This window comes from Panthera leo, chromosome F2 (genome assembly GCF_018350215.1).
Source record: "Panthera leo isolate Ple1 chromosome F2, P.leo_Ple1_pat1.1, whole genome shotgun sequence".
NCBI lineage: Eukaryota > Metazoa > Chordata > Mammalia > Carnivora > Felidae > Panthera > Panthera leo.
In genome coordinates, this window is record NC_056695.1 from 40548877 (window position 1) to 40693055 (window position 144179).

Below are 144179 nucleotides of genomic sequence, written 5' to 3' on the forward strand. Positions count from 1 at the left end.
TTAGTACTGGGTACATAAAACAAAAGAAAGAAGCAATAAACTAAAGAGAACTTCCAAACACAGAATATAAGGAGAAAGTGAAAGAAAGAAGAAAAGAAAAGGGTGAAGGGAGGAAGAAGGAAAGAGTCTATAAGACTTTGTGTTGGAAGAAGGAGTCTCCTTCATGCAGTCTTTCAGACCCCACTCAGCTGCATAAGAATGGGCCTTGAGTCTGCAACACCTCCTTGCCAAGAGTTAAAGAGCCCACACAGGCTAAACCTGACCTATCACCTTATGTGGGATAGGTCTTGTTTTGGGCTCACTAAGTACTCTTGCTCTGTTTAAAGTATGTACATTAAACATCACTTGGTCAACCTACTGTTATCCTGTCCTAGAGAGAAGCCAGGTTGTTTCCACTGCATCATGAGAGGGGTGTGGCACAAAGACCAGTTGCCTTGTGTCAGTGGCCAAGAGAGACCCACTGGCCATGGGGGACTGACACCACTATTGAAGCTGATCCTGCTCTGTCTCTTCTCTATGTAAATAAACTATTGTCTGTCCAATGTTTGTCTGCATTGTATTTCCCCTAATGACTCTAAAACGAAGATGCAATGGGCAGAAATTTTTGGAGTCCTCCCCTGAGACTGGTTATTGGTACATGGTACTTTGATTGATCAACATCAAGCAAAGTAGAAAGAAGATTTTGTGGACACAAAAAAATCTGTCTCTTAGACTATGGCTAGAGCCTACTCCAGGCTCAACCTATGTTGGTCCTCTGCCTCCTTCTCAGGGATGAAGTGAGAGGACACAGCATTGAAATCCCCTTAGAGTTTGGAAGATGACAATAAACTAGAGAATGAGGGAGTGAAGCAAGTTTTAATCTTTTCCATTGCAACAAATGTGTATTAAATGACAATGTGTTATGCACAACTCCAGGTACTAAGGAGACAGGGTGAACAAAAATGGACATGGTCCTTGCTTTCATAATTCTTGTAGTCTAGGAGAGGGCAGGAAACCTAGAAGAATTACTCAACTAAATGTAAATTTACAATAGGGACAAGAGCTATAAAAGGGAAATACATGATGCTGTGAGAATCACAGGCCCGGCCTGATCACAAAAGGCAGGAGGAGTTCCTTAAATGACAGATGAGGGATGCTTGGGTGGCTCAGTTGGCTAAGCGTCTGACTCTTGATTTCAGCTCAGGTCTTGGTCTCAAGAGTTCATAGGATTGAGCCCCACTTGGGGCTCTGCACTGACAGCATGGAGTCTGCTTGGGATTCTTCTCTGTTTTTCTCTCTGCCCTCCCCCACCCACTCAAAATAAATAAATAAGCTTTAAAAAAAAAAAAAAAGAAGTGACAGATGAGCTGGAAGGAAAGGTAGAGTTAACAAAGTAAATGGAAATTTCCAGGGAGGGCAAGGAAAGAGGGATAGTCCAGGCAGAGAGGTGCACAGGTTTAGCATTCAGAGAATTGAAAGAAGACCAATGTGGGCAGAGTGCACAGGAGTGCACGGGACAATGAAAGGATGTGGGAACAAGTCAGACCCTGCTGGGAGTTGTGGTTCATGCTCAAGAGGTTGAGCTTCCCACTGGAAAAAAAAAAAAAATTATTTTAAGCAGAGAGGTGATAGACTTGCATTTCAAAGGTTACTCCAGCTGAGGTATGGAGAATGGATTAGGGGGCGGCAAGAGTATGTATATGAGGACAGGTTAACAGGGTTTTTGACTTCCAGTTTAAGGTGACAGTTTGAACACAGGTATTTACTTCCTCTCCTTTCAGAAATCCTAATAATATAACAGAAGAGGAACTTTTGGAAGAAGCAAAAACTGACACGAATGAAGATAATAGAGTAGGAGGCAACGGCAATAAAATTTTGTGAGCAGGAAAGAGATAGATAGGTGATAAATTCTTTTGTGAATCCAAGAGGGCTGAATCCTAAATTGACAGTGGGAAAAGCAAAAGGCAACCTGATATACACCAAATAAGTCCTCAAAGTCTTAGAAGTCCTCAGTGTCTTCTGTTGGGGAAGGAGATGAAAACATTTGGTTGAACATTAATTTATAAAGCACTAAAAACATGCACTTAAGACTCCTTTCCAGAGCCAAGAAACATAGATCTCCCCCACTACAGCAGAAGATGGAAAGTTTATTCTCTGGAGAGAATATGACTATGGGACAATGGGTACAAATGAGATCAGGGGTTCTATTATATGAAAGAATGGCAACATGTAAATGATGAAACTGAATGATGAAACTCACACCCTCCTTCCCTGGCAGCCAGGCTTGAATTCTCCAGAGAGAAGTTTCTTCCTGGGGAACCTGATCAGCACAACAAGACAGAAGAAAGAAAAAACACTAACATGGGAGATGCCCTAAGAAACAGCCCAGGCATGGGGTGCGTGGGTGGCTCAGTCAGTTAAGCTTCCAACTTTGGCTCAGGTCATGATCTCACAGTTCGTGGATTCAAGCCCCGTGTCGGGCTCTGTGCTGACAGCTCAGAGCCTGTAGCTTGCTTCAGATTCTGTGTGTCTCTCTCTGCCCCTCCCCTGCTCACACTCAGTCTCTCCCTCTCTCTCTCTCAAAAATAAATAAAAACTTAAAAAATTTTTCTAAAAAAGAAAAAGAAACAGCCCAGGCAAATCACCCTACACATTGTAGACCAGTCAAGAAGCCCCACATGTCCTTTTAAAGCTTCCTATTAGCTTTTCAGTGTGCCCCACTCTAATATGCATACATTTAGTAGATAAATATACATAGATATAAAACACATATACATAAATAGCAAAGGGTCACCAGATTTATAAGTAAGTCCTCTCATACAAAACATAACTTTGAAAAAACAGAGATTGTGCAGGCAGAAGGAAACTTTAAACGTAAAAGGAGGGGTGCGTGGGTGGCTCAGTCCGTTGAGCGTCTGACTTCCGCTCAGGTCATGATCTTACAGTTGGTAAATTCAAGCCCTCTGTGCTGACAGCTCAGAGCCTGGAACCTGCTTCGGATTCTGTGTCCCCCTCTCTTTCTGCCTCTCCCCTGCTTGTGTTCTGTCTCTGTCTCTGTCTCTCAAAAGTGAATGAACATTAAAAAATAAATAAAATTTCTTAAAAAAAAAACTTAAAAGGAAACTTAAAACACTATTAATAAGTAATGTCCTCAAAGAGATAAAATATTACATCCATGAAAGAATACCATGATGTTACACATTAGATATAGTCAGAAAATTAAAAAGTGCTTTTAGAAGTTGAATTAATAATAGTGGAAATGAAAAACTCAAGGGAATGTTTGAAAGAGAATGCTTGGAAATTTTTCCAGAAAATAGAGCAAAACAAAATGAAATGGAAAAGATAACATAAGAAAATTAAAGAAACAGTCCATGGGGTCCAGTATCTGAAACAGAGCTTCCAAAAAGAGAGAAGAGGAATAAATGAGTGATCTTCAGAGGAACAATTAAGATCCAACAAGTGCTCAACACAAAAGAAGACAATGAAATACTCCAAGACGCATCACTATAAAATTTTTAAAAAATGAGGACAGAGGGACATCCTCAACACTTCCAGAAGGTAAAAAGCAAATTTAAACCCAAAAGATTAAGAATCAAAATGGCAGATTTTCCAAGAGCAATATGAGAAACCAAAAGAAAGAGAAGCAGTACCTTCAAAATTCTGAGGGGATTTTCCAAAGTAGAACTTCATACCCAAATAAACTGTTAAGTAACTGTGAGGGAAGAATAAAGATATTTTCAGACACGCAAGGTCTCAAAAATTTACATCTTATGCATCTTTTCTCAGGAAGCTCTACCCAAAGAAAGCAGTAAACCAAGAAAGGAGAGAATATGCAATACACTTAACCTGAGATCTCTCTTTAACATTACTCCACTTTACCCTTCCAGTTTGATAGATTGCATAGTCTCTTCATTCTGGGTTTCTGTCCTTGAGGAGAGACCTCATAACAGTGCTTAAGAACATAGATCCCTGAAGCAACTGAAGCGAAAATAAACAAGCGGGACTGCATCAAACTAAAAAGATTCTGCACAGCAAAGGAAACCATCAACAAAATGAAAAAGCAACCTAGTGAATGGAGAAAATAGCATGCAAATCATGTATCTGATAAGGGATTAATACCCAAAATATATAAACAACTAATACAATTCAATCACAGAGAAACAATCTGATCAAAAAATGGGCAGAAGGTCTGGATAGATATTTTTCCAATGAATACATACAGATGGCCAACAGGTATATGAAATGGTACTCAACATCACTAATCATCAGGGAAATGCAAATCAAAAACAACTGTGAGATATTATCTCACACCTGTTAGGATGGTTATTATCAAAAAGAAAAGAACAAGTGTTGGTGAGGATGTGGAAAAAAGGGAAACCTTGTGCACTGTTAGTGAGAATTTAAATTAGTGCAACCATTATGGAGGTTCCTTTAAAAATTAAAAATAGAACTATCATATGATCTAGCAATTCTACCTCTGGGTGTCTATCTGAAGAAAATGAAACCCTAACTCAAAAAGATATATGCACCCTTACACTCATTGTAACATTATTTACAATAACCAAGATATGGAAACAATGGGAACAACAAATGAAAGAAGAAAGGGAGGAAGAAGGAAAGAAAGAAAGAAAAAGAAAGAAAGAAAGAGAAAGAAAGAAAGAAAGAAAGAAAAAGAAAAAGAAAGAAGGGGAAAAATGTGATTATACACATATATGTAGGAATGTTATTCAGTCATAAAAAAGAATGCGACCATGGGCACCTCAGTGGCTCAGTCGGTTAAGCGTCCGACTTCGGCTCAGGTCATAATCTTGCGGTTTGTGAGTTTGAGCCCCACATCATGCTCTGGGCTGACGCTCAGAGCCTGGAGCCTGTTTCGGATTCCGTGTCTCATTCTCTCTCTGCCCCTCCCCCACTTGTGCTCTGCCTCTCTCTGTCTCTCAAAAATAAATAAATGTTAAAAAAAAAAAAATTAAGAATGCGACCTTGCCATTTGCAACAACATGGGTGGACCTTGAGGCATTACACTAAGTGAAATAAGTCTGACAGAGAAAGACAAATACCTTATGATCTCATTTACATGAGGAATCTATTTTAAAAAATAACAAAAAATCCCCAAACTCATAGATACAAGAGAACAGACTGGTAGTTGTCAGAAGTGAGGGTAGAGAGTGGGTGAAATGGATGAAGAGGGCCCAGAGGTATAAACTTCCAGCTGTAAAATAAATAAGTCATGGGGATGTAATATACAGCATAGCAACTATAGTTAATAATACTTCATTGCATATTTGAAAGTTGCTAAGAGTAGATCTTAAAAGTTCTCATTACAAGAAAAAATTTTGTAACTATATATGGTGATAGATGTTAACTAGACTTACTGTGGTGATCATTTATCAATATATACAAATATTGAATCATGGTGTAAACCTGAAACCAATATAAAAATTATATGTCAATTATACCTCAATACAAAAATAAAATAGAATAACTGATAATGCCTAAAACTGAAAATTAAGGTTTAAAATAGGTCATTGCAGTAATTCATATGAGAGAAGACATTTTAGGGTAATAGAGGTTAAGAAAAGTAAAAGAATTCAAGGGATATTTGGGTGATTAATTCAAGATATATTTAGAAGGTAAAAAATCAAGAGGTCTAGGGGTGCCTGGGTGGCTCAGTCAGTTAAGCATCTGACTCTTGATTTTGGCTCAGGTCATGATCTCGTGGTTTGTGGGATAGTGCCCCTCATTGAACTCTGTACTGGCAGCATGGAGCCTTCTCAGGATTCTCTCTCTCCCTCACTTTCTGCCCCTCCCTCGCTCTCTCTCACTTCTCACTCCCTCCCTTGCTCTCTTTCACTCCCTCGCTCTCCCTCTCTCAAAATAAATAAAGTTAAAAAAATTAAGAAGTCTAGCTAGACTGAAATGGGAGGATGAAAGAATGGAAAGTATCAAAAGTGACTCCTAGAGTTTTGGTCTGTATTACAGGTGGGATGATGTTACCATTAACTGAGATAGAAGACACTGGAAGAAGACAAGGTTGGGGGTGGAGGAAGGGATGGAGATCATGGGTTGTTTCGGGACACCTTGAATTAAAGATGCTTCATTCCACCCAAATGGAACTTCCAAGCAAGCAGTGGAAATACTGGTTCAGAGCTCAGAAAAAGAAATTTGGCCTGGATATATATAAATATGTGAGTCATCTGCAAAAAGTGGTCAGTGAAGTCAAGGATATGGTTGACATCCAGAGGGAAACTAAAGTATGAGAAGTGACAAAAGTCTAGGACTGAGCCCTCAGGGACTATCCATATTTAGTTAGATAAAGGAAGTTGAGTCAAGAAAGGGCAAAGAGCAGGAATAACCAGAAAGTTTATTCTAGGAATCACCTGGAGAAAACCTGGGAGAGTGTTCCATTATGGAAGCCCATCCAGTTTAGAACATATTGAATGTGATGCAGCAGTTCTAGTAGGAATTGGCACCAAGAGTCTGAAGATTGGGAAAGAGAGTAGGGTTTAACACACAAAGTGCCCTGACTGTAAGATCTTGACCTCACTAATTCCCCTTTCTGACCACAACTTCCACTTCCACACTTTGCATTTGTTCATCACATTCTTTGTGATACTTTAATGCATTAACCCCCTCATGGGCTTACCTGCCTTTCCCTTTTCTTTATTCATGCCCAAGAAAGCACATCCAAGGGTTCAAGAGCACAAGTAAAGAATCAGGGGCAAGATGGTGGGCTCCAGGGGTACCTGGGTAGCTCAGTCAGTTAAGCATCCAACTTTGGCTTAGGTCATGATCTTGTGGGTTCAAGCCCTGTGTCAGGCTCTGTGATGACAGTTGGGAGCCTGGAGCCTGCTTTGGACTCTGTGTCTCCCTCCCTCTCTGCCCATCCCCCTGCTCGCACTCTGTTTCTCTCTTAAACATAAACATTATTATTTTTTTTTTAAGAAAGAATGTGGGCTCTGGTATCAAATTACCAGAGTTAGAATCATGATCTGAGTATGACCTTAGGAAGTCATATATGCTTTCTAAGTCTTGGTTTTCTCATCTGTAAAGTAAAGTGATTATAATGGTCCCAATTTTGTCAAATGAGATATTGCAGTGACTGACACACTGAAAACAAAAAATTAATATCAGTTATTTAAATTATCATCCATGGTCCCAACTCCCCATGAATGGATAATTCTATAACTTTAATTTTTACCATTAATTTTTTTTATTCAGAAAGAAGCTTTTATCTGTCCCCAGATATTTCCTGTTTTCCTATAATGTCACAATCCACCTAGCTACCCAAATCAGAAACCGGGAGTGATCCTTGTTTTTGTTTCTTTACTTCTACTGTCCAAGTCCTAACATTCTCACGATTCTTCCTCCTAAACAGCTCTTTCATTCATCCTTCCCTGCCTCTCCCTTCTTCCATAGCCCTAATTTTGTTATTGTAGGTAAGGCATGGTACAGTACCCATCTCATTCTAGGTGTTCAATAAGCATTTGCTATCCTCTTTGAAGCCATCCTCTCATGTCTTTTGGTAGACTTCTTCATAAGCTGACATTAAACCATGTTCTGCTAGTCTCGTCCACTTCTATGGATAATTCTTCCACATTTTAGCTGGGTGATACTGGGATGTCTTTAAGCTGATAAATGCACTGCCTATTTATAGGGCTGTTAAAAATACTGAAATGATGCAGGTAAGAAGTTTAGCATAAGACATGACATAGAGAAAGCATTTACTTTTTTTTTCTTTTAAGAGACAGTGGAAATATCTCTGGTTCAGCTTATTTTCTTGTTCCTGTCTTAAATCTGGTATAGGGCAAGCACCCTGCAACTAAGAGGGAAAAGCCAAGAAAACTGCAGAGGTGACTATCTGACATCATTGAATGAACACCAGTGACCACCTATGTCCAGACTTCTCCTGTTTGTTTTTGTTTAAGCCATTGGGAACTGGCTTAAACTACTTGATCTATTATTTGCAGCAGAAATATCCCTAATGATACACTCCCAATTTATACTTAACAGTTTTAGCTAACATTTTTTCCACTATCCTTGTAAGCAGTTTATACAGATGGACCCATAGTATCTACAGTTACGTCAAACCTGTTTCTATTTTGAATCATTTCACTACTTTATTTAGCTTTTTGGAGCAGTTTTGTCAGGTACAGTGCCCAAAGGTCTTAGGCAATCATCGTTCCTGTCTGTGGTGTACAATGGAGGTATCATCTTGTTAACTAAAGGCAATCGTTTCATCCTATATATAGAATATGCCAAATTTTTCCTCTATTCCACAAAGAAGCCACTTAGTAAACTGGAAAGGTAACAGGTTGTGGAGTTGGCCAGATGAAAATAAATTCTAGTTCCACCACTTTCTAAAATGTTACTTTCTTGATCCTCAGAAAGGGATAGTATTACCTCAGAAGGTTATTATAAAGAGTTCAGATTAATGCTGTCAAGAGCCTAGTATAGTGCACAGTGTGGAACACAAGAAAAACCAAGAATGGGAGCTCTTTTGTTGTCTTAATTACATAGAAGGCAATGAGTAAATGTTATTGCCCCAATCCCCTCCACAGAGCATATAACAGTATGCACTTCATCAAGGAAGATTAGAATTAAAATTCACCCATACAAAGCTTTTGCAGATTAATCTCAACTATTCTGACCATACCCTTTCTGAGTCATTGACATTTGTATAGTCACATGTCTTTAAAAAAAAATCTTAATCAGATAAATGATTTCCACTACCAGTTAAACACCCCAGCAATGCATAATTACTCAAAAACATTTTTGAGATTCCTTTTTAAGAGAGAGCTTTCAGAACATATTACTGTGTCCTGTATCATAGATATTAGTGACTGAGTGAATGCTGGTCTCTTGGGGAAGGCCACATGAAAAATACTAGGACTGATGGTGGATACTGGTTAAAGTTATCTATCTTTTTTTTTTTTGAGAGAGAGCCAAAAGTTGTTTCTAGCTACTACTGATTGATAAGGTGGCTGAAAATTATGCCAGGTGATTTTATTGGGGGAGTGGGGAGTGTGAGAACAAAATAAAATAAAATACAACAGAAACAGAAGTGAGATTTAAATATTGAGAAATAAAATTTTATGATCTGTAAAGTGGCTCTAAAGGTAATTCTAAAATGTTTTGGTGCTAATAGCCTTCAAGGATGCCTGCTTTGAAAGGCAGGATTCACATATGTTTAAATTTGGTTAAAAATTAGTTTCCTTCTTTATTCACAAATGAGTAAAGATGATCTAATTTTATATACATGATTTCCTTTACCCGAAACAAAGAAAGTAGAAACACAAAGAAAAAGTCTGGCAGGAAAGATCTTTTTTTTTAGTGCTTAAGCCAATCTTCCAGCATTGCGTATTTCAAATCAGTGGATTTTTTCTACTTTTTTGACAAATGTATTTTGCAAATACTCTGTTGGAATGTCTCCTTTAACGCGAAAATGGCCTGATTTGGATAAATTCTGATGTAAACATCATTCAACAGCTTAATGAAACAATACTCATAATTCTGTCATACTATCGCATATAGTCTTTGCTGTGAAATTCTATTTACCGACCTCCTAAACTGATAACAATCCCGGTAACGGGTCGCGTCCCAGAGTTTGAAACACATTTTAAAGAGCGGGTTGGCCTGCCAGCCTCCAGGGTTACTGTACCTCTACCCCTTCCTATCCCAGACCAGCCAGCTTCCCGAGGCTTTGCTCACCTAGCAACCGGGCGGCGACGGCAGACACTTCCGTAACCCCAGGCGGAGTCGTCCAATCGGCTCTGCAGGTTCGCCGCAGCGGCTGATGGGGCGCGGGAGACTGCGCTGCCGCCGGCGTCTGCACCATGGTGACGAGCGGCGGTGGGGCCAGGGTAGCCATGGCGGCTTGGTCCACTTTCGCCGCGGCTGTGAACGTATTCCTCCTGTTGGCCCTCCCGCGAGTCTCACACGCCCAGACCTTCTCATTTCCATTCCTGCAGCCGGAGTCGTGCGGCCACAACCAGTACTTCGATATCTCCGCGCTGTCCTGTGTGCCGTGTGGAGCCAACCAGAGGCAGGATGCCCGAGGTGAGACCGTTCAGGGTGGGCCCTCGCCAGAGTTTTAACACACCAGGCTTGTTGTTGCCCGCTGCTCCCTCCCCCTGTCTCTGAAACACATTTTCGTCGGCGGGAAGAAATGTTTCAGGAGAGTTAACTGCCAACTCCTGAGGGGTGGGTTTCCTTGGAGGATTGCAGCTTGCACACAAATGAGGTTGGGGAACCCGAGTAAGCTACCCCCTGAGCCATGGCCGATAATTAATTTCTCGGCGCCAGTCCCTCGCTTCTCATCCGAGGGGTCTTTCGGGAGGCACCTGGAAAGTCGCCCACCGAAGATAGAAAAAAAATAGAGAAGGAACGAGGTGTAGAGAAGTAGGTCACAGGATAGGTTGGGGAGGGAATGCAAATTAGCGCTTATAAATGTTGTTAGCTCTTTATCTTGCTCTTCAAATCCCAGAAACCTAGTGCTAGAAGGGACCTTAACCATGATTAGGTCCAGTCTTCTCATTTTACAGATAAGGAAATTCAAGCCTCGATGATGTTGTTACATCTTCTTTGTTACCTAAATTGTGGATTGGAAGAACTGGTGTCTCTCTGCCCTCAGTCTCAACCCATGTATTTCCACTATACAGTGTGTTCTTAATATAGATTTCCTTAGGACTCATCCCTTTTATTATTGAATATTACTAATTGCCCTTAAAGTCTCTTTGTATTAAACTTAGTTGTTGTTGTTTTTTTTCCCCTTCAAACGTAGGTCATTTGGTCCCAGTTCCCCTCACTGAAACTGCTCAGAATAAGACTTTTTCCATATTCTAAGGTCCAAAATGTTTTCACTCTTGATTTGGTCACCCATGGTGTTAACTTTCTGCCATCTTCAAATTTGATATATCCTCATTAAAGTTGTCATTTAAGACTGGGCCGGCTCCTCAGGTGAGGATGTATGAATGAGGACGCATTTCACCGACTCTTAAACTGTAAGGTGTTGCTTCATAGTTATGGACCCAGATATTGGATGCATCCTACTGCATAGATTCCTGTGGGTGCTGTTTCCACTTGATGCCTCCTTAGAGAATGTTGTCCTTACCTGTCCAGCAAGTTGAATGGTGATTATCTTATAAGGTCTACTGTCTGTCCAGAGGAAAACAATGGTTTATTTGAATCAAGGTAACTTTGCTAATAAGGTTTTGTTTTGACAAAGTAAATTTGAATTCATTGAATATATGTGTATGGTTGGATGAAATAGAACAGTAAATTTCCCATAGCAGTTAATGCATAGTTTGATTATTAAAATTAAAGTTCAGTGCTTTAATAGTTCAGTTATGCTTGCACTTAAGGTGGTAGCACATATGGTACCTACTGCGTGCCATACACATTCCAAGATCTTTGCGTATAATAACTAATTTAACACCCATATCAACCCTATGAGGTAAGTACCGTTATTGTCCCCATTTTACCAAACTGGAGACCAAGCCATAGAGTTTAGTAGCTTGCTAAAGGTCGCACAGCTGAATAGCAGAATTAAGATTAGAACCCATGCAGTGCTGATTCCAGAGTCTTGCTATTAACAGCTATACTTCTTCTCAAGATTGTAAGAATATTAAAATTTTCCCTATCTTGGAGCTTTATTTTTATTTACCAAGGTCAAAATTGACTGTTTTTATTTTAGGAACTTCATGTGTGTGTTTACCAGGATTTCAGATGATCTCTAATAATGGAGGACCTGATATTATTTGTAAAAAGTGCCCGGAAAACATGGTATCAAGTATTTATTTTAAAATCATTTTACTGTAAAAAGTAGTAAATTAACATATCTTTATTTTTTTAAACTACATTTTAATGCTGTACTATAATATGGTCCCAAAACTCAAAATTGTTAAATTAACTTTGTTTTCCTCGAGTAAATTTTGGGAAATGAGTGAAATTTTATGCAGACTTGGAAAAAAACAAATGTATTGCCTTAGTTTTTAAAGTCTGAGATTTAAAAAACCACAAAGCTGTGAATATTTGTGTCTTTATATTTCCTCATAGAGTAACTCAGTGACTTAAAAAAAAAATAGATGAATGGTATATATAGAGAACAAGTTGGGATGTGTGAGTTTTTTGACTGGTACAGATTGAGTTCTGTGCCTTACACCTATTGTGTTAACAGTCTTATATAACAATTCATGTTTATAATGATAACTGAGGTGTGATAAGTTCATGAAATGCCAATTGCATCATTAAAGAGGTTAAATAATATCTATTGCTGTTTTGTTAGTCATATCATAATTTTAGGAAAATTAGTAAGTTAATAGTTACTATATGTAATGATTCTTAATTAACAGAAATACATTTTCCAGTCATTTTGGATAATTGGAAGTCTTTGTGAGCCAGTTCTTTTATAGTGATGTTTCTTCTCATTATCTGAATAAAATAATTGAATCTGGGAATTTAATGGTCTAAAATACTATCAAGTTGATTATTATTAAGTTACTAGTTTAATTTACCAGTTGTCCTAATTTATGGCTAACTTGATTTAACTTTTAAGTTTGATTTTCACCTTAATACGTATTTTATATTTTTGTAAATATTGACCATAGATGAATTATCAATGATAAAAAGCTAATATGAAATGGCTACAAAGAAAATTTATTTTCAGTGAGATTACTAAACAAGCATAATTTTTATTTTTCCAATGTTTATTTATTTATATTGAGAGAGGGAGAGCATGTGCGCACATGTGTGCACACGAGTGGGGGAGGGGCAGAGAGTGAGACAGAGAGAGACAGAGAGAGAGAGAGAGAGAGGGAAGGAGAGAAAATCCCAAACAGACTGGTACTATCAGGGCAGAGCACACTGCAGAATCGATCTAATGAACCCTGAGGTCATGACCTGGGCCAAAATCAAGAGTTGGACGCTTAACTGACTGAGGCACCCAGGCACCCCAACAATCATAATTTTTAAATAGTCCTATATAATGTACTGACAAATATAGGAGCATTTCATGATAAATCCAGTCTTTTCAACTAAAATTAAAAATAATTTGTGGCATTGTTTTGTTATTACCATTTGTTCTCTATTCATTTTGGTTACATTCATGTTTTTGATATTATATTTTTGCCCCAGGTTTAGGAAAAATCATATAATATAATACGCCTAATTTTGAATGTCATATTTTATAAAAAACCTTCATTGAGGCACTTGGGTGGCTCAATCAGTTAAGCATCTGGCTCTTGATTTCAGCTCAAATTTCATGATTTCATGGTTCATGGGTTCAGGCCCTGCATCACCTCTGTGCTGACAGTGCAGAGCCTGCATGGAATTCTCTGTCTTCCTCTCTCACTGCCCCTCCACCACTCAAAATAAATAAATAAACTTAAAAAGAAAAACAAAACCTTCATTAATACAAACAATTCTGGATTGAAAGAAATATCCTTATAACTTTAACAACTTTATTTACATATTATTCATACACTATAAAATTCACCCATTTTAGGGGCGCCTGGGTGGCTTGGTTGGTTAAGCGTCTGACTTCAGCTCAGGTCACGATCTTGCGGTCCGTGAGTTCGAGCCCCGCGTCGGGCTCTGCGCCGACAGCTCAGAGCCTGGAGCCTGTTTCAGATTCTGTGTCTCCCTCTCTCTGTGACCCTCCCCCGTTCATGCTCTGTCTCTCTCTGTCTCAAAAATAAATAAACGTTAAAAAAAAAATTTTTTTTAATTCACCCATTTTAAATCATAACTTAATTTTTAAAAGCTAACATATTTGGATTATAAAAATTAGAGGGGTGCCTGGTTGGCTCCATCAGTTGAGCATCTGACTTTAGCTCTGGTCATGATCTCATAGTTCATGAGTTTGAGCCCCACATCGGGCTCTGTGTGGATAGCTTGGAGCCTGGAGCCTGCTTCAGATTCTATGTCTCCCTCTCTCTGCCTCTCCCCTGCTCATAATTTGTCTCTCTCTCTAAAAAATAATGAACATTAAATTTTTTTTTTAAATAAGTAAAAATTAGAATATTTTAGAACAGGTAAAACCAAACTATTAATTGACTACCTGTTGATTAAATGCTGTTGAATTTTGTTGTTTTTTCTTTGTAAATGGAAAAACTGAATGGCAATATTACTTTGAAAGAAATGATTCATTTGAACTGAAAATCATGAAGAAGAAACAACGGTTGCCCAGAGTTAACAGTAGTCTGTACATAGTAATAATGTATAGCTTAATTTTGGAAAGTGAGCACAGTTTGACTCTCCAAGAAATATTTATGTAGCTCATACATGCATGATTTATTTGAATCTTGACTACAAATTGTACACTACTGTGGCTTCTTGAATTCACAGCATCAATTAAGAAGGAGAATTTACTTATTGATTTATTTTAATTTAGAAAGGTGTTACTGAAGATGGCTGGAATTGCATTTCTTGCCCTGGTGGTTTAACTGCAGAAGGAAAATGCCACTGTCCTACTGGCCATATTTTAGGTAAGAAGTAGATTCTTTATGAAAAAGTAGTAGAATCTTCACTTACGCTACTTAACAAATATATATTTATTTATTTTGAGAGAGAGAATGTGAGCAGGGGTGGGGCAGAGAGAGAGAGGAAGAGAACCTCAAGGAGGCTCCACATTCAGTGCAAAGGCTGATGCAGGGCTTGATCTCACAAACTGCAAGACTGTGACCTGAGCCGAAATCAAGAATTGGACACTTTGACTAAGCCACCCAGGCACCCCCACTTATGTTATTTTTGATAAAGACATTAATGGAAATACCTTGGTGAACAGTATTTTTTATTGCCCAGAATTTAATGATGTTTAAGTCAACAGCAGGCATTGAGAAGAGAATAAAAAGTCCTACCTGATTAAAAAAAAAAGTCTTAACAATGTACAATTAGATGGATAAGATGGATACTTCCTTAATATGATAAAGTATATATGTTTCAACTCAAAAGTCAACATGGTGCCTAATAGGGAGAAAGTATAAGCATTTCTGTTGTCAGGAACCAGATGAAGATGCATTTAGGTAAGTGAAAGAAACAGGTGGTAGAGTAATTAAAAAGGAAGTAAAAATCATTAAAAACTAATTTTTAATGATTTGATTATATGTTTAGAAAACCCAAGAGAATTACTAAAAATTATCATAAACAATAAAGGTTTGGGAGTAAAAAATTAACATCCAAAAATTAGTAGACTTTGTCTATATAAACAACAATCCTTTAGAATATATGAAGGAAGAAAAGATCTTGTCTACAGTAGCAACAAAAAGAAAAAACACCTGTATAAACTTCAGAAGAAATATATAAGGTAAATCAATTGAAGAACCTTAGAATGCTCCTGCAGAACACAAAAGTTGGCTTTAATAAATGGAATACCAACCTTGTTCTTGGAGGGGAAGATTAAATATTATAAAGATATTAGAGTGCCCCTGGGTGGCTCGGTTGAGCATCCTGCTCTTGATTTCAGCTGAGGTTGTGATCTCACGGTTCATGGGTTTGAGCCCCACGTTGTGCTTTGCACTGACAATGCGGAGCCTGCTTTGGATTCTCTGTCTCCCTTTCTCTCTGCCTGTCCCCCACTCCTTCTCTCTCTCCTTCTCTCTCTCTCTCTCTCTCTCTCTCTCTCTGTCTCTGTCTCTGTCTCTCTCTCACAAAAATAAACAAAACATTAGGGGCACCTGGATGGCTCAGTCAGTTAAGCGTCCGATTTGGGCTCGCATCATGATCTCACGGTTTGTGAGTTTGAGCCCCATGTTGGGCTCTGCTGAGAGCTCAGAGCCTGGAGACTGCTTCAGATTCTGTGTCTTCCTCTCTCTCTACCCCTCTCCTACTCACACTCTCTCCCTCTGTCTCTCAAAAATAAATATTTAAAAACAATATAAATAAATAAATAAATAAATAAATAAACAAACAAACAAACAAACCAACCATTAAAAAAAAAAAGATGTTGGCTCTCACAATACCCGTCTATACATTTAACAGAACCTTAATAAATTCTACTAGAATATTGTTTGTCTGTTTTAGAGACTAATTCCAAAGTTTATCTGGAAAATGTGAAAAGCCAAGACAATTATGAAAAAGGAAAGAGGAAATAACCCCATCAGATACTATGTACATTTTAAAGCTACTGTAATAATATGAATGGCTGGTATATGGGTTACACATACTGATGGATGGGACTTAAAATAGAGAATCAAAATAGATCTAATCTGTATCAGAATGTGATATGGGATAAAAGTAGTATTTCATGTCAGTGGAGAAAAGACTGATTAGTAAATGGTGTTGGGGAAACTTGGAAAATACTAAGTCGGGTTTCTAACTTATTGCTTAAGAAAAAATAAATTTCAGGTCAAATATCTAAATATTAAATATGAATCTAAAGAAAAACGAATTTCAGGGTGCCCGGGTGGCTCAGTTGGTTAAGTAAGGATACAGGGAAATAGTCATTCATATATTACTGGAAGATTATAAATTTGTGCAGCGTCTGTAGAAAACAACTTGACAGTATTTATCAAATGCAGATCATTGCCCAGCTAGCCCTTATCTGGGAATTTCCTATTCCAGTGCAGGGAAATATATGTCTGAAGAAGTATATGCATGGCTTCTTATTGAAACATTAATCCTAAGACAAAATATTGTAAGCAATGTAAAAGTTTGTTAAGAGGAGATTAGTCAAATAAACTCTGGTACATCCATACAATGGTATAGAATGCAGAAAAATATAGATTATTATATAGAAAAATAATGCAGTTCTTTATTGCTGTGAAAACAAATCCAAGATCCATTAAGTAAAAAAACAAGGTATATAAAGTTTATATTCATTCATCCACAAATATTTATTTGGTACCTGCTATTTATCAGTTCTGTTTTCTGTGTTTGGTAAACTACCATTTATGTTTTCTAAAAAAGATTATATATGCATATGTGTTTATGCACAGCCTATTTCTGGAAGAATTTACAAGGAACTGATAACAGTATTGCTTCCAGGGAGGAGAATTCGGTATCTGGGGGGGAAAAGGATGGAAGAGACTTAATTTTCACTTAAAAATTTTTTGTGCCTTTTTTATTCTATTTATATATTATCTATTCAAAAATTAATTTTATAGGGGTACCTGGGTGGCTCAGTTAAGTGTCCAACTCTTGGTTTCTACTCAGGTCATGATCCCACAGTTCATGGGATCGAGCCCTGCATCAGGCTCCACAGTGAGCATGGAGCCTGCTTGAGATTCTCTCTCTCCCTCTGAGCCTCCCCTCCCCCAAATTATTTTTTTAAAGAAATACAAATCTCTGCCATCAATTTATTTAAAATCTAGCTAGAAGGCAGGATATGCCTATGGAAAAGTAATTTGCAGAGCAAAATAGCAACAAAATATTTTCACAGGGGCACATATATTAAATCATCAAATGAGCATTTATAAACAATAAATGCTCTGTAAAGAGGAAGTCACTTCAACCAGGGTTGTTTAGGAAGGTTGTCATGAGGAGGCAGTGTAATCGTGGGACCATAAAGGATTAATGGGATTTCAAAAGGTAATAAGAAAGAGAACATCTAGGCAGAAGGAGCAGTGTGAGCAAGAGTATTATTATAAACATAAACATCTAGATTGAAAATAAAGGAATTGGGAGGATAACAGTTTGTTGAGTTTAAAGGTGCTTTGGTACAGATGGCGGAAGGCCTTGAATGATAGGATGTTCTGTAGGCATAGGCATTTTGTTCAAAGTTTTGAACAGGAGAATGATGATTAATCGGCAACAATCTGTTGCATTTGTTCATTCAACAAATATTTATTGAGCTCCTACTACGCGCTGGCCATTGTGCAAGGGCGCAAAGCATAAAGCAGTGAAGAGGATACAGTGAACAGGCACGAAGTCCCTGCTTTCATGAAGTTCACATTTAAGGAGTGGAAGAGCAGAAGTAGGGAGAGCTGTGAAGAGGCTGCTCTGGTGCTGTAGACATGTGACTACTGGACCTGAACCAGAGCTAGAGGGAATTATACCCGAAAGAGTAGATGCCAGAAACATTAAAAGGATGACAGTAGACCTAGATGAGTGAAGGAATATAGGGATGAGGAAAAAGGAAAAGTCAAAATATCTTTGGGATTTCTAAGTGGGGATGAAGGTGATGATGGTTCATAGATTCATGCTGTGAGGAAGTCATTATGGACTGAATTTCTGAAACAACTTTTGACAGCCAGAGATCACTGGTACAGAAGTGGCAGTTTTAGTAGGTTGCTGAGAATGGAGGCTAGATGCCTGGGGGGCCAGATGGTGGCTCTGACACCTAGAGACCCCTTAAGGTTGAGTGACAGCTGTGAAAACAGTATTTCACTATCTTAGATGCTACTGTTACGTACTTAAAATTCTCCATGGCATGAGCTCCTTAGAGCCACCTTGAACTTTTGCTGTTGATTTGTTCTGTGAATTTGCAAGAGGGGTTGGAGAGGAGTGGAAGAGTACAGAAAGAGGGTACATCCTACTTATTGCACCGCTTCTCTCAACTCTTCCCATTTCTGACATAAAAAGAAAATGATCAGATAATCAGGTAAATAATTTTTTAAAAATAATTTTAAAATAATTATCATTAAAAATATCAAAATTCTTGAGGCTATAGAATGAGAAATAAAAGTCTACACTCCCCATCTATTTTATTTCCCAGAAATTAACCTAAAGTAATTATTTTTTCTCTATCTTTCCAAGTTTTTAATGTATTGCAAATATTTTGGAATGTCTATTTGCAGTGTATTTTGGAGAGAGTGCCATAAGAGCACATGTAGATTTACTACTTAAAAAGATATATCCATGTTTTTCAACTTAAAATTTTTACTTTTTAAAATTAAAGTAATACATGTATATGGTTTGAAATGTAAATAGTATAGAAAAATATAAAAACCAAGGGTCCTTGCCCTTCCACCCTCACTCTTATTCTTAGTTCTCTAATGTAACCACTATTAAGTTTCTTTTGTGTTCTTCCAAGAATGCTTTATGTATTTATATGTTTCTGTACATCCTTGGAAATATTTATATGTTGTCATACTTATTTAATCATAAATATTTGTTCACAAAAATTAAAATTTAAAATAAAATTATAAAACTTAACAGAACGGCAGTGAAGCTAAAAAGCAGTACCTTTTACTGAGCAGTACCCTGTTCAGTACCAGAAAATGGTTATCATCATGTAGGAACATGGGTCCCATGAAATCAGATTTTCCTATCTTTAAAAAAATGCTAAAAATACACAATTTTTATGTGAAACCTTCCAAATTAAAATTTCCCAAATTCAAAAAAGAGTTTATTGAGCACTACCTGCCAGGTGCTGGCAGACAGTGGTGAATCCAACTTAGGTTCTAAGAGGAAGGCAATAAGCAAATTAATAGTATATGCCAGGGCATGGTAAGTGCTGTGAAGACAAGGGAGGGAGGGGGAGAGAGAGAGAGAGAGAGAGAGAGCACGCCAAGTGTTATTTTACATGGATGATCATGGAAGATCTCTTTGGAAAAGTGACATCTTAGCAAAGATTTGAAGGAAGTGCGGGACAGAGCCATGTAGATGACTAGGGGACTCGTTCTAGACAGAGGGAATAGCAAGTACAAAGATCCTGAGATGAGAGAATATTTGGCATTTTCAAGGAGCAGCAAATATGCTAATGTGGGTAAAGTAAATGAGGAGGAAAGCAGAAGTAGATGGGTCTGGAAAGTTGGGGTGATTGTTTGCAGATCATGTAAGGCCTTTTGGCTGTAATGGTGACCTTAGAAATTACCCCAAGTGAGATGGAAGGCCATTAGAAAGTTTTCAGGGGAGTGAAATCATCACACTTAGTTTTGAAAAGTCTTGCTCTAGCTTCTGCCTAGAGAATAGAACCAGGACTCCAATTAGGAAGCTGTCATAAAAGTCCAGGTGATAGATTGATGTCCCTTGGCCTGGGGTAGAGTTGCGGAGGTAGAGAGAATAATTCAGTTTCTGGATATATTTTAAAGGAGGAGCTAACAAGATTTGCAGATTTATTTTGTTAACTTTAATTTTATTGTTTTTAATATACAGTATGAAAAGAAATGAGGAAACTCTAAGGACTAGGGCCTGAGTAAATGGTCCAGTGGCATTGCCATTTACTGAGACGGGGATAGGGATGACTGTAGGAGAAACAAGTCATTCATCTTTACTTTGGTTAAACTCATTTTTACTATCTTGCAAAAACTTAAAACATTATGGACAAAGCATTATTGATAACATTATGATTAGGAGTAATGCCCTTTGACCATTTTTCTCAGTGCTGGTTCTCTGTTAATTCCCTTAGCCCCAAAAGTAATTGTTAACATTTTGATGTGTGTGCACATACACGTTTGCGTGTGTGTTTCCTTCTAGAACCTTTTTTTTCTGTTTTAAAATAAACATTACAGCCACATTATATAAATGTTTCATACCAAAAATATTGTTCTAGAGCAAACTTTTTTCAGTTACCAGTATGATCTGTTAGATCACCTAATTCTTTTTAGTCCACTCCATAGTATTTCGTAGGATGAATATACCATCATCTTGCTATTTTAAATATGTAGGTTGTTTTCTAACAAGTAACTGCCTCAGTAAATATCCTTATACACATGTACAAGTGTTTCTGTAGGTTAGGTATCTAAAAATGAAATTGTGGTGTTGTAGGATATGTGAATTTAACATTTTAATAGGTGCTACAAAAAACCCTCTTAAGTTGTAGAAACATCAACTGTCTATGAAATTACTTGTTTCTGCATACCTGCTGTAGTAGGAACGTACAGGTAAGAAGTAACAAAAAAGAAAAATTAAGAAAAAAATAATAATTTATTATTATGATTTGGAAGGTTAATTTTTGTAATTTTTTTATGTGGGAATGAGGAAGGCTTCACTTTTCTACACTTTGTTATGGTGGTATTTGACATTCCTCTTATACAAATCAGGTATCTTAAATATACCTGATTATTTATAATAATTACAAGGGGACTGTACTAAGTTTATAGAAGGTTATATGTTGACTTTGAGTTACATCTTAATTTTGTTTCTAAATTGTTTAGTGGAAAGAGATGTTAACGGAACATTGTTGTCTCAAGCAACTTGTAAGCTCTGTGACGAAAATCAAAACTCTTTTACAGTAGCAAATGCTTTAGGAAACAGGTAAGCGGTGTGCTGGGTGCTGACTTTAAATATCATCTTACATTTATATGGAATCTATACCTTTTAAAAATACTTCCTATGATATCACTTGTTCCTCATAATAGCCCAAAGAAGATAAAAGTAGATATTAACATATAAAGAAGCTGAAGATCAGAGAATGAGACTGATTAGGGTTCAAAGCTTGGCTCAGTCTCTTATCAGTTGTTTGACCTTGGCTAGCTCAGTAAGTCAGTCTTTTTGTCCTTAGAATGGAAATATACCACCTACTTCCTAGGCTGTTATCACAGCTCAGAAATCAGTATGTGAATTCTTAGCATAGTGCTTCAGAGTAAGTGCTCAGTAAAAGGTGCTTTTTTTGTTTGTTATTATGAAATTTGTACATAATCTATAATATATATAGTATATAAATATTAACTTCTATTTGCAGCATCCTTACTGTGTGCCAGGAACTGTGCTTTAAAATAATGTTACATAAGAGCACCTGGGTGGCTCAGTCGGTTGAACATCCGACTTCAGCTCAGGTCATAATCTCACGGTTCGTGGGTTTGAGCCCTGCGTCAGGCTCTGTGCTGACAGCTCGGAGCCTGGAACCTGCTTTGGATTTTGTGTTTCCCTCTCTCTCTGCCCCTAACCCATTCACATTCTGTTTCTGTCTCTCTCAAAAATAAATAAACATTAAAAAAAATTTTTTAATAATATTACATAAAAAAGCATGTTAATAGATAAATGGTAATTATAGTGACCCAGAAACCCTGATTAATAGCCCTGTTCTTTATCACTTCCTGTTTCCCCTTTATGCGTGCATATGTATGCACCACATAAACACACAGCCCTGTCTCTCTAACTCAAACACAGTATCCCTATTTCAAATTCTTCACATTTTTGTAGAGAGCTACATGATGACTTTTCCCAAGTTTAAGAGAAAATACTTGAGTAGCTTCTCCTGGGGGTATTTAGCATTGGATCACCTCTTCCCTTATGCTGATATGGATTGTAGTATCCAAATATTGACTATTGGGCTGATCCCCAGGTCTTCCCCTCCAGTACCTCCTTAAGCCCACTTCTATGCCATGCCCCAGTCCCTCCTACCTGCTCTATCTTACGAGTAATGAATACTACAGACCCATCACTGTCCCCGCTAGTCCGGTGGATGCTCTCCCTCCCTGGATATCATACATTAATGAAAAATACAAAGTATTTTTCTAAAATAAATAAAGATAATAAATAGACTTTAAAAGTGTTTGTCACAGCTTTGATCAGGGGATAGACACACATTTTTTCAGTATATGTTTCCTTTTTGCTTTGTGAGAGGCAAAATAAGGAATGTAGATTTGATATAACTACCTATGAAAACAGATTGGGTTTTACTTATGTGAGTTTGTTAGGCTCTTAATTGAGTGACTTAACCATCTTTTTTATTCAATATTGTTTATTCTGTACACGCCATGTAGTTTCAAAAGAATATTCTCCTATTATTGGCTAATATTATTTGTTTATACCTTGCTTTGTAATACAAGGAGTGGTATAAAAATAATCAAATCAGTGTTAATTTTTTTAATTTGTTTAGTTTATTATAAGTAATTACTTAGTTGAATGAATCTATTCTAATCCAGCATTTAAGAAGACAAATTTTAATGAAATTAGATCTAGCATAATTCATTAACATTTTAAAATGTTTTTGTTATATTGACAGATGTGTTCGATGTGAGCCAACATTCATCAATACCAACAGGTCCTGTGTGTGTTCGGAACCGAACATTTTAGTAAGGCTAAGCACATTAATGAAGTGTATATTTTAAAATTAAGTTATACCTTTCCATAAACTTTTTTTTTTTAATTTTTATTTATTTATGAAGACAGGGGGATTATGTTTCAGCAGCACAGTGAATTTTCCTTCACGTGTAATTTCATCTGCCCGTTATGGAGAACCTGTGAGTATGTTTCAGTTTTTTTGTTCCATTCTTGTTGCATTACTTCCTTTGGTCATCAGTCTGGGGCTAAAATGAGAAATATTTCTGTGTAAGTCACTTCAAAACACAAATAAATTAAGAAACAGTTACTCTCTTCTCTACCTTAGCTCAAACTTTTTCAGTGAATCTCTGAATGTTTAAGCTGGAAAGGTCCTATATAGATCCTGTAAGGAATGAAGCATTATTTGTTAAGAGCACCAGAGACTCTAGACTTGAACCCTAGGTTGCCAGTCATTAGTTTTATATCCTTGGATTTACTTGATATTTCTAAACTTCAGTTTTACTGTCTGTACATTGGACATAATAATAATAATTACCTCACAGTGCCTATACATGCTAATCACTGGAGAAACAACGGTTATTCATATCTGGCCAGATTCCTTGTTCTGTGGATGAGAGCATGGATGCCTCAGGTTAGAGCCTTTGTAACAGATTCTGGTCTGACAAGGTCTGCTGTGTAAAATGGGAAGTAGATGAATTGGAAGTGAAGAGATCACGAATAGAGAATAGGAGTTCGTTGACTAACTAGGAGTTAGTTAATGAGCACTGAAAATAAAATACCCAGTATGGCAGCAGAGCTTGTGGCAGGCAGGCTAGGACCCGGTTGCTCAAATTATCCTTAGATGGATGAGAGTCATTAAGGGACAGGAGGACAGCCATGATGAAGGTGGAATCTGGGCTCTTAAGGAATAAAGCAAAAATCCCTGTTCTCCAATATGGTCTTGTGGGAGTGATAGGCAAGTACCATGCATTTGCAAACCAACAAAATAAATGCTAATATTGGGGTACAAATACGGAGCTCTGAGATCACCCCAAATTGCCTCATTTGGAATAAGAGGTGTGTCTTCTGGAGTGTTCCCAGTCTCAGGTTATAGTGACCTTCTGTATACCATTGTCAAACTTGCAGGCCTTTAATTTTCATTTTTCCATTTGTTTTCTTTTTGCCTTTTTAAAATAATTTTGCCAACAGTACCAACAACGCCTCTTTTGTCTCTTTGGTGTCAGATCACCAGTCATTTAGAAGTCATGCCTCTTTTAGTCTCCTCTGATCTGAAATAGGTCCTCAGTCTTTCGCTGTCTTTCATGAACTCAACAGCTTTGAAGGTTACAGGCTTTACAGTCTATAGGATGACCCTCAACCTGGATCCATCCAGTTTTTCCTCATAATCAGGACATGCTTGGCAGGAAACCACAAAAAAGATGTCAACGTATTATAACAGAGGGCACCCAGTGTCCATTTGTCCCACTACTGGTGATTTTAACTTCGATCACATGCCATAAAGTCACCATGTCTACTATAAGGGTACCATTTTTCCCTTTATAATAGGTTAGTATTTTGTAAAGAGAATTTCCAAGATTGCACTTCGTCTTCACCAACCCCAACAGTAAGTTAAACAACAATAAGTTTTAGTCTTGGTTAGTAATGTTTGCCTTTATCAACCACTACTAGTATGGTTGCCAAATATTTCCATCATTCCTTCTTCATTTATTAATTGACATTCTACTATAAGAAAGAATTTTTCCTTCTTCTCATTTATATATTTGTTTATTAATGTAGGTATAGATTAGTGGGTTCCTGTTTTATTCAGTTGGTTATAATCCAGTACATGCATTATTTGTTTTGATCCTCAAATTGTCCTAGATTTAGCTAGTAGAAGCTTCTTCAGTTTGTTTCCTGTGTCTTTTTGATATATCTCCATCATTCTTTGAGCATTTCCTTCCTTTCTGGAACAAAAGATTTCCAGGCTTATCTTGTACTTTTCCTACCTCAGCCCTGGGATCAGCCATTTCTTTAGAATTTCTGGAAGATAATAATTAGGAACCAAGATTACCACACGGAGCATGCCCTTTTAGGAGGCAGATACCCATATACATACACACATCTGTAACTATTTATTTTGTATATGTATTGAAGTAAATGAGTTCCCACTGATACTTTCAATTCCAAAGCAGTACCTCAGCATTCCTTCTAACTCTCCTTTTGATAGATTTTAAGTACCTTCTCCAGTAGTGAGAAATCTGGGTCTCATCTTCAGTTTCCTCATTTGCTCAGTGTAATAGTCTTCCAACCATACTGCTCTCTTCCATACCATCTCCGCATCCTTCTTCACACCACTTTGCAATAGATCTGTTGCAGACTCTGTTAAGAAAAGATGGACAGGGGAAATCAATTCCATTCTTAAAGTTAATTTGATTCAGTTAATACATTTCATTTAAACATTATCAATCTTGAACACTGATGCTTTCCTAAGGACAAGTTTGGAAACCTTGATTTTTAAGTCATTTTATAACTAATGTTGAGACAGGTTCTGTGTAGCTTAAGTTATGAGGCATGTAAACAAATATAGTTAAGATTATATGACTATTTTGGCCCAGTCCTCAGCCTGGCTGACATAAGAACTCAGTTTTAGCAGTGCACTTGTAGTCAGTCAGGACCTAGGGGACCAGTACAAAATAATTAAACCCACAAGAGACTAGATGGTGGATAAAGCAAAATGCATGTTTATTAGTTTATATATATTAATTGCCAGCTAGACTAAAATACTTACATTGACTTGATAATGTACACGCTTCCTAATTGGAAAAGTGTGCTTAGAACGTTACATATCAGGTGTTCTCTTGGGTAATACAGAATTGGAACATAATTAATTTTGTATAAGTTTATGAGAGCATTTAATCCTACTCTAGGAATGTACCTGCCAATCAGTAAAGAGTTTCCATATATACGGGTCAGTGTGTTCCCATTGTCTGTCCCCAAAGATAGTAATAGTGATCTAGCATCTTGGCTTTGTGTTTTTCTCAACTTTTTTTTTGAAAATTTCAAAATTACAGAAAAGTTAAAAATATAAGTCCAGGAATGTGCCTGGGTGGCTCAGTCAGTTTTGAGCATCCAACTCTTGATTTCAGCTCAGGTCATGTTCTCACAGTTCGTGGGTTCGAACCCCACACTGGGCTCTGTGCTGACAGCATGGAGCCTGATTGGGATTCTCTGTCTTCCTCTCTCTGCCCTTCCCTGCTCACTTGTGCACTCTCTCTCAAAATAAATAAACTTAAAAAAAAGTACAAGACCAGGACTATACATATATCTTTCACTTAGGTTAACCAATTATTGTTTTGCTGCATTTGCTTTATAATTCTGTATATATGTAAAATGCATGCATACACACACACATTTTTTTTCAGAGTCACTTGAAAATAAGTTGTAGACTTGTGACACTTCACTCCTAAATATCATATTATATAGCCCCTAAGAACAAGGGGGTTTTCCTGGCTTCACAGCAAAGAAACTAAGATAATAAAATTATCTGATATACTGTTCATATCTAAATTTACCCTGTGTTCCAATAATGTCCTTTATGCCTCCCTTTTTGTGGGTGCAGGGAGAGAGGAGGCAAGAATCCAAGGATTCATTTAAGGATCCCACAATGTAATTAGTCTTTTAGTTTTCTTTAATCTAGACCCTGCTGAATTTTGCTTTTGTGGGTTTGCAGTTTTTTTGCTTTTTTGACTTTTATAGAATTGAAATGCAGAATCCAGGCCAGGTCTCTTGTAGAGTGTCCCACAATCTGGATTTTTCTGATTGTTTTCTCATGATTAGATTCAGTGAAACATCTTTTCACAAGAATATGATGTAGGTATTGTGTATATCCATTGCATCATAACAAAGAGCACATGTTAGGTTGTCTAGTTCCTGGTGATGCTAAATTTGATTATCTGGTCACGGTGGGATCTGCCACTTCTCTTCATTGTAAAGGTACTGTGATTAATAAGTCAGTCTGAGATTTTACTTTGCGACTTTGTAAATATCCATTTTAGTGGCCACTGATGAACCAACCTTGCCTGAATCAAGTTTTAAATCGGTCATTTCAAGATAATTTCACAATTCTATTATTTCCTTTACATTTAGTAGCTAGCAGTCTTCTGTAAAGAGTGCTTTCCTTTCTCTCTATACTTTTTTTTCACTTTGAACTCATGAAATCTTTATTCAATGTGCTATAATTTTTTACTGTGTTTTTTTTTTTTTTTCCAAAGTTCAAATTGTCTTCGGGCTTCACTTTAAGACAGTTCCTATGTTATTTTGACGTGTCTCCATCAGTCTTTTTGCACCTTCTTTGTTTCTCTATACCATGTTCCAGGCTCAACCAATATAATTTTTAATAGTTACCTAACACTCCCCTTTGAATATTTAGGTTTTCTGTTATTAATAATATTGCTATCAATCATTTTATGCACAGATATGTTTTTCCTTTTAGAGAGATTATTTCCTTATGATATATGTCCCAAGTGTTTCTAAATTCCTGGGTTAAAATGTGTGGATAGTATTTTATGAAAGGATCATGTAGCTTTAACATTGTCACTGGAATTGTCTGTGGGTTTATTTTACATGAATTTCCAAACACTGTTGTCTTTGTTTTCCATTTTTACTAGTTGTTTTTTTTTTTAATGTGTTCTTCAATCCTGTATGCAAAGGTGATGTTTTTCTTTAAAAGGGAGAATTTTTAAAAGGGAGAATTGCTACTTGACGAGATGAAAATAGTGACTTAGAATTTTACTTTAGATTTTTTTGATAGCTATGATGCCATGTTCCATATAATTTGGCTTTATCTCCTCTCTGTCCATGCCTCTGAATGGTGTTTCTTAGTGTGTCATTTTTTAGCAAGATGTGCAGATAAGCTCTAAAGCAGTGGTTCTTAGCCAGAGATTTATATCTGCAGCTTTCAGAGCACATGCGTGCCTTGGTCTCCTGGAGATTGATTTGGAATGCAGTCAGGCATTTTCTGTTCTTTGGAAATTCCACAGGTGACTCTGATGCCCATCATTATTTGAGAATTGCCACTCTAGAGATTTTATATGTCAGTTACTCTGTATATCCCCAATTTCCTGTTGCTTAGAAATCATTCATAAATGTTTCTTTTTTATTACTTGCAAATTTAATACAGTATAATAATCCTAAATCAGCATGTGTTGGCAGTGAAATGCTAAATCAATACCTAGTTTTTCTTTTATTTTTTTTTTGCCATCTTGTTCTTTGTTTCTTGTATTAGTAAAATGAGTGTAATAGTTTTTTTGGATTATAGACACACTGTTTCCTTTTATCTTTTGCCTAAGTGACATGATTTTGTAATGCAGTCCCTCTTTGTGATAACTGAGTTTGGTTATAATTAACTCTTATATCCTCATTAAAACTATTTTCTAATAACATTGAGAAAGTGCTAGTAGTCATTTCCCATTGGAAAATATGCATGTTAATATTTTCTTAGCAGTGTACATAAGGAATCTTCATTTGAACTTAAAACTAAAACTTATCTTTTTGTGAGCAGGGCATGTCTTTCACTTCAGAGTGGTTTGCAAAGTATTTGCAGTCATCAGCAGCTGCTTGTTGGGTAAGTTTAAGTTGTTTTTAAATAATTTTATTCATTTTACAGAATTGTCCCACCACCATTTTTTCCCCAGATAATAAAAATCTTCTAAGATATATCTTCTAGATATATCTCCTTGGTCATATTCTATAAGAAAAATAAGCCATTTCTAGTGGAAAGAAAATACACAAAGAAAATGTTTTTCATTTCACATTTCATTATACACAAATTGAATGTCTTCAAGCTTGTTCAGCTAGAATGGAGTGTTAGAGGAAAGTGATTCATACTGTCATTTCTTAAATATTAATTATTGACCTGTGTGCCAGGCCCTGTTCTCAAATCAGGTTATGTATTTCAGAAAAAGACAGGAAAAAAATCCCTCATGGAATTATATTCTAAGTAAATGCAGGTGGTGCTAAGTGCTATAAGACAAATAAACCAGGATAAAGAGCATAGAGAGTGGAAGCGGTACTATTTTATACAGGGTGGTTGGGATACATATCTCTGTGAGTGATATTTGAACAAAGTCCTGAAGGAAGTGAGAGTGTAAATATCCAGGGAAAGAGTGTTCTAAATAGAGACCACAGCAAGTACAGAGATTCCAAAGCAGTTCTCTGATGTGTTCGTGTTTAAGAAACAGGAAGTGGGGCGCCTGGGTGGCTCGGTCCGTTAAGCGTCCGACTTCAGCTCAGGTCATGATCTCGCGGTCTGTGAGTTCGAGCCCCGCGTCGGGCTCTGTGCTGACAGCTCAGAGCCTGGAGCCTGTTTCAGATTCTGTGTCTCCCTGTCTCTGACCCTCCGCCATTCATGCTCTGTCTCTCTCTGTCTCAAAAATAAATAAACGTTAAAAAAAAATTAAAAAAAAAAAATCACCTTTTTAAAAAAAAAAAAAGAAAGAAACAGGAAGGAGGCTAGAGTGGCTAGAGCAGGGTAAGTAAGTAAGGGCAAGTGGAGAGGTGAATTTGGAGATGAAGGGAGTGGCTACAGTGAGGACCTAGAGTTTATTGCAAGGGGGATTAGAAGGATTTTGTGCACAGGAAGATAGTGACTGAACTTCAGATTTTGAAAGGATCACTAGCATGGAGAATAGATTTTGCTGAAGCAAGACAGAAGCAGGGAGACCAGTCGGGAGAGTATTACAGTAACCCAAGTGGGAGATGGCGGACCCATGAACAAGAGTGGTAGCCTGGGTCTGAGAGAAGTTCAGCTTCTAGATACACTTGAAGATTGAGGCAATAGGATTTACTGATGAGCTGGGTATGGGTATGGGAAGGGAGAGAAAGAAGATCACTGAAATGTTTGACTTGAATCAGCTATAAAAAATAGAGCTGCCTCTTCCTGATAGGGAAACTGAGAAGTTTGAGTGGCAAACTCAACAAATAGTATTCTTTCAAATATAATTATTTTACCTAATAATTTTTTAAATGTCATGCTATGTTTTTAGTTAGTTCTTTTTTCAACTGCTCATCTTTATATGTTCACCTGTAATTTACAGTTAAAATGTACACATTATTCAAGTGGAAAGTTCTTTTCTACTTAAAATAGAGGAAAGATATTAAAGAGCAAAAGAATACTGCCAAAAAGAATTTGTAGACTAGGTACAAACATAATTTTTATATCAGCTTTTGCTTAAAGTATTGAAGTCCATGTTACATTTCTTTGCCTGGTTACCTTTACATGGTTCTCTCGTAGGTGTATGCCAATCTAACATCTTGCCAAGCTCTCGGAAATATGTGTGTGATGAACATGAATTCTTATGACTCTGTCACTTTTGATGCATGCCGACTGTTTCAGTTTATCTTTGAAAATACTGGACTGCGCACTGTTCATTCTATTTCATTTTGGTAAAGATGCCCTGATGAACTGTCATTTTGACCAAATTCAATGCAGTTACTTTCACAAATATTAGTAATAAGATATATTGGTACCGTGTTACTAAAACAATTGTAATTATTTGTAGGAGACGGAATCTTCCATGGCTCTTCTATGGAGACCAGCTAGGATTAGCACCTCAAGTACTCAGTACCATACCTCTTCCTACAAATTTCAGTTTTAAAGGGGAAAACCAGGTATAAGTTATTAGATTATTAGAGAACAACTGTATTTTGATTTATAATTTAAAATTTATAATTAGTCGTAATTCTTGCTTCCTTAGGTTTTTTTCTAAAAATTTAATTACTAAACCAAAATATCAGCTGTTCATAGGAATTAAACAATACAGAGTTTAGCAGCCTTACTGAGTGTATGGATACCTCTGGATTATGTGGTTGTGGCAGTAAGTAGTACGTGTAGGACTGGGAAAGTAGTTTTCATCACCAAATGCCAAACAAACTCTGTCCTCCTCTGTCTCTACATTTTTAAGAACTGCTTCCAAAGACTGACTGGAACTCTATGCCATTTCCTTAGCATAAATTTTTGTGCTAAGGTCAAAATTTTTACCTTCAGCTTTTTAACCTTCTAGAATGATGGAATAGATTATTCTTGTCCCTGCTCACCCCCCACTCTTCTACACAAACACACACACACATACTTAACAGTTTTGAAGGAAGTTACTTGTCACTGGCATTGCCTCTCAATTCTGGGATAATAGTTTTAATGCAAAAAAAAGCAGTTCATTTATTTTAGGTGTGTTTAATTATAAAGATACTTAGATTAATTTTGCTTCAAAGTAAAGACAGTTGAATTTGATATTTGATCTCTGGAAAAAGAAAGGATTAGTCAGTAATGAACATTTCTCAATAGAATACTGCATTGCTTCTAGAGTATGTAACATTTTATTCTTGTTTTTATTTAATCAGAATAGAAAACTGAAGTTTATTGCTGCTTCCTATGATGTAAGAGGAAATTTTCTCAAGTGGCAGACATTAGAAGGAGGTGTTTTACAGGTGAGCATACTTCTAGCTAAAGAATTCCTACCTAATGTGCCTTATTTTTGCCTCAGCAAAGATAAGGAAAAGACTAGATGTTTACTAGATTAACTTGCATGGCTACGTTGATTTTTTTTATTGTGTTTTAAATGGGAATTTCTTAAAACTACTTTAAGAAGTAGGGGTTTAAGAATTCTTGACTATAAGCAAATAAAACATTATTCTGAGATATTTACCATTTGTATTGTTTTGCTCTAGCTTTGTCCAGACACAGAGACAAGACTGAATGCTGCTTATTCTTTTGGAACAACCTATCACCAAAACGTAAGTTTGGACTATACTAGTCTATATTTTAACTTCATTTCACATCAACAATATTGGGATGATCTTTGAATTTTCAAAATGTTTTTAATAGTAGTGAATAATTTCACTGACTGATATAGTTTTTTATTATTTGGGTGTGGAAAGTCTTACCTTGTCATCTATAGAGTTTAAAATCATATAATATTAGATTTTCATAATTATTATTTATTTACTTTTAGGCATATAAAATGATATTTTCTTCTGAGCATTTTCAAATAAAGTGAAAATATTATTTTTAGTGACTAATAAAAATGTTACTCCCTCCTCTCTCTACCCCCCAGTTAATAAATAAAAATGCCTCTGTCTTTCCTTCCATACTTTTCTCCCTTCTACCCTCCCTGACAGTTCCTTCCTTTAGTAACCCATTTTGAAATTACAGTATTTACAGTATGGTATAAAGGAATGTTACGAGCCATTAAACTTCTGAAAGACAGACATTCACTTGTCTACAGAAATACTTCTTGATAAAATGCATATACATACACCACAGAACAAAACTGTGATTCCACTTTTGTTAAAACTACAATGAAAACTATCATGGAAAACAGATTGCAAGACAATAAACATTTTTAATAGTGGTTATCTCTGGATAGTGGGATTGCAGGTTATTTATTTATTTATTTATTTATTTATTTATTTTATTATTTTCCAAACCTCAGGGGCACCTGGGTGGCTCAGTCGATTAAGCGTCTTGACTTTGACTCAGGCCATGATCTCACGGTTCGTGAGTTCAAGCCCCGCATCAGGCTCTGTGCTGACAGCTCGGAGCCTGGAGCCTGCTTTGGATTCTGTGTCTCCCTCTGTCTCTGTTCTTCCCCTGCTCATGCTCTGTCTGTCTCTGTCTCTCAGAAATAAACAAAATAGTAATAGTTTCCAAACCTCTATCATGAACATGAATTTACTTTTATTATAAATGACTTATGTTATCAAAAAAAAAAAAAAAAGGAATGTTATTATGTGTCTACTATGAACAAGGAGAATCAACACTAGTTAAATGCCTGCTGCTGGATGCTCAGCATTTTGTCATCTCATTTGATCCATGAAATAACTATGTGAGATACGTATCATTATTATACATATCATTCATAGATGAGGAAATGGTGCTCAGTGAGATTAAGTAATTGACTTAAGGTCTTGTAGCAGGTAAATTGTGGAACTGGTGTTCTGTTAAACTTAAAAACCATGTTTTTTTCCATTGAACTGGGCTGCCTCTGAAGTAGCTCACAGCCTAATAGAGAAAATACTATGTAGACAAAGAATCGCAAAGAATGTAGAATGCGGTGTGTACAAAGTACCATATTGACACAAAAGAGGAGTCATCAGCAGTTCCTGGGGAGGTACTGGAAGGCTTCTCAGAATGAGTGATATTTAGTCTTGTAGAATGAATATGAGTTTGCCAGGAAACACAGTGGGGAAGGGAATATCAGGCAGCAACATTTGTGATGTCAGAGAGACATAGAATAGCATAGCATATTTAGGAACTGCATTAGGTTGGTATGAATGGACCATAGACTGGTAGGGAGCAGTGGGAGATAAGCCTGGTTCTGTTAAGGGAAGCCAAATCTTAGACTACACTGTACGTCAGGAGAAAGAATTAAGACCTCATTCCATAGGACAGTAGTTTTTAAACTTTTTCACTGATGTACACTTAATGTTGAGAACAAAGGCATACCTTCTCCAGCTGTGTTGTAGAATAAGAACCAAGCAGTTCTTTACTTTTAGTTCTTTTGATCCTTAAAAAGAATCATATTGAAGTATTCATGTTTTGGAAGGTTCATGGGAATGCATATTAAAAAGATAGTTTAAAGATATTTTAAAAGCTTAAAAAACACTTTTCTTTTACGTTTATTTTTATTTTTGAAAGAGTATGAGTAGTGAGGGGCAGAGAGAGGGAGACACAGAATACGAAGCAGCCTCCAGGCTCTGAGCTGTCAGCACGGATGACGCGGGGCTCGAACCCATGAACCGCGAGACCATGACCTGAGCCGAAGTCAGATAGTCAACCGACTGAGCCACCCAGGTGCCCCCAAAGAACACTTTGAAAGATTAAATATGCTTTCTAATTTTCATTGCTTTTATTTTTTATTTTCCAGTGTGAGATTCCTATTGCTAAGATCTTAACCGACTTTCCCTCTCCTATATTTTATGATGTGTACCTTGAATATACTGATGAAAATCAACACCAGTATGTTTGGGCTGTGCCTGTGTTAAACCTAAATCTTCAGCAGAATAAAATATTTGTAAACCGAGGTAAGACATCCATATATACCATTCTCTCTCTGAGCTGAAAACCAATAAATAAGTCAACCTTCATGATAATTTAATAAACCATGGGTTATAAAAAAGGTCATGGGTTTTCTCTTATTATATGGTTTTAGATAGTCTGCCAAGAAGTAAAACAATAAGACTGCTGATATATTTAGAAATTTCTGCCAAACATATGAGGCCTACTGTTAAGAAATTAAATATTATTGCTAACATGTAAATTGAGAAAAAGTAGTAGAACTGTAAATTGGGGCTTCTTCAAGCTGTTCTCAAGCTGCTTTTCAGACAAGTTCATTTATTTTGTCCTCATATTATAAAATTCTTATTCAGGTAATTTGCAGGGAAAATCCTTCCAAACTGATGAAAGTCCAAACAATCAGAAGACATTCAAGTGAAGTCAGGAAAGCTATTACCAAGAATTTCTTGCAGCAATAGCTGTTTGTGCAATCATTTTATCTAAAACACAATGTATAATTCTGTGTTTTAAATTTATTCTGTAACTTCTCCTTGAGAACCAAGGTATTTTTTAATGCCATCTTTTTCTTTTCTTTTTATGATAAAAGACAGTAGCCCCGGCAAGTGGCTTCTGACTCGGCGCATTTTCTTAGTGGATGCACTAAGTGGACGGGAAAATGACTTAGGAAGTCAGCCAAGATTAACTCGAATTGCTACCCAAATATCACTGAGGTAAGCAAACATCTGTTGTACTAAATTAAGGTTGGAGTGTATGGGAAAATGTGATAATGAAAGTGTTTACTAGTAATCATCAGATGAAAACAATAAGGACAACTGAATTGCAGCAATACATAGAGATTTTTAGATATCTGTGTAGACTGGTATATACACCAGTAGAAGTGAGGAGCTCCAGGGGGAGAATTCTGTTGAAGAACCTGAGGAGTTTTGTCAGAATGCACACTCTAGCCCTGCTGAATTAGAATGGGTTGGGAGGCGGAGGGGAACTGAATAGCAGTGGGCTGAAATGGGAATGTGAGAAGGAGCCTGCCCAGTGGTTTAATGGGTAGGCCCCTGGGTTTTCATTTCCTTTCATAGCTACTGCCTTGGCCCAGATTAACTATCAACACCTCCCTCTTCCTAGGAAATCTTAATGATGATCCTACCTTAGAATAGTGCCTTGTAGCCCTTATTTCTCTGTTTTTAAGTGTGAGATTCCTACCTCTAGATCATAACTGACTTTCCCCACTCTGATATATGTATTTTTTAATGTTTATTTATTTTTGAGAGAGAGAGGGAGAGAGAGCACGGACCGGGCAGGGACAGAGAGAGAGGGAGACAGAATTCGAAGCAGGCTCCAGGCTCTGCACAGTCAGCACAGAATCCACCGTGGGGCTTGAACTCATGAACTGCGCGATCATGACCTGAGCTCAAGTTGGACAGACACTTAACTGACTGAGCCACCCAGGCACCTCACCCACTCTAATATTTTTCGATGTGTACATTGACTACACTGGCAAGAATCAACACCGTCGTTTTACATGAGTCTGGCACTTTGAAGCACGTCAATATCCACATACATTTTTTCATTGTTATTTCATTCTGCTTTTCATAGCAATCTTATGAGATACAGGCAGTATAGAAGCTTTATCATGTATCTTGCTGAAGTCCAAATATACTGTGTTTTTTAGCATCCCCTCAATCTACTAATGTAGTATCACTGGTAAAAATGAAATTGGACCTAGTCAGGCCTAACCTGATTGTGGTAAAACCACGCTGGCCCCTAGCATTTGGCACTTTGAATTTACAAACTATATTCATGCATTGAATTCAGCAAAATATGTTCCACTATGTACTATAAACAGTACGAGATATGACATGCATTATTTTGTTAAGAATTCATCTTTCTCCTTTGAAAATTATGGTGTTATCTGTCTTTTCCTAGGCTTCGTTTAACACTTCACTTTTGACTGTTCCTCAAAGATGGTTCATAGTACTTCAGTGATTTCACTTGTAAACTTCATAGGACCTAGATCGCAAACAGTTTCTAATTTGTCTCAGACGGTATATTTTAATATTAAAGTTTTGACTACTTAAGATAGCTTATGTTGTTACCATTAGTTTGTTTGACCCTAGTCCTTATTAACTGGTTGATTCTGAGATCACCAAGACTATCCATATTACATTAAAACAACAACAACAGTAAGTCAGCTGTATGTTTAAGGACTTAGATATATTTATAACTAAAAATGTATTTTCTTATAAACAGCATCTACCTTGTGCCCAACACAAAAAATGGAAACATTTACCCTCCCTTAATTACCATTGCCTACAGCGACATTGATATCAAAGATCCCAACAGCCAGTCTGTGAAGGTGAGTGCCATGCTATTCAGTGGCTCTGTATGTGTTAATGTAATACTGATGCAGTTTACATTATGGTCAAAGGTTATTAGTTCTTTTTTAAGTTTTAAAAAAAATACTGCACTAAATATAGTCAAGTGTTAATTACTTTTTACTACTAACGGTAAAGGTGAGTTCTTTACAGATTGTTCAAGTAAAAAAGCAAGAATTAAGTTTTTATCTAGACACCATCACCAGGGATGCAGTTGGGCATCCCTGTTCAGGATCCCGGGGTATCCTGAAATATGCAGTGTCTGTCTCTGTCCTTTTTGCCAACTTGCTCGCACTAAGATATTGTTTCGTTGGCTAATAAAAGCAGAGACTCGAACTTTTCAGCAGGCATATGTGTTCCTCTTCTCATCAGGTTTGCTCACTTGATGAAAATGCACTTTGACAGGTAGAAAGATTCAAATCATCAGTAGTTTATAACTAGTAGTGCTAAAGGGAAGTAGAGAATAGTTTGGACCTGCAGCCAGGTTGGCTTCCTACTATTTCCCCAACTCAAAGTTAACTGCAGAACTAAAGGCCTCCCTTGCCTGGAAGGGCCTGTGAATGGAGTAGAGACCTCGTACACTCTGAAGACAGGCTACGCTAGAGAATGAGCCTGGAGAAGGCTCAGTTCCTCCTCCCAACCTCACGAGTAGTCAGATAAAGCATCTCTGCTTTGAGGAGTGGTACATGATAGAGATATAGAGACCAAAACCAGAGGTAATCCTTCTATACTTTTTCCTCAGAGAGATTAAGTGGCCATTCCCTTCCCCGTCTGGAAACATGAGAGGTATTTAAGCATTCCCTAGCTCCAAACCTCACTAATAGCTTTTAATTTCTACTATTTTACTTTTCTGAATTTTGGCTACTTTTGGCTTCTATATTGTATTTGTACTCAGCTGCTACTAGATTCAGGCTTCCATTAAAGAAAAAGTAGGCACATAACATAACTCTTCTCTGAAAGATTTTACCTCCTCATTTGTATGACCGAATTGGACGTTAAAATTAGTTTCCATTGCCTGAGCTCATATGCACCATAACGAGGAGAGGAAAATCCAGAAACTCACTTAGTAACAACAAGGCTGCCTGGTTTAAAATTTCCTGGTTAGGAACACCACCTGGGTGGCTCAGTCGGATAAGCTCTGTGTTGAGCCCCAAGTGGAGCCCTGCGTCAGGCTCTGTGCTGGCAGCATGGAGCCTGCTTGAGATTCTCTGTCTGTCTCTCTGTGTCTGTCTCTCTCTTTCTCTCTCAAAATAAATAAATTTTAAAAATTAAAAAAAAAAAAAATTTCCTGGGTAACCAAGAGTATATTTATTTTAAGATAAAACACTTCTGGGTCTTTTCTTTAACAATCTTTTTATTTGCTTAAAATATTCCAAAGTAAGTCTTGATAAATTGGAAAATAATAGATACAAAAAGAATTGCGAGAATCATGAAACTATACCGATGAAGTCCACCTCAGATTCCTTCTAAGTATAGAATGTACAGTTCTTTCATCATTTCTTAATTTTTCATGAGAGGTGTTGCAAAAATTCTACATTAGTGAAGCATTCAGCTACGTCTTTGCTCTCTCACCAACAGCAAATAACTTTTCCTCACATTTTCTGAGGAGATCAAGAGCATCCCTCAGATTTGCCCTCAGATGAATGCCCTCAGTTTTCCTCTGTAATACTTCAGAATCTCTGTTTCATTATCCTTCCTGTCTCTTGCTCCGATTTTTACGAACAGAGTGCCCTTCCTCCTTACTTAATTTTCTACGTGTGCTTGTGTGTAGTACTTTCTCCAGCATCCTGTTTCACCGCTCTTCCCTTATTCAGCCAGCTTCTCTGCTGGCCCCTTTCCTTTGCCTATAACAACTATCAAGTCCTCCCATCTTAAATACAGTAAAACAACCAAACAATAAAATCTTTCCTTAGTTCTGCCAGCTTTTTAGCTTGCTATCATATATCTTTCCTTGATTTTCCAGCCATTTACTCTTTCATCATTTGCAGTCTAGCTCTTGCCATTTTGTGTCTTTGAAAACCTCTTTCTTAAAGGTCATCAATGAATTCCACATACACTAGCTTTATTTCTTTAACCTGACATACAATATTTGACATTGTATTTCCAGACATATTCTTGAACCTCTATTCTGTTATCTTGGTAAGACTTCGGTATCTCGCCTCTTCTGCCTCTCACAGTCCTGTTTCTCTACCCTTTACTGGTTTCTCTTTCTCTTCTTGTCTCTTAATATAGTGGTATCCCTAAGATTCTTGTTTGGCCCTTTGATTAATGCCTTCTAAGGTGTGATTGTTTAGCTAGTTGCTAAATTCTTGCTACACAAGATTTGTCACATTCCTCAGTTACAGACACCTATCAGAAAATGAAATATCATTAGTTTGGTTTGACTGCTGTTAATGAACCCCTCTTTCTTCAATGTGTGTTCAAAAGGTATATTTAAAGCAGCATGAACAATTCCTCAGAGTATTTCCACTTATATATAAATAAAGGTCAACTCTAAAAATACTGATAGATTAAAAATAGGCATTTCTACAACAAATATATCTTTATAGTAAAAGTAGGTTTGTGTTACATAATTTCAGTATGGCTAATTTACTTTGTTTTAAATTTCAGGTTTCTTTCTCAGTCAAATATGAAATGAATCAAGGAGAAGCACAAGTCCAGACAGATGTGAGTTTGTTTTAACTTGTTAAAATATTTACAGTATATTTCTTAATTAAAAAATGTTTAAGTACACAAGGGAGTTGTCAAAATAGTTCTGCGATAGATCCTTCACCCAGCCTCCCCTAATGTTCACCTGTTACATAACCATAGTACAGTGATCATAATAAGGGCATTAATATTGATGTAATCCTATTAACTGATCTGCATATCCTTTGAATTTCATAAGTTTTTTCACTATCCTTTTTTTTTAATTTTTTTTTTAATGTTTATTTATTTTTGAGAGAGAGAGAGAGAGACAGAGTGTGAACGAGGGAGGGGCAGAGAGAGGGAGACACAGAATCTGAATCAGGCTCCAGTCTCTGAGCTGTCAGCACAGAGTCTTACACGGGGCTCGAACTCGCGAACCGTGAGATCGTGACCTGAGCTGAAGTCGGACACTTAACCAATGGAGGCACTCAGGCACCTCTCACTATCCTTTTTTTTTGGTTTAGGACCCAAATTGCTTTTGCTTTTGGCGATCATGTCTCCTTAGTCTCCTTTAATCTGTGACAGTTCCTCAATTTTTCTTTGTCTTTCATGACCCCATCCCAACACTTTTGAAGAGTACTGGTTATTTATTTTGACCTTCAGTTGGGGTTGTCTGATATTTTCTCATAATTAAATCAAGTTATGATACAGATACTACAGATATGATGTTGTGCCCTTCTCAGTGCATCATATCAGAAGGTACATGATGTCAGGATGTCTTATTACTGATGATGTTAACTTGGATCATATGTCTAAGGTGCTGTATGCAGAGTTCTCCAAATAGTATTTTTCTGTTTGTAATTAATAAGTATCTTGTGGAGAGAGAGTTTGAGAGGATGCAAATATCCTGCTTCTCATTATCCTTTTGGTCTCTGATTTTAGTATCTAGTGATGATTCTTATCTATAAAAAGTATTACCGTGACATCTGCCTGATGGTGATTTTTCTCTTTTTTTTATTTTTTTATTTTTTTCTATTTTTCATTTCTTCTATGTTTGTTAAATGGAATTCTAGAAGAAGTTGTCCCTTTGCCCACATGGATTTATTTATTCAATGATTTCTTTAAAAAAAATTTTTTTTTAATGTTTTATTTATTTTGGAGACAGAGATAGAGCATGAACAGGGGAGGGGCAGAGAGAGAGAGAGGGAGACACAGAATCTGAAGCTGGCTCCAGGGTCTGAGCTGTCAGTGCAGAGCCTGACGCGGGACTCAAACTCACAAACCATGAGATCGTGACCTGAGCCGAAGTCGGACGCTTAACTGACTGAGCCACCCAGGTGCCCCTATTCAGTGATTTCTTTAAATCAGTATAGATTCCTGTATATTTATTTTATTCTAATGATTATAATTCATTACTATCTATCTTCTTGGTCAAATTGTCCTAGATTTGGCCATTAAGAGTTCCTTCAACTTGGCCTCTATCCACCATTTTTTTTTAGCATTTCTTTACTCTATTTGCATATTTGAACATTGATGAGGGAAATTACATATATTCCAAAATGTTGTGTTTTTTTAGATTGCTTTAGGCGTTTTGGGTGGGCTGGCTGTTTTATCATCTCTTTTGAAGACAGCAGGGTGGAAGAGGCGCATTGGGAGTCCCATGATTGATTTACAGGTATGATCTCAGGAGTTTTTAAAGTATATTTTCATCTTTTGACTATTTTGTGTCTTTCTTTTAAGATACAGCTGGAGAATGAGTAAAACACTGCCTTCTTTCCCTGGGGTATATAACCAGAAGAGGTGTGTGCACACCGCATTTTCCTCCCACATTGCTGTGTGCCGGTCCACACTCCCACCCGCAGTGCTGTTCTTATTTCCACACATCCTCACCAACGCTTGGTATTTTCCAGCGTTTCCATTTATTGCCAATCTGGCAGTGCAAGTAGTACGTCATTGTTGATTTCATTTTCATTTCTCTGCTTTTCATAGACTTTATTAATCATTTTGGTTTCCCTTTTTGTAAACTGCCTGTTTATATCCCTTGCCAATTTTTCTATTTGGTTACCAGTTTTTCTCGTTGATTTAAAGTAGTTCTTTGTATTTTCTAAATATGAATCCCCTTTTGGTTTTTGATGTTGAAATATGTCCTCCAAATATGACCCATCTATTATCTTTATCTATGTGTTACTTTGTTTAACAGAGACTCTTAATTTTGATATTGTCACATTGATTAGTTTTTCATGTGCCTCTGGAATATTTTTTAGGAAAACCTTCCCAATCTCAAGATCACAAAGATATCCTCCCAGGTTTTATTCTATTAACTTTATAGTTTTACATCTCATATAGTCGTTTTTAATTTACCTTTGTTTTTATTTTTATCTAACATTTATTGAATGTATGCTAGGCACTTTTTTAAAGCTTTATTTATATAATTTATTTAATCCTCACAATAGTTCTATGAGATTAGATACTATTATTATCATTCCCATTTTACACGGAATGAAATTGTGGCAGAAGTGAAATAAATTTTCTACTCATTTAATTTTTTACAACTCAGTAATAGGTGGTATTTATTTCCATTTTGCTGATGAGTTACCTGAGAAAGGCAACATAGTAACTTGTTTGTACCGATACATCTTCCCGACACCAAAGCCAGTGTGCCAAGGAATCAGAGGAGAGGCGCTTGGTTTACTGTTTGGAATAGTTAAGAAAGGCTTTCCAGAGAAGTGAACTTTAGGGTGGGTTGGGTTATCTGAGCATTCCACAGATAGTCACTGAGGACCTACTTTCTGATTGCCAAGAACACTACCAGGTGCTGGGATGTGATAGTGAGCAAAGACAGATTGGGTCTCTACTTTCAGAGCTCATGAGAGTTTGCCACAGAGAAGAAAGAATATTTGATGGAACAATAAGCAATGCCCATTTCATTCCACAAAATAATTCAAATGCAAGTTAATCATGGAGTGGTTGGAACTGGCATATGAAGTTTAAAAAGTCCATTTTGGTCTAGGTTGTGAAGGACCTTATGGGTCTGGAATTTATAGTGAAGAGTCATTGTACATTTTTAGGAAAAGGAGTGACACAATCCAATTTACATTTTATTTTTCCAATTTAGATTTTAGAAAGCTAACTCTGGTGGTAGTATGAAGGACTGATTGGGGTAAAGGGCTCCAAACTAGGAGAGAATTAGGAAGCAATGTAACTTTCTTAGATAGTAAAAAGATAAGCCGGGTTGAGTAAGACAATGTTGGTAATGGACTGAAAGGTACAGATTCAAAGGAACCCAGGAGGTGTCCCCAGTTGGGCTTTATAACTGAATAATCTATAGACACATGAAACAGGCTTTAAACTTGAGAAACTGGGTAGAAAATAGGTTACTAAAAGTGATAGTATAAATAGATTGAGTCTATAACCGCTATAATTCTCTTTTTAAATTGCAGACAGTTATGAAATTCTTGGTGTACTATGCTGGTGATCTGGCCAATGTTTTCTTCATCATCACTGTGGGAACAGGTCTATATTGGCTTATTTTCTTCAAAGTACGTGAGTTTCTCAATTTAACCTAAATGTTCATACCTGAATAACTGAGGCTGTCTTTATAGAGGAACTATCTTTATTTGGGGATATTTCTGATCAAGAGAATTGAGTGAGGCAAGTGATGAACTCCCGATTCCTTGAATATGGTATTTACTGAGTATCACCACCTACCTCTTTTATGCTTTCTTTGGTTTATAAATTGTGCTTCTTAAAAACCCTGTATGGTCATATTTAACAGTGTAATTTATATCGTAGGCACAGAAATCTATCTCTGTTTTGCTACCAGTGCCAGTTCAGGAAGAACGTCTTGTTACTTATGTGGGATGTGCTTTTGCTCTGAAGGTAAGTTTTAAAGGACAGGTTCCTGAATTTAAAAAACCTGCTAATAAACTCATAAGTCTTTAAAATGCTTTCAAAATCTTTGGTGTAAAATTTAGTGTGATTTTACTTTTTTTGTTTATTTTTATTTTTTAAAGTTTTGTTTATTTAAGTAATCTCTACACCCAACATGGAGCTCAACCTCACAACCCTGAGATCAAGAGTTGCCTGCTCTTCCTACTGAGCCAGCCAGGTGCTCCAAATTTAGTTTGATTTTATTTTTAATTTATTATTTATTCTTTTTTTTTTTTTTTTTTTTTTTTTTTTTTTTTAATTTGAGAGAAAGAGTCAGGGAGTGGCAAAGAGAGAGAGGGAGAGAGAATCCCAAGCATGCTTCTTTCCATCAGTGCTTGGAGCCTGATGCAGGGCTTGATCCCATGAACTGTGAGATCATGACCTGAGGCGAAACCAAGAGTCAGACATTTAACCAACTAAGCCACCCAGCTGCCCCTCTAATCAGTCTTTTTTAAAATACTTAAGGGGCTCCTGGGTGGTTCAGTTGGTTAAACGTTCAACTCTTAGCTTCAGTTCAGCTCTCGTGGTTTGTGGGATCAAGCCCTGTGTCAGGCTCCAAGCTGGCAGTGTGGAGTCTGCTTGGGATTCTCTCTCTCCTCTCCCTCTGTCTCTCCCTCGTGTATTGTGTGCTCTCTCTTTCTGTCTCTTAAAGATAAATAAATATTAAAAGAAAAAAAAAAGCACGAATTATTTTATTTTACCAAGAAAGTCTACTTTTATTTATAATAGGTAGTTCATTCTGAAAAACTGACTTAAATAATTTTGTTAAGAAGCCATACGTATTTTTGAATTAATACAAATTATATTAATTTGATAAAGTGATATTTAATTATATGACTTTTCTTTTTGAAGTCTGATGGTGCATTCACAATACCTTTAGGCATGAATTTTATCTCTTTAGTGGACAATAAAAGGTACCACCTTGGATAAAGTGCTGAAATCTAGAATTTCTTTTCTCTGTCTCCATATTACTTTCCTCCTCTTCTCATGGCGTCTCCTTTCCCTATTTCATTGTTCTATCAATGTATGGGAAGCTGTCTAACATGGTTGTGGTAGATCTCATCCCATTGTACTATGATTATTAGTGTCTGCTTTTCCCACTGATCTGTGAGCTTCTTGAATGAAGGAATCATGTCATACTTAACACTTGTATTCTTTGATAAACAATGCTTCTACTAGGAAGAATGCCCCAGATTAAACATATTACTTACGTTAAAATGAAAAAGATGTGTTTCAACAACACATTTTTAAAAATTAGCAATCTCAATACCAGAAATAGACAGTAAAGGCATCTTAAAACTTTAAGACAGCAAATTACAGTTGAAAAATACTTTTACTCATAAAGAAATCAGATGATCTAGAAAATAGTGTGCTTTTGGAAACCTAGGGAAAGAGAGTCAATTATGCATGGCTTCTGTATGAGGAGAAGGTAGTATGTCTACTTTTTTCATATCCCTATTTTAAAGAAAGAAGAAAGGAGGGCAAATGTATAAAAATTTTGTGGATTTGTTGATTCCATGTTACTTGATGAGCTTCTAGTGATCCCATAATGATTATAACTTTGTCATTGTGTATTGTATATTCTTGTGATTAAGTATATTTGTTTCTTAAAAAAATCATTATTTTCATAGGCAGGTTTTTTTAAATATTACATATTATTTTTGAGAGAGAAAAAGAGAGACAGTGTGGGGGGCAGGGAGCAGAGAGAAAGGGAGACACAAAATCTGAAGCAGTCTCCAGGCTCTGAGCTGTTACCATAGATTGCAACATGGGGCTCGAACTCACAAACCATGAGATTGTGATCTGAGCTGAAGTCAGCCGCATAACCAACTGAGCCACCATGTGCCCCATGGATACATTTCAAATGTTTTGTTTGTCATTTTCAGGCTCTGCAATTTTTGCATAAGCTTATGTCCCAGATTACCATAGACATATTCTTTATTGACTGGGAGCGACCTAAAGGAAAGGTTCTGAAAGCTGTTGAAGGTAACTGAAATAACCATTGTACCAAAATGCTTTTGCTGCTTTTTCAGAACAAAGATGAAACCCTCTTACTTATTTTCTCTCTCTGACCAGGTGAGGGCGGTGTTCGCAGTGCCATGGTTCCTGTGAGCATATGGAGAACATATTTTGTAGCAAATGAATGGAATGAAATTCAAACTGTGAGAAAAATTAATCCACTCTTCCAAATACTTACTGTCCTCTTTTTTTTGGAGGTATGAACTTTTGTAATTGTGTGTGACTTCTGTGTGCCTCATATATATTAATTTCATGTAATTCCAGCTACATTTTTTTTCCAGCTACACTTTCACATCAGTGGAAGTCTTCTAAAGTTTTCTAAAGTTATCAAGCCATTACAAAGAGTGGCTTTTAAAAACTTTGTTAAAATACACATAACATGTAAAACAAAACAAAAAATCGCCTGGGTGGCTCAGTCTGTTGAGTGTCTGACTCTTGATTTTAGCTCAGGTCATGATCCCAGGGTTGTGGGATCGAGACCTGCTTCGGGTTCTGTGCTGCGCATGGAGCCTGCTTAAGATTCCTTCTCCCTCTGCCCCTCTCCTCTGCTCACTATCTCTCTGTCTCTCTAAAATAAAAATTAAAAAAAAAAAAATACACATAACATGAAATTTATCATCTTAACCATTTTTCATTGTGCAGTTCAGTCTCATTAGGTACATTCATCTTGTTATGTCACCAGCCCCTAAGACTCTTTCCATCTTGCACACCTGAAATTCTGTACTCATTAAACAACAACTTCCCATACCCCTTCCCCAGCCCCTGACGATTGCCATTCTACTCTGTCTCTTTCAGTTTGATTACTCTAGGTAAGGAGCAGTTTATTTTGTTTTGTTTATTTTTGAGAGAGAAAGATCATGAGCAGGGGAGGGGCAGAGAGAGAGGGAGAGAGACACAGAATTCGAAGCAAGCTCTAGAATCTGAGCTGTCAGCACAGAGCCTGACATGGGGCTCAAACTCACAAACTGCGAGATCATGACCTGAGCTGAAGTCAGACACTTAACCGACTGAGCCACCCAGGTGCTCCAGGAGCCGTTTTTAAACTACTGGTTTGTATCAAAATCCCCTGGGAAGCTTTTGCAAAATATCTGTTCCTGGCCTCACCCCTAGAGATTATGTTTGATTCAGTAGCTCTGAGGTCTAGTTATCTGTGTTTTGAAAAAAAAAAACAAAAACAAAAAACTTTTCTTTCTCAGTCACATTCTTACTAGAATTAGAATTCTGCATCAGAACCACTATTATAGGTGAAGTTTTTCAACCAATTATCATTGAATGCTTGCTGTGGGCTACGTTCAGTGCTGAGAGCTGCACTATGCACAGAGAATGGGTGATGCTTATGATGCCTTTGCGGCTATTTCATGGATCTGGTTGGAATTATTAAAGGAAGTATTCAGTACTGAATAGGAGACTGAACTATGAAAACCATTTATGTGGCTAATAGATTTTCTCAGGAATTAGCTGCTTAAATAAAGTTAGATATGAATTACTAACTCATGTCTGTCTGCCTTCCTTTTTCCTTCTTTTCTTCCTTTCCCTTTCTTTCCTTTTTTAAGCTGGGAAAATATATGTATTTCTAAGGCATATGAATGATTTTTCAAAAATTCATCTATAGTTTTGTTTATTAAGAGTGTTCTATAGAGCTTTAAAAGGTGTTATATGAAAAAGAATTTTTTTAGATGAGCACATTTGGAAAGCATTGGATTCAATAAAGTCATGTAGATTTCTTTACTGTAAAACTTACCAGAACCGGGGCACCTGGGTGGCTCAGTTGGTTGGGCGACTGACTTCAGCTCAGGTCATGATCTCACAGTTTGTGAGTTCGAGCCCCGCGTCGGGCTCTGTGCTGACAACTTGGAGCCTGGAGCCTGCTTCGGATTCTGTGTCTACCCCTCCTCTGCTCACACTCTGTGTCTCTGTGTCTCGATAATAAATAAATGTTTAAAAAAAATTAAAAAAAAAAAAAACTTACCAGAACCTTTATTCAATGAGAGTGGAAGGCATGGACAGGAGTATAATGTACAGACTATACTTACTCAGCTATGGCTTCCTTTTATCACAGAAGGTACCTCCTTCAAAAGACATTTTGCAAAAAAACATTTGCAAAAACCACTGTTGAAAAGTATAAGAAGTATTTTGCATAGTGCCTGGCATATGTTAAAAATGTGTGAAATGCTAGTTGTTCATTGCTGTTTACTGAGTAAAGTTTCGTTCTTCTTGACAGAAATTTTTTAATTTTGTCAGTGTGTGATAATAAGGTTATATCTGGCCCTTAGTCATATTGAAGAGATTTCCAAATGAACTAACTAAATATTTTGTTTTGTAATGAAAACTCCTGGATAATTATTTTTAACCTAGATTTTCTAATGTTTGTACAAACTTTTATAAATATTTTAGTTTTTTAAAGTAAGGGTAGGGAAGAGTGTCTCATTTTCATAGTAGAGCTGTTTTCTTTATCCATGTCTGTTTAAATTTTTCTTTTTTTTTTACTTCAGGTTGTAGGATTCAAGAACTTAGCATTAATGGACTCATCCTCTAGTCTTTCCAGAAGCCCAACTAGCTATATAGCTCCCTATAGCCGCATTTTAAGATACGCAGTGTCTACTGCTCTTTGGCTAGTCATTGGAAGTTTACAGGTAACAACAGATCATACTTTTTAGCAACATTGCCTTTCCATATTTATAACTCTGTTTACATACTAATTATCTTCAAATATTGACCACAATCTTGGTTTCTACAGCAGAAATAAGGTAACAGTGGAAACAACAATAGCTAATAGCTCACATTGTGTTATGATCCAGGCCCTGTGGTAATTAATTGCATTGTAAATATTAACTTAATCTTTATAGTAGCCCTCAGAGATAGTTTCTATTAGTATCCTCATTTTATAGATGAGGACACTGGGGCGCAGAAAGGCTAAATAGTTTGCTAAAGTCATGCAGTTAGAGATCGACAGAACTGGAATTTGAACCTCTGATGTCAGAGCCAACCCAGTGGGCTCCAAAGGGTCTTTCAGACCTGCAGCTTTCTAGTCAGAGGACGGACTTTGTGTTTAGTTTATATAAACTATAGGGATAGCTAAGCTACTTTTATTTATTATTTTTTTTAAAGTTTACTTATTTTTGGCAGAGAAAGAGAGACAGAGCACGAGTGGGGGAGGGTCAGAGAGAGGGAGACACAGAATCCGAAACAGGCTCCAGGCTCTGAGCTGTCAGCACAGAGCCCGACACAGGGCTCGGACTCACAGACCACGAGATCATGACCTGAGCCGAAGTCAGACGCTCAACCAACTGAGCCACCCAGGGGCCCTGCTAAGCTGCTTTTAATATTTCTTTTTTTTTTTTTTTTTTAAATGCAACTGAGTGTTTACATTTATTTATATATCATTAAATCTCATTCAGATTGCCAGTACCCCTTGTGAAATTTTTGTTGAAATATTTATTGAGAAAACTGAAACTAAAAATAAATCTTGGCCTCAGGTCCTGTGGCTCTAGCAGAGGATCTTTTCTATGCTCACTTCCCTTATCTTCTTAGACCTTAAAAAAAAAAAAAAAAAAAAAAAAAAGATGAAGAAGAGAAAGCAGCATGAACTAAAGCACCTGACTCCAATATCTGCACTTCTTTCTCTTGCTTCTAGACACTCCCATGAATGGAAAGAACCTTTCTGTTTGATTAAAAATTTCTTTAAGTCAGCAAATGAACATGGACCTTTAGACACACCGCGTTAAACTTTCTCCAGCCTGGCAAAACAGGCTATTTTTAAATCATGGTTTGGGATTAAAATCCAAAAATTCCTATAGAATTGGATCCAGGTGGCATTCTGTAACCTGAGAATAGACTCTGAAAATTTACATTTATTTTAAATTGGTGAGACTTATTTAAACTAGAAGCTACAGGGATAGATCCAGTGAGAGATGGCTTAATAATCAGAAAAGAAAGTCAGGGGTGCCTGGGTGGCTCAGTCGGTTGGACATCCAATTTTGGCTCAGGTCCTGACCTCATAGTTTGTGGGTTCGAGCCCCACATCAGGCTCTGTGCTGACAGCTCAAAGCCTGAAGCCTGCTTCCAATTCTGTTTCCCTCTCTCTCTGCCCCTCCCCAACTCATGCTCTGTTCCCTCTCTCTCAAAATATTAATAAACACTAAAAACAATTAAGAAAAGAAAGCCAAACACATTAGAATTTGAAATGAGATAGGATCAAAAGAGAATGGGGTTTGATATTTATCATCAATATAATAGGAAGAAAAGTCATTTTAAAGATATATAAGTATACATTTTTCTGAGTAGATTGGATTCATCTGGATGTAGAGAATTTAAAGGAATACCATCTGAACCTTTTCATATTTGGTTAAGTACAACAACAACAAAAAACCAAAATGGCAATGGCTGAAGTAAAAGTGACCTGTATCATGAGAAAGAAGAATGGAGATGTGCAACGCAGGGCGGCTCCATGCTGCCGCCAGGACCCAGAAGCTCTGCCACTCAGAACTTCCCTCTCTAAGGTCACCTTGTGGGAGGAGTCAGGGGGAACAGCTCACCCTCTCTTCTCTAAGAGCCTTTCCAGAAGTGCTGTTCAGCATTTCCTCGGCCAGAACTTAGACAGATGGCCACACCTTCCTGCACTGGTGTCTTTCAGCTGGGCAGCAGTGTGCCCGCTCCAAAGAGGGTTCTGTCACTAAGGAGAAAGCGGGAAGGATTGGTGGGGCAGAAACTAGTCATCTCAGGCACCACCATCTCACCTCATTCTTTGTTTCTCACTCTGCTTTCATTCTGGTAGGAGTATTACTCTCCGTGGGTTATCAGTGTTTATTCCTCAAGTATTGTTAAGAGTCCCTTTAAAAACCTTTTACCGTTCCACAAATTTGTTCATAAAAAGTGTTTTTGATTCTCATAATGTTAAGCTTATTATTTACTCCTTTTATTTCCCTAAACCCAGCTTCTTCAACTTTTAAGTGGTATCCTTTAGTTTTTAAACTTTGAAAGTTGCTGTTTTTCAAGTCCTTTAAAGGGATTTAAAACAAGACATATATAGAATGTTAGGGAAGTGTGTTCAGTAATCAGCTGCTGTAGATTCATTTATTTATTCATTCAATATCTGAGTACATTTCTGTACTAGGCTCTGTGCTGGGCTCAAGGATATGCTTAACAAGAACAAGCTACAGATTGTGGCAAATGCTGTGAAGGGCATTGGGAGATGAGATAGGGAGTAAGTGGAGGAGAGGTGGGTGGAAGTTAGGAACAGGGGCCAACTTTCAACTGGGTGGTTAGGAAATGTTCTCTTTCTCTGACATACATCTAAGTAGGTCTACGACATAAACTTTTCTCTTTTGATTTATAAAATAATTTCCTTTTCCAGTATTGTTATTAAAGCTAAGAAAACAGTTGAAACCATTCCATTCGAATATTTAATGCAGTATCCGCAGTTGAAATAGAATACTTGATATATGTTTTTTATGTGCTACTCTGTCAGGGAAGATTAATTTGAAAAGCAGCATGTTTTCTAATGGCTTTGGAACTTAGGAGATGAGCAGGATTGCAGAACCAAACATAAATCTGGCCACTAATACGTTGGTTTATGCTAAATTTTTTAAAGCCCTTCTTTTTCTTCCCCCACGTTTGTCCTGTCTTGTTTTAATGATACAGAAAAGGTTTTAAAATGCAAAATAGGCTCCCTCAATGAATCTTAATAAAATTCCAAAACCTACTTTCTTTGACAGAAGAATGAGAAATGATAAGTAGGATTTTATCCCACAGGAACCATTCAGAGGCCAGTGTGTTCTTGGGTGGACCTTCTTTTTTCTTAAGATACTATACTGTGGCTATAAAAGAAAATTAAATTTTAAAACCTAATAAGTATGAACTTGGCTTAATGTTTCAGATCATGTTCTTTGCTGTCTTTTATGAGAGATTTATAGAAGATAAAATTCGACAGTTTGTGGATTTATGCTGTATGAGCAATGTAAGTACTTTCTAACTTTATCTTGAGACTGTTATTTTTCCCTTTTTAAAGGTCATGAGTACATTAAGAGAGGCTTTAAAAGTGATTTGGTATGATTGGATTTTTTAGTCCAATTTCCCACTGATTGTTAATTCCGGAGATAGTTATAATGAGCTACAAGCTAATGTTTACTGCCTTAGTTTCTTCTTCTTCATGTGCAGTTTCTTAATTATGAATTCCTTATGCTACCAAATAATTCATTCAGCAGAGTCCCTGAAAAGTTTTCATATATCAATCCTATTTCTTCCTTTCTTGGAAAATATCTTCAATCTCATTTCTGTGTACTTTAAAAAAAATTACTTAATTATCCTTTATTACTCTATTGTCCTGTTTATATATTTTCCGAGAATTCAACCCTCTTTATTTTGAGAGAAAGAAAGCAATTTTAAGAAAAACTTACTTTTCATTGTTTTCTCAATGAGCTGCTAATAGTTCCTCTCTTCTCTTTTTATAGATATCAGTGTTTCTGTTATCCCACAAATGTTTTGGATATTACATTCATGGTAGATCAGTACATGGGCATGCAGATACTAATATGGAAGAAATGAATATGAATCTTAAAAGAGAAGCGGTATGAGAGTATTTAACATCTTCCTTTTTAATTTGAGACATGGGTTCTCTTTTCTTAATCTAGGATTTGTAATAATATTTTTAAAAATTCCTCATTGATTACTTTTGAAAGTTGCTGGGGCACTGATTCATTACCCTGAACATTAATAAAGGGAAAGAATCAAATTTCATCTTACAGTTCCTTATATGAACTGTATTTCAGAGTAACCGAAGAATTCATGAGGGAAAGTTCTTCCTTATAAAAAGAAACTAAATGAAATTCTACCTTAGAAAATCACCATGTTGTAATGACTGATGGATTAATACATATAGGTTACAATCATCAGTGGATGCTAAAACAGTTAAGGGTAAATTGACAGGGAGCTTTATAACAAGGAATCAGGTCGACACAATCTGAGCACACTGGCTCAATCTTACTACAAGTAAAAATTAGGAAAATGAACATTATGCACTTCCTGTTATGATGCAGTAGGAAGTACATAGTATCACTCATAAAATATCCTTGCTTAAGAAAATCAAGTCTAAATACAATCAAGCCTCTAGATCTAACCGCCAGTTTACAGGAATTAGAGGAGCTAGAGGGATAAATTCAATAATACCATAGGAAGAAATTAGCCATATGTAGAATGCAGGATGGCTCACAAGGTAGATGACCCAGTGTCTCCAGCAAATCAAGAGCATGTAAAGAAGAGGGGTGGGTGGTGTGAGAACTGTTACATAGGAAGAGATTTAGAAACAAAATAATCAAGTACAATGTGTAGACTTTGGATCCTGATCCAAACAAACCAACTATAAAAAAAAAAGTCCTTGGGAAAAATTAGGAGATTTAAGGACTAAATATTAAATTATATTAAGGAATGATTCATTTTATTACGTGTGAAAATGGCATGGTGGTTTGTTTTTTTAAGACCTTATTAATTATAGATACATACAGAATTGTTTACAGATTTGGGGTTGGGTGATGGATGGTTTACTGTTTGTTCTCTGTGCTGTGTACATTAGACCACTTCCTTAATAAAATTAAAAAGAAAAATAAATACTTAAGAAGAAAAATTAAAAGGATTTTTTGACCAAAGGACCTGTGACTTGTACGAATTTAGTACATGATTATAGCACGTCTCAGAAAACAATTTATTTAGTTAAATGAACTGGTTGGTTAACTATTAGAAATTAACACCTGATTGAAAAGTTAAATGTAAAAAAAAAAAGAATATCTGAGATTGGGAGATGACATTCAAAGCAAAAAGAATAGAAAACATCAGGGGCACCTGGGTGGCTTAGTCCGTTGAGTGTCGGACTTCAGCTCAGGTCATCATCTCACAGCCCCTGGTCTCCAGCCCTACGTCAGGCTCTCTGCTGTCAGCACAGAGCCTGCTTGAGATCCTCTGTGCCCTCTCTCTCTCTGCCCCTCCCCTGTTTACACAAAAAAGTAAACATTAAAAAAAAAAAAAATTAGAAAGCATCATAAACGGAATATTCATTGATTTTACTTTATTAATTAATGGAGAATATTTACCTAGCCAACAATCATATAAATAAAAGACATAGCAAATAAGGATAAAATTCTCATAGCAAATATTACAAAGATATTGATAGCAATATTGAAAGTCATAAAGATCAATAAGCAAACAGTTAAAACCTCAATGGAAAAATGACAATTTTTAAATACATATATGAACAGGAGACTAATAAACCTCTTAAAAATCTATAGCTCATAAATAAATGTAAAAAACTAATATTTTTGCCCTCTTCAAATTAGCAAACTTTTTTAAAAAAGCTAATACTTAATAGTACCAAGGACATGGTGAAATGGGCACCCGTAAAACTACTGGTCTAAGAATAAATTTTTACAAATCTTCTGGAAAGCATTTGGAAGTAAATATACCAAGAGTTTTTTTAAGAGTTGATTATCTTTTACTCACTGATTCCGTAAATCTAATTCAAGGAAATAATTAGCAATGTGAATAGCTAATTAGGTTGAGGGTCTTTATCACAGGGACTATTTATAAGGCCAAAAACATACATAAAAATAAGAATATATTAAATCAATTGGTTTTCCTACACAGTGAAATCTTAGGTAGACGTTAAATATCTTGTTTTATAGAATATTTAATGACATAGAGAAAAAGAAATCAGTGTGATCCCAATTTTATGCCATCTATATGTATATCCCTGGACAAAGGACTGGAAATGAAATACGTTCAAAACTTCTATCTCTGAATGTTGAGATCATAGGTCATTTTTTTCTTTTCTTTCTTTTTTATACTACTCCATATTTTATAAATTGTCTGCAAATAGCATGTGCTTTTTTAATCAGGAAAAAAGAAATGTTTTTTAATAGAGAAATTTACTACATGTAGACTTCCTTTCAGTTTGTGAAAAACAAGTGTTATGTTTGAAGATTAAGTTTAGACAAAGAAGAAGGTTATTAAACTCTGGAATAGGCAAATAAAGCAAGAGAAGGGAAGCAGGAGGACTTGAGGTGACCTTGAATCATCGATGGGAAGTAGCTAGGGGTGGGGTAGGGCAAAATTTCACATGTTTATGGTTGTCAGGATTCAGGCTGTGTCAAGGAGACCTGAAATGGATATCTGGTCCATGGCATTAACCGTTCAATCATGTATCACTACCTTTTTATTGCATTTAATTAAGGAAGTGTTTTAAAAGTTTTTAGAAAACAAAAAAGATTATAATTATGAAAGTAGTTAATCTAAGACTAGACATTTTGGCATGCATTAAAGAGCAATAAAATTAATCATAAAGCAAATATCAATATATAATGGATTTAGTATGGATTTTTTTTAAAGTAGTGTAAAGGAGATGATACAGAGAGCTGAAAGGCATGACAACAAAGAAATTAGTAAAACCCGGAGGGGAGTGGGAACCTCGGATAATGTCAGAATCTCTTTTGTCTCAAATATAGTTTCAGTAAAATTTCAGTTGGCTTCCAAATCTTGTAATGTGTGATACCAACAAAAAGAAAAATTTTAAGGGTGCCTCAGTCAGTTAAGTGTCCAACTTTGGCTCAGGTCATGATCTTGCGGTTCGTGAGTTTGAGCTCTGTGTCAGGCTCTGTGCTGGCAGCTCGGAGCCTAAAGCCTGGAGCCTGCTTCAGATTCTGTCTCCCTCTCTCTCTGCTCCTCCCCCCGCTCACACTCTGTCTCTCAAAAATAAATAAACTTTTTTTTAAAAAAAATTTTTATATTTTCTTTTTGAGATAAGGCAAAATTTTTATGATCTTTATTTAAATCCTTTAACTTTTCAGGAAAACTTGTGTAGCCAGAGAGGTTTGGTACCAAACACAGACGGTCAGACTTTTCAGATTGCAATTTCCAGCCAGATGAGACAACACTATGACAGAATTCATGAGACACTAATAAGGGTTTGTATAAATTACAATTCAGGTATATTTTGTCAATATTTCATGTTACTTAAAAACCAAGAACGTAAGACGTGTTGCATTTATTTTTGTCTCTTTCACATTAGAAAAATGGCCCTGCCAGACTATTGAGTTCATCGGCAAGTACATTTGAGCAGAGTATAAAAGCATATCATACTATGAATAAATTTCTTGGCTCTTTCATCGATCATGTATGTATGTCAGCATTTATATTTAAACTAGAAGCAAAATATAATTCTTAAAAAGTTAACCAGGAATGTCAGTGATTTCTTTAGTTAACTAAGTCAGTGGACTTAGAACCCTTCTTTTTTTGCCTGTCAAAATTAATACTGTGGCTTAAAGACAGAGTTAGGTTATATTAAAATAAAATGACATTTTATATCGCTACTAGCATAATGATAATTCCCTTGAAGTATGTCTATACTGCAATTGTGTCAGCTAGTTACTGAAGTATTACTATATTATTTATTACAGAGATATGCTGTGGTTGTATTCCTGAAAAGCTTGTTATAAGTTGATTTTAAGTATATCTAGCCCTAAATACTACTACAGACATTTAAAATTTTAAACATTTCTAAAGAAAAACTTTGTTACAAAGCCCAGTGTAGTAAAATCCATCTTTTTAAAGAACATTATTTTCCTTACTATTCATTTTTCATTTTCTCTCTTCCTGATTTTACATTAATTTGGAAACATTTCACTGCTGTTTTTGAAATAACTTTGTCTTTTTATATTAGGTTCATAAGGAAATGGACTACTTTATAAAAGACAAATTGCTTCTTGAAAGAATTCTTGGAATGGAATTCATGGAACCAATGGAAAAAAGCATCTTTTACAATGGTATCCTACAAATGGCCTTTGCTAAACTTGATTACTATTTTCAAAGTTTGAAAAAAAAGTACTTGTGGTTATTTGTTTTGCTTTTATAATTTTATATAAAAACAAAGGAAATGTAATGAACTTAATTAACTTCACAGTATTATAGTAGTTTGCTAGGTTCCATTTTATTATGTCATATAGCAGGAAACAAAAGTATAAAAGGGGCGCCTGTGTGGCTCAGTCAGTTAAGTGTCCAACTCTTCATCTCAGCTCAGGTCTTGATCTCAGGGTCGTGAGTTCAAGCCCTGCACTGGGCTCTGTGCTGGATGTGAAGCCTACTTAAATACACACACACACACACACACACACACACACGCACACACGTGTGTGCGTGTGTGATACAAAAAAAAGATCATTATTCTGTAAGAAAGTAAAAAAACAATTTCAAAATCAGTGGTAGACATGAAAGAGATAGTAAAACACATAAAATTCAGGTTTTTTAAATTTGAGTATATAACTGACATGATGTTACATTAGTTTCAGGTATACAACATAGTGATTCAACAAATCTGTATGTTGTGTTATGCTCACCACAAGTGTAGCTGCCATCTGTCACTATGCAATGCTGTTATAGTACCATTGACTACATTCCTTATGCTGTATCTTTTATTCCTGTGACTTATTCATTCTATAACTAGAAGCCTGTGTCTCCCACCTCCTCCACCCATATGTACTCCCCTCCACCTTACCCCTGCCGACCATCAGATTCTGCTTTTTGTTCATTTGTTTTGTTTTTTAGATTACACATATAAATGAAATCATGTGGTATTTATCTTTTTCTGTCTGACTTACTTCACTTAGCATAACACCCTCTACATCCATCCATGTTGCATATGGCAAGATCTCATTCCATTTTTTATGGCTAATATTCCACTGTGTGTGTGAATATATATATTTATTTGTGTATTCTTTATCCATTCATCTGTGAATGGATGCTTGGGCTGCTTTGATATCTTGGTCATCGTAAATAATGCTGCAATAAACATAGGGGTACATCTATATTTCCAAATTAGTGTTTCTATTTTCTTTGGGTAAATGACCAGTAGTGGAATTATTGCATCATATGGCATTTCTATTTTTAAAATTTTGAGGAACCTCCATACTGTTTTCCACAGTAGCTGTACCAATTTACATTCCCACCAACAATGCACAAGAGTTCCCTTTTCTCCACATCCTCATCAACACTTCTTATTTCTTGTGTTTTTAATTTTAGCCATTCAGACAGGTGTAAGGTTTTCATTGTGGTTTTGGTTTGCATTTTCCTGATGATTAGTGACATTGGACTTCATTTCATGTGTCTGTTGGCCATCTGTATGTCTTTTTTGGGAAAATGTCTTTCAGGTCCTCTTCCCATTTTTAAATGGGATTTTTTTTTTAAGTATTGAGTTAAGTTTTTATGTATTTTGGGTATTAACCTCTTTTCAGGTATGTCATTTGCAAATATCTTCTCCCATTCAGTACGTTGTTTTTTTATGTTGTTGATTGCTTCCTTCACTATGTAAAGCTTTTTTATTTTGATGTAGTCCCAATAGTTTATGTTTGCCTTTATTTCTCTTGCCTGAGGAGACATATATATGTCTCCTTAAAAATTTTGCCATGGTCAGGGGTGCCTGGGTGGCTCAGTTGGTTAAGTATCCAACTTTGGCTCAGGTCATGGTCTTGTGGTTTGTGAGTTCGAGCCCCACGTCGGGCTCTGTGCTGACAGCTCAGAGCCTGGAGCCTGCTTCAGATTCTGTGTCTCCCTCTCTCTCTGCCCCTCCCTTGCTCATGCTCTGTTTCTCTCTGTCTCAAAAATAAATAAAACATTTAAAATTTTTTTTTAATTTGCCATGGTCAATGTCAAAGAAATTACTGTCTATGTCTAGGAGTTCTGTGGTTTCATGTCTCACATTTAGGTCTTTGATACGTTTGAGTTTTTATTTTTGTGTATGGTGTAAGAAAGTGGTCCAGTTCCATTCTTTCTTTGCATGTAGCTGTCCAGTTTTCCCAGCACCATTTATTGGAGAGATTGTCTTTTCCTCATTGTATATTCTTGCCTTCTCTGTCATAGAACAATTGACCATATAGGCATGGGTTTATTTCTGGGCTCTCTATTCTGTTATGTTGATCTATGTGTCTTGTTTTTGTGCCAGTACCATACTGTTTTGGTTACAACAGCTTTGTAGTATATCTTGAAATCTGGAACTGTGCTACCTCCAGCTTTGTTTTTTTCTTTCTCAGGATTGCTTTGGCTATTTGTGTTTCCATATAAATTTTAGTATTATTTGTTCCAGATCTGTGAAAATGCTGTTAGTAATTTGTTAGGAATTGCATTGAATCTTTAGGTTGCTTTGGGTAGTATGAACATTTTAACCATATTAATTCTTCCAACCCATGAACATGAAATATCTTTCCATTTGTGTGTGGTGTCTTTAATTTCTTTCATCAATGTTTTATAGTTTTCAGAGTACAGATAACCTCCTTGGTTATTTATTTCTAGGTACTTTATTATTTTGGGTGCAATTGTAAATGGGATTGTTTTCTTAATATCTCTTTCTGCTACTTCATTATTAGTGTATAGAGGATTTCTAGGTATTAATTTTGTATCCTACAACTTTACTGAATCCATTTATTACTTATGAGAGTTTTTGGTTGGAGGCTTTAGGGTGTTGTATCATGTCATCTGCAAATAGTGACCATTTAATTTCTTCCTTACCCAGTTTAGATGCCCTTTATTTCTTTTTCTTGCCTGATTACTCTAGCACTTCCAGTGCTATGTTGAATAAAAGTGGCAAGAGTGAACATAAAATTCAGATTTTATGAGAATCTGCAGTTAGTGGAAAACTAATGAAACACTTAAAGAAGAATAACATTCGTGATTAGTTTTAACATTTAATTTTTTATTTTATCCAAATTCTTAAAAATCACAGCTATCTGCGACAGGAATGGTGCCTAAACCTGGTTTCTTATCTTAAAAATGCGGTATATATGTCACTTTTAATGTGGCTGATAACCTCTTATATGGGTTCATTAGAATGGAAATGATATAACCTGTGTCCTGGCCTAGATGTCACTTATTCAGGCAGTATTGGGCATTATGTGTTGTGCCAGTCCCAGGATACACAGATACACAGACTAGTGGGCATCTCAAATGTATGAGTGGGGTGATGCTGGGATGGAAGGCTCTGCAGGCACAGGATATACCAAGTACAGAAAGGATAGTGGAATATCTAACCAGGCATGGAGTTGAGCCAGAAGAAGCAACATGGAAAACTTTGAATTGCATCTTAAACAAAAAAAGTTACTATTGTCAAACAGGAATGTCAGGGGAAGAGAGGCAAAGACATTTGTACAGAAGGGGCAAAGGGCATTCAGTACTTATGAATTTTATTGAATTTTATTGTTGAAGCCTGGTATGAAGTGGGACATAGTAGGAGTGCATGAAAGATAAAGAGGGTGATGATCAAATCCCAAAATCCTTGTCTGACATCCTGAGGAGTTTTACTTTATCCTATAGAGCAGTTGTTTCCAAAATATGTATATACATCTTTTCAATTTTTGCCTCACAAGAGATGTGGTTGATCCGTGGAGGTATGAGAAAAAACATTAAAATGTCTATTTGTATGTTTGCAATTCGGTCATTTTTAATTTGTATTTTAAAGAATTTATAATATATAGTAGTATTTAATAAAATATACCTATTGTGGAATGCATGCTTAACACTTCGTTCTGATAGGGATCCATGATCAAAACAATTTGGAAACCACTGCTAATGAACATGGACGCCATCAAAAAGTGTTAAGCAAATCTGATGGTAGATTTCTACTACTCTGGCAATAGTAAAGTGTGTTAAGGTTGTATTTATACCTGTGTTATCATGTGTGAAAAGCCTGGTAGGCATCAGTGCCTGGTATGGGATGGCTCCCAGCGTAGTCATGTTACTATTTGTAATAACAATACAGTCATCTTCATCTTCATCTTCATCTTCACTGGGAGATGATGAGAATATGAGCTACAGCAGTAATGATGGGGATAAAGAAGAAGAAAGGATTGTCAGAGATAATAAGAGGAAAAAAAACAGGTAAGGGAGAGAGAGTAGTAAAAAATTATCCAGATTTCCAGCTTGTATGACTAAGTGGTTGGTGGTGATGCTTTTCACTAAAAGAATGCAGATGGAGGGAAAGAAGATGAATTTAGGTTTTCTTTTAAATTTTTTTAATGTTTATTTTTGAGAAAGAGAGTGCAAGTAGGGGAGGGCAGAGAGAGAGGGACACATAGAATCCAAAGCAGGCTCCAGGCTCCGAGCTGTCAGCACAGAGCCCGACGCAAGGCTTGAACTCACGAACTGTGAGATCATGACCTGAGCCGAAGTCAGATGCTTAATTGATTGAGCCACCCAGGTGCCCCTAAATTTAGTTTTGAATATGTCGTATCTTGCGGTACTTTCTGGACAACTAAGAGGAAATGTCCAGTGAGGTATTAAATGTAATAAACTGGATCTCAGGAGAAAGGAAAGACACACAATAGCCGGGAGTCTCATCAAAGGAGGGCATTGCTGGAGCGATGTCAGTGAAAGAACACCCGGGAAGAGCATACAGAGCAGGCTTGTTTATTTGTTTAAATACATATGCAAGTATAATATATATACAGAAGTCCATATTTTGTAAGAATATAGAATAAAGGGGAGTGAGTTTTCACAAACTGAATATATCCCTGTAACTAGCACCCTGATCAAAAAAGAACATTACCAGCAAGCCAGGCATCCCCTTGTATCAGAGTTCCTAACTGGATATCCATGAACAGCTTTGCTGGTTCCCCGGACCTCCCTGAAATTATGTGCCAGATTTGTATATATGTACTTTCTTCCCACTCTGGTGAAAGGGTCTGTAGCTTTCATCAGAATCTTAAAAGGGTGTTTACATCCCAAAAAGAACAAACCCCTCCTTGTGGAGTGAGGGGAAGAAAAAAAAAAAGAGAGAGAGGTCTTAGAGCAGAACCTTAGAGTTCTGCTCTATTTAAGACGCAACCTATTTAAGACGCAAATTATAGCACACTATGCACTATTCAGTCCTTGCTGGTTTGGTTTGTTTTTTTTTTTTAACTTCCTCTATCTTGAAGAATCTAAGATTCTTTGGGCTTTAGTTATATAAACAAATAAGGGATATTAATTACCTGGTCTTTGAGAGGTATTGACGATACACTTATATTACAAGCAATGACCAACCTTTGGTACAAATGTTAAAATTGCTTTTTATAAGCAGAATTCCTTGACTAATCTTTGAGATTAGCAATTTTTAATTTTAATACCGTTTGTTTATTTTTTTAAAGCAATGAAGTATTACAAGTAGCAGCTAGTTTCTATTGTGCTGTTTTTAAATATCCAAACTTTATCACCAAAATTTATTCCATTTTGCAGTTTCTAATTTATATCTTATAAATTGCTTTTTTTTTTTTTTAATAGATGAAGGATATTCTTTCAGCAGTGTCCTGTATTATGGAAATGAAGCCACTCTTCTTATTTTTGATGTGCTGTTCTTCTGTGTTGTGGATTTGGCTTGCCAAAATTTTGTTCTAGCAGCCTTCCTTACATACCTACAACAAGAGGTAACTGTAAAATTTTTTACTGGATTTCTTTTAAAAGAACTATATTGGATGGGGCCCCTGGTGGCTCAGTCCATTAAGCGTCTGACTCTTGATCTTGGCTCAGGTCATGATCTCACAGTTTGTGAGTTCAAGCCCTACATCGGGCTCTGCACCACCACTCCCCCCGCTCCCCCCCCACCCCGGCCAATAAATAAATAAACTTTAAAACAAATATTTTTTTTAAATAATTTTTTAAAAAATACGTTGGAAGTAGATATTTTATAGCAGAGACTAACAGTATCTACTTTCACAAGGAATTTATAAAGGTTTAGAATGTGATTATTCCTACCAAAAAAAAAAAAAAAGAAGAAATATTTCAGCCCTCTCCTTCAGGATCAATGAAATACTGGGGTCTTGTGGAGGGCATAAGTTGTTTGAGCAAATGTAAAAGGAATCCAGTAGGAAGATATTCAAATTGCTGATCTTCTAGATGCCAGAAGCGGCAGTAATTAGAATCTGAAACAAAATTTACCATATATGTTAACCAACTGGAATTTAAATAAAAACTTGAAATTTAAAAAAAAAAAAAAAAAAAAAGTAGAGGTAATTAGAGTTCCATTCATCCTCAGCACCAGATGTTAACATAACAAAAAGGCAAGCTAGGGTGATCTAGCTCAGGACTCAGCCCCAGAACAGCCCCCTTATGGTAACTCTAATGCATTTTCCACCTGTGTGAATAAAAAAACAACTGCTAGATGGCTTTGGAGCCTGAAATGAAGATTTTAAGAAATGACAAATTTGTTCTGGAAATGTTATTAATGTCACTCAAATATTCCCCCATTATATCCAAGGAAGTATATGAGTTAGTAATACATAATTTCTTAGTCTTTGACAGAGATCTAAAATTACAAATTCTGTCCCTAACAGTTCTGTTGATGTTTCTGTAGCTTTTAGAGCTAGAGGTAAGATGTCTTGCAACATATTTGACAGTGAATTTCTATGAGCATGAGAAAATTTGTATTATTAATTCATTAAAACATAGTCTAAATAGAAATATACACTTCTTTGGTATTATGAAAGATGATAAAGAGTCTTGAAATAATTTTGTATATCACCATGGCTCAGATGCCCAATACATGAAAATAAATAGTTGAGAAAATTAGCTAGTTTAATTTAGATATTTTAATTGGTTATACATATTTCATTTTCTTTCTGTATATAGTTTTCATTCTTTCTGTATATAAAATTTCATTAATAAAAATTGTTTTAATATTTTTCCAGATTTTTAGATTTATACGTAATACAGTAGGACAGAAGAATTTGGCATCCAAAACATTAGTGGATCAAAGATTTCTGATTTAATTTTGTGAATAACTTCAAAGACAACATAGCTGTGGCAAAAACAGTCATGATCATCAGGTTAGTTTGCCAAAGTTTTTAAAACTTTTAATACAAATTATTCTATTTTTCTTTGTTTTCTAATCTAAAGAAAGATTTATTTTTATAATTTGTGGATACATAACTTCTTTGTGAATATGTAGTGTGATATAATGAAGAATGTTGTTTTCCCATTTGTGGTGGTATTTAATTCACCAGTTCATAAAGTAGATAAACTGACAGCAGGGCAAAGGAAATCTACGTGTTGCTGTCAGCATAACATAATGAAAGCAGTCCCCATCATTTGTCTCTGTAGATAATTTTATAAACTGGGATTTGCCTACATTTTCTCACATTGACAAAATTACTTAGTTCCAAGTTCAAGGCTAGTTTTCAGTTTAGCAGTTTCTGGTTTTTACTTAACGTTATGGTAAATAAATGTTGAAAACTATTTTCAAGTACTTAGAAATTTGAAATTGTATATTGCTGACTCAATTGGTCTCATTTTAATTTCTCACCCTGTTTGGCAATGGACTAATTCACTCTTGGATTAATAGGCATCTCATGAGATGGTATATATTCATTCCTTTGTATACCTGTATTGTTAGGTCAGGAGATCTTTCCCGTAAAGCGTGTATATATCTTAACTATCATTTACATTTAAAACAAAGCTATAATGTGTGACATTTTCCCCAATATAGTTTTTCATATATTTTAAAAATTACATTTTAAGAGCACTCCCAAGTTTTGCTCTTCCATTATATTTAAAGATTATAAATAATGAACTGTAAATTTATCATGCTATATTGACAAGATGATTTATTGAGAGCAAACTTAGGCTTCATAAATCAGTACACTTGTATTTTTTTTAAATAAGGAAAAAAAATTAGGATCCAAAATATACTTAATGTAGATTCTGAACCATGTAGTAATAATTTCCCATGACATGAGTTTTTTTCTTTAAAATACTCTTCAATAATCCTTTTCATTGTATACTGTATACTTGAAAGTCATCTTATGTTTCAAGTATAATGATCATTAACCCACAAACCATCATTTCTTACTGCCTTCTATGTTGATGCTGTGTAAATACATAAATACAATGTTATGTAAATATTGTTTCTATTTTTTAATTGAAAATATGGAATAAAACATTTGTTGTCTCTGTTTCCTGTTTGATTAATGTGTATTTCATGAAATAACATTTAAGAATATACAATACTATTGCGACAGGGGTCCCCAGCCTTTGCCAAAGTTGAATCTTTTACATTTCTTTGAGTTTTAAGAATGACTGAGGAGAAAGAAGTAGGGCTAAGAAGTATTTGAAGTATTTCAAGTATTTGAAACTAGTTTTTGAAGGGTCAAAGTACAGGAATGCCTTTATAAAACCTGTAAAGAGAAACAAATGTAATAGCCTGGATTTTTAAAACCACTTGCTCAGAAGCATATGAAAGAAATTTAACTCTCATTGCACACATGAGAAGTTAATATTTATGTGAATGTTTGAAAATGGGAATTTCAGACAATAGGTGAGTCGGCTCACCTAATAAATTAAAACAGAGAAAAAACATTTTAAAACATCATTTTTCTATACTAGTTTTATACAGTGTTGCTTTTTACTTTGGTTAGATACATAAAAATGTGTTCAGATCTTCATATGCTGTTGATTCCTTTGTCTACATTGCCACAATTTAAATTTTATGATCAGGTGCCTAATTTTCCATTAGCTCTATAATCTTATGTCGGTTTCTGTGGCACCAATTTACGGTACTTGTCATGTTACATCCCCAGTTTTACTGATTACCTAGAAACATTTGATAAGTCTCCTCATCATTTCATACTGAAGCAAACTCTAGGTTTACCTGGAGGTTCTTTACAAGCTGCTGTGTGCTTAGTATCCTACTTAGAAAATGCATGGGTCCCTGACAGTTCTGCAGACCAGTCTCTGTTATGAGATGTTTATATTTGCTCATTTCTCTGGCACTGCTGTCCTAACAAACCCTTTTGAGAAGGCTTTACTGGTTACTAGATTGAGAGGCATTCAGAATGACCACTAACTCAGTGCTTGCAGGTACGAAATATGTATCCTTTTTTGTTGCCTATAAATATTGACAAATAAAAGCTGAGGGGAAATAAATATAAGTCAAGGAACAGTATGACTTAATGGAGAATGCTCCAGATTTAGTAACAGAAGCCCCGGATTCAAATGAGAATTTGAGTGCCTCTGTCACTTACTGGCTTTGGGACCTTAAACCAGGTCATTTGACATCATTGAGCTTTAGTCTGCCTCTCTACAATGGAAATAATACCCTTTGTTTTCCGCTTGTTGTGAGGATTCATTCCTTATCTTAATGATAAACACAACAGGAAACTATGTACACTAGAATTTTTATAATTTTTAGTTTAAAACACCTGCCTCCAAATATATTTTCTATCTTGCTAATAAATTATTTCCATAATATTAAAACCCAGATTACTGATCTCAGGAACTGACCAGGAACTGACCCCAGCCTCACCAGGAAGAGGCCCTCCCTAGTAGAGCCATCAGTGAAAGGCAAGAAGGAAGTGTCATCACACCATGTTTAGACACGGTTCATGGTACAGATTAGAAAAGAGGGAAGAGGGGCACCTGGATGGCTCAGTCGGGTGAGCATCCAACTCTTGGTTTCAGCTCAGGTCATGATCTCACGGTCATGGGATCGAGCCTCACATCAAGCTCTGCACTGAGCATGGAGCCTGCATGGGATTCTCTCTGCCTCTTCCCTGCACATTCTCTCTTTCTCTTTTCTCTCTCTCTCTCAAAATAAATAAATAAGCATAGAAAAGAAAGAAAGAAAGAAAGAAAGAAAGAAAGAAAGAAAGAAAGAAAGAAAAGAAAGAAAGGAAAAAGGGAAGAGAGTGGAATATTTGGAAGCAGGAATTTAATTTATTCATTTATTCATTCAAATAGTATTTCTACTCTTCCCACTCCACAGCCTCTCAGGAGGGTCTTAGAACTGGTAGAGGAAATAGGTGTGTTAACCAATAATTGCAGGGAACTGAAAAGTGCTACAGCCACCAGGGTGTGATGGGAAAGCTCTTAACTGTGCATCTGCTGTCATTAGAATTTTACCTGAGAAAAGTGGTATTTAATCTAAAATTTAAAGATTAACAAGACAAGGGCAATCAAAGCAAGAAACAGTGTGTACTCTGAGATGAAGAAACATAGCATTTGGGCACTACAGGTAGTTGGAATACAGAATATGTGTATTCTTTATATTTTTAAATTTTTCTGTATGTTATGATGTTTTGACATCTTAAATTTTTTTTCTGGCTATTTTTTCTGGGATTTGAATTTCAGCAAAGGGCATAGCAAGTTGCCTGCTTTGACATATAGACTAACCAATCCAGATCCATACCCCTATCTGGCTCATACATGCCCAGGAAGCAATATCCTGCCTTAATCATCTCAGGACCAAGTACCAGGCAACTAAAGAGCACCCCACAGCTTAGAGCCCACAGTAATTATTTCAGCTAGCCAATCCTGTTTACCCTGGCCTGCCTTGCCTTTCCTGCAGAAATACAGAGACGGATAAAGGCTGGGGGCCTAGGCTCTCCCCTTGCTCTAGTTCTGCCTCCTGACCAGCACTGGTGCTTCCCCATGTGGCTCCGTGTGACGTGGGTGCCTGCACGGTATGGCACGCTCTTGTTTGTAAGACCGTGAGTATAAGAACTTCTCTGTTTTCCTGAGCCTCTCCTGTGTCTCTTCTTGTGGCCCCACCTGACCATCACGTAAAAGAACACAGAACAGTACATTTGGGGGTTTTAGAAGGAGATGAGGTTGGAAGGGAAAATAGGAGCTGTATCATGAAAGATTTTTACATCACGCCACAGTGTATAAAAAGTTCAACCAAGCTAAGCTTACCGGCTGAATATTTTACCCCAAAGAGTGAGTGAATGGACAGAGGCTGCATGAAAGGATCGTCTTCCACAGTCAAATTGCCCTGGAGTACTTGGTGGTCCATGGGCTAGGAGACTGGTGCTTCTGCTGTCTGTTGCCTGGCATATCATGTTTCATTTAAAAAAAAAAAAAAAAAAAAAAAAAAAGCATTGCTTATAAGACCAGCAGCAAAGGGTAGTGGTTGACAACAGAATCTGGAGCCAAACTCACCGTACTCAACTTCTGGCTCTTACTAGCTGAATGATTCGGAGCAAGTTACTTACCTCCCTGTGACTAAATTTCCTGCTCCGTAAGAGGGAATAATAGTACCTACCTCATAGAGTTTCAAGGAAGATTGAATGAGTTACTGAGTATACAGTGCTTAGGAGACTGCCTGGCACGTAGCTAATACTATGCCAGTGTTACCATGTAGTAGTAGAGGTGGCAGTACTAAGTCCTATTCATATTTAATTCTGAAAGAAAGACCCGGGTTAGTCTCTCTGGGGCCGGCCTTAGGACACTGTGACATTGTGGAGAGTGCTAGAAGTAGTGGTGGACAAACTGCCCAACACAGAGCAGTCTGTGGGCTTTAAAAATAACTTCGCATTTATTATCATGATTGTTACCAAAAAAAAAAAAAAAAAAAAAAAAAAGACATGGCTGTGGATCTTCCCAGGATAAACAAATGACCACTGGAATGAAACATAGAAACAGACCCACAGACCCACAGTCACTTGATCTATGGCATGCATTGCAGTGAGGACAGGGTGTTTTTTCAATGGTCTATTGAATATCACAACAGAAAAAAAAAAAACTAGAATCCTTACCCCTATGTCACACCTACACAAAAATCAATTTCAGGTAGATCGTAGATCTAAATGTGAAAGGTTAAATGCTAAAGCCTCTAGATGGTAACACAGGACAATATATTCATAACTTTGCTGTAGGCCAAGATTTCTTTAGACCCAGAAAAGATTAACCTTAAAGGAAAACATTGGTAAGTTGGACTTTACAACTTACATTAAATTTGCACTTACATATATTTCCATTAAATGCAAATGTAAATTTGCAATTTACATTGAAATTAGGAACTCTGTTCATCAAAAGGTACAATTGTAAGAATGAAAAGGCAAGCCTCCATGTGAAAAAAATTTCGAAACATATTATCTGACAAGGCACTTCCATCCAGAATAAAGAACTCATCAACTCAGTAAGGAAAAGACTAACAAACCCAAAAGGAAAATGGGCAAAAGACTGCAGTATGCATCTCTCAAAAGAGGATTTCTGAAGGATCATAAGCACAGATGAAAAATGTTCAGTTAGGTGGATGGTTATCTCAGTTGGGTAGAGTGTGGCACTAACAGCACTGACGTTGCGGCTTTGATCCCCGAACAGGCTGAGGGGCATTAGTTCTTGTATTTAATAAAAATTAATATTTTTTCAAAGGGCTCAACCTTAGTCATCCTGAGAATGCAAGATGAAATCAGTGAGATATCATGGCAGAATCACAAAAATGTCTAAAATTACAAAAATTAAAACACCAAGTGTTCCTAATGATATGGAGCAAATGAACTTTCATGCTATGTGTCTGATAGAAAGTAGAGGGGATCAGTCTTAATCTGTAACTTTCCACTGGATTTCTTTGTATTTTAAACCATGAGTCTTTACTCAGTGTTTGAAGCCACGGCTGGCAGCAGATGGCAGTAGAGCGCACACTAAACCCTTCCCCGGTTTTCAAAGAGCGTGCAGGCTGGGGGCTGCCGAGCCCAGAGAATGTCGTGCTTCTCCCCTCTCTTCGCTACCTCTGCACCCCTCCTCGTTTCCACTGTCCCATCCGGGGACTGCGCGTGCTCAGATGATAACGTGTACTACTCTATATGTAGTGCTGAGGTTTTCAGCTCAGGTTTGGGAACTGAATGCTAAAAATAGAAACACACTTTCATCGATCTCCTAGATAGAGGGTCATAAAACAGGTCATGCCTAAGGGGGAAACAAAAAACGAATTACCTAATGATTATGGAATCTCTCTCCCCTCATTTTAATGAAATACACATTTTCATTTAAATCCGTTAAAAAAAATCAAACCATTATCCAGAGTATGTAATTCCTCCTTTACAAATCTCCCCAAATGGAGACTCGTTGGGACATTTTCCTGCCTTTCTCTTATTTATAAGAGGCGCCTGGCTCCTGTGAGGGGTCACTGGCTGGCTCAGTTGGTGAAGCACAAGAACTCTTGATGTGGAGCATGTGACTCTTGATCCTGGGGTTGTGAGTTCAAGCCCCATGTTGGGTGTGGAAACTACTTATAATATATATATATATATAGAGAGAGAGAGAGAAAGACAGACAATATTTATATTTAAATATATATTTACATATACTGACATATATACTTTACATATATTTAAATACATGCATTTGCATATATTAATATTTATATTTAAATATATAGAGACTCCTGTGATTACACTGGGCCCACCCAATAATGCCCAACTCAAAATCCTTAATCATATCTGCAAAGACCCTCTTACCATGTAAGGTAATATATTTACGAGTTCTGGGAATGAGGATGTAGACATCTTTGGGGGCCATTATTCTGCCTGTCACAAGCACTAAAAAGAAAATCTACAAGGTACAAGAACACAAAACGTGGATAGGACATTTCAGCCAAGACATGAAAGATTAGCATAAGTCAGCCAGGATGATGAGGTAGGAATGATGGTGAAGATGTCCAGATAGAAGGAAAGATATGTGCAAAGGCCCTGTGGCAGGAGCAACCTCATTTACAGAGGTCCTGGATCAGCCATTTGACAGAACTGACCAACAGTAAAGAAAGGATTGTTTAGAGTAAAAAATACAAAGCAAGAAAAAAGCTTGCTTCCATCTAATTCCTGGCTTTGGCCTTCCTCATTGCAGCAACCAGAGTAAGATTGCATTTTGTTTTAGTTTTAGCTAGCTAAATGTGGTTCCATGCAATGAACATTTCTCATTTTCTGGAGTCTCTCTCAAAGCCATCGTGTCATACTGTTTCAAAGGACTGTTATATAGTAGGGGGAGGAGACACCAAGCTCAGAACCCAAAGCCAAAGCCCTCATCCCATTTGGGAAAGGTCTGTTCCTTGCTGGGAGCTGGCCATTATTCTGATCATGCTTTCACATTGGTCATTTTCTTTTGCAGCCACTCTTGCTGTGAGTTGCTGAGGGACAGAACTGATGCAGCAGGAAAAAAAACAGCTGTTTAGTCTACCAGAGCATTAAAAAAATAGTTTAAAAACAAATCATAGAGCTCTTTTTCCCCTTATGTCATTTTTGAACTTTCTTCTCAAGTCTGCTCTGACAGAAATAATTGTAGCCTAGTGTTTGCATGGCACTTTGATTCCCAATGTTTTAATAAATATTTGGGTGTCATTCCATGTATCCTCTTCAGCTGCCTCTGTCGTAGGAGCCCAGCTGCCAGGGAGACTCATGAAATGGACATTTTCAATGTTACTTTGTACGTTACTAGGTCATTTTCCCTCTGACCCTCAGGAGGTAAAGGGTTATGAGATTTTATGTTGCAGATCTATCTTAGACCCTAACCCAAACAGAATCCCAAACCAATTTCTCCAATTCTGTCTGCTCTCCTTAAGTACTATACATCTGTGGGAAGAGCCCTCATTTAGCCACATTTTTGGGTTTTTTGTATGCTGAGATAAAGAGGCAGAGCAGAATTGTAGCTCCGAGCAAAAGCTTTGAATTCTGAGGCATCTATATCTGAATCCTCCATTTTCTTTGTGTGTGACTGTAAGCCCAAGCTTCAACCTCTATGAGCCTCTTCTTCATCTGTAAAACTGGATAACACCTCTCTCAAGAGAGCCATTGTAAGGATTGAAGGAGATAATCCTGGTTAGTTACCTGGGAGAGGTTAAGCGCACAATGAGTGTAGCACACCATTGTGATTGAATTATTATTGTGACAACCACAAAACGAATTAATGTGGCATGTTTTGCTTATTTGAATGCTTCTGTAGTACACCCAAGGCAAGTGTAGATACGCAAATCCAGAGGAGGAGAACTGACCCGACAACAGTTTTCCAGAAAAAAAGAGTAATGGTTTCAACAGGCCAACAAGCACAATACAGAACAACATTGGGATGAGGTTGTTAATACAATTTATGGCCACATTAGTTGAGTACCCACAATCCCAAAATAAAGGAAGAAACGGTCCTCTAATGTGCTGCCCACATCTAACGCATGGTATTGTGTCTAGTTCTCGATGTACCTGGTTCTCAGGGGCCCGATGAATTGGGCTGTTTGGAGGGTGATGATACTGAAGGATCTAGAGCTGTCCCAGGAAGAAAAATAGAAGGAACTGGGGAGAAGTTTAACCAGGACCACGAAAGCTCTCTTCAACTATTTGTCTCATGGAAGATGGAGTTAACATCCATATGACTTCTAAGTACAAATTAGGATCAATAAATGGAAGCTAAAAAACAATAGATTTCAGCTTAAGAGAGGGAAGAACATTATGATAATTTAGAGCTGCCTAAATAATAGTGGCTACTTGTCATTCAGATCTTTCTATAGATGACTCATGGCAATAAGTCTGGGGTATGGAGAGGAGTTACCTGCCTTGGGGGAAGGGATACACCACACGGACTCCATGGTCCTTTCCCAGTCGGCCAGTTGGGCGTGCACATAAAACCTTCCCAGGCAAAAATCATAACACCAAAGAAGGGTGTCTGTTTGCCTCCAGATGGTAAGCCTCAAGAACTGAAATACTGAAAACACCTAAAGCAAATTGCCTTGCACACAGCACAAACTCAAGTATCCCAGACTAACTGGACCATACCCGGCTTTTAGTTATATAGTTCTACCATTTGGGCAAATATCATTTATTCCATGATGTACGTGTTTATGTCCATAAAGTGACAAACCTTGTTATTAGGTTTGTCCTGAGGGGTCCTGTAAATAAGAAGTGGTTTAGGAAAGAATCTGAAGCGGATGGAGAACAAGTGAAATCTTTGTGACTTGTTTCTTCTTCCTCATGAAAGAAATGAGTTCAAAGTTGAGATACATATTTAATAGGCATATGTTTATTAGAAATAGGCAGAAAGTATACTAGACAGGAATACCTGTTGCCTTCCAGTCTAGTATACTTTAGTCCTATCTCTGTCAGTACGGAGACTTTGACTAAACCAATTATGCTTTCTGGACTTTGTCCCATCATGTGCAGTCCCAAAGATCTTTAAGCCATCTTCTCTCTCTAATTCCAGGATCCACAGTTGATAACTCTCTACATGGGAAATGCTAGATGAAGACAATGTTCATATTGAGTCCACTTGTCCTCAGACAAGTCATTTCACCTAAAATATGGTTTTTCATATTTTTAAATGATAGATAATCTTGAAAGGGCAGGTGGGCAAGATTTATAAGAAGTAGAGCAGTTTGGGGTGCCTGAGTACCTCAGTCAGTTAAGTGTCCGACTTCTGCTCAGATCACGATCTCATGGCTCGTGAGTTTGAGCCCTGCATCAGGCTCTGTGCTGACAGCTCAGAGCCTGAAGCCTGCTTCAGATTCTGTGTGTGTCTCTCTCTCTGCTCCCCCTCACACTCTGCCTCTTTCAAAAATAAACATTTTTAAAAAATTTTAAAAGTACAGCGGTTTAAACTAAATCTATGTGAGAAAAATGTTACTGACCTTGACATTTGAACACGACCTGTGATATAGAGTATGCCATCATAAGACTATGAATTGCTATCCTAAAATAAATCAGCTTGCAGAAGAATATCACTAGCTGCCTATAGAATATCCATTCTCCACCTCTTTTCTTCAGAACGCTGGCTTCATTTGGAATGGAATGTGTTCAACTTCCACTGTGTAGGTGGCCATGTTTCATGGTAGTCAGCGAGAGACAAGCAGAAGTGCACTAGATGGGGCTTCTGAAAAGACTGCTGAGTTCCTCATAAAAACTTAGCTGGCACGTACTTTTTGTCCTTCCCCTCTTCCTGCTGGAAATGTGGTCATGACACCTGGAGGTGCAAAAGTCATCTTGAGCTCAGGCCTGAGGATGCAGAGCGGGAAACTATGGAAGACTAGGTCCTTGATGACTATCTTGAGCAGGTGTATCAGCCCAGGGCTGCTTCTACTTCTTGCTACTGGGAACGAGAAACCCCTATTTGTAGACAGGTATCTATTACATGCAGCCTAATGCAATCCTGACTAATAAAATACTCCTAAACAAATACTTCCCAGTCAGCCCAAATTAATTACACCAAAGGGTGAATTCCACTTGGTACCCTCCAGAATGTCCTAAGACGTATATGTAACCATCTACAATTCAATATCCAATGACACAGTAGAGACACCTACTCTTGTATCTTTCTTATAAATATGCTATTTAGTGCCAGAATTATCATCAATACCCTCAACAGTAGCAACAATAATAGGTGGGGAGCATCAGCCATGTTCCTTAAGGAACTTTTGATTAATTGACTGACTTCCAGCAGCATTGCTTAATTCAGACACATTTTGCAAGAGAAAAGAAAGCATTAACTCGAACTTTCTTGGATAACCCCATTAAACATTATACTTATGCCATAAAACTTCATTTAAGTACTAAGAAGGCAAAGAAAATCTTAAGTGTTTAATTAATTGTTACAACTAACATATTCCATGTTAAATTTATGATACTAGTTTTTACAACTATTCGCTTTATAGCATATTGGAGTCTTTTATGAAACTGAGTATATTACATTTATGCTTGTTTTGTAGAACTCAAGAATAATTTTACAGTTTTAAGTGGTTATATGAATGTATACCTATCTTTGCTTTTATGACATGTGGTTGGTTGTATTTATGGTTTCTGCAATGCTGAGTTCTTGGTCAGGATGCTATTCTGTTATAATCCTTTTCCTAGGGTAACAATAGGTTCTATTCTGTAGCAGTCCACTTAATGATGTGGTTTCCAGGAATGCCTGCACTCCACTGAAGAATAGACAATAGACATGTTTTTTTCTTTTTCCTACCAGGATTTGTCTCTTATGTCCCTGCTGGAGAAAACAAGCTCTCTTCTTGGAACTCTGTCACTCAAGTCTGCCGTCAAAACCGCTAAGATCCCATTTATCGGTTCGCTCTCCATCTATATCATTCACTGACTGTCTCAGTTCACTTCTAAGTACTCAGGCTTGCACTAACACCACAGCCTCTGCTCACTAGGCTATTCCTCAGTCTCCCTTTGAGCAGGCCGGTCACGTCCCTCCAGTGCAGCCCGGGCCACCCTCTCCCTATGACTATACAGAAGCTAGCTGGTCGGCTCCTCTGAACTTCTTCAAGTTTCCATAAGAAATGCAATCACCCCAAACATTCTCTGATTCTTTTTAACTTTCTGAAGACACAGCCCCCAACATCTCCTCTCTCATTTTATCTGTTTCCTTCTCTCTTTCTTCTCTCCCCCTTCTTCCCAGATTCACCCAGGAGCTCCTTGTGGTGTGAGAAGCCAAACTCCAGCCTCTGTAGACCCACCTTTTATCTCAGGCAAGAATGGTGTTTCTTAATGAAGCAAGCTCTCCCGGGGGGGGGGGGGGGGGTGGGAATTCTTGTACCAGTTGCTAACAGAATATTCCCCCCCCCCATCTTGTTAACACACTTATAATCACCACACCCAAAAAGCATTTGCTTGCATATCTTCATGAATAACCAGAGAAAGTGCTGGCCCAAAGAATCATTTCATGACCTTGTACTTTAAACTTTGTTTTTACATGTGATAATGTAGTAAGAGCACAAAGGTTTGGACCTTTCTTCAACTTGTGGTAGTCATGGAAGCTAACAGTAAATCAGGATAAAAACAGATCCTTGAAACCCAAGCCACATCTGGTATATTTGCTTCTGTCACAGTCACATGTTAAGTGTTCCTAGTTTTACACACTCCAAATGGGGGAGCATCCACACCATCTGATACTGAAATTCAATCATTTAAATGAAAAAAACCCAGTGACAAGAGGTGATGGCCCATACGGGTGGATCAGGCATTTGTTTGGGCCCCCTTCAAGTGAAAGGATGTTGAGAAGGACCCAGGAGAGACAAAGGTCCTTGGGGCTGAAGGAATGGCCAGATTAAGGAATCTCTGTGAGTTCAAGATGTGAATGAGCTCAGCTGACTAAGCAAGGGGTTAAAATAGAAATCAAACTTTGAAAATTTTGCCAACAATTGGAGTGATTTCTACTACAATGAAGGTTGCTACTCTATTTATTTATTTATTTATTTATTTATTTATTTTTAATGTTTTATTTATTTTTGAGAGAGAGAGTATGAGCAGGGGAGGGGCAAAGAGAGGGGGGGACAGAGGATCCGAAGCAAGCTCTGTACTGATGTGGGGCTCAAGCTCACGAACCGCAAGATCATGACCTGAGCCAAGGTTGGTCGCTCAACCAACTGAGCCACCCAGGTGCCCCACTACTCTCTTTTAAAGAAAAAAATTGGGTGCTGGGGTGGTTCAGTTGACTGACTGTCCGACTTTTGATTTCGTCTCAGGTCATGATCCCAGGGTCATGGGATTAAGCCCTGTGTTTGGGCTCTGTGCTGAGCATGGAGCCTGCTTAAGATTCTCTCTCCCTCTGCCCCTCTCCTCTGCTCATGCGCACTCTCTCTCTCCCTCAGATAAAAATAAGAAGAAAGAAAGAAAAAAATTGAGCCAACTGAGGCTAAATTTTACTAATGTAACAAGAATGTGTTCTCTGTCAAGAATTACACATTCAAATGAAAGCCATTCACCAGTGTTCCAACCTTCTCAGAATACCCTGTCCTATAATACACAGAGAGAATGATTAGCTTCCAGCCCAACCCGTATATTATGATAAGTCCTGCCTCTTTCCAGTATTTTTTAAGCTTCCCAGTAGGGGGTGCACAAGTGTGTGCATGTGCTTGTGTATGTTTGCACACGAGCATGTATGTGCATGTGCTCACGTGCATGTGTTATGTGTCACAGCTGAGGACCAGAGTGTGTGGGAGGTAGGTTGGCTTATGATCTTCAAGTCGCCTCTCACTCGGAATGCTTCTGCCAAATTCCTGTTTCTCCTCTTCCCTCCTGCAGCCATAGTTCTTGCTCCTACCATTTTGCCCCTATAAGGACCCCTTAATTCCCCCCACAGAACTATTAACACTGGACAAGTGTATGTTGTAAGCTTTTGCTGAAGGTCTGGAATAACAGGGGATGGGCTACAGCATCACACAGATAGAAAACAACTCCAAGCGGAATACCAGCCCTTGCTGTTCTTGGAGCCCTTCAGCCAAGTCTTTCCTGCTCTCCTCTCTGCTCGGACCCTTCTCTCCTTTACCCTCTTCGTCAAGTCCTCAGTATTTCCAAATGGTCTCCTTCTGCCAGGAGTGGCTCTCAAACTTGTTATACAAAAGGGTTTGGGAAGAACAATCTGATTGGAAGTTAGGGTTAAAGTATTATTTCATTATTTTGTTTAGAAGCACGCTGCTTCTACTTAGATTGTGTGTTACTTGAAGTGGGTTGGGGGTCTAATGGAGGGTAGAAGGAAGGAAAAGACACTTCCACTGATATAATCACCCCTTCCTTTTACCATGGCAAACCCACAGTCTCTCTACCTACAGAACAATTCAGTTCTCTGTCAAAATACATATTGCTGAAAAATGCCTTGCGGAAATCACCTTTTATAACCAAAAGCCCCCTCCAGGTATTTCGCAAACAAAAGATCAGCCTAGTCTCTTCCGTCTTCCAGAATGCAAAAGCAGCTTCAGACATTTCTTTTTAAAATAGCAATCGTTCCTTTTCACTGGAACATATGGAATAAAAATGATTAGTATTCAAAGAGTGTTCAGTCTTCATTATGTTTTTAGATGTTGTCAAGTCTTACCATGGGGAAAAAGAAATCCCCAAATCATAGACTTCACTGGTCCTTAGAAATAGTAGTTTACCACCCTCATTCGTGGATCACAAAACTGAGGCCCTAAGCAGTTCTGTGGTAGGCCCAAGGTTACTGGTAAATCCCTCAATGGTCAGCTGGGATTACAACCTCCTCAGGACAGCCACTGCTGCTCTGATAATAGTTTAATAGAGACAGGATTTAATTTGTTCACTTAGCTTGCTGAGTGGGAAGAGTATGGCTCAGAATTCTTATAAACATCACTTATGGGTTTAAATTATATGCAAATGGCATGGTTAGACATGCAAAAATATGTGCATATATATTAGGTATACAGGAGAAACTTATCTGCCAATAGGGAAATTCATGTTGTATTATCAAAAGATAAACAGAGCTGCCTTTACTGCTATGCAGATTACAGTTTAAATTGCTATAGAAAAATAACAGTAAAATCTCATGGAGCCTTGAGTCTCATCCAGGCCTCAGTGCTGAATCTGGGTTTTTGCCCACCAAATAGCTGCTCATACCTCTTTCACATCCCTGGAATTCATGGTGACCTCTGACCCTTAGGACACTGTTCTCTGTCTCTAACGCACACTTCTTACATATTTAAACCTTTTTTCTGATCATAAAAATCATATATATTCCTTGTAGAAATTTTGGACAGTACAGAATAGCATGAAGAAAAGAAAGTAAATGCTGCCTGTAATCCTAGCACTAGTGATAACCACAGATTAGTTTAGCTTTCACTTATTCCCCCAGACATTTTTCTTTGCATCCTAGATGATATATATCATACTTGCACTTTTTCTCCATATTGGGAGGTGTATTGCATTGTTTTGTAGCCTGCTTTAAAAAAAAAAAAAAAAAGCTACACAGAATAAACATATTCCTATGTGATTAAATGTTCTTCAAAAATTGATTTTTAAGCCTGAATCCTAAGCCACCTTTGGGAGTTATTTACTTTTTTCCTGGGTATCTACCATGTATACATGAGGTATACATGTTAATCAAATTCTGTTTTTCTCTTGTTGATCTGTCTTTTATCTCAGGTGTATTAGCTAAGAACTCAGAAGGGAGAGGGAAAGTTATTTTTCCTCCCCTACAATAATCTTTTGTAAACATTTTTTCAACCCATCTTCTATTGTTAGACCTTTTGGTTATTATCTATTGTAAACCCTTTAGAAGAGCAACAAGCAGAGTTTATGAGCAGGTCTATCTGGTCCACATACACCTGGATACCAGAAGGTGACGCAAGAGAGCACTTTCCTCATTCATCCTTCGTGGTCACCTTGTGTTCCAGAGCCCATTCTGCCCTCACTGCAGAGGTCTGTCCGGCCTCCTCTCATCTCCTCCATTCTTGATTTTGACCTACCTCTTGTTTGCTCTTTTGCCCCATCCAGCTTTCTTCCTCACACCTCGGGTTCAGATTTTGAGATGCTCAATTCCCCCTGCTTTGTCCTGTAATGAAGCCAGAGAGAGAATAAAGGAAGGTAGCCCTGCCTGGCCTAATCCCCGAATGATATAGCCGCAGGACTTGAGCCCCAGAAAGAAGTGATTAGACGTTTCTTCCCCATCGTGTGCCCCGTCCCCAATTTTTACAGAGTAGTAGCCTTAAGGCACTGTGCAACTTGTTTACCAACTGACACTTCCTTCCGTCCACAAACATTTAATGAGTTTCTTGTCTTTTCCAATCTAAATGATGAGAACCATCATTTAGCTAAAGCTTTGCATCTATCCTTGATTATTTCTTTAGGAGAACCTTCTAGAAGAATAATTTCTGGTCCAAATGGTTTTAAGCATGCATATTTATGGTGAAACATATTGTCTAATTGCCCTTTTGGTATAAAGGTTATACCAAATGTATGTTTCTACCAGTGGTGTCCAATTATGCCCCCAGCATTAGGATAATCAATTTGTGGTATCTCATTGTTGCATTAATTTGCATTTCCCTAAAGTATATGTTTGAAAATTTTAATAATTTCAAAGGGTATTTTTCATTTTAGTAAATCAATAGATTTTTAGGATTTTTTCTATTAATTCTAGGATCATTTGAGACAAGGAGACACCGGGGTTTTTAAATTGTATTTCAGAACTATACATATGGTTGGAGATGAAAAGAAACAGTGATCATCTGGGCAATCTTGTTGTTTTACAGATAAAACAAAATTAAATTTCTGTGGGTAAAGAAAAATGTATCCAATGAAAACCATATAGTTGAGTTAACACAAAATGAGATTATTTTTCAGTAGCAAAACTTAGGAGACTGCAATATATTTCAATGTAAGCAATATTTTGTAGTATGCACTTCACATTAGGCTGTTCAATAAAGTACCATCAAAAAATACATAAAGATTTCTTTCAAGAAATTTATGTACAATAAAAAAAGAAATTTACATACAATCATAAGGGATTAACATCAACAAAGTGCAGGGTAAAAGCAGTTAACCTTGAAAATGCATAGAATGAAGCTAAATAGGTTGTTGATGACATAGTCAAACTTATAGAATTCTGTCAGCATGTAATGGAAGAAAATAAGAAAAAATACTTTATAGGTGAAATGGTTTTATATTTTTATGGGAAAAAAATACTACATATGATCGTAGTTATGTGTACTTTTCATTTATTGGAAGCTGATTGTATGAGTGGAGTTTCAGAAGATTGAGTGCACTCAGATGCCTCTGTGATCTACAAACTTATACAGCAGGAGACCCCAAGACTCACAGCCACTTGTTTGGGGGAACAATAGTCTATTCAATCAACAAGCAATTATTAAGGGTTTATTCTAAACCAGATGCTACAGAAGACCTACTGAGATCAAAGACAAGTTGTCTCTGTTTTAAAAGAGTTCAGCTTGATGGATAAGAAAGACAACACAAAATAGGGTGGTAAGATCTGTGATCATCCTATCGAACCCATTGTTGGTCAGTCTCTGGGACTTGTCAGCTTCAGAAAAGCTAGAAACAGGAAACAGACTGAGGTCAGATGCCAGAGAGAGAACAGACAAGTTGCCAAAGCCTCACACATAAGTGGAACACAGCGCTGGCATGGAGCTGAAGTCAGATGCCATCAGCAAGGCTGGGCAAGTTAGAGCAAGGGCAAGCCTGGAGGACAAATGTGACATCAGAAATGGCAGGAGTTGAGGAAGAGGCAGGGCAAAGGAACAAGAGATCTAAGGTAATAGACCTAGGAGAGATTGGGGAAGAGCATTCTGTAGTGGGGACTTTCTCCAAGACCTACTGACCACTCCCAGGGAACATTCCACTGCTGGTCTTAAGGGTGGTACTACCCAACCAAGTATCTAATTATAGAGGTGTGTACAAAGTGGTGGGGAAATCGCCAGCTGGGATCTTTAAGATTTCACAGACAAGGTCACAGAAGCGTGAGCTGCTCAAAGGGTGGAAGATGGAAAACCAATGCCGTAGGATGAGGCTGGTAAATCAGTACTCATAGCCGACATTCACTGAACACATCATATGCGCCATCTTATTTAAGCCCCACAACAACCTTGTGGGGTAAACTCTATTATTAGCCTTAGAGTGCCCATTAGGAAACTGAAGTTTATAGGGGTTATGTAACTTAAGCAAGGGTTTAACTAGAATGTGGGTCTTAATTCCAGAGCTGGACTGTTTAACTATTACCAATAACTACTAAAGCTCCCTGGGGCACAATTACAATGAGCCTTTTAGATGTGCTAAAAGGTCTAGACTTTCTTGAAGACAGTGGTGAGGAACTGAAGGTGTTAGAACCAAGGACTGACATGTGTTTGGTAGTATGGTTTAACATCATCAGCATAAACTTTACAGTCCTCAGGTTTGAACAACAGCTCTTTGGCTTTTTGAGGATCCTTGATCAAGATACTTTCTCGGGCCTCCAATTCCTATTCTAAATTAAGAATAACAGTGTCTTCTTGCAGGAATGCTATGATACTTAAATATGAAAATGTACATGAAAGCAATTTGTTAACTGACAAGGTAAAAATAAACATTAACCTTTAGTATTTCTACTGTATTTCAGCAAAAGCAAGGCAGCCAGGGATGGAGTGGTAGGAGAACCACTGGGGACTATTGTAATGGTCCAGGTGAAGAAGGGTGACAAGGGCATAGGCTAAAGCAGTGGCAATGAGGGTGGAGAGGAAGGGCATATTTAATGGATAATTAGGACAGTTTACAAACTAGACTGAATGACTGGAGATGGGGATGGAAGAGAAAGGGGGTCAGGATGATTCAGAGTTTTCTCTGAATCATCAGGTGGATGGTGATGTCATCCACGAAGGAAGAAGGGTAGGCAGAATAATGCATTCTATTTCAGAAATATTGTGAAGAGGTGGCTATGAGACATCCAGCAAGTGGAGGTGGTGAAGTATGAGTGGGACCATGAGTGGGGGGGGGATGCCCAGAAAAGAGATGTGCTATAGATTCAGATTTAGACCTCACTGGGTATTTGTGTTCCCAAAACTATGAGAGTAGGTGTGATGTCCAGGCAGAACATTATAAAGCTATGGCTTGTAACCCCATAAAGCAAGGGAAACTTCTCAAAAAAAAAAAAAAAAAAAAAAAAAATGCTGATGCAGAAGCCCAAATGGCAAAATGTATCAAAATAAAGCTTTTTCTTGACAAATCTGGGGTGAGTTGCCTGGAGCCCACTTCCTAAGACGGCCTCTGAATGGGCTTTACTGAGCCCAGCTTGAGAACCAGCAACTTGGAGCAAGAAGGAAGAGGGTTAATTGCCATATTGCGTCTGAAAGAAAGCAGCTTACAAAAATCAGATTTTCGTTTTGTGTTTCTAAAAAAGCCGCTTTGAAACTCTTAATTCTTTTGGAAGCCTCACCCGGTCGTATACCCAGTACTAATATTTTTTCTAGCCTGCTCTTATTGTGCAATGAACATGCTTGCATACTGGAGGCCACGGTCCCATTTGAGTAGATCGTTGGCTGGGAGCTTAGGCTAGTAGCTGTTTTCAGGCCCATGCACATTGGTTTCCCTCATCAGACGATGGTTGTTGTGCACATCCGCGGGGTCTCTAGCACTGAGATAATCACATTTGTCACAGTTACCGTGAGACTCTTATGTGATCTCTAAACTAGATAAGTGTGATCCTTTCTTCAAATAGTTGTTTAATAAAAATTATCCTAGCTTTTTAAAAAGTTGAATTGATTGAACTTTTCCTCCTAATTAAATTAATTGGGCCTGCTTATTATTTCAGCACTTTTAAGGCCTTAGTCCCAAATCCAATAAAAGCAGTTTGTTTTGGTGATTAAATCAGAAAGACCTAATCACACGGTAAACAAAGACAGTAAAAGGAAGGAAATGAGGAGAGCAGGAGACAGAAAGAGAGAAGAAAGGACAGCGGGTGATGTATTATTTAGTGGTTACTGTTAAAAACAGCAACAACAAGAAATGAAAGCATTCTAAAATCTCAGTGATTTAATACGATGAGAATTTATTTCTCACTTATTCAAAAGTCAATGTGGTGGGTGTTTATGAGCGGCGAGTGGCCGTTCATCTTGTGACCTGGCCTCAACATCCTCGCCTGGATCCCTTGCCATTCAGTGATAGGACCAGGGACCTGAGACTTTCTCTGGGCCAGGCACTTCTAGACGCATTTCATTGGCCAGAACTAGTGTCTACGTGACCTGTTGTCTAGCTGTGCTCTGGGGGAGGCGGAAGCAGCGAGCCAGTCTCTGCTAGCGATGAAATAGGAATGGGGCTCTTGGGTGGCTCAGTCGGTTAAGTGTCATGAGTTCTGAGTTCATTCTGAGTTCTGAGTTCGAGCCCCTCATCGGGCCCTGTGCTAGCAGCCTGCTTCAGATTCTGCATCTCCCTCTCTCTGCCCCTCTCCCGCTCGCACCCTGTCTCTCAAAAATAAATAAACATTGGGGCGCCTGGGTGGCGCAGTCGGTTAAGCGTCCGACTTCAGCCAGGTCACGATCTCGCGGCCCGTGAGTTCGAGCCCCGCGTCAGGCTCTGGGCTGATGGCTCGGAGCCTGGAGCCTGTTTCCGATTCTGTGTCTTCCTCTCTCTCTGCCCCTCCCCCGTTCATGCTCTGTCTCTCTCTGTCCCAAAAATAAATAAAAAAACGTTGAAAAAAAAAAAAATTTAAAAAAATAAATAAACATTAAAAAAAAAAAAAAAAGAAAGAAAGAAATAGAAAGTGCCAATGCTCAGGTTTTGTGAAAATTAGGAAAAATTAATCCTTTGCATTAAAAACTTCAGTCTGTGTCTTCTTCTGTTATGGAAGTCTTAATCCAAAAGACTGACAGGGCTGCATATTGAATAGCCTCAACCTTGCCAGAAATATCAATTAATTCCTAAGCAGAAGTTAATTGCCACATCTTCAAAGGCACCAAAGAAAGTATGTATCGCTTTTACAGGTAAGGCTCGATTCTGAAAACATTATTTTCAAAACACTGTTTATCAAATAATGAAATAAAATGTATTTGTATTTGATGCAGTTCAGCATAATTACATAAACCTTTCCTTCACAAACTTCTCACAAAAACTTCTTCACATTCTTACCCGAAAAAAGAATTTTGAAAAAGCTAGACATATACCACTGAGTCATAGAATAATTGGAATTCTGACAAGAATATAACTGTAAAGCAGTTCTTTAAAAAGGAACACCATCCTGCTTTATTTAAACTCCAAAGTAGGTAAGCATTTTATGGGTCGAGATTTTCTAATACAGGGTGTTATGCAATACACAGCTCAGCTTTGAATACTTTTCTTCTTGCTCACCACGCACATGCCCATTTGGTGACATCCTGAGGTCTGGGAGGCTCTTGGATTAGACTTTCTGAAAAGAAAAGGTTATTCTACATCATGTATAGAAAGAAGCTTTGATGATTCATAAAATTAAAGCCTTTTAGTTCCTGGCAGGGGAGATTTCCTAGTCAATGTGATGAAAGGAAAGTGGCTATATTATAACTTGCCCCCTGACAGAACCAAAGACCCCAGCTGGCTTTTCTGCAGGAAGGACACGAGCATTAGGCCAACATTGATGAGACAACTTTGAAAAAGCACAGAGTAGACAAAGACGTTGTCAGCCTCCGAAAAAGACAATGAGTGCGTGCCAATGAGTCTGCATGTTATGGAAAGTATAAGGATTGTTCCGGCAAATGTTTTCTTGTTCTGGAGCAGTGCTGGAACAGGCTTGTGTCCCTCCTCATTTGTCCTGTACCATTAGTCCAGGCCACTGAGGTATGACTGACAACTTTTGCCTCACAAAATAAAAATTTGTACCATGAAAGGTGGTCTGATCAAATTTGACTTAGCCGAAAGTTCCAGCAGGGACTTCCATCCCCTCTTTATCTTCTGTTTTCATCCCACCCAGTGTTTGAGCTTTTTTCTGCCTGGAGAGAGCACTCGGTAAAAGTGCATCGGGTTATCATCAGCATCAGAACTTTGTAACTCAATAGTTTGTAAAGAGCTTTAAACTCCATAAAGGAAGTTCTTGGTTTTTCCTTTATGTATATCAACAGAAAGTTCTGTGTTTTTCTTCTCTTTCCCATTATATACAGTTCTTTTTATGCCAGAATTCTACCCTTAATGTATTTTGATCTTTAACCGTTCTGATTAGATGCCATTGCAAAGAAAGTAGTGAATCCAATTATGCATGGAGCACGGCACTTTAGAATATGTGGTGTGGACCACTCTGGCACTCAAGGCAATTAAGGGTGCTATGTGAACAGAGAATTTATGAATTAATAAAAAAATTATTAATTTCTCCAGAATGTATTATTTGACTCAGAAGTGAAACAGTCTCTCCATTTCAATTATTTTTCAATCCTCTTAAGGAGAAAGTCTCAACTTAATGATAATTACATGTTCATTCCTCTTTATCACTTTCTGTTCTTGTTAAGGAGAAAAAAAAAATTAAGGCTGAGAATCTTCAGCAGGCAATTTTATCTAGCTAAAACTTAGTAATATTTTTTTCTCAGTATTTTTAGTCTTAGTTTTCATTTATGGATATCAAGTGAAACATTTTCCAGTTATCAACTAATAGAAAATTTTCTTTCAAAATAAATAAGTTGAAGGGTGCCTGGGTGGCTCAGTCAGTTAAGCATCTGATTCTTGATTTCGGCTCAGGTCATGACCTCCCCCATTGGTGAGTTTGAGCCCCCGCATTGGGCTCTGCACTGACAGCACAGAGCCTGCTTGGGATTCTCTCTCTCCCTATCTCTTTGTGTCCCTTCCTGTGCTCATGTGCTCTCTCTCTCTCAAAAGTAAGTTAAGTAAGTAAGTAAATAAATAAATAAATATTATTTAAATGCTAAAAAGGGAGTCACCTTAACAGAAAATATTGGATGACAGAGTCAGTGGTATGTGAATCAAGAATGAAAAACACAGTTAGAGAAGAACACTGGTCTGAGATCCAGAACACCTGAGTTTCTATCCTTTGCCACTAACTAGCTATGACTTATGGCAAGTCAGTTAACTTCTATAGGCCTCAATTTTCTTATCTGTAAAAGACTGCAATATATCAGTGCTTCTCAATTTTGTCTGCACAATAGAATCACCTGAGGAGATTTTAAGACTCCCAGTGCTTGGGTCACAACCCCAGACCAATTATGTCAGACTCTATGGAGTGGGACCTAAGCCTGAGTATTTTGCAAAGCTCCCAGATGATTCTCCTGTGCATTTAAGTTGAAAACTCCCTCACTAAATGACTTATAAGGTCTTTGTAACACTAAGTTTCTGATTCTAAGATACAACAATAGGCCATGTGAAACATTGTATTAAGACAATCTAGAAAGATATCAGCATTTCATATAAATAGCTGAATGAACCAGGTTATCACCGTCATCCGTGGATTTAGATATTCAAATATGCCCGGCATGCATATTACAATTTGAGACAGGAACTATACTGGGGATACGATGACGAATGAGGCAGATGTGGTCTCTTCCTCATGGAACTGACAATTTAATGGAAGAGGAGCTCAATGAACATAGCACAGTGTTTCTATGTTAGAGGATGCTGGAGAAAACTGGGAGCACATTAAGAAGGGCATAGTCAGTAAATCTTAAATTTTATTATTTAAATTCTATAAGTAAAAATTAAAACATTCCTCTGTATGGCTGGTGTTCTGTTTTACCTGGGCTACTGGCTCATGCTGAGGCAACATGTGCCAAACAGAAAAGCTAGTGGTGGGAAAATTTCAGGTTTGGCATTTGCTGTCTGTTTCGCACATGGAAACTCTCAGGTTGGCATTGCACATCTGAATTGCCCAGCAACAAAAGCAAGAAAAAAAATCTCCTTCCGCTCTCCTTCCCACCCGGAAGGTGCTTTGGATTGCTTGTGTAAGATTTAAAGATTTTCTTTTGTAATCTGCTTGAACTCAGAGTAGCAATAAGGTGGAACTCATATCAAGGATTCAAATAATGATACACACCATTTCATTCAAATAATAAATGTGCCTACATTCTGACACTCTTGTTCCTTGGAGACATGATCAACATTGATTTACACAGAAAAAATCAGACATAATTTGAAATAAAAAGACACCCTTCACTCTAAGAATAACTCTTATTTTAGGTAATCTTTGCCAAAATAAGATTAAAAAAAAAAAAGCTAAGAAGAATAAAACCTTGTAACCATTGCTAAATCACATTAATTCCATTTTAGTTCCTAAAAATAATGGGCCACAGTTAAAGTATTGGGGGACCCCGTTAACACTTTTAAGAAATGTATAGTAGAGATGCCTGGTGGCTCAGTCAGTTAAGCATCTGACTCTTGGTTTCTGCTCAGGTCGTGATCTCACGGTTTCGTGAGTTTGAGCCCTGCATTGGGCTCTGTGCTGACAGCATGGAACCTGCCTGGGATTCTCTCTCTCCCTCTCTCTGCCTCTCCCCTGCTCACACTGCCTCTGTCTCTCTCAAAAATAAGTAAATAAACTTTAAAAAAAAAGAGAAAGAGAGAAAGAAATATATCCTAGAGGGATTCTAAATCATAAGCAACCCAGAAGTGTAAAGGGAATTTCCAATAGACTGTATGTCGAACGTCACCATGCCAGCATCAGGATCAGTGCTGTTACATTACATTTATGTTGCATTAGCTGACACATGAGGTGCATGTGGACCATGGATCAGCGTTCTGCCGCGGTGGCCGTGTGCCACTTTCCATGACACCGTCTTGCCTCCTTCCACCATAAACGCCAACCACTTGGCACTTGCCCAGCACCGTGGTAGCCATAAGCTGGGAAAGCAAAGAACCACCACACGGGGCCTCGTGGTTCCTAGGTTTTTGCGGCGGCCTCCATAGTAAAACAAGAACACTGTTTTCTGTTACCGACTCCAGGCAACGAGAGTTTTTTGTATGACGCGTACTGTTGCCAGTTCATTCAACCCAAATCTATCTTGCTTCGCTCTCTCTCTCAGCCACTCTGGGTTTTTCCCACTTTCTCTGGTATCGGTTCCCACTCAGTCCATGTATGGAAACCTAATAGTTTGTTCTTACTTTAGTGTCTAGCATCACCTCAAACTCCACATACCACCATTGACATAAGCAGCTTCCCTATGGCATTTCCATTCCCCATCAGCTCCCCTTTCTTATTTTTAGTCCACAGCACCAGTGTTCCCATCCTCCTCCTCCTTGCTTCCTAGGCAGCTCAGTGCTGCTGCTTCACTCCTAAGCGTCTGCAAGCTCTGTCATCTCTTCCGTCGAAGGGCCTCGTGGTTTCTCTTCCCTCTCCGTTCCAGTCCCTCGCACCCTGCTCTACCTCCTGGTTTCACATGCCAGGAACCAGAGGGACCTCTTAGAGTCCCTTGGCCTCCAGCGTTGTTACCCTCAGCCATCCAGACTGCATGCTGTTGCTGGACAGGTCTTCCTAAATTAGCGTCTAAAATAGCACCATGGCCACTCCTGTGTTTAGGAATTCCCAGTACCTGTCCACCGTCCAATGCACTGCTGAGGATAACTGTGGTGATGGTGGCAGCCATGACCTCTACACGTACTGAGCACTTATTCTGTTTTGGGCCTGGGGCAAACCCTGTACGTACAGTATCACTAATTCTTACAAGAGCTGAACCGAGTTACATGTTATCAATCCCATCGTACAAGTATGAAGACTGAGGATCCATGGGTTTTAATGAGTTACAAAATGGCCCAAGATTTTATACATTAGGACAAAGCAGAGATTCAAGTCCAAGTTTAACTCCGTGCTCTGTGTGTTATTCCATGTCGCTTTTAAAAAACTCACGTGGATTTCCAGTTCTGTTCTAATGTGCACAGACCCTTCAGATCTAACTTTATCTCCTACTGCTCTGTGACAGGCCCCCCTCTACTCAATTAGGAAGGCCTCATCTCTGTCCTTTACATATTCCATACTGATGCCCCCTTCCCACCTTTGCCTAATATAGTCCTCACCCCAGGAATGCCCTGCCTCCTAACTTCTGTTTGTCTACATGTTAATCATTCTTCAAGGTCCTGGTCGTGTTCAATCTTCAACATGGACTACTCTGAAATCAAGATAGCCCAAACTGTTATTTCCCTTTCCTGAGATTTAACATAGGATCTGTGCTCTATAATTCACTCATTCACAGTTTTGTGTCTCCATTAAGTGTGGAAGCAGAGAATACAAAGGTTATGGAAGTGCCTAGCAGACCAACAGATCTGTGTTTGGATTCTGTTTTTTGGCTGTGGGACACAGACATGCTAACCGTCTTCTCTGAAGCTGAGCTTCCTCATGTGAAAAGAAGATAAGAACCGTCATTCGGCAGGGTTGTTACACAAATTAAACAACACCAAAAAAATGTCAAGCCCTATCTGAGGCCCACCACTCTGTGGTCTCTAAACACTTGTGAGTTTTCTCTTCTCTTTGGGAGGTGGGCTATGACTCATATTTAAAGAACTTTGCAAGCGATCAGCAACAACCCATGTGTCTTCAGCTATTATGTAATGAAAGGTTGAGTTGTACATTTTAACTGAGACTTTGAGATACAAGATCCAACTATCTAAAACCAATTTCAGGACACTAAAACCCCCTCATTCCAAAGGGAGAGAGTAGAGAATAAGAGAGGATGTGTGAGGTGGATTTGTGATACAAATTTCTCTAAAGGGAAAGCAGAGACCCCGACAGATATTTGTACCTCTGTGTTCTTAGTGGCATTATTCACAACAGTCAAAACGTGGAAGGAACCCAAGTGTCTGCTGACTGAAGAACCGCCAAACAAAATGTGTTCTATTACAATGGAATATCATTCAACCTTATAAAGGAAGTTAAAATTCTAACACATACTACAACATGGGTGAAACTTTAAGACGTTATGCTAAGGGAAATAAGCCGATCATAAGAGAGCAAATGTTGTATGTTTCCATTTACATGAGGTTCTGAGAGTGGTCAAATTCAGAGACAGAAGTAAAATGGTGGTTGCCAGGGATGGAGGGTAGGAAGAATGGGCAGTTGGTGTTTAAGGAGTATGTGGTTTCAGTATGGGAATATTTTAAAGTTCTAAAGATACATGGTGGTGATTGTTGCATAACCATGTGAATGTACTTAATGCCCCAGAGCTGTACACACAAAAATTGTTAAAATGTTTGGGCACCTGGGTGGCTCAGTCAGTTAAGCATTTGATTTTGGCTCAGACCATGATCTCATAGTTTGTGAGTTTGAACCCCACATTGGGCTCTCTGCTGTCAGCACAGAACCTGCTTCAGATCCCATCTCCCTCTCTCTCTGCTCCTTCCCTGCTCACTCAATCTTTCTCCCTCTCTCTCTCTCTCTCTCTCTCCCTCTCTCAAAAATAAACATTAAAAAATTTTTAACATTGAAATGGCACACTTTAGGTTATGCCTATTTTACCACAATACACAAAATATAGGGGGAAAAAAGGGATGGAAAAGTTATGGGACTTGTTCAAATTTTCCCCAGGTGGTGAGTAGACTGCCCACACCTGAGCAGGTGTCCAAGGCAGTGAAGGCCATAAATGAAGTCCATTTGTCTTTACACCACCAGAGTCCTACTGGTTCGAAGTACAGGTGACACAAGTAACAGCAAATCCAACTTGAACCGACTTAAAGTAGGAAGCGGATTTACTGCTTAGGTAACTGCTCTAGGTCATTGTTTCTCAAACTTTAATAAGCATCAGAATCACTTGCAGGGCTTGTTCAAACACAGACTGCTGGACCCCACCTCGTAGTTTCTGATTCAGCAGGTCCAGGGTGATAACTGAGAAATTGCACTTCTAACCCATTAGCAGGTAACGCTTCAAGAATGTAGGCGAGACCACTTCAGAGTGGATACGGGCTCATGTGTCATCTCTGTCATCAGGGCTGTGGCTCTGGATTTCTGCCAGTCTCATTCCTCTAACCTCGGCCATCATCCAGTTTCTCTTCGGACTGATTTTCCCCACGAGAGCTAAAACGTCTTACCTCACTTCCAGCTCTCGCATCCGTATACCACGTGGTCCCGAGCAGGAAAAATGCCTCGTGTCCCAGCATTCCAGATAAAAAGCCAATTCAGATCAGTTAGTACTTGTTAAATGAAAGGTCAAAAACCAAAACAGAAACCTCTCTGATAGGTGGTTTCCTACGTAGAGATCCTCATCCCTGATAACGATAAAAAGCACAGTGACACTCGCCTGACTTCTACTTGTCCTATGTCTCTTGTGCTCACGGTCATCTGCTCCCTTGACCATTAATGACAACGCTTCGCTCCAGAAACTGTCATCTGAGAGTCTCTGCCAGAAGAGCCTAGCTCTGGTGCTTAGCAGCTGAGATGGATTTGACTGAAATAGGAAACCACATCAGTTCTCTTTGTGACCACAGCGCTATAGCTGCTGAGCAGCCTGGTGACAACCAGGCTCGACATTAACAAGGACAAACTGCTAAGCAGCTCTGGCAGGACCACCCATGCTGGACACACCCACGGTGCCACCAGGGCTGCAGGGCCTTTCAGGTTCCCGGCATTCAGACGGTGGCGGTTCAGATGGTGAGGGTAGAGCTTCAGTCTTCCCTCCGCTTTGTTCTCATCTACAGGCTTTGTCTCTTTCTTCAGGCTCTACTTAGATAGACCATCTGGAAAGGCCAAGTTCCCTGGATCTGTTTTCTTTCAGGAAATGACCTTTTCTCATAAAATTACAGATTTTTTTTTTTTAATAACGGCAAGAATTTTTGACATCAGGTTAACCACATTTCACCTCATTTATAGGTAAAAACAGCAACTTGGGGGCTTTCTCATGGCAGCAGACAAAGGCTATTGTTATTGATTCTGATGACAAAGAAGTTCTCTGATTTGTGGTCCCAGTCTTATCCAGAATCCTAGCAGCAAAGGTCGGATGGATCACAAAGAGAGGGCTGATCCCTGACGTAGGACACCTTTATCAGGTACAAAGCAGCTGATGCCTTGAACTCAAAGCAGCTCAAGCCAGGCTCCTCCAAGAAGCCTTGGCCAGTCACTGCAGCCTATGGGGACCTTCTGGTCCCTGGAGCCCCAGAGCCTTTAGTTGGGACCAGTTGATAATGTTGTAATATGTGCTATTTCAACATTGTCTGCTTCCTGAGTGTGCCTTCTCCTTTGTCTCCTGAATTGAATTCTGGGCTCTTTGACCACAGAAACCGTATTAGTATTTATTCATAATCTTCATATTGTACAACACAGCTCCTGACTCAATAAATACAGATTGGTAATCGCTGTGACAGAAAAGCCTCAGGCCGTTCCACGTCCTGTTTGTGATGAGGCAGTTCTAGCCTCGTTACACAAGGACATCCTTTTAAGAAGAGGCGGTGCGTTCAATCCTGAAAATCATCTCATTCAAAATCAAAAAAGATCTGAGGCCTCTGAATAACTTCCACTGCTTTCTTTGGTATTTGATTTATTTTATTCCCCAGTCAGACAATACTTTTTACTTCATTAACATAATAACATCTTACCATTTCAACTAACAAGCATTTCTTGAATGCCTCCAATGTACAAAAACATGGATCAAAGAGGAACACAAAGTAACCTCTGCCCTCAGAGAATTTAATCTTCTAGAAGAGATAAAACGTACATAAATCAACATAAGAAAAGGCAGAATCAGATCAAATCTGTGGGAAAAGTTGAACAAAAATACATTGGAAACAGAAGAATGACGGGAATATAGAATTCAGGGTTGAAAGGTCTTTAAAACCATATGGTCTATTTCTGCAAAGGCTGCTGGAATCCCCTTTACAATATAGTCAAATACCCAGCCCTCTAACCTATGTTTGAAGAGCTCCAGGGATAGGAACTTATTATCTCCCAGACTCCCAGTTTTAAACCTAGTTAACTGGTTTGTTTGGTTGGTTTTTTGCCCTCCTGTCAATGCATACATGTGAGATCCCATGTCTGATCCCTGGGGTGATTCCTGGGTGCAATCCACTGTCCTCTCCTGCATAGCACTGGGCACACCTGTCTGTAATGTCATATGTTTCCACTCAGGTATAATTCCATATGTGTGTACACAGCTATCCGTGTACTATTAACACAGGTAAAACAGGTACAAAGCAGAAATAAAAATGATGAGATAAAGAGGAAATATAGAATACTTCTGAAGTGATCTCGCATATTATCTCATTAATTTTATCTACCCCCTTTACTCTCGTTTTAACCATACTAGTATTAATAATATACTGAATGCTTAGTTTTTAAATGGTTATATCCTGGTAACCATGATGGCTCCCTACTATCACGGGCTAATGTCACAAGGCATACTATTCCCTACTGCTTGATTTATTAGGTATAATAATGGTTGTAAACTCATACTTCAGATAGTTTTTTGATGATTTCAGCTGTGTCTGACCGACTTCTAGCCAGATTTGATTATGCTTTTACTTCTTAATGTGGCTGACAAAAGTCCTGTTCTCAGTGTTGGAGAAATGCCAGCTGTGCCATTTCTTCGATGTCCTCTTGTTTGCAGGAATCATGTTAAGCCACTTATCTATTTTGCTGGGATTACCTTAGTTACATCAAGATAATATTCTCACTGGGTACGTCTAACATGCTACACATCACGATAACCGAAAGCCGGCCAAGGAGTGAGGCCTGCCTTGGTCAACCACCCATTTTATGTAACCCCTGCTCTTTGCTCGGGATACTTCAAGTGTGGCAGGCACGCAAGATCTATTTGCATTCTGTTCTCCGACGGGTCATCATGTGCCTCTCACTCCATTTGGACATGTTTACAGTGATCCCTATTTGGTTTTTGGCAAGCTCTGAAGGTGACCAAGTTCTTCCCTCCATTGAGTTAGAACCAAATTGTATGCTACAGAGCCAGTCTGCTTGCTCTCCCACATGAAGTCCAGGGTCATGGATTCTTGCTGCCTTAACCTACTTCCCCAAACAGCTCCTCGTGGGCCCAGCCCTGGGTGTCAGCCAGCCTAATGCTTGCGGCCCTCTCTGTCTTTCGGCATCTCTTTCTGCTAAATATGTATTGCGCCTCAGGATCCCTAGCCCTACCTCCTACCAATAATTCCTGATTCCACCTGTATTCCAGCCTGTCAGGGGGAAAAATCTATATAGATAGAAAAACAGGGAGACATTTGATAGTAAACATAAATCCTTTTACCTTGTAAAAAAAAATCTGAAACATGGAGAACAACAAAAATTAAATACTGAAATCACCCATCATTTCACATCTCAGTGATAAACACTGAAACGTTTTAATGTTTGCCCTTCCAGATTTTTCTATGTGTATACACTCACATACATGCACATTTCATTCCATTCTTTTTGTTTTATTTTTTAGGCATTAGGCTCTTCAGGTGCATCGAAAACACATCTATCTGACTGAATAAAATTAGAAATTAGAAGTGGCCGGGTCAACACCAATAAGCTGACGGGACAAGATGATATGGAGTTTTTCTAACCTAGACTCTCCTCTCTTCTGCAGAACAGTTTTGCAGCTTGGAGTCTGTGGGTGCATGTATAAGGCCTACGAGAAACAATATCTTGGTTTTGAAAAGAATATTGCAGGTCATATAATCCAAACCCCACTCATGATGAGGATTCCTGCCCTACTCTTTTCCAAGAGGCGTTCAGCTTCTCTGAAATATTTTCCACCTGGGAAGCTCAAAACTTCCCAAGGCAAACCATTCCATCCTTCCCTCACCCTCCACAGTCTAGTTGTTAGGAAGTTTGGACAAAAGATGCTGACATCCTGGAAGCCCAGCAAAGACAGTGCAGATCAGGAAAAGCTAAAAAGAAACCATAGAATTAGAAATGGACTCAGAAGGGGAATAAAGGATGATTTTTTCAACAAAGTTGAAAAGCCTTGAGGATCTAGCTGTTGCGGGAAGCAGAGGGATGAAGTACCAGGAAGGCTTATTCTTCGGGATTTCAAGTAAGTTGTAAGACAATCAATCGCACATGAATGGATGACACATGGGTCCATATAGGCATCTTGGAGAGAGTGACGTTTGAGCCAAGTCCCATGAACAAAATCAAGTTTGGGCTTGGTTTTGGATTTGTTATGTGAAAAAACCAAATGTCTAGAATGTCTAACAACCACTGGAGTCGGAGAGCGATTGGATGGACGGTCATCTAGGAAAGCCAACTGGCCTCTCAGACAGGCTCTCACAGATAAATCATTACCCTTCAGTGTCCTCCCCTCAGGTTTTTACGTCCAGAGGCTCAGTTTGTCCTGTGCTGTCATGGTGGCTTAGGCTTGGGTATTCTGACCGGCGTTAACAAAACTAAAACAGGATTAGTATATAAATCTAAGTGCCAAGTATAAAGGGTAAATACAAAATTTTAAAAGCCATTTCCCTCATACAAAAAGGGAGACTCACACCCCCTCCCCCTTTCCTTCCAGCATTTACTTTAGAAAACCTGTCACTGTAAATTCCTTCTCTGTCCCTCTAGATGTATGTGAACCATTTTCAAAGCTAAACCAGCCTCTTGCCAGCTTTAAGACCCAAGAATACTTTTCTCAAGGATGTGGGAATCATCTCTGAAATGTAATCCTCAAGGAGGAGAAAGCGGCCCCGGGCTCCCGGTTTCTGTGGGAGGGTAGGAGCCTAACTTCAGTGAGCCAGCTGGCTCCAGCTTGCAAAGCTCCCTCTTGTCATAAGGAAATTCTGTTTTTCCTTTGGATAAAACCAATTAGGTAACACAGATGACCACCTCAATTCCCGGGTGCATTTAGGATGAACTACATGTGTGACTAACGGTGCTGCTTGGTTTTCCTACTTGAGGACTATTGTCTACCTTGAGAACATGTATGTAATGAGCTGTATCTGCTCGACCACATGAAAGGGCAAGATTCCTTTCCATCTTTGCCACCTCTTAGCAGATTGCCTGGGATGTGGGTCACATTCGGGTCTAATGCCCATCCAATAATAAAAATGTCCCCTTACTCCTCTACTTTTTGGGGAGAGGTTTTATGGGCTGGGGAAGGTTTTGATTTATGTCCCCAACGCAAGTCATTCCCTGACAATGAGAAGTGCTCCAGCCACCCACTCCCCATATTCTCTCAATATATGAGAATCTGCAGGGACCAACTGATCTCTAGAAAACTCTTCGGTGAGTATTATGGTTTGAATTGCGTTCACCCAAGAAGATATGTTAGAGGTTAGCCCCCACTACCTCAAAATGTGAACTTACTTGAAGATAGGATCTTCCCAGAGGTGATCAAGCTAAGATGAGGACATTAGCATGGGCCCTAATCCAATGTGACTGGCATCCTTAAAAAGGGGGACATTTGTTACAATTTAAATTTATTACAATTCCAGTACAGTGATATCACTGTCAATATGACACCTTGACAAGGAATTCAGATAAGTGCAAGAAACTATATTCTAAAATTTTTGTCCCCAAACAAGATAACCTGGTTCGATGGTCTTCAAATAAATAAAAACCCCAGGAAAATAATATATAACACTCGTGAGTGCATTTGGGGAATGTACTTTTTAATTTAATTTCTATGTTTTTAAAAAAAATTGTTTTTATGTTTTGTTGTATATTAGAGAGAGAGAAACAGAGCATGAGCAGGGAGGGGCAGAGAGACAGAGACAGAATCCGAAGCAGGCTCCAAGCTCCAAGTTGTCAGCACAGAGCCCGAGGCGGGTCTCCAACCCGCGAACCGTGAGATCATGACCTGACCCGAAGTCAGACACTTAACCAACTGAGCCACCCAGGTGCCCCTTAATGTTTTTTTTTTAAGTTTATTTATTTATTTTGTGAGAGAGATCACACGAGTGAGAGCGAGGGAGAGGCAGAGAGAAAGGGAGAGAGAAAATCCCAAGCAGGCTCCGCGCTATCAACACAGAGCTCATCGTAGGGCTCGAACCCATGAACTGTGATGTCATGACCTGAGCCTAAATCAAGAGTTGAACGCTTAACCAACTGAGCTACCCAGGCACCCCCAATTCCAATGTTTTATAAATGAAACTGAATCGTCATTTTTCGGAGCCTGCAGCCTCCAAAGGCAGGGTGAGGACTGCCACCGTGGCATAATGTGGCTCTGTGATGGAAGAATCCCCGCAGGAGCCTGTCACAGTTGACTCACCTGCCATAACAAGGTACCACAGCCTGGGGGGCCTAAGCAGAAATTGATTTCTCACCATTCCGGAGGCCGGAAGTCTGAGATCAGGATGACATGGGGGCCTGTGCCTGGTGAGAGCGGCTTCCTTGCATCCCTGCCTTCTTGTGCCTTCACATGACTTTTCCCAGGACCGTTCAGGTAGAGACAGGGGTGAGGGAAGCAAGTTCTGTGGTGTCTCTTCTCATCAGGGCACCAGCCCCCCCCCCCCCCTTGAGGGCCCACCTTCACGACCTCATCTAAACCTAATTACCTCCCAAAGGCCCCATCACCATATACCATCACAGTGGGGGTTGGGGGCTTCGACATACAAATTTGTGGGGCTGGGGAAGGGGGTACACAATTCAGTCCATAGAATTGCCTTTGAGCAGAGAATGGGCCTTTTCTTTCCTCAGGGCAGATGGGCATGGCCTGGTGAGCCAGGCGTGGCTGGAGTTCAGCTCCCCCTTCCACCTCCGGGATGCATTTGTGCAGTACGTGAACCATACAAATTGCATCTAGGCACACAGACTGGAATCTAGAAAAAAGAGGTTGCTTCACATAACAGCAAGTCCTGTTTCAGTGATAGAATTATGGGAAAGGGAGGGCTGCCAGAGTAGGTCAGCTTTTATTTTGAGGTTTTCTTGCATTGGCCAGATGGGTTTTAAGCCACGTTATTCCTCTGTGGCCCTCTGGCTGTTCCAGGAGGTTCCTCAGAACTAGCGTCCTCCACGTATCTTCCCGGGTTATTATTCTCCATGTCCTTTTGCTTTCATTTTGTTCCTCTTCAATTCCCATCTGTGGGTGGGTAACCCCTTCAGTTGTCTCCACTGTTGGCCCCTCTAAGCTTGGCATAGGTCCTGATTTGGGGCCTGAGGCTTTCTCCAGAATTCTGTGGCAGGACCTATTAGCCAGGGTCAGGAACTTTTCAGTCCCAGTCTCAGCTTCCACAGTCCAAACCCAGCTCCAGGCCACTCAGCGAGAGGCTGGCCAGCCTACCCCCTATTGGCTCTCCTTTCTCTTCTCTTCCCTCCAGGGTGGGAGGCGCACATAGATAATCTCTCAGGGGAGCTGGAGTGGCATAGAACTCCTAGAAACCCTGCCTTGTGGCCTGGCATATAGGAAACATGTCTGCTCTGTGAAGGTTGTCCAACCCTGAGATTCAAGCAATTATGTGAGAGGCCTTTCTGTTTATTTTTTTGGAAAGTTTTGTTTTTTTAAGTTTATTTACTTATTTTGAGACACACAGAGAGAGAGAGCAGGGGAGGGGCAGAGAAAGGGAGAGGCAGAATCCCAAGCAGGCCCCACACTGTCAGCACAGAGTCCAACTCAGGGCTGGAACTCACGAACGGTGAGATCATGACCTGAGCCAAGATCAAGAGTTGGACACTTAACTGACTGAGCCACCCAGGTGCCCTATGGCTCTTGTATTTTTAAGGCTCCCTTTCTGTTAGCTCTAACACAACTGCTACTGTGTTTAATTTTATCTTTGACATCAAATGGTTTGATATCTGCTCACTGCCTAAAAGTCTTATAACAGTGATGTTCATCAAAAATTGAAAGCCCTTTCACATTTTTTTCCACATTTAATGCTCATAAAATCTTTGGAAGAAAGGTATTATTCTTCCCATTTATAGGAGAAAAACAGATGTTGGGGAGGGGATTTATAACTCCCACCCAATCTGAGGTCACTGGCTTTTGAGTCAATTCTGTGCTGTCCCCCTGTTTTAACCTGAAATGCTGGGCAAACGCCAGCTGGTCTAACAACAACAAGAAAATCGCTGGTAATATAACTCCAATTACTTTCATTTTAGTGGAAGATACGTTTCACATTTTACCTCCTGAATAACAAAGTTCCTTTACAAAGGACATATTCCAGCTTAGAAAGATGCAGTGTCCAGAGCAATTTCAGGTGTTTCTTCTTCTCTTTTTTTTAAAATTCTTTTATTTTTGAGGTATAACTGGCATCACATTACACCTATTATTTTCAGGTATAGAATGTAATGATTCACTATTTGTATAAATTGCAAAATGATCCCCGTTGCAAATCCGGTTAACACCCCTCGCCATACAATTACAAAAAATTTTGCTTCTGATTAGACTTTCAAGATCCACTCTCCTAACTGCTTTAGAGCACCTGCAGATGTGTTTGAAGTGGCTAATTAGATTAACTACTTAATTAAATACCAACTATATTAGCTAAGATGATTGTATTTCATTCATTTATGTGATCACAAATACTTTTAAAACATTTTCTAAATAGAGAAATATTATAAGAGAAAAATTGGAATTGAGAATGTGCGTGAATGAATGACTCCCAGGAGCTGACTCACATTACCCAAGCTCTTGCTTGATTTCATCTCTTCGTGTGAGCTCAGGAACATGCTTTACCACCAGATCGCTTTCTCTTCTGTGTCTTCAGTCTTTCCATTTTCACTGGCACCTTTTCTTCAGCCTAGAAGTCATTAAGTCCCTTCATCTACACACACACACACACACACACACACACACACACACATTTCCCTCATGTCATGTGTCCCTGTAACTATCACTATCACTTTACTGGGTCTTTTTCTCTCTTGTTCCTACTTAACCATAATTCACGAAGGAATACTCTGCAGTCACGCTGCCCAATTTCTCACCTCCTTTCTCCTTGTCTCCACCATTCATTCATTTGGATTCATTCAACAAACTTTTCTTTTTCTTATATGCCAGGCATTGTCCTAGATGCTATGGATACAAAGATAAGGAATGTTTCTATCCTTTTTTTTTTATTTTAGTTTTTAAATTTACATCCAAATTAGTTAGTCTATAGTGCAACAATGATTTCAGGAGTAGATTCCTCAATGCCCCTTCCCCATTTAGCCCATCCCCCCTCCCACAACCCCTCCAGCAACCCTCTGTTTGTTCTCCATATTTAAGAGTCTCTTATGTTTTGTCCTCCTCCCTGTTTTTGTATTATTTTTGCTTCCCTTCCCTTATGGAATGTTTCTGTCCTTAAGTGCGCATGGGTTAGGGCAAAGAAACTCAAGTGGTAAAGCACAGTGATTAAGAGCACGAGTTTAGGAGTTCAACTGCCTGGTTTGGAATTGTGTCTCCTACTTACTAGCTGCGGCCTTGTGCAAGTTACTCTACCTCTTTGAGCTTTAGTTCTCTTAACATAATGGGGTTCATCATAGCACCTGCTGTCAAAGGTTGGTGTAAGGATTATACAAGGTCAGCATATACAGCATTTAGTCCAGAACCTTGCAGGTTGTGGCTCTTCATTACTAGTGAGCAGTTTCTGTTGCTATCACATTATGATGGGACAGGACTCAAATAAGGGCATGTAAAAGGATGTTTTAGGTATAGGGCCCTGCCAGTGAAAACCAGGAGAGGGGACACAGCCCTTCTGGAGAAATCTAGGTAGTGTGGCTGGGATGTAAGGTGAGGGATTTAAAGAGGAGAATGAGCTTGGGGTGCCTGTGTGGCTCAGTTGGTTTAGTGTCCGACTTGGACCCAGGTCATGATCTTACACTTCATGGGTTTGAGCCCTGGGTCAGGCTCTGTGCTGACAGCTCAGAGCCTGGATCCTGCTTCAGATTCTGTGTCTCCCTCCCTCTCTGCCCTTCCCCTGCTTGTCCTCTGTCTCTCAAAAATAAATAAACATTAAACATTTTTAAAAAGAGAATGAGCTTGATAAGTGGGCTCTATCACCCTTACCTTTCTTTTTTGTCTCTTTCATCCATTTATGCATGCATTCATAAATCTGTCCATGCCCAGCATTTCTCCTCTCTAAACAATGTATTAAATGAACACCACAATCCTCTTTCCCATCAACGTTACACACCACATTCCATTACCAGCCAATAATCAAATACTGGATTGTTTTCAGAAGATTTTTTCTCTTTTATTCTTGTCAAGTTTCATCCTGTTTCTACTTGGGCTGAAAGAGCCTGGGCTGATTTCAGAGACTGCTGTTCTCTCTCTCTTACTATGCTTTTATTTTATAATGGAGAAATTTCAGGAACTACTTTTGGTGCTTTTAGGACATTTGTTCATGGCATTGTTTAACGGAAAGTTAACTTTTTAGGGAAGACAGGATTTCTAAAAAAATGCTTTTTGATTTTTGAGTTATAATTAAATACATGTTCAGAGTTTTAAAGGTCAAGCTGCGTAAATTGTGCCAGAGCATGGAAAGACTTCATAGAGGATTTACACTTTTTAACAACCGTTGGAAGCAGATGATGCCGAGATTAAGCGGCAGGCAAACGTATTGTGGCAAGTGACGATGGTCAGCCTAGAGAGTTTCTCATAACTCGCACAAAGCAAGAGGAGAAAAAGCCAGAGTGTCAGATCTTTAGAATGGAACTACAGCAGGGGCAAAGAGAGGTTGGTTCAATTATTGTAAAAGCAGCTCTAAGACTAAAAGCTGTTTTTAACATTCCTAGCACATAAAAATCGTTGGCCTCAATGTTTTGATGTGCTGAGCAATTGGGGAAATGAGTATTTCCACTGTGGCCAAAAGCCTGCACATTTTTCTTATGACTCATCTTGTGTCTGAGTTCTAAAAGCTTGGTTTGCGGAAGAAACGGGGGCTCCACACTCTCATTTCCAGTTAATCCCTGTCTATATAAAGTCAGGCTGTGCTTTAGGATGAGTTGTGTGTGACAGTTTCCCTCAGGGTGTATTTTCTAGGGTCCTTGATATTTGGGGTAAGAAGTGATTTTTCATCTCTAAAAATTTTTTTATTGTTTTTAATGCTTATTTAGTTTTGAGAGACAGAGCGTCAGCAGGGGAGGAGCAGAAAGGGAGGGAGACACAGAATCCAAAGCAGGTTCCAGCCTCCGAGCTGTCAGCACAGAGCCCGACATGGGGCTCGAACTCACAAACCACAAGATCACAACCTGAGCTGAAGTCCAACGCTTAACCGATTGAACCACCCAGGTGCCCCTCCTCTTTAATTTTTTTAAGAATGTAGACACAATATTGTATGTAAACAACAAGAACAACAACCACAACACTATGCTCCTTCTTGCTGTCTATACTGTGAATTGGTATAAATATCAACACCCTGATCTTGGGAAATAATATTTCTGAGCTTCATTTTCTTCATTTGTAAATTGGGAAAAATATTGTCTTCCTGGTTTGTTGCAGGAATTAAATGAGTGAATATATGTAAATAGCTTATCACAACGTCTAACACATACTCATTGTTCAATAAACAGTAGCTGCTATTATGACTGTTGATTCTGTCCATATTATTAGTGATTTAATAGAAAGAACATTGGCCTGGAATCAGAGAAACTAAGTATTGGGGCACCTGGGTGGTTCAGTCAGTTAAGTGTTGGACTTTGGCTCAGGTCATGATCTCACGGTTCATGAGTTCAAGCCCCACGTCAGGCTTTGCATGGAGCCTGCTTTGGATTCTCTGTCTCCCTCTCTCTCTGCCCTTCCCCCATTCCCCGCCCCCCCCTTCTCTCAAAAATAAACAAACTTTAAAGAAATTTTTTAAGAAAAACTAAGTTTGCAAAAAATAGCTATTTAATGTATTACTAAGTCTATTTTGCTTTCTTAACCAATTTTGAGCCGTAATCTTCTCGTCTTAAAATAAACACTTTGGCCCAGATAACTTACCCACATTAGTACTTAGGACTCTACGAATACATTGGTCAGTATTCTGAAGTTCTTCGTCTCCATCACCTGGTGTCCCTGCGTGTTAGCTGACATAGTCTTCAACCACAAGCAAGACTCGTGTCCAGCGTTCCATGGAGCTCTTATGTCTGACTCCACACTGACCGGTTCTGTGTGCAGGTGCTGGCTGGCTCTGAAGAATTTCAGAGGAAAAGACCCTCTAGGGTAACAATTTTTAAAGACAAGGACATAATGTCTAGAAACATGTCCTAATACGAGTGGGTACACAAATCACATTCAGACCTGTCTCCAAGAGATACTGTTCCATCATCCAGCAAGAGCAGAAGACTGATGACTTTGTCCCATAGTCCTTGGTGGAATTTAACCATTTTAACTCAGAAACCAAGAAGGTATCCCCTGAGGAAATAAAATTCTCCAGGCTGACTCCAGTGAAGGGCAGGCAGCCATAACAGTACAACAATTACCCCTGTTGCCGCTACAAAGCCCTTTGTCATATAGCATGCCACGACAACCCACACAACCATACAAGGCAGGTAGGGGCAGCAGTGTGTATTCCCATTGCGGAAAGGAAGCTGGCCCGCCTGCAATTACAGTTTATAAGGCATGTGTTACGCCAGAGAGAGCCATGGCTTGCTGGCTACGTGAGGCATCTAGACACTTTCTTACACCACGTCCGTGCAGCAGCTACTCTGTCTTCCCCACTGGTTTCCTTGGAAGCTGACAAAAAATCCAGCATCTCTGTCAGATAAAACTAAGCAAAGAAAAGTTTTCAAAGAAGGATCTACCAGGCCAGCTTCCCAAGCAGGCCTGCTGGATACATGTATGGGATAATGTAAGGGGAGGTGCTGTCCTCATTCTCCATTGACAGATACCCTTATAATCCTTATTAATAAACATTTTTTTAAAAGCTGTCAAACTAGGGGCGGCTGGGTGGCTCAGTCGGTTAAGCGTCCGACTTCGGCTCAGGTCATGATCTCACAGTTTGTGGGTTCGAGCCCCACGTCGGGCTCCGTGCTGACAGCTCAGAGCCTGGAGCCTGTTTCTGAATCTGTGTCTCCCTCTCTCTCTGCCCCTCCCCTGTTCACGCTCTGTCTCTGTCTCAAGAATAAATAAACATTAAAAAAAGTAAATTAAAAAAAAATTTTTTAAAAGCTGTCAAACTATTCATATTCCAAGATGCACAAAAATCACCCACAGAGGGTCGTACTCAGTTCAAAAGCACAGTCATTTGGGACATTTTATGGAGAAATTTTGCTGCTTACAATTGAGGAAAAGCAGAGCATGTAAGCACTTTATTAACTGAATCAATCAAATACAAAAACAAATTCAGGCTCATGAATCAGGAGATAGAACAGTCTTGGCCTGTTCACAATTTTGCTTAGTCAGTTCTGCAGATGGAAGACAATGAAAGACGACTTGCCTCTCTCTGATTTTCCTTGCTTTGGTTTGAAAGAGAAAGAATCCTCTTACGGCTTCTCCCCTGACACACCCTGTTTACCTAGGACTTCGTAGAGGAGTAGCCCTCGCTGAGAGGTCCTCAGGGTGTCGGGCGGGTTTGCTTATCACCGACTCTGACAGGGGATTACAGACAAGCATTGTTGGCTCTCGAGCCTTTGAGAGGCTCCACCAAATAAACCCCAGAGGGCTCTTCCAGCTGGAAGGCCAGAGATGTCCCTTTCCCCCTCCTGGGAATCAGCCAGCTGAGAGTGCCCAGAAATGACAGGCACTGAAAAAGTCCCCCAGATAAAGGAGGAGGAAAATGAAACTCTCAGAGGGCCTCCCTCTGTCTCGTCCTCACCTTGTGATGGGCAGGCCCACAGCCCCGACATGTAGGCCACGTTGGGTTGGAATTGTGCTCTCAAGCCTTAGAAGGCATGGCCAGTAGTGAGGTTTGGGGATGACAGAATCACTACAGAGCTTCGTCTCCCAAGGTCCCCAGGTGTGAGCACCCTCCTGATGGTGCCAGGCCAAGACGGGTCCCAGAGGTGCACAAAAATATGACTCTAAAGCCTAGTATATCCCTGAGCCCATTTAACCAACTTTCCAAAGATTGAGATCGCTTTATTCCAGCTCTAGAAGAAAGTCCTCAAACTGGCTTTTTTGTTTTGTTCTGTTTTTCACTGTGGGTTTCAATCTGTTAATCTTTGCAAAGCCTGGCATATCAAAATCCGAAGTCATCTGAATAAAGACTACAGACGGATTGTGAATGCATTACACTGTTAACCTCTGGGGGTATTTCAAGAGAACATTGATGTCCACTTACCAAGGACTGCCAACACAAGGGCAGTCCCTTTGCATTTAACCTTCCCTGCAGCCCCATGAGGTAGGTGTTATTACTACTTGCACTTCACAGATGAGAAAATAGACTCACAAATGGTGGAATAATTAAGTGTATGTAGTAAAAGGTGGAGCCAAATGTAAACTCAGGCTCCTGCCTTTAACACGAAGCAACGTTGCCTCCGGATGGTCTAAAACGAGCAGAGATTTCAGCTAAAAACAGATCTTCCAGAACTTGGCACGAACTCATCATTGTGGCTGCGGACTATTTTATTTAGCTACTTACTCCCTGCCTCCCTATCTACCCTGAACTGTACCCGGTGTCCTATCGATGCAATAGGCCCACAACTTCTCTCAGAAGCATTAGGAAATATACAGGCAAAACCCGGAATGGAAGAAAGTTGAAAAAATTCACAGGGTATGATGGGGCTCAGTATCCGTGTGTGTGTGTGTGTGTGTGTGTGTGTGTGTGAGAGAGAGAGAGAGAGATAAGGCTCAGTGTGTGGTGTGTGTATAATGGGGCTCAGTATCAGTGTGTGCACGCGTGGCTGTGTGTGAGTGCACACACATGCACACACGCGCGTGCACACGCACACTGAGTCTGTGACACGGACTCGCCCCTGTAAACACGAAGACAAGAGTAGGCCTCTCTGTACTTTGACACCTCTGCTGAGTGCTGCCCAGAATAGCGCTGGCCCAGCTGTTGCCTCATCCCATTACAGAGCAACACCTCCGTGACTGTCCATCAGCCCTCCTGGCATTTTCCACCTTCCCCGCTGTCCTTTCTCTGCTGGCCGTCCCAGCCTAGCGTGCTGGATTGGCTCCCTGGGGCTGGTTTGATGTGCACTTCCCCAGACCGAATCCCAGTTCCTCCCTCCTGCTCTGCACCAGCTCCTTTGGACATCTGCTTTGGTTTCCTCCGCTGGCCTGTGCAGTACCTCTGTGCCTCCTCTCTTCCAAGTTGTTAAGAACAGAAGTTCACAGAGGGCAGCCGAGACTAGGTCTTCTGTGTGATGCCTCCCGGGAGCCAGCTACCATCTCGCCCCTGAGATGGGCACCAAAATGCCAATGCTTAGCCTCTACAACATGCTCTGAATCCCAGCCCCACCATCTGGCTACTGCTTTACTTTCTGAGTCTCGGTTTTGTTATCTGTATGATGGGTACAGTGGTCCCTTCCTCCAAGAGTTGGGAGATAATGCTGTGAAACACTCAGTTTGTGACAGCTATTGAAAAAGTTCTAGTCCTTATTAATATTGTCATAATTACTTGACATGTTCCTTACCCCGGTGGCAGGGCTACAGAGCCCCTGGTTTTCCCATCACCTCAGAGCTAAATATAACATAAGCCAGACTGCGTCCTGGAAGAGAGAAAGAGAATTCTGACCTGGGAGAGAGGGAGCAACGGAGCGGAGTATATGCTAAAGCCCAGTATATACTGTACGATGTAAGTAAGTAGATCTTGTAAGAGTAGGTAGTTTTATTAGAGCCAGGTTTCAGAGGAAGGAATGAACGAAGACAGGGACCTGAAGGACAGAGGATTCATGGTGGGGGAACGATAAGAGTGAGGCTAGATCATGAGGAGCCGAAAGCGTCCAGCTGAGGAGCTTATTTTAAAATCAAAAGGGAGTCACCTAAGCGGTGGGTCAACACCACAGCTATTCTGGGCGACAGCGTGTGTGTAGAGGCTGGACGGGAGACAGGAAAATTCTAGGCAGGAAGATCAAGAAGGTCTATCATTTTGAACAGGTTTGTCTCGGTTACTATGATAGAGATGGTGGCGGTGGCATAAAAATATCAGGACTCAGATTAGAACTGAGAAAGGAAGGCGGGGTGTCAGTTAGAGCTCTGTTGCTTTGACCAATCAAGCCAACGCTCTGCAAAGGAGGGCAGTAAATCAGTCAACTTCAACACGAAGTATTTCCTAGACTCAAAACAGGAAGAGAAAGAACATAACTCTAGGTATTATGCTGTCAAAAGCAGGACCGAGTTAAGGAAAGAGGAACTGCCATTCTAGAAACAATTAAAAAGAAAAAAAACCCACAAGCACAGAGAGGCAGAAGTTGGCAAGTATCCAGAGGAAGGGATTCCATGACCCTCCATATTTAATTCTCCATTGCTGTACTGGGTATCTTTTGACCCTACGGTGGGTCTTGATGCCATTAGCCTTTCAATTTGTCACCAACTCTCTTGCTCTGACTCAATACTCACCCAGACAACCCCTGGTTATAATTCTGCTTTGCATATAAATCCTCCTACAGAGAGACAAACCGCTGAGGGGCCAACACAAACGTCCGGGACATTTGGCAACAGGCAATGGAGTGTACTGGTTAAAGAGCTTGGTTTCTGAATTTAAAACTTCCCAGCTGTGTGACTTTGGGCTAACTACTTCAAAGCTCTACATCTCAATTTCCGTATCTGTAAACTGGAGATGATCATCGTACTATCTCAGAGGATCACTGTAAGGGCAAAATGACATATTGCATGTAGACTTCTAGAACAATGCCTGTATAGATAGGTGCTCAAGAAGTCATGACTGTTATATTCCAGATCTCCTTAAAAACTGATAAATGATGGTTCTGTGATTTATGTGAGGATGGTAACTCTGAGCCAGTGTTCCAGCATGACTTTTCCTATGGAACTGATAAGATTTTCTAGATATATGAAGCTGAGAACCAAATTCTCCACCATGATGGATTTGTTTGCTTGTCTGTTTCCCACAAAATATTTGTAACTCTTTGAGAGGAGAGCTTGTGCCTCATTGTCTCAGTATCCCTAGTGCCTAGAATAGCACCTGGCACATCGTATGTGCTCAATACATTTTTGTAGCACTTATAGCTATGATCCCAGTATTGCCACTGGCATACTTCAGTGTTGTCCAATAGAAAAGTAATCTAAGTCACGTCACTTTTAAAAGTAACTTTAAACTTTCTGGTAGCCACATTTTAAAAAGCAAGAAAGGTTAAGTGAAATTAACTATGAAGATATCTTTTCTATTGGACTTCTACGTCACACCAAATACAACAATGAACTCGAAAGAGGTCATAGACCTAAATGTAAGAGGTGAAAGTGTAAAACGCTTAGGAAGAAGCGGGAGTGTGAATTTTCATGATCTCAAATTATGTGACGGTTTCTTGTCAACAAAAGCAAGCAACAAAAGAAAAAACTAGAGGATGCAAAATCGACATACAAAAATCAGTTATGTTTCTACCCACTAATAATGAACTCTCCGAGAAAGATGTTAGGACAACAATCCCATTTACAGTAGCATCCCATGTGGCTTTGGTGGGGATACAACTGGTCCGTCCAGCTTTGGAGTGTGTGCCAATGTCATCTGCCTATGTCCTGCACCGCCTCCTCATGCCAAACCCGGGTCCCTTTGGCCCACTCAAACCTCCGTCTTCCCCTAGTGGGACACACGGGAGATCGAATCACCCGGCCGCCATGTGCAGGCCCTCTCACTGCCTCACCGTGCCTCATCGCCATTTCTGCTCCTCTGCGGCCTCCCCTGGTGAAGTGGGCTCCCCTCAGAATTCCAAACTGGAAGTGAGGCAGAAGCCCCCTCTGCCTTTGGCTTTCTTTTCAATCTGGCTGGGGCCTCCACTGTTTCCACATTCTCCTTTTCCAAGATTTCTAAGCAGGGACTCAACTGAATCAAACCTCTCAGCTCTTGCTGTTGCTCATTCCCTTAAAAAAAAAAAAAAAAAAAGTTTATTTATTTTTGAGAGAGAGAGAGAGAGAGAGAAGGGGAGGGGCAGAGAGAGAGGGGGGACAGAGGATCCTAAGCGGGCTCTGCACTGACAACAGAGAGCCCAATGTGGGGCTCTAACTCGCCAGCCAACCGTGAGATCATGAACTGAGCCAAAGTCTGAGGCTCAACGACTGAACCACCCAGGTGCCCCACTCATACCTTTTTTAAAAAAAAGGGGGGGGCGCCTTTTCTTCCCCAGGGCACCTTGGTGGCTCAGTCAGATGGGCATCCAACTTTGGCTCAGGTCATGATCTTGGCTCAGGTCATGATCTCAGCTCAGGTTAAGATCTTGGCTCAGGTTGTGATCCCAGCATTGGGCTCTGTGCTGACCGCTCCGAGCCCGGAGCCTGCTTCGGATTCTGTGTCTCCCTCTCTCCCCTGTTCACGCTCTGTCTGTCTGTCTCTCTCCTTCTCAGAAGTAAATAATCATTAAGAATTAAAAAAGAAACTTTTCCTCCCAGTTTTATTGAGAGATAATTGACATACGTCACTGTGTAAGCTTAAGGCATTCAACATGATGATTTGGTTTACATATATTCTGAAGTGATTACCACAGTAAGGTTTAGTTAATATCCACCTTCTCATACAAATACAATACAAAGGAAAGAAAAAAAATGTCCTTGTGATGGGAGCTCTTAAGATTACTCTCTTAACAGCTTCCCTATTTCCCATAAAGCATCATGAGCTCTAGTCACCTCGCTACCTGTTCTGTCCCTGGTACTTACCTTTAACCGGAAGTTCATACCTTCTGACCACCTCCTTCCAGTTCCTCCCATTTTAGTTATTTGGTCACTCTTATTTGATTCCCTAACAACCCACAGAGCAAGGTAAGTACCAGAGCTTCTAATTAGGGTCAGAGAGGTGAAGGGACTTTTGCAAGGTCACCATACAAGTTTTAGGCTTCCTGGCTGCAGACTTCCCATTAAGTATGATGTGATGAGTAAAATAGTCTGAGGATGACCCTGGAAACTCATTCTGGTGACCAGGACAATGAGCTAGCAGGGGACCTGAGACTCTTTGTTATGGCAGAAGGGCTGCGTTTAAGCTCAGCTTCCCAAGGGTCAGCTAGCATCCTCTCCCCTGCAGGAAGACTGCAACATCCCATGAACCCCAAATTCCTCAGGTGCTAGGCAGCTGGCTTTCCCAGCAACTGCTGTAAACCACCTGGGCCCCCAAATCCAGACTGCCTGGACCAGGTACCTGAGTGCTCCCCCCAGTGACAAAGCAGCTTTCTTATACCTGCTTTCTAGGAAAAATGGAGTGTGTGGGGAGGTATTGTTCTTTTCCTGGAACATCAACCCTGACCACATGTCTTGTAGGGGACCCTCGCCTGTGGGCCCATGGGAGGCAGTGAATCCATATCTTTTCTTTCTGTGTGATCTGTCTTAGAGGTTTTCCCTTTTCTCAATAAAGCATATTCCTTAACCTAAACTGGGTATGATTGTAGAATTCATTCCAAACCTGACTCACAACAGGTGGTGACCCAGAAGGGATCCAACTTGCACAACAGTGAGACTGCTTTTTGAACGTAGGTTGAAGGATACAAGTGCCATTCAATTGTCCCCACAAGTGCAAAGCTATTAATACAGTGATGCAGGAAAAAAACTCATGCAAAAATTATTTCACCCTTATTTTAAATTTATGCCTTCAAGTTATATGTATCCATTCAAGTTTTCCTAGCTTTCTTCTGCAACAAAATAGAGTGTGTATAAATAAATACAGAACAATAAATGTGTTATACATCATTTATTGTTTTATCTAAGACTTGTATATTCTTTCTGCTTCCTCTTGCTTCCATTTTAGATGCACTCACACACACACACACACACACACACACACATCACTCATTTACTCTCTGGCAATACCAATGACATTGCCAAAGAAACTTACTTTCTGTATTGATTCTGAATATTGAGAGTCTAGGGGCATATCGGAGCATTCTTCCTCCCTAATTCCTCTGATCCTACAATTTCTTTCATGTCTCTACCACAGTGATCAAAGACAAAGTATCTTTTAATAGAGAAGAATATTTCTCAGGAAAGTATTCATCAACCCTCATGAGTATTTTTTTGATTACTCTTTGGAATATTCTCCATCTTAACCCTCACTTGATCCTCCCATATTTGCTGATTCCCCTTCAGTCTTATCCCTTCCCTGAAGTCCCTCCACAGTTGTGGGCTCCCAGATCCCCTTCCCTAGCACTTGTTGCTTATATATCGGGTATTGCTTATCATTGCTTATCATTTCATCATGGAGAAATACATACATGTTTACATAGTAGCTTAAGAATTGGAACTGTGACTGATATTTGAGTATATTCGGCCACCTAAAACAGTAAGAATTGATTGGCTTTGATGTTAAATAACAGTTAAAGAAAGAAGAACAAACACATTTCCAGAAGCAATATTTTTTGGTTTTTTTATGCTTTAGAACCCAATAACTTATCTTTCTGAAAATATAAGTTTCCAATTAACTATTCTAAATTCATTCTTGGTTTGTCTTTTAGAAACAACAGCTGCCAATAATTATGTTACTTCTCTTGTCTTCACGACAATGTTATATGAAAAAATGAAAACCTTCACATACTTTTGCATTGGCTAAAAGTTTCAATTAGCTACTCTACCTCCAATATTTTTAACTTTTACAATATCCAGAATATACCCTGAGATTAAATACAAAACTATAAAAATCATAATCGTTTATTTCATTGCCCTATCAGGTTTTTTAACCTCACTTTTTAAAGTATTCATTAATTTCTTTCATTACTTCCTGACCAGAATGGCTAAAATTAAGCAAGAATGACAATATAAAATGTTGATGAGGACATAGAGCAACCAATTCTTGATAGGGTTGTAAAATGACTTTGGAAAAAAGTCAGTGGTTTGTTGTTTTTTTTTTTATAAAACTGAACATATATCTACCTTATGATCCAGCAATTTGACTCCTAGGTATTTACCCAAGAAAAATGAAAACACATTTTCAAGAGTGTCCATGGCAGCTTTATTCTAGGTATTCATCTTGGACAATGGATACACGAACCATGGTAAATTTAACAAGTGGAATGCTGCTCAACAACAAAAAGGAACAAACTAGTGATTCAAGCAACAACATGGATGAATCTCTAAAACGTGCTGCATGAAAGGAGTCTCGGATAATGGAGTATGCACTGTATGATTCCACTAACCTGTGCTGGAAAAATCAGAGCAGTAGTTGTCTCTGGGTGTGGAGCATGAGGCATTTTGGAGTAATAGTAATGTTATTTTGATAGGGGTCTCCATTAAACAATTGTGCACATTTGTGAAAACTCAGAGAACATTAGCTTGAAATGTACCTAGATCATTGTGCATACCTGAAAAAAAGCTATAAACAAAATGAAACTCGAGATAATGAAATGCATGCTGCAGCATTTAGGGGAAAGTGATGCCTGCGACTTTGAAACGTATCCAAAAAATTGATGGATTAAAGGATAGGGATGGACAGATGGGTGCAGGGGTGATAAAGTAAGTATTTTAACATTATGATAAAATCTGGGCAGTGAGTACATGGATGTTGAGAACAAATTCCTCCAAATGTTCTGTATGTTTGAAAATTTGCATAATACAATGTTGACTAAAAGCTCTTTAGCTTCTCTCATCTTCCAAAATCAGTACATTGTCCTTTTCATGTTTCCTTTGGTCCTCAGAGTCCCTGGAGGCACAGACACAGCCTTGAAACCAAAGCTACCCATGTGATGTGATTTGAGAGGCTCCAGGAAGCCTTCTTTGCTCAACATCTCCCCCCCACCCACAATTGAATTTTTTATTAAAGAATTTTTTCCTTTAGATCTTGATAAATGTACTTATTAGAGCTAATAATCTTTTTGCAGATTCCTTTGGAATTTCTATGCGAAAATATCTTAGAATAACACCAGTTTTTCTTCTTTAAAAACAGAATTATTCCTTTAGATCCAGAGTCTGGGGTCATGAGAAATCTCCTATGAAGATGCAAAGATCCCCAGGCTGGGGAAGTAATTTAAGCCTGGGGAAAATTACTTGTCAAATAAGAGAAAGCTTCTTTGTTATGGTGAATAAACTATAGAGGAGTTGAGGACAAGAAAGGAGAAAGAGACTCTGCACGGGAGGTTAAGACATATCAAGAACAAAGGACAATGTAGTTTTGCCTGGGCCATGGTGAAAGAGCAGGGCTCATCAGTAGGGGACAGCTCTCATTCCTGTTCCTCAGACCACAACAGCCAGATGCCAGAAATAGGGTCAAGATAAAGGGTCACCAAAAAAGGTTTCTCTGACTCCAGCCTTGCTTGCTCCATGGGACACTCAGTTCCCTCAATGTCTTCCAGTTTGTCTGGAAGTCCTAAGAGGGTGTCTCATCTGTGTTTGAGAAGGAGTCCTCCCTCCTACCCTGACCTGGTGAGGCTGTGATTCTTCCTGGACATTCCATTGAAGCCTGGATGCCTGACCCAGGTGATTTCTTTTCCCATCTCAATTCTGTTCCAGAAGCAGGCTGGGTTCAGCAACCCAATTCCTGTCCATCCCAAACCACATACTCCCTTCACCCTCTAAATCCCCATGTCTTCCCTAGAGTTTTCACTGAAACCCTGTTTTGTTCTTTTTGTTATAGCCACTTCTCCTCAGGTCTTGGGTATAGATCATGGGTATAGGGCTGGGGCCATCTGAGGGATAGACAGGGACTGTGCTGAAGTGTCTCCACCTCTATCACTGACTCAATGTCCTTGGACAATCATGTCACTCTCCTCTCTCTCTTATTATGAATTCTCACTTCCCTCAGAGGCCCATAACTGTGGGAGATAGAGTCTTATCCACCAAGAGATAGAGTCTTTTTAAGGTTCTGTTTGTGTTACATTTGTGAATGCGTCACTGGCCAAAGCAAATCATATGGCCAAGCTCGTGATTTGCTTTGGCCAATGATGCATTCACAAATGTAACACAAACAGAACCTTGAAAAGTGTTTGTGTGGCCACATGGGTGAGCCTAGTTGGGATGAGCAGAAGAACCACCTAGCTGAGCTCAGTTCAAATTGCCGATACCCAAAATTGTGAGTCACTCAGTGATTGTTTTTTAAGTCACTAAGTTTGAGAGTTGTCTGTTACACAGCAATAGATAACTGATACGTTGTTGGAAAAGAGGAAGAAGGAATGTGGAATTGATGGAATAAGTATCCATAATTGGTGAGTGAGATAAAATCTAAGGTTTTCTGCAGATACTGAAATTCTATGATTTGATAGGAAGATCCCAATGTCCATAGCAAGTATAATACTTGTAACTTAAACTTATAATTTAAGGCCCTATGTTCTTTTCTCCTGTTTTATATTACAAACCCTAGAGATACACAATGTGTGACCGATTACCACCACATCCATCTCCTTACTTCTTGACCATACCTTGTTATGTCGCTGCCAGGACAATACACTTCTTGAATTGTGTACTGTTCGTAAATGTTTATCTCACACGATTTACACCATGATCTTGAATAAGAGCAATATGCATATAAAAAAGGAGTTGAGATTTATGTAGGAATTAATTTTTTAATAAAAAGAAATTGAAATCACTTGCAAAGTCACACACATCCGTGAAAGAATGCAGCTGCTATAACACTAAAGGAAATTATCTCTAGGCTCCCATCCAATACATGCACTTTTCAGCAACTAAGACAGAGCCTTAAAAATAAGAAGTAATAATGGAAATGCTGACAAACCCATAACTCCCAGTGCTGAAGAAATGGCAGGGAAAGACCAGAATAATAACCACAAGGTGTGAATCTCCAGTGTTTTTACCTAGCATTGGCTGCAAATGACACAATAGGCTTTCCTAACAACAACATTATAATTAAATTACCAAGTGTTTACCTAAATGATTTCTGAAATCAGGAAAAATGAACGCTATTCAATCTTGGATAAGATCTCATTTCCCTAAGGTTTTTGCTTCCCGCCCCAAGTTGGAGATTGCTCAGATGGGACACCGCCCTGTCCTGGTTTACAGACACCTGGTGTCCACATCAGGTCACATGGAGGAAGATAGAGGACGCATGCAGTTGCATCTTTGTACACAACGTGTCACACTGAGAACTGTGAGCCTGGAGTTCTGGGAACATGTCCTCTTTCAACTCGGTGTTCAGTGCTTTCCCCTCCCCGGCTTTGACACACTTTTCTCTTTGAAGCACGGGGACATCAGGAAAGAGCCCGGACAGTTCTCATCTCCATTTATGCTGCCCCCTGCCTCCTCTGCTTGCAAAGGGAGAGCCAAGGGCCTCAAAGGGTCTCCTCCTCTAGATGCCTAGAGCTGGCCCAGCGGGAGGGGCTGAGCCCATGTGGAGGTGAAGTTGCCCTTACTCATTACAGAATGTCCTCTCTTCTTATCTTGCCTTTTTTCAGCCTGAAGGACAAAGACAGAGAGAGGAGTCTCGATTCTCCTCATTAATCTGCTCCATTCGGTGGCCTAGCCAACATCTGAAATCACTTGCAATGTGGCAATTATTTATATATTTTTTAACACTAGCATCTCATTTTATGTAATTTTATGGGTAACAAGAGGAGAATTCGACTTGGAAAACTTTGGGCCAACAACCACTGAGACAAATAAAAATGAAGACAAAGAGGATGCCCGTGACAGCAAACTAAAGCGGCCTGCTATGCCAAGAATGTGCAAGAATCGTATTTTCCAAAGGCCGCGTTTCTCCTCTGTTCGGTAATGACCTGGAGCCTCCTCCTCACCAAGTCTCTCTTGGGCTCCTTGTTGCCCAGCGCCGACTAACGTCACCACTTAGGACAGGTGGACACACAGAGCCTCACGCTCTGGGATCAGAAGGGACCTCAGACGTCATTTTGGTTCACCGGTCCCCCCACCTTCCCATGCCTATTCGGGGGTTGAAGAAATAAGAATGGAGAGTCTTGGAGGTTACTTGCGTCTCCCCCACCTCACCCCCCACAAGCTGTGTCAAAGCCGTAACCCCCAGTACCTGGGAATGCAACCTTATTTGGGTGTAGGGTCTTTGCAGATGTAATAAAGCTTAAGATGAGGTCATTAGTGTCATTAGAGCCCTAATTCAATATAACGGCTGTCCTTAGGAGAGGAGTTACTGGGACAGACACACGAGGGGAGAACACCATGTACTGCACAGGAAGAGATGAATGTGTGGTGGCTGCCAGGCAAGGAGTGCCAAGGATTACTGGCAAGCCACCAGAAGCGAGGAAGAGGCAAGGGAGGATTCTCCCCTGTAGGTTTCAGAGGGTTCATGGCCTTGCTGACTCCTTGATTCCAGATTTCTGGCCTCCAGAACTGCGAGACAATACATTTCTGTTGTTTTAAGGCGCATGGTTTGAGGTACTTGGTTACGGCAGCCCTAGGAAATGAGTACAGAGAGTTTAGGCAAACTGCCTCCGATCACACGGCTGGCGATGGCAGAGGACACACAGGGCATGAGCCCTGTGCTTCCCACCGCAGAGTTCCGCCCATTGTCCTGGGCTTCATGCCGAAGCTGTATGCATGTGTGCTTTCATACATCTTCTGGTTTTATTCCAGATTTCAATAATAATTTCTCTCAAATAGACTTTCCCTATCTCTCCACTCTCCTTTTTATTTAAAAAAATTCAAAACCTACAGGTAAGTCGAAAGAAAAATACAACGAACACACATATTCCCTTCACCTAGATCCCCCAATGACCATTTTGCCATGTTTGTTTCTCTCTTATTTTTGTCTTAAATCATTTGAAAGTTGCAGATCTTACGACATTTCACACTAAAAGTTTCCAGCATGTATCTCCAAAGAGTGAAAACATTCCCCTTCGTAACAATCAGAGTCAAGCAATTTAACACCAATACAAAAGAATTGCATAATAGAAAGACGATATTCCACTTTCTCCGATTTTGTCCCAAACAACCTTTACAGATATTTTCCTCCTTCCCCCTACTCCCATCCCCTCTCCTCTGCTCTCTGTTTTTGGATCCAGCACCCTATCACTCAGCCGTCATGTCTACTTAGTGTCTTTTAATTTGGAGCGTTCCTTCACTTTGCTGTTGGTGTCGTTGTACTGGCACAGCGTGTTTGAAGCATCCAAGCCGGATGCCTTGAAGAATGCCCCACAGTCTAGATTTGTCTGCTTGTTTCCTCATGGTCAAGTTACACATTGTTTGGTGAGAATACTTACTAGCTAGGTGATGCATCTCATCAGGGAGAACATGGTAGCCCATAATCACAATCATTGATGACGTTAGATTCATTGATGATGGTAGTATCTGACAGATCTCCCCATTATAAAGGCACCACTTCCCCATGGTAATTAATGAATAATCTGTGGGGGATATTTGAGAGACTTGTTCTTAACTACTTAATACAGTACCTCCAAAGTTAAAAATAAATATTGACTTGGTATTAGGTATCACTTCATAGCTGAAATATAACATCTACCATGTGCTGCTTGACTTACCACATGTTTTTTGCTAGGGTTGTAACGGGGTTAAGGTTAGAACAAACTGTCCTCCTTTACAAACCACTAGCTTACAGAAATCTGAAGGTCGTTCTCATGGCTTTACCAGCACATATAATATGATCCAGCCTTTGGCCTCAGCCAAGATTTCTGACTCTTATTAAAATTTACATTGAAACTTAAGAAAATATATACAAAAAGTTAAGTATATCAAAGAGTAAAACACTAGGTAGGTAAGCCCGATACTTAAAGCACAAAATTGCATTTGAGAAAATCAAAGATTTGCTTCTCAGCATGTCAGTATCACGGGTAACATAGAGCTTATTCTATTACACTTGTGGCTGGGTGGCATTTTCCTTGTTGGATCCCACAAAGAGCATGAACTTGAGAAAGCAGAACAAAAATAGATCTATCTGCAAAGCCATGTCAGTGATTTTTGAGAGGTCAAAAATACTCACTGCTTTAATTGGAAGTGAGTGCTTTGATAATTAGTATAACAACATGAAAACGCATACCTAAGTTTCTGAGTGAATATTAAACATGGACATCACGGTACTTCAGCCACCAGGCCCACACTCGAGACACTCCTATGCCACAGGAGGGTGCATTCTGTGGAATTCCTGTGTTCTTTCTGAATTATTTTCCCCACTAGACTTCAGGTTCCATGAGAACAGGGACTTGGTCCTGTTTGATCTCCAGCGTCCAGAACAGTGTCTGACACACATCGGGTGACATTAACTATTGATTGAATGAACCAGTGACTCAAAATAGCACTTTTTAAGTTTAGGTCAATTCAACATTTCTAGGCAAGAGATATAACCTCATGATCCCTCCACCCCCTTTTTTTTTTTTTAATTTTTTTTTTTAACATTTATTTATTTTTGAGACAGAGAGAGACAGAGCATGAACAGGGGAGGGGCAGAGAGAGAGGGAGACACAATCCGAAACAGGCTCCAGGCTCTGAGCTGTCAGCACAAAGCCCGATGCGGGGCTCGAACTCACAGACTGTGAGATCATGACCTGAGCCGAAGTCGGCCGCTTAACCGACTGAGCCACCCTGGCGTCCCCCTCCACCCCCTTTTAATTTAATTACAAAATCTGTTTCTTGGGAGTGTGTGAGAGGGGCTTCTTAGCTTCTCTATCTCAACCCCCAACAGCTTAGCCAGTCATTTCAGGGCAGACAGGCTTCCAGGAGCTCCTCTGTGTATCAGATCAGGTCATGATTCAACCCCCTCAAGACCAGAGATAGAATCTCTATATTTCTCTCTCTCTCTCTCTCTCTCTCTGTCTCTCTCTCTTTTTCAAAGCAGGAACCAGGAAGGACATGTAATATTCCATTATCCCATCATCACTGATATGTTTATCTCCTTCCAATATTCCCATTGCTGGGTTGGTAAAGGTCATGGAGAGAGAAATGTCTGAGGCTTGTTAATAGAAAATATAATTTGCTTAGGGGCACTTGGGTGGTTCAGTTGCTTATGTGTCTGACTCTAAGTTTTGGCTAAGGTCATGATCTCACCGTCTGTGAGGTTGAGCACTGCCTCGGGTCCCGCAATGACAGCACAGAGCCTGCTTGGGATTCATCCTCTCCCTCTCTCTCTGCTCCTCCTCCACCCGTGTAACCTCTCTAAATAAATAAATAAACTTTAAAAAAAGAAAATATAATTTGCTTAAATGTTTAGCATTTTTTTCTCTACATGATTTTGTTTAGAAATATTGTGATAGAAATTTTTGATTCGTTTGCTTAAGTATATGACAGTTCACCAAAATAAATGATCTGTCCAATCAGCATGAGAGTAGCTTTTTGGTTCATGCGCAGGTGTTCTAGGCTCAAGGAAGCTGAAAGAATCAACTAGTATGCATGCGCACTTGAATCAGGACCCTCCGGATTCAAAGATGGAAGACAGTGCACAGTAGAGAAGGAGGGGGTGCAGAAGAGACGGTCCCCCCCTCAGAAGGAAACAGCGATAATAAAAATAGGAACAGTGGTAATTTGTGCTTATTGCATGCTATTACTTCTGTGCACAACAACCTTATGCAGTAAGAACTATTATTCCCATTGTAGAGAGGAGGAAACTGGGGTTTGGCAATGTTACGACCTCGCAGTACCAGGAGGATGAAACGAGGAGCATGTCTGACCTCAGAGCGCTCTTACTTTACAGGGATTGCTTCCAAGTGGATAGGACAATGGGAGCCTGTTATGTACAAGTGTTGTCTGGCAAGTTTTCAAGGAAATCTTTGATCATGTCTTAGAGCACTTTTGCTGGGAGTCACTCAGGGTAGATAAACTCTTACAAGACCTGCCCCAGAGTTCAGACAGGGGAATCCCTATACTTTTCTTAAACATCTTTTGATATTATTCAGTCCTTTTATCATCTTTGTCATTCTCCTTGAATCCCTCTTCAAAGATGACACATTCCTTAAAATTATGGCTAAGCTCAATTCCTGCCAAGCATCTATTTGCAAAGAGATGGAAAGCTTTTGCTACCAAAGGTGAGACGAGCGAGAGGCTTTGGGCAAAGTGGGTCTTCAGCCTGGCTGCGGTGAAGCTTCTGTTACTGCTGACCTGCTCAGACAGAGCCAATGGCTCACTCTTTCTGGTCTTGTTGCCAACAAGTTGGGGGGGGGAGGCCCATATATATAAAAGTTCTTATTTTTTTAACCTGATACCCAGAAAGAAGTAGAAGGTTTACAATCATCAAACCTAATTTTAGCTAAACTTCAGAAGACTTTATGGGGGAAGGGGGAAATCCTTCTAAAACCAGTATTCATTTTGGTAGCAGCAGCTTTTCAAAGCTATAATTCAAATTCTATACCCCTATGGGCACAGGTTTTCTCTCTATCTTCCCCCCACACTCCCCCAGACACATTCAAGAAAAACATTAAAAACCAGTCTTAAAAAAGCAAGAATATATATATTTTTATTTCCCATAAATTTATTTACCCTTAATGCAGAGGTAGTTAAACCACTTGCAGGCAAACAGCAGAAATTTCCTTTACACGGGAGTGTACCTCCTTTCCAACTCCAGCTCAGTTGTAACCATCCATATTAAGGGCTCCTATCCTTTTGGATTTCACGGACCAATAAATGACTAAATGCATGAAAATGCAGATTGATGTGAGGCTGCCAAGTTTCATTTTGCAGTTAAAGAAAACAAATAATAGGTACTATCATCATGACTTCATTAAGGATAATACAACAGAAAAGAAACGTAAATCCTTCACTTTAGGCTGAAGAATTTTTAAAAATCATAAAGTTAACTTATATAATTTAGTTTATTTACATTAAATCATGGCCTCATTTTTTTTTTTTTTTTTTTTTTTTTTTTTTTTTTTTGGTCACTCTGCCACAAATCAGTAAAAATTCTATTAGAGACTAGCACTGGTCCTGTGACCAAATTTTGGGGACCACCAATCTAAGAAGAGTCTTTCCTGATAACTCCTTCCTCTACCAGGCAGAACTAAACTCCTTCCCCCTTCTCTTTAAGCATTTTGTGAATACTTCTGCTATAACACATGGTCTCATGATTATTCCTGTTAATGTTCACCTAGCAGCGAGACTACAAGTTCTTAAAGGCACAAAGATTGTGTCTTACCTTTTTATCCATTTATAGAACACCACAAAGCTTACAAATGTAAAGAGAAAGTTCTCTCCCTAGACAAAACTGATTATCTTACTCGTAAACTAGCCTATCACACCAGGTCTTGAAGGTAGATCCCAGAGGTAAAGAAAGTTATAAGAACACCGAAATACTCCTAGCACATAGCAATGGCTTACAAATTTAAATAGGAATAATTTAAAGATGAAATAATTAATCAACACCATTGTTCTGAAAAAATAATCTTGGCTAAGAAATTGGTCTGGGGTTGTGTTTACACACTGATAGTGACATCAATTTATACATACTTCAAATGAAAATGGAATTTCCAGATGCAGAATAGAGGAAGGAACATCAAAACGGAGGGTAATAGCCAGCAACAAATGAAATCCTCTGTGTTCATTTATCCGGGTTGTTTGTTGGTTTATTGGTAACTCATGGATCTGTGGTCTGAATACTGAACACTGAGCCAGCAGTGCCCTGGTTCCAGGAGAACAACATGTCCCCATTTCTTTCTCTGATAAAATTTGGCTACAGTTCAACAATGCAGTAAAAATACGTTCCATAAAACTATCTTCATGGATTTTCTCATTACACTGACAAATGAGGGGTGGAGTCATCTTATGAGGGGCGGGATCACTAAAGCCTTTTATCTTCTACACACATATACCTCCCATGAAGCAAAGAACGTAAAAAGTGAAAGGAGTTAAAATCATAATCGTTTCTTGCATAACCAAATGCACAGCATGTAAGTATATATAGTGTTATTTTAGCTCCTGAGCATCCCAAAATTAAATCATTTAGGGTTATCTTAAGGAGAAGGATCAGATCTGGATTCATCTTTAGCAGTGATTAAATAGAGTTACAAGGCTACACAAAGCTTTACGGATGACAATGTGGCAGCGCTGACGATCGTAAGCAGGGTCAGAGGAAGAAAACTGGAAACCCAGAACAGCACTGCTTGTGGGTGCTCATTCACCTAATGTTCAAGATGCGAGGAGTGGGAACAGCTTTGGGGGCCAAACCTGAGCGTGAATCCAGTGGTTTTGTAAAAGCAGCATCATGTGGGCTCAGCTACATTATTTACTCAGTGTGGTTGGCACGATGGCCCCCAGTGATCCCCAGCCCTGGAATTCATCCCCGTGTAGAGTTCCCTCCCCTACGGCACCAGGGTTTGTTTGTGCGACCAACAGAATATAAGCAAGTGACCGTCTATCGTTTCTGAGGTTAATTACAAAACATATCGCAGCTTCATCTCGGTGTCTCCCTCGGATTACTGGCTCCCGGGAAAGCCAGCCCCTGTGTTGTGAACAGCCTCACAGAGAGGCCCATGAGGCAAGAAACGGAAACGTTCTGCCAACAGCCATGGGAGTGAGCTGGAAGCGGATCCTTCAGCCCCTGTCAAGCCTTCAGGTGACTACTAACATCTGAGGCTTGGCTGCAACCTCATCAGACTCTGAGCTAGAACCACTCAGCTACGCTGCTCCCAGATTCCTGACCCTCAGAAATCAAGTGAGAAACTCAGTGTTGGTTCTGTTTTAGTTGCTCATTTCAAGGGTGATTTGTTACCTAGCAACAGACAACTAATATACCCACTGTAGTCTTGGGTAAGTTAGATAAATTAATTGAGCCTCTGCTTTCTTGTGAATAAATTGGGGACTAATGTACATAGAAATATATATGTGTGTGTGTATATATATGTGTGTGTGTGTGTAAGTATATATATATATATATATATATATATATATATATATATGTATATATTTAAGTTTATTTATTTTTTGAAAAAGAGAGAGAGAGTGTGTCCATATGCACGTGAGCAGGGGAGGGGCATGGGGAGAGAGAATCCCAAGCAGGCTCTGAGCTGTCAGCACAGAGCCCAACTCGGGGCTCAGTCTCACGAATCAGGATCATGACCTGAGCCGAGATCAAGAGTCAAATGCTTAACCAACTGAGCCCCAGGCGCCCCCGTAGAAGTATATTTATACTTATTCTCCTTTGTTCTAGAAGGAATTTAGGACTACTTTCAGGGATGCATAAAATATAAGACAGCATAAATTAAAAGAGAGAGGATAGAAAAACAAGGGTGGGGATATAAAAAGAAATGGAAAGGAGGCTAGAAAAATAATATATGACACATATGCTATAACTGGGCCACAGTTCTGGCTCTGAACCACTGAATACCTCCTCCATCCTGCTCCCTCGCCCTGTCACATACACACAGACACAGGCAGGTATTTATTCAATTTAGAGTCCAAAAATTAAAAAAAAAAGAAAATCCAGTTACTTAAGAAACATGTCAGTATCCTTAGTACTAACATGGCTGAGAATTCTCCCTGGCTGCTGCCCTAACGCAGACACTGGGCAGGACCAGCTGAGGCCTTCGTATTCACCGGCCATTCAATGACATGAGGTGATGCGTATGGAGTGCCTGCTATTGCACGGGCCCAGGGCAGTCTCCCCTCCAGCAGTGCCTGCTATTATTATGGCCATTCAGGGCAAAGTCTTACCTCATACTGCGGCTCACCTATGAAACTTTGGCCCTTCATAGACTAATATTCTTGACTTTTTCATCCTCACAAATATTTAAAAAAAAAAAAAAAAAAAAAACCAGCCCATTTTCAGCCAGAACTTCACAGAAACAGCTGTGGGAAATCCTGAATATTCTGAATATCTTCCCACATTCCTTCCATCTGAATAAGAAAGAAACTCAGTGGGCATAAATGTCCAACCTCTTGGTCACCCAGACACAAAGCTTTGGGCCTCTGATACCATTTCCTTTCCTCCCTTTCTTATTTACCTTGCCATCAGGTCCTGATGTTTTTAGTAAAAACATCCCATTTTTTCCCTCCCTTATATTTTTGCTGCCCGTTATCTAGCCCAGCGTTTTAACTCTTTACTCTCATATTTAGGCAATAGCCTGTCTTAGACTGGATTTTTTTCTCTGGTGAGGGTGCTTTTCCTGGCTTCCAGATGGCACGCTTCTCTACATGTACACCCATGGGAGGGACAGCGGGGAAAGCAAACTTCCTGCTGCCTCTTCTTTTTTTTTTTTAATTTTTAAAAAATTTTTAATGTTTAGTTTTGAGAGAGAGAGAGAGAGAGGGAGAGGGAGAGACAGAGTGTGAGCGGGGGAGAAGCAGAGAGAGAGGGAGACACAGAATCCAAAATAGGCTCTGGGCTCTGAGCTATCAGCACAGAGCCCAGAGTGGGTCTCAAACTCACAAGCCATGAGATCATGACCTGAGCTGAAGTCAGACCAACCAACTGACTCAACCAACTGAGCCATCCAGGCATCCCTCTGCTGCCTCTTCTTAAAAGAGCACTAATCCCACCCATCATGAGCGTCCTCATGACCTTGTCTAAACCTAGTCACTTCCCAAAGACCCCACCTCCCAATACTACCACATTGGGGTTTGGAGCTTCAACATATAAATTAGGGAGGGACATAATTAAGTCCATAACAAGCTCCTAGTCATCCCCATCCAGCCATGATGCATATGATTGTCTGAGTACTTTCCTTTCAGAACAAAGTAGTCAAGTGTCAACCTGGGTCCACACTGCAGGAAATCTAGACCTAGTGTTCTGTGCCAACTCTAACTCCTGTTCTTCACCCAACATAGCACCTCCACTCAGATTTGTTCCATCCCCTCTCTGGGCCTTTCCATACTGTGAAATCTAGAATGTACTACCACGACCTCTTTTCTGGATTCCAGTTCTGCTCTTTAAATTTAGTTTATACCCTAGCTCAGAGAACTAACAGTCTCAGCGTAGGAGAGACTCCAAAGGTCACTCTGTGTAATCTCAGCCTCATCCATGCAATATCCATTCCCCCATCCAACATTCTTTGGGTATCTTCTAAACCAAGTAAAAATGAATTTGATAGGTTCACCCTAGAAAAAGGTAACAACAATTAATACAGGGAGACTGGAATGTAAATGATTACAATGTAAGTACAATGTTTGAGACATGAACAAAATGCTTTGGGAGCACATTCTTTGACACTATTGTCTGGGTTTTATTTGAATACCTTCAGAAAACTCATTACTTTAAGGGGTAGCTCATTCCATTTTCAGAAAACCATAACACACAAAGTGATAATACCGAGTTTAAATCTAACGTATACATATTTATTCTAGTGTTTTCAAACTCCAGAACTTTCAAAGATAAATCTTGCTTTCTTTTCATACGACTGTCATTTAAGTATTTGAAGATCACACCATCAATATCCCTAAACTTGTCCTATGTTCTGATTCTAGGCTCTTCACCCTGCTGGTTGCCTTCCTCTGGTTCCACTAAAGATTTTTTATACCCCTCAAAGTTTGGTGGAGAGTCACCAAGGCAGAATGGAAGGAGGCTATCACCTCCTTTGTTCTTACCTTAATGCAAACTAAGATCACATTTTAAACAATGCAAACTAAGATCTCTTTTGGGGAAGGAAGGGGACACCCTTATTACATTACTTCTTGAAGACAATAAAAATTTCCAGCGATTCTTTTTTTCCCTCTCATACACCAAACTGACTCTTTCCTCCAAAAGTCTGTAGCACAACCTTGAGTGGCTCATATCAGGGCCTGTTGCATATTGTCTGGTCAGTTAATTTTTTAATGACATTTTTAATAAAGTGTCAGTTGTATATAATTGTCAGTACATTTTTTAATTTTTTTAAATCTAAGCTCTCCAACTAAACAGATCTCTCTGGAGGGTAAGAGATACTTTTTTTTAATTTTATTTTTTATTTTTTAAAATTTACATCCAAATTAGTTAGCATATAGTGAAATAATGATTTCAGGAGTAGATTCCTTAATGGCCCTTATCCATTTAGCCCATCCCCCCTCCCACAACCCCTCCAGCAACCCTCAGTTTGTTCTCCATATTTATGAGTCTCTTCTGTTTTGTCCCCCTCTCTGTTTTTATATTATTTTTGTTTCCCTTCCCTTATGTTCATCTGTTTTGTCTGTTAAAGTCCTCCTATGAGTGAAGTCATATGATTTTTGTCTTTCTCTGACTAATTTCACTTAGCATAATACCCTCCAGTTCCATCCACGTAGTTGCAAATGGCAAGATTTCATTCTTTTTGATTGCCGAGTAATACTCTATTGTGTGTGTGTGTGTGTGTGTGTGTGTGTGTGTGTGTGTGTATTCTTTGTCCATTCGTCCGTCGATGGACATTTGGGCTCTTTCCATACTTTGGCTATTGTTGATAGTGCTGCTGTAAACATTGGAGTGCATGTGTCCCTTCAAAACAGCACACCTGTATCCCTTGGATAAATGCCTAGTAGTGCAATTACTGGGTTGTAGGGTAGTTCCATTTTTAGTTTTTTGAGGAACCTCCATACTGTTTTCCGGAGTGGCTGCACCAGCTTGCATTGCCACCAACAACGCAAAAGAGATCCTCTTTCTCCGCATCCTCACCAACATCTGTTGTTGCCTGAGTTGTTAATGTTAGCCATTCTGACAGATGTAAGGTGGTATCTCATTGTGGTTTTGATTTGTATTTCCCTAAAAGACACTTTCTTTAAAGTTTATTTTTTGATTTTGAGAGAGAGAGAGAGAGAGAGAGAGCAAGCAGGGGAGGGGCAGAAACAGAGAATTCCAAGCAGAGTCTGCACTGGCAGCTCAGAGCCCGATGTGGGACTCGAACTCACGAACCTTGAGATGATGACCTGAGTGGAAACCAAGAGTTGGATGCGTAACCAACTGAGCCACCCAGGCACCCCAAAAGATACTTTTATTATTCGTATTTTCCTTTAACAAGTGCATAAATGAATGAACAAATATTAAGGAAGAAAGGCGCTGTGGTGTGCAGAATAATACCCCTCCCTATGTCCACATCATAATCCCCAGAACTTGTGAATATGCTGCTTTACATTGCAAGAGGAAATGAGGTTGCGGATGGAATTATGATTGCTAATCAGCTGATTTTAAAATAAAGAGATCGTCCTGGATTACCATGTTGGGCCTGATGTAATTGCAAGTGTCCATTAGAAAGGAAGGCAGTGGAGGAGATCAGAGTTAGTGATCGTAAGATCTCCGCTTGCCTTGAAGATGGACAAAGGAGCCATTAGCCTGGGAATGCAGGTAGCTTCTCAATGCTGGGTAAGGTAAGAAAACAGCTTCTCGGCTAAAGACTCCAGAAGGGGATGCAGATCTGCAGACACCTTGATGTCAGCCCACCGAGACCCATTTCAGACTTCTGATCTCCCCAAGTGTAAGATATGTGCGCTGTTCCCACTAAATTTGTGGTCATCTCTTACAGCAGCAATAGAGAACTCATTTGGGTACAACCTCTTGGTACTACTTGCCAGCCATCATTTGGAACTTTCATTGACATCATCATTAATCTTTACAACACACCTTAGAGGTTTTTAAAATTGAAGCCGTTGAGCAACTGAAAAAATACCCAGTTGTTAAGAAGCAAAGCTAGGATTTGAATTCAGGACTCTCTGACTCCAGTCTATACTCATTTCACAAAGCCATGAAGCCTTAAGAACCCAGACGTTGTACTAGGTAATATCTAAATATTCTGATGAGCATTCCAGAATCCATTGTTCCTGGCAGAAACTGGATACCTAATTCAATAGCTATACATATACATTCAATAGCTATACATATACATTCAATAGCTAACATTCCACTTTCTCTGTCTTCTTTCTCTCCTTGAACTTTTCTCTCTCCAGCTGATACTGCTTCAAAATAAAAGCAATGCTTTCAGATGAACATAATTTATGGCTTTCAACAGATTAAACTGCTGATATCATATCTAGGATATGAATCGAATACATTAGGTATCATCTACAAATATTAATATCTGGTTTCCAAGGAAAATATGCTTTTATAGCCACAGCTGGTTCTCCTGAAAAACTATAGCCAAACCCTGCAGCACTCTGACAATAGAGGACTGTCAGTGGTATATACTTAGCTGTACCAAGGTTATTGCTGGTCACAGACACAATACGCATGGGTGAAAATTCTGCAAATATATAGTTTGCCCTCAAATCCGAATGAAAATGGGAAAGTTTCTTTAGGCCTTCATCACAATGCATTCATCTATTGCAATGTGCCGCCTTTTTCATTTGAAAGGAGTCCATTCATTATCGAGCATCTATTTTTTTTTAAAGTTTATTTATTTTGAGAGAGACAGAGACAGCATGAGTGGGGGAGGAGCAGAGAGAGAGGGAGACAGAGAATCCCAAGCAGGCTCCCCTCTGTCAGCAAGGAGCCTGATGTGGTGCTCATACTCAAGAAACCGTGAGATCATGGCTTGAGCTGAAACCAGGAGTCAGATACGTAACCAACTGAGCCACCCAGGTGCCCCATTGAGCACCTATTATATGTAGTGGACCTTATAGCATAGTGCCTTAGAGTACAAGCTCTGAAGTAGATGGTTCTACTATTTCCTACTTATGTAACCCCGGGCAAATTACCCTTGTTGAGACTCAGTTTCCTCTCCTGTGAAATAGATATACTGATAGCACCTACCTCCTATGAGTGTTATGAGAATATACTGAGCCAATGCAGTTAGAACAGAGAATAATATAAAGTTAAGCACTCACTACCTGTTAGTTCTCACTATATGCCAAGCCGTGGGTTTGTATCAGTTCATAAAAGAGACGTGATCCCTGCCCTTAAGAGGCTTACATTCTAGTAGTTAAGGTGTACAGATAAGTGAAGAATTATAGCTTTTAAGAAGTATGCAAATCAGCAGCGACTATTTTTGGGTGTATAGACTGGAGGCTTCTGCTGAAGTCTGCACATTGGCCTGACCTGCTTCAAAGGCACAAGTCAGCACCTGTTGTACAAAGTGCTCTAGACTTGCCCCAATGTCTCTGTTTCCCTGAAGCCCTTCCTTTAGCTTTTCCCTCTGTATTTTATTCTGGGGAATCCATCTATAGAATTACACTGAGTGGGAAGTTAATTTGCCAGATTGTCTGATGACCAGACAATCCCAGATCCCCCCAACATGCCATCCTTAGTATTCTAAGACACCCCCATTAACAGGGATTGTTGAACTATGCGGCAGTCAGGTCCACAGACCTGCAGTCTTCTTACCAAAGCACCCTAATTAAGCAACCCCAGATACACAGCTGTCATCTTCTTTGTCATGTTAAATTAATGCACAGAAACTTCCTGCCTACCAGTCAGCAGACTTTCCTCCCTAGTTTTGCAAGAGAATGAAGCTTTATTTTTCCCCTCAAATATACCATTGCTTCATGAATTCTTATGACAACGGAATGCTTTAAAAATATTAAATGAGATAAATGTGAAAACACCTTTAACAGCCTCTAAGTCCACAAGAGATGAGCTACAATACACATTCTGTTTCTTATAGATGGTTTGCTGATCTTACTGCATAACTCCAAATAATTTCCAAAAAGCAACTCTCAACCCTGGGATGGTAATAACTAACAGAGGTACCTGTTGCTTACACACTTAGTAAATACTTGCTGATTTCCTGCCCCTTCCTGTAGGGAAGTAGGACTTAGAGAGGAGTGTGTTAGACCCAGCCTCTCTTCCAATTGTTGATTTTGGCAAAGGCAAAGGGAAGTCACTAACTACCAGACCAATACTTCAGACCCACATGCTGGCCTATTTTAAGCTTCTTGGATGGTACCAAGACTCTGCTGGGCCATCTCATGTTGTCACAGCTAACCTCCAATACCCCCAGAGGTTTCATCATCCACCCATAAGAACAACAGGTCAATCTGGTTCGGCACTTGCTCATTTCTAGCTTTGTTCTAGGGTAAGAAAATGACCGTCAAGGGTCTCATTCATGAGCTGTCTTTGCATTACTGGTATCACGGAAAGCATGTGAGTAGACAAAATAGGTATTTTTGCACAGCCCCTTTGTACCAGTTTTTGGTACTAGTTTTGTACTATTTTTGAAATCCTTTCCTCTCTCTTTGCTGGCCCTTCTTTCCAACAATCCTAGGTTGTTCCGGAGCTTCTTTTCTACACCTTCCAATGTCCAAGTGTCAACAGGTGTTCTGGTGGCTCAAGCAGTCTGTGGGGTCAGTGCAGCACACCCAAGGACTTGCCCTTGCCTGGCCAGATGACCATGTGGTAACAAACAGCACTTCATAAGCAAGCCTGTTGAGTGGCTAAACAGAGCTGTGTATAGAGACAGGGAGAAAGCCAAGGCAGAGAGGAGATAAGGTTGAGATACTAAAGAATCTCTCTCAATGGTACAAGCGGTTGGTTCCTCTGCAAAACTGTGACTCGATGTGTAATACACACATCACTGAAACCTACAACTCTGCAGCTGGAAAACAAACTTGCACCTCTACATGAGTTCACTTCATAGACATTACTTTAGGGGGCCTTCATTCTGATTCTAGAAACACCTTGACATTGCCTCCAACACTCATGACAAATGCTTTTGACTATATTTAGTGGTGGCAAATACTAGTTTTTTGAGAATGGGTTTTCAGAAATAACCAGGTCATTTAGGGCTAAGAATAGTAAGATGGGGGAAATCAATGCTATTTTAGGTATAAAAAACAAGGTGCTAGTTATAGTAAAACAAGTTGGAGTTTCCTGTGCAGACAAAAACAATTTGAAAAGGTAATTTAAAAAGTGCTCTGCATAATGGCAACGTTGGTGTGGAATAAAGGTGTACATTCCCAAAGTGACAGTTTGAAGAGGTCATTCATATGGATGTATACATTCCTGAGTCTTATCCCTCTACCTTTCGGAATCAATGGGAAAATATTATAGACAACAGACAAGCCTAGTATAGACTTCATTTCTGAAACCTTATGAGGCAGAAACTCATAAAAATCTACCCTTAGCTTCAGTTTACTCATCACCATGTCTGCAAAGTAGGGGCTAAGAGGCAGTGACACTCCTCACGTAAATTAAACTGATATCCTAAAGTTCTAAGACTTTCCAGTATGTTAAGAACTTCTTTTTTTTAATGTTTACTTATTTATTTTGAGAGGGGAGGAGGAGCACTACTCAGGGAGGGGCAGAGAGAGGGGGAGAGAGAATCCGGAGCAGGCCATGTGCTGTCAGCGCAGAGCCCGATGCAGGGCTGAATCTCCCAAACTATAGTGACTTGAACCAAAATCGAGTCGGATACTTAACCAACTGAGCCACCCAGGCACCCCTATCAATAACTTCTTAGTGTCTAACTAGAGAATTAAGAATATATTGCACTTAGGGATCTGGAACCACTACTCTTTAGGAGTCTTAAATCTAAAAGAGGCATACTTACCTGGACATGTCTATAATATTAATAATAGCTAATGTTTTTTTTTAAGATTTTATTTTTAAGTAATCTCTACACTCAATGTAGGGCTCAAACTCACAGCCCCAAGATCAAGAGTCATATGCTCTACCGACTGAGCCAGCCAGGTGCCCCAATAATAGCGAATACTTATATAGCTCTTACTCCCTGCTATGTACTTACTTAGCACAATATATATTTATATTGGCCTATTTAGTACAGTCCTGTGAGTTATTACTATTTTTATTCCTACCTCACATATGAGAGACCTGAGCCAGAAAGAGGTTGCCTAAGACCACATAGTAATTTACAGAGCTGGGATTGGAACCCAGGCAGCCTGCCTCCAGCTATGCTCTTACTCACTATGCTAAGTCACCCTATACTGCTTCTATGAAACAAGAGAAAACTAGACAAATAAATCTATACCAATTGGGAAAAGGACAATGAAAAATACAGAATTTGAGAGGTAAAAAGGGGGGAAGTGAGGCAGATGAACTAAATGGGAGATCAAGGCCACTTAGAGAGCCACAAGAGTTTCATGGGCCACTTGGAGCTGGACAAAAAAGCTCTCCTCTAATTTAAAGAATAGAGGCAGCTGAAAAAATCCAGGAATTATGAAGAACCAGTTCTTGGCAGTTTTGTGTATATAAAGTTTTTCCTTTATTACGTAAAAATAGAATAATGCAAGATTAATAAAAACAAAACCCCACAATACCATTAACATGACAGTTTTTATATCCAGCCCATATCACTGTGTGAACTTTATTGGCTAGTAAGCAGATATGCTTAATAAATCAAAGTAAACAGTTTCACACTAGGCAGGCTGAGTGCAATGATCTACCTAATATCATCCCCAGGGAAGCATTTAGAGGCCACTATAGATAACTCAGTTCCCATAAAGATGGGATATGTGTGGATGGAGGCAAAAGAAGCCTTCAGGATCTCTTGTGTATAATCACAGAATGCCAATGCCACTCCAAGCGTAACCTCATCTCACTGAAACAGACACGGAGTCTTATAGAGCAGAAATGACTTGGATGAAGGTGTTCTGATCAGCTCCAAGTCCAGTACTCTTCCACTCCTACAGGTTTCCTTGTAACCATCCCGGGAAAACGAGACAACACTGGTATCAAAGACCTTCAGAGCACACCTACACTAGAGGGAAAAGAATTCCTTGATCACAACTTCTTCTTGCTGCTGTTCAGTCTCGCTTTTCCTCCCTAGGACCCAAGAGATGTCTAGAAAACGGTGGGAAACATGATCCGAATTACTGTTCCTAAAATTTGCAAAGTATCAAGTGAACGGGGCAACAGATTGTCATGCCTTATATTCTAGGCTGGGGCGAAATGCAGAGAATTCAGTTCCCTGCTGGGCTGGGGAGCCGGCCCCACCGCCTATCCTAGGAAACTTGGGCCCACCAGCAAGGCGCGGGGAAGGCTGAACCACCAGGCTGCCAGGCCAAGGCGGGTCACCTGCCGAGGCGCCAGGGATTCGCGGAAGCCCGGCCGGCCGGGAGCAGCGAACCCCCGGGGACCCCAGCGTGTGGGGATGCTGGGGCGGGCCCAGGAGCTTCTTCCCATCCCCGCGGGTCTCCAGCCGTTTCAAAGCCGCCCCGCCCAGCCGGTCGCAGCTCCCTTGCGCCACGAAGCCCCACCTTCCACCCAGCTACCGGGCGCGGTCACGTGAGGCGTGCCAGTGGAACCAATGAGCCGCTCGCTCGGAATGGAAGGGATTGTCTGACCCCCATGACGTCACAAAGCTGGCTGGGAGCGCGCGGCTCTTCCGCCCCCCCTCCTCGACTCAGGCCTGGCCCTCACTTCTCCTCCCCGCCCACTCTCCCGGGCGCAGCCAATCGGGAGGCGGGAAGTGCTTCGGCCCGGACGTTCGGGCGGGGCAGGGTGGCGGCCCGGCGGGGCAGGGAGTGGGCCAGCTGGGGGCCAGGGGCTGCACTCCAGGGAGTTACGCCGGGCAGCTTGGAGGGAGCGCTTGGCGGTGCCGCTACTGCTGCGGCCGCTTCCTCGTCGGGAAGAAGCGACTCCTCCCCTGTGTGCCCGGTTCGTATTCCCTTCCCTGCCCCATGCCCGAGCCGCCCAGTCCGGAATCCTCCTCTACGCGCCCAAAGTTGTGAGGAGGTTGCCCGGCACGCGTGGGGAGCGACGGCCCGCGGGCGTGCAGAGGGTTGGCGAGCGGTGGCCCGGGCGGAGGAGGGACGAGCCCCGGAGCGCTAGGTGCGCGCGGGGGCGTCGGGGCTACGGGCGGGCGTGGCGGCGCCGAGGGGCCGCCGCGGGCTCTGGGTGGGGGGCGGGCCGGCCGCCGCCGCTGTCAGCGCCGGGGACGCTGTGGAGAACCTAACGCGAGTGCGAGCTCCGAGGAGGTGCGGCGCCAGCTGTGTGGCGTCTCTGCCTGAGGGTCCCCCGTACGCACCCCGGAGTCTGGGGTGATCCCACGGCAGCCTGCCGCGGGCCGACCCCTGCCTTAGGCTTCTGGACCGAAGCCGGCGCTGCGTGGGCCGGGCGGGGTGGGCAGCGGGCGGAGGATGCCGGGGGCCGGTGGGCTCCGCGCCCGGGCTGGATGGAGGGACCGGTCCCGGGGCGCGCCTCTGCTCGCGGCTGAGTCCCCGCCGCCTCGGGCTCCGTTCCTGCCTCTCCAGTGGGGTGGGTTTGTTTGTTTGGTTTCCTTCTATCTCCCCACCCCTTTCTCCCTGCTCCATCCTTTTCCCCCCTCCCTGCCCCACACACGGGGCTGGAGCGAGAGCTCGCCCCTCCTCCGTGCCCGCCTCCCCCGCCGCCGCCTCCTCTAATGAGCATCTCTGCCTTGCTTTCAATGGGCCGGTGCTGCTGTCGCTGCTGCTGTCCGCGCGGGTTGTGGATGTTGTCGGCTCCGTGTTGTGATGACAGGAGAATGTGTGTGTGTCCCGGGCCCAGACGAATTGGTAGGTATTCACTTAACTACCTGCGTTGGGTACCCAGAAAGGATGGTGACTGATTTTGTGTGTGGATGGTTTTAGCTGGGTCGCCGTGGAATTAGGGGTGAGGTAGATAGAAAAAGGGAACAAAGGCGTCCTGGACCCGGATAGCTTTGATACCTTAGTGCAGCTTTCAGGTAGGGACAAAGGAAACTAATCAAACAAGTGCTGGCTTGGGGCGTCGTGTCTTCGGAGGGAAGCCGGTTTCTTCATTCATGTAGAGATAACAGGAGCTGTGAAATGGCTAGCATTTCCAGAAAATGCTGAAAAATTGTGAAGTCTTTATACAGGGTGTTTAATGCAATTGGATTACATAAACTGAGGTTCTGACACGTTGAATGACGAGTATAGCTTTTTTTTTTTCTTCATTTACACCAAAAGCTTTGAAAGCTAAAGAGCTCCGGAGTCGGTGCAGTATAACAGCATTTTCTAATTAATATGGTCCGTGGGTTTATTGAATGAAGTAGAATCGTTTCTTGGCACAGGCTCTGTCGAGCCCATCAGTAAGAATGGATGGGTCTCTCTCCTGTTTCGGGTTGCAGTGCATCTTTTCTTACTAGTCATTGGCAAAATGGGTCAAATTTGCCTAGGACTAAGATACTGCATATAACGTGGATCAGGGATAGGAACTTTTCAGTGAAATTGTGGTCAGAAACCACTTGAAAATATGACAGTCCTCCAGTTTACCAACACTGTACCTTGTTGCTGTTCTTAATTGCCTAATCAAGAGCTTTCTACTTCATTAGTTCAGTGAGTTTGTCAGCAAAAGTTTTGATCTCATGGGGTTTTGTTGTTGTTGAATCACAGGATATTCAGAAAGATACTCAGAGTTTTTGAATGCTCACTTACGGTTTGAAAAAGCATTTGCAAGTACTTTGGTTTGTGAGGATATCTGGTCTGATGGAGAGACTATGTCATGTGTACTGGTGATGATACAACACTCATGAATCACAGAGCAGGGTTTTCATGAATTCCATATTCTCTAAGAATTTGTCTTTTGAAGGTATGCTGGGAGTTGGGGTATTGGGATACATTCTCAGTCCATATGCTAAGCTCCTGAAAAACTGAAAGGTACAATTGATAAAATCCACTCTGCTTTTTTTTTTTTTTTTAATCTCAAGAACTTTCGCCTTGAAGGAAAAAATGTAGTATGTTATCTGAGTATTTGAGTGCTTGCTCTTTGATTTTATATATTATTCAAAGCATCTGCTGCATGAATCAGTTCTTTTGCCACAATATTTCATTCATTTTGCAATCAACTACAAAAGCAGAAAAATTGTCAAAACGGAGGAATTTAAGGAAAGTGCAGATTTCTTGGACTTGTTATTCCTTGGTTAGACATACAACGTAATCCTGCTGCTCATCTATCAAATCCCCCTTGCAAACACATACACATACACACGCACAAAGTAGTACTTTGATTTGGTCTGCATTCCATACAGAAGCAAACATTTCTTCTTCCTATAAAAGTCTTAAGTTTTAAAGTAAGCACAAATACAAACTTATCTAAAGTTATGGAGAGGGGTGCCTGGCTGGCTCAGTCGGTGCAGCAAGTGACTCTCGATCTCGGGGTTGTGAGTTCAAGCCCCAGGCTGAGTGTAGAGATTACTTAAAAATAAGATCTTAAAAAAATAATAAAATTATGGAGAAAATTTCTCTTAAAATGGTCATCTGTTTATATTTTTAATAATAGAAAATCTTTATACAAAGCATGAAATGAGTTAATGTGCTTTCTGCATGCAAATCTAACAAGGTACGGTTTATGTCTGGAAGCCGGAGTCATGTGGCACAACATTTGAGCACATCTCCTGGCTCAATCATGTACCCTTAACCTTTGGATGACTTTCAGGTATTTAGTTTGAAGTGCAGAGATTTATATGGTTAGTCTTGATAGATTCCTGTTCATCTGGAATTTCTGTTTTTCATTATGGCATTTCAGAATGCTTATTTAGTTATTGATCTTCTTTCCAAAATTCTAATCATTGCCTTCTGTTGTATAATCTTGTCTTCGGTTTTTAAAACAAATCCCTTCTGAAATAGTGCATTTAAAATAATGGTGCTTTCTATCACTTGTAAAAGGGGTTCTGTATGCCCAGCTTATGCAGTGCTCATTACAGAAGCAAACAAGAATAAGTTATTATTCGGTGTTTGGTTTTCTCTGCTCTCACACATCCCACTTATCACTTCTCCAATTACTCTTCAAAAGAGGGTACCTGAAAATAATGTAATATATAGCTAACAATCTGTGATATTTGTAAATTTTTTTTCCTTAATGGGTTCAACCTTAAGAAGGAATTGCTGACATTAAAACCCACATGGTTTTGTTTTCTGTATTATTTTTTGTTTACTGCATTTGTTTCCTTATTTAATTCTAAAGTCTATTTCTTTATAGGCCAAATGAGTTATTTGAAGCAATACCTCAACAATTCAGGGGAAATAAATGTTAGAAGGAAGAAAGTTTTTTCCCTTGCATAAATTATCTGGATTAATGATGCACATTCAATAAATTTTCTAGATAAATGTCCAGCAAAATATTTTCAGTGTCACATAGTGTCAGTGATTTTTATTTGGATTAATATGTGCACCTTTTCTATACAAACCTTAGACTGTTAGACTATTATTTCACTATTCTTTATTGCTTCCTTAAGGCAAATACATACTTTTATTTTAAATGTAAGAGAAAATATTTTTCTAGGGATTGAATTCTACCTCAATCCATAATGAATGAAAATAGTATTTCTGTAGCTTTCCCTTCTGGCTGATTAGCAGGGGAAAATGCTAGCAAGTAAATTAAATTACAGACCTGAGACCATTTACATTACTAACAAAGCCTTAGAGCTACTAGCGTACTTAAACTTATTTTTATCACAAAGCGTACAGTGATTAAACAACAAATAAATGAAACCTGCATTTGATTTCAAAGCCTCACTGCAACAAACACTCATAAAGGCATAGAGACCCAGAAGAGGCCTTCGATAGCATCTGCTTCTGTGTGTTCACTTACAACCTAGGGAAGTGAGGCCCAAAGAGGTAAGCTCACATTTCTAGGATTATTTGGCAAGTTGGTGGCAGACCTATGTCCCTGAGCTCACCAAATTGGCGCAGTGGTCTAGAGAAGCGTAGTTTGCAAGACCGTCCACTGAGGCGCAGGAAAGGAACACTGGCATTTCTCTTTTTATTCATCATGTAATTTTTTCCCCTATATCTGCTGCATATATATGTTCATACTATATATGAACATAATATTAATTTGGTAGTGTGTGCATATAACTTACTAAAGAATTCATGAGAATTCATATGTCGGGGATGTATTCTGACACCATTTTGGTGGTAATCGTGTAATCAAATGTTACCATTGACCACAAATCTGGAAACGGGATTTTCGTCATGGGAGATCCAGGGCCTTTTTAAGGATAGGGAGGGAGAAGAGTGGTTGGCCAGGTAGACTGCCACTGCATAATGTTATATAATCTTCGTCTCCTCAGCTTTTTTCCAGCCAGATCTGTTGTATGTTCTGCACAGTCTGTGCTGCAGAAGGAAATACGAGGAAAAGAGAGAAGTAAAGCTAGACTCTAGTCTTGGCTCCATAAGTGATTAAGAATTGGGCTTAGCAGAATATACCCTGTGGAAGTAGTACAGGAGAGGTGTATAAAATACACTGCTTTCTGGCGCAGGGCTTAGCGTGTAGATTCACCTGCTAAATATTTGTTCTCAAAGCAGAAACGGATGAAGTGATCTGAAATGTAACTCTTCTCTCTGTGTGTGTCTGTATAATTGCTGTCTAGGAATCCCCGTCAGAAGTGCCAGCCTGCCGCTGTTCTCTGATGCCATGCCAGCACCAACTCAACTGTTTTTCCCTCTGATCCGTAACTGTGAACTGAGCAGAATCTATGGCACCGCGTGTTACTGCCACCACAAACACCTCTGCTGTTCGTCGCCTTACGTTCCTCAGAGTCGCCTGCGATACGCACCCCACCCGGCCTATGCCACCTTTTGCAGGCCGAAGGAGAGCTGGTGGCAGTACAACACCCAGGGAAGGAGATACGCCTCCACGCCGCAGAGATTTTACCTCACACCCCCACAGGTCAATAGCATCCTGAAAGCCAACGAATACAGCTTCAAAGTGCCAGAATTCGATGGCAAAAATGTCAGTTCCGTCCTTGGATTTGACAGCAATCAGCTGCCTGCAAATGCACCCATCGAGGACCGGAGAAGTGCAGCTACTTGCTTGCAGACCAGAGGGATGCTCTTGGGGGTTTTTGACGGCCATGCCGGCTGTGCTTGTTCCCAGGCAGTCAGTGAGAGACTCTTTTATTACATTGCCGTCTCCTTGTTGCCCCATGAGACTTTGCTAGAGATTGAAAATGCAGTCGAGAGTGGCCGGGCACTGCTGCCCATTCTCCAGTGGCACAAGCACCCCAATGATTACTTCAGTAAGGAGGCGTCCAAATTGTATTTCAACAGCTTAAGGACTTACTGGCAAGAACTTATAGATCTCAATACCGGGGAGTCTACTGATATTGATGTGAAGGAGGCTTTAATTAATGCTTTCAAGAGGCTCGACAATGACATCTCTTTGGAGGCTCAAGTCGGTGATCCCAATTCTTTTCTCAATTACTTGGTGCTTCGAGTGGCATTTTCTGGGGCCACTGCTTGTGTGGCCCATGTAGATGGCGTCGACCTTCACGTGGCCAATACCGGCGATAGCAGAGCCATGCTGGGTGTGCAGGAAGAGGACGGCTCTTGGTCGGCAGTCACTCTCTCAAATGACCACAATGCTCAGAATGAAAGAGAACTGGAACGGCTGAAATTGGAGCACCCAAAGAATGAGGCCAAGAGCGTGGTGAAACAGGATCGGCTGCTTGGCTTGCTGATGCCTTTTAGGGCTTTTGGAGACGTAAAGTTCAAATGGAGCATTGACCTTCAAAAGAGAGTGATAGAATCAGGCCCAGACCAGTTGAATGACAATGAATATACCAAGTTTATCCCTCCTAATTATTATACACCTCCTTATCTCACTGCTGAGCCAGAGGTGACTTATCACCGATTAAGGCCACAGGATAAGTTTCTGGTGTTGGCTACTGATGGGTTGTGGGAGACGATGCATAGGCAGGATGTGGTTAGGATTGTGGGTGAGTACCTGACGGGCATGCATCACCAACAGCCAATAGCTGTTGGCGGCTACAAGGTGACTCTAGGACAGATGCATGGCCTTTTAACAGAAAGGAGAGCCAAGATGTCCTCGGTATTCGAGGATCAGAATGCAGCAACCCATCTCATTCGTCACGCGGTGGGCAACAACGAGTTTGGAGCTGTAGACCACGAGCGCCTCTCCAAAATGCTCAGTCTTCCTGAGGAGCTTGCTCGGATGTACAGAGACGACATAACAATCATCGTGGTTCAGTTCAATTCTCATGTTGTAGGGGCATATCAAAACCAGGAATAGTGGGTGGGTCTTAGCCTGGCAATTTTCAAATGAAATAGATTTAAGGGGCAGATAGATTTGTGAAAGATACCAATATAATAAGGGTTTCCAGTAGGTCACTAAACATTTACCCATTGATACTCTAGCTGGTCAAGTCCTCCAAATTGACTTTGCGGCAGGGTGGCAGGATCACGAGAGTCTCATTCTGCCTAGCTCGGACCTCACGGCACCTGTGATTGAGGCGAGTTCGTTCCTTGTTGCAAATGTCTCATGACATTGGCTTCTTTTATCGATCTGAGAAAATCAAGATGACCTGGCAAGTAGGATCTTGAATAGGCCAAAAGCCAGGATCTTGCTGGGCGTATTCTCTTCGTAAAAGGGAAGAAACATTCTGTTCACACCTGCAGACCCTTCTCGTCACTAAGATTCCAAATGTACATGAGAATGTTTATTTATTGCATGATTTCCTAGATATACAATCTATGCATTATTCATATAAATTTATTTTAGCCTGAAGTGGTTTTCAAATCCAGTACTTAAGCCATAAATGACTGAGAACCAAGCAGTCTGAATTTGTAAGTGTTTGTGATTATTTGACTGGAATGCTTCTTAAATGGAAAAACAAACTACTCCCTTCACCACCCCTGGTTACCTAATGTAATTGAAACTTTTTCTGCTTTGCCACATGCTTGAAGACAGTGTTTTTAGTTTGGTCCACTCTTAGATTGATGTTAAATGAAGAAAAAAGAATTATTTTTTTAGTTTGTATTGATGAAATGACTTCATTTAGTTTGAAATAAAAAGATCCAGAAAAAAAAGAAGAGACTGTTCAATTATTGTCATCTGTAGCCACCAAGCACATCATGCTTATCTCGTAATCCCCACAGGCTTAGCATGCTGTGTGTGGTGGGTAGACTGTTCAGGAGATCATCCTTCCAGTTTAGTCGTGATAAGAATGTTCCCCACTTTTTGGAATTAAGTTTAAATATCAAATTGGGGAGTAAGATTTAATATTACTTTTGGTTATTGAGACCAGGGAGGGAGTTTTTGTTTTTCTCCATGTAGACATAGGTCAGTTAAAATATTTGGTTTAAAAATCACTAAATGCTTTAAACATGTTGTAGCTTATAAATAGGAATTTAAGATATATACGTGAGAAATTTTCAAAGGTAACTGTTGTGCATGCCTGATGCTTAATAGAACACTTAGTAGCATCAAGTGTTGTTTGCAGCAGTCCCTGTAATTATATGCAGTCCCTTCTAATGCTGTATCAAAATAAATGAAAATAAACATTCAGATTGGCTTTTGGGGAGCTTTTTAATATGCATCAATGGCATTTGTTCCTGTATTTAATGGTGATCTGTGTACAGCTGTGCATATATTTTCATCACTTATTCTAGCATCACTGGTAAAAGAATGGCTATGACTATGTTTGATATTCACATAGATTTTAATACAACTCATGATCAGCTTTCCCTCGTGTAATTAGTTGAGGGGTGTTTAGGAGTCCTTCTGATTTCTGTAGAATATGAACTGGTTGTTCAAGGACTCCCTCTGGATTGTGGACACTAAAGCAATGTAGAACTGACTAAAACTTGTTCCAGTTGAAAAACAGACTCAGGAAGATTGTAGTTCAGAGCATCGTATAATGTTTATTTTCTGAGGGTTTTTTTTTTTCCCCCATCTTTCCCCCTTAATTCAGCTTGGAACTTTTCTTCCAGGCAGCATCTTGGAAAAGGGAAGGCTCTACCATATATTTATTTCTAAATGTTTTGACAGAGATGTCATCTTTTTAATGAAATATATGTAGACTGCTGTAGCAATGAAAACCTATTTTCAGGGGCACCTGGGTGGCTCAGTAGGTTAAGCGTCTGGCTTCAGCTCAGGTTATGATCTCGCAGTTAATGGGTTCGAGTCCTGCATCGGGCCCTGTGCTGACAGTGTGGAGCCTGCTTTGGACTCTGTGCCTCCCTCTCTCTCTGCCCCTCCCCCCCCCTCTCAAAAATAAACATTAAGAAAAAAAACACCATTTTCAGGCTACTATTTGAATTTCTCTTGAACACCGCTACTGAAGAGTTCCATATTATATACTTAATAGTCTCGTCTCTATTTAGTACAGTATGTATAAATTTAGTTTCCAGTGGTCACAATCAAGATAGTGATTCTTATTTCTTGCACAAGAAACTTGGTCTGCAGTCTAAAAGTTGGTCTACTCTTTAGAAATGAAAATGCAGTGTGGAAATGAAAATAACTGGATGTTAGATATCCGAATGTACTATCATCTAAAAGCAGTTGTAATTTTATTGTAATTGGCTGTCACTGTGATGTGATATTTAAAGTAAAAAAAAACACGTGAACTTTCATAGTTTAGCCTTTCTTAAACTTTTTTTTTATTATGGAAACTTTCTAACACATATCAACCTCTGTATTTATATTTAATCAGTGGCTCATTATATTTATAATACGCCCTTAACTAAGTGGAATGGTGGTATGTTTCACAGTACTTGGTAAAAAAACCTGTGTCTTATAAAAGATGTATCTGTATGAAGACGTGTAAAGTTTATAATATTGGTCAGAGAAATGCCCACAGTGAATTAAAGCTTCATATCTGCTTTCTGAATGCCTGCGTTGCTTTTTAATCATAGTAAGATTTTTTAGGTGCTTTCTACAGTAGTAGATTATATTTAACTTCAGAGTCCAGTAGATAATTAGTACTTAAAAAACATATAGTTTACATTCAATACACTACACAGTTTTTAAATGTATAGTTTGAGATTTGGTGACCACAACTCCAATAAAGAAACACAACTTTTCCATTACAGAAAATTCCCTCTAGCCCCTTTCCAGTTAATCCTTCCCCATGTAACTGTTGTTCTGACTTCCACCACCATAGGTTAGTGTTGCCTATTCTAGAAATGCATATAAATGGAATCATATAACACATACTCTTTTGTGTCTGTCTTTTCAATTTTTTGAGATTCTTCTATGTTGTTGAATGTGTTCATAGTCTCTTTATTACCAAGTAACATTCCATCATATGAATATATCAATTTATCCATTGTTGATGGACATTATTAGCCCTTCCCTGTCTCCTTCTAAAGCCGACTTTCAGATTAGCAATTGTCAGGAGTACTCATGGTGAAGTGTAGCTGTAACTTTGCAAATACAATTATAGGTGAGTTTTATGTTCTATACCTCAAAGGCAGGGCTTTTTTTAAAATGCCCTTGGGCACCTTGGGCAGGACTTTTTAAAAAATGCCCTGGGTGGCTCAGTCAGTTAAGTGTCTGACTCTTGGTTTCTGCTCAGGTGGTGATCTCATAGTTTGTGAGTTCTAGCCCCACAATGGGCTTTGACAGTGCGGAGCCTGCTTGGAATTTTCTCCCTCTCTCTGCCTCTCCCCTGCTTGCTCTGTCAGTCTCTCTCTCAAATAAACTTAAAAAAAATTTTTTTTTAATGTCCCATAAACAAGAGATGAAAATTTTTCATGGTGAAAAGTTTGAAGGGATTCAGGAGTGGTTCTTTGCTGTTGATCTCTCTGTACCTCTCCCACTGAGAATTTTGTTGAGTTAATTTTAAGTTCATTAAGTGATTGAATTAATGACTGTAAGAAAAAGGCAAATTATGTCCTGGTTTTTGATGGTCTTGGTTTATCAGTCAAAGCACATGCCTGAATATGCATTGTTACTCGTTTTGTCCTTGGACCTAGCAAGAGTGTGGAGGTAAATTTATTATCCTTGGTCAGTAGTTAACATACCTTTTTCATAAATAGTAACCTTAAAAGCTGAGTCCTGGATAAGCCTGGTAAATGAAGACATCTTAACAGCATCTAAACTGACTTGTTACAGCAGGCAGGTCTTTTTCCTTTGTCGTTTTCAGAATTTACTTTGAGAGCCAAGCTTAATCCTACTAAATCCTTTCTGCCCAGTTCTTACAACAAAATTTATACCTTAGATGGGATCCTAACAATATACAGCATTGTTTTCTAAATAACTCTCAAGTTACAAGTCTAAGCAAATATATTAAGAATGATAAAATTCATGCATTTCATATGCCATTAATGGTTACCCAATGCACATATTTTAAGGGCCACACAATTTAGGCTCGATTATTTAACCAATATTTAGGTTCATAAAATGCGCACATACTTGTTTCTAAATTGTTTTAATAATTTTTGAACTTTAAGATTTTCAGTTTTTTAAGGGCAGGGCCCATCGGTTTTGTTGGCCCGTTGAGCCCAACACAATATGAATATAAAGTGGATGTTCAGCATTCACTTGACATTAGTGATACACAATCAAAACTTTAAGTTGAAGTTCTCTTCTTCAATTCATCAGAAGTTAACTTCTCAGATACAGAGAAAGAATTTTTTCCTGTAGTTATAGTTTCATTTTATACTTAAGATTCAACGATTTCCAAAACTCAATCTAGTTTCTTTTTGCAAAGAACTGAACGAAAGAAAGTGCCAGTAATACAAATTGGCCCCTCACAGGTTTGGTCCCCCAGGGGAAGTGGCTTCTGTATTCATTAGGAGAGAACTCAAAGTCTCAGTTTGTCAAGTGAGTCAGTTGGACCCAAAAAGTTCATTCAGATCCCCGGTTACTTTGCTACATGTTCTCCATCCAACCCTTGACCCCTGTTGCTCCATAGGCACAGAATGGGAGAAGGGTTCCTGTGAGGGCCCACCAAGAACTGTAGCTGCTATTTGAAAGTATTGGGCACCAAGCCCCAAAAGGACCAATTATCTCTTCTTAGTTCACCTTACTACCCCCTGGGGTGGTGGGAAGAGAAGGTTTAAGGGTCACACTTCCCTGTTTTTCTAAATCATACCCAATTCACTGCCTTGTCTGCTACATACACTCGATCAAACTGAAAAGCCTAATTTTCCTCCAGTGCAAGGAGTTTAGTGAGCACATTCAGCCTTTCAGAAACTTCAAACCTTGGGCACTGAGCAAAAGCAAGCAGCCAGGGAGAGTCAGAGTAAGTGAGATTTTATCTCACCTGTGAGGATTACTCAGTTTGTCTCCTTGAAGGACAGGAACTGTAATTGGCTGGCAGTGTTGACTAGGAGGCCAGCCTTCTTCAAGGAAGGCTGAGAAGAATGGGAAACCTGACAAGACACCTGAGAGGGAAGGAAAAAAAAAAGGGGGGGGGGGCGGTGGAGAGAATGGCGTCAGCAATCTCAGTAGTGATTAGAGGTGGTAATGGGGGCAGGGAACGTCAGATCCTCTGACACCTTGGACCAGTGACAGGGACAAAAGCAAAACAGAGGAAAGGCAGCAGTGAGCTGAATAGAGGTAAGCTAAAGATTTGAAACATTTTTGAGGCTTTATGAAATTTTTATACTAGGACAGCAGCAGTTGGAATGCAAAACAGTTGCCATTAGCATGGCCATTTTGTCTCAGCTCATTGGAAAAGACAGAAAAAGAAAAGTCTTTGAAACTGACCTTATGCAAAGGGATCTGTGCTGCCTAGATGGGCAGTTTTCTCAAAACAACTTGGTTTAGAGGTATTATTCCTTGCTCTAAACCTGGGCACAGGTTAAACAGCCTAATTTAGCCTGATGAAAAGACTGGATCATTGAGTCCTGGTGGCAGGAGAAACAGAGCTGGGAGACCGAGCAGACCAGAGAGAGCACATTCTTAGAGCACCGCTTGGGATCTTGTGTCAGATCCTCGTGGCTCTTCCTTAGGCTAAGAGGACATCAGGTATAACCAGAAAGTTCACTGACCTTGCAGCTGTAATAGCAGCTGTAATAGTAACAGTAACCAAAACTACTGTCAATTGAGCACTTATTATGTGTCTATGTGTCGGGTCATGTGGAAAGCACACTATGTACATTTTCTTATTTAATTCTTGTGCCGGCTAGTCTGTTTGGCCTCTTAGCCTCTAAGCTGTCACGCCGCCTGGCCTCTCCATATAACCAGAATGATCTCTTCAGAATTGAGAAGACCTGA

General features: G+C 39.5%; 2 protein-coding genes across 11 annotated transcripts; both read left to right on the forward strand.

The window, feature by feature from the left end:
• Nucleotides 1-9813: 9813 nt before the first annotated feature.
• Nucleotides 9814-93207, forward strand: TMEM67 (transmembrane protein 67). 7 transcript variants are annotated; one of them, XR_006198497.1, is made up of 30 exons: nt 9814-10038; nt 11675-11763; nt 14372-14465; nt 21015-21114; nt 22808-22877; nt 22971-23045; nt 28406-28468; nt 30137-30288; nt 30405-30513; nt 31243-31329; nt 31570-31635; nt 33768-33924; nt 34503-34626; nt 36161-36266; nt 38896-38952; nt 40490-40588; nt 42354-42452; nt 42706-42792; nt 44730-44829; nt 44920-45059; nt 47355-47495; nt 50738-50818; nt 51312-51428; nt 54693-54809; nt 54914-55018; nt 55565-55667; nt 61147-61289; nt 62550-62687; nt 66203-66317; nt 93137-93207. XR_006198497.1 is itself a non-coding variant. In XM_042924194.1 (28 exons), the coding sequence occupies exons 1-28, from the start codon at nt 9816-9818 to the stop codon at nt 62628-62630; spliced, it is 2985 nt and encodes a 994-aa protein (XP_042780128.1). In that variant the 5' UTR covers nt 9814-9815; the 3' UTR covers nt 62631-63765. The 7 variants fall into 7 exon arrangements, 1 of the variants encoding a protein (XP_042780128.1); XR_006198499.1 differs by lacking the exons at nt 66203-66317; nt 93137-93207 and adding exons at nt 73573-73669; nt 74008-74077; XR_006198496.1 differs by lacking the exon at nt 93137-93207 and adding an exon at nt 69742-69815 and having other exon boundaries at nt 66203-66344.
• Nucleotides 93208-131642: 38435 nt separating this feature from the next.
• On the forward strand, nt 131643-138786 carry PDP1 (pyruvate dehydrogenase phosphatase catalytic subunit 1). Of its 4 annotated transcripts, XM_042924060.1 has the most exons (3): nt 131835-131888; nt 132732-132766; nt 136585-138786. In XM_042924060.1, the coding sequence occupies exons 2-3, from the start codon at nt 132736-132738 to the stop codon at nt 138243-138245; spliced, it is 1692 nt and encodes a 563-aa protein (XP_042779994.1). In that variant the 5' UTR covers nt 131835-131888; nt 132732-132735; the 3' UTR covers nt 138246-138786. The 4 variants fall into 4 exon arrangements, with proteins under 4 accessions (XP_042779997.1, XP_042779994.1, XP_042779995.1 ...); XM_042924063.1 differs by lacking the exon at nt 132732-132766 and having other exon boundaries at nt 131643-131888; XM_042924061.1 differs by lacking the exons at nt 131835-131888; nt 132732-132766 and adding an exon at nt 131943-132062.
• Nucleotides 138787-144179: the final 5393 nt, after the last annotated feature.

Bases quoted from the DNA above. Each gene is read 5' to 3' on its own strand.
- TMEM67 (XM_042924194.1), top strand. From the start codon at position 9,816: ATGGTGACGAGCGGCGGTGGGGCCAGGGTAGCCATGGCGGCTTGGTCC. The intron at 21,115-22,807 runs GTAAGCGGTGTG...TTATATTGACAG, and splicing joins GCAAATGCTTTAGGAAACAG to ATGTGTTCGATGTGAGCCAA. The intron at 42,453-42,705 runs GTACGTGAGTTT...TTTATATCGTAG, and splicing joins ATTGGCTTATTTTCTTCAAA to GCACAGAAATCTATCTCTGT.
- PDP1 (XM_042924060.1), top strand. From the start codon at position 132,736: ATGTGTGTGTGTCCCGGGCCCAGACGAATTG. The intron at 132,767-136,584 runs GTAGGTATTCAC...ATTGCTGTCTAG, and splicing joins TCCCGGGCCCAGACGAATTG to GAATCCCCGTCAGAAGTGCC.